The sequence below is a fragment of the Leucopleurus acutus genome (assembly GCF_964270905.1).
Source record: "Leucopleurus acutus genome assembly, chromosome: 5".
Taxonomy (NCBI): Eukaryota; Metazoa; Chordata; class Mammalia; order Artiodactyla; family Delphinidae; genus Leucopleurus; species Leucopleurus acutus.
Window position 1 is genome coordinate 96157519 of NC_139147.1, and position 113079 is coordinate 96270597.

The 113079-nt window shown below is 42.5% G+C and overlaps 1 protein-coding gene across 1 annotated transcript; it reads left to right on the forward strand.

Annotated features, from left to right (window-relative positions):
* Positions 1-22509: 22509 nt before the first annotated feature.
* SLC7A14 (solute carrier family 7 member 14) lies at positions 22510-89858 on the forward strand (the record flags this gene model as incomplete). Its single annotated transcript, XM_082840056.1, has 7 exons — positions 22510-22813; positions 50777-51013; positions 52616-52833; positions 61441-61587; positions 64122-64330; positions 66518-67395; positions 89536-89858. The coding sequence occupies 7 exons, from the start codon at positions 22510-22512 to the stop codon at positions 89856-89858; spliced, it is 2316 nt and encodes a 771-aa protein (XP_082696182.1).
* Positions 89859-113079: the final 23221 nt, after the last annotated feature.

Here is a 113079-nt window from a genome sequence, read left to right on the forward strand (position 1 = left end):
AGAATGTTCACAGTGCCGTCTGTAGGCAGTAGAATTCATGGTGATGGATGTTGTTTCTTTTTATTTAACCATATTTCTTATGATTTTTCCAACTAGTGTGTGTTAATTTTGGAATGAAAAAAAATCATTTAAAAATGTCAAATCATGCAAAAAAAAAAAAAACTTTTATCAGTGGCTTGGGCATCAGAGCAGTAGCAGGAGAACTGGTGTCCAGGGTTGACTCTAGTGACAATGTTTGCAAACACAGCAGCTGCCACTTCAGACAAACTTATTCTTCCAACTGTTCCCTGCACTCTGGTTGCTTTTAGTTCCCCAGAGCTTCCTCATCTCTCCATAGCTTCTAATCATTTTCTATCAGACATTTCCACTTTCCTTGAATATATCACATGGGGCATTTGGGTATTAAACCGCCTCTTTCCTAATGGAACAAAAAGGCTTTGCCCCATCATAGAATTTCTAGCATTTGGAAGACTTTCTATTGTTGTTGTTGTTGTTGATGATGACGATGATGATGAAGTTGATATTTTTACCTGGAAGCTTCCTTTCCTTACTCTCTTGAATTACACATACAGACCCCTGTCTGTCTTCTCAAATATAAATATACTTCTCAAGTATATGTGTAAATAAGTGATAATAAATCTTTATGAGCTGCAAAGCTAATCAATGCCTCAGGAGAAACAGAGCAGTTAGTTTCCTGAGGAATAAGAACTTAGGGGAGTACCCTGAGAAAACCATAATTCAAAAAGAGTCATGTACCAAAATGTTCATTGCAGCTCTATTTACAATAGCCAGGACATGGAAGCAACCTAAGTGTCCATCAACAGATGAATGGATAAAGAAGATGTGGCACATATATACAATGGAATATTACTCAGCCATAAAAAGAAATGAAATTGAGTTATTTGTAGTGAGGTGGATGGACCTAGAGTCTGTCATACAGAGTGAAGTAACTCAAAAAAAGAAAAAAAAGGTCATGAAGAACCTAGGCACAAGACACAGACCTACTAGAGAATGGCCTTGAGGACACGGGGAGGGGGAAGGGTAAGCTGGGATGAGGTGAGAGAGTGGCATGGACATATATACACTACCAAATATAAAATAGATAGCTAGTGGGAAGCAGCCGCATAGCACAGGGAGATCAGCTCGGTGCTCTGTGACCACCTAGAGGGGTGGGATTGGGGGGCGGGAGGGTGGGAGGGAGATACAAGAGGGTGGAGATATGGGGACATATGTATATGTATAACTGATTCACTTTGTTATAAAGCAGAAACTAACACACCATTGTAAAGCAATCATACTCGAATAAAGATGTTAAAAAAAAAAAAGAACTTACGGGAGTACTGAGGATTCACTCTTGCAACAAAATTCACTAATCCCAACAGTGTACCAGGCAGTGTGCTTCGGACTGAAGTGGAACCAGAGATGCCAAGATGAACAAAGCCCAAAGTCTAAGCATGTTCCTTGGGAACTCAAGGAAGGGCATCGCCAGCTGGAGAGGGGACCCACAAGGCTTCCAGAGGAGCTGATAGAGCTGGTTCTGGAAAATGAATGTGATTTCCTAAGAGCTGTCAGTGTGCGCAATGGAGGGGCAGCGAGTAGTGGCAAGGCCAGTTCCGTAGGCCAGGTGGCGTGCAGGACAGGGATCTGGAGGGTAATCGAGCTGATGAGCTATGCTGGAAGGCTTGAACTTCATTTCACAGAGCATAAGGAGCTATTAAAAGCTTTTGAGCAAGGAATAACCTGGAAAGACTCATATTTTAGCCATGTGGGAGATGGGCTGGAGAGGCAGAGAAGGAAAAAGGCTGTAGGTACAGAAGGTGCCTTTAGAGAAGTGGTTCTCAATGGGAATATTGCTTCCTGAGGGATACTCTAGAAAGTTATGAGACATTTTAACTGTCAAAATGACTGGAGGGCACACTGGCATGTAGTTGGCAGGGGCTAATAATGCTAGATGTACTGCAATGGGCAGCAGAGTCTCACAGAAGGAAGAATTGCCCTGCCTCTCACATGACTTACAAATGCCCCACTAGACAAACATACAGGTGAAAAACCTGTTGACAATTGTCTGAGCCCAGAACATAATACCATTTTACATGGAAATACTATGCATAAATTTTATATATGCCATAAAGACAGGCATACAGATCAATGGAACAGAATTGAGAGCCCAGAATTAAACTCCTACATTTATGGGCAAATGATTTTGACAAGGGTATCAAGACAACTCAATGAGGAAAGTACAGTCTTTTCAACAAATGGTGCCGGGGCAGCTGGATATCCGTATATAAAAGAATCTTATCTCAAACCATATACAAAAATTAACTCAGAATGGATCAAAAAAAGACCTAAATGTAAGAGTTAAGACTATAAAAGTCTTAGACAAAAACATAAGTATAAATGTTCATGACCTTGGATTAGGCAATAGTTTCTTAGATATGACACCAAAAGCATAAGGAATAAAAGAAAAAATAGATAAATTAGACTACATCAAACCCAAAATTTTTGCATTGTAAATGATACCATCAAGAAAGTAAAAGGACAGTCCACAGGATAGGAGGAAATATTTGCAAATTATATATCTGATAAAGATCTAGTATTCCGAATATATAAAGAACTCTTAGGTCTCAATAATACAAAGACAAATATTCAATTTTAAAATGGACAAAGGATTTGAGTAGACATTTCTCTAAAGGAGATATGCAAACAGATAATAAGCACATGAAAAGATGTGCATTAGTTATTAAGGAAATGCAAATCAAAACCACAATGAAATATCAATTTATACTCGCTAGGATGGTGGTAGTAAAAAAGATGGACAGGGTCTTCTTCCCTGGTGGCTCAGTGGTTGAGAGTCCGTCTGCCGATGCAGGGGACATAGGTTCGTGCCCCGGTCCGGGAAGGTCCCACATGCCGCGGAGCAGCTGCGCCCGTGAGCCATGGCCGCTGAGCCTGCGCGTCCGGAGCCTGTGCTCCGCAACGGGAGAGGCCACAACAATGAGAGGCCCGCGTACCGCAAAAAAAAAAAAAAAAAAAAGATGGACTATAACAAGTACTGATGAAGATGTGGAGAAACTGGAAACTTCCTATGTGCTGGTGGGAAAGTAGAAGGCTGCTGCTGCCTTGGAACACAGTCTGGCAGTTCCTCAAAATGTTAAACATAGAGTTGCCATATGACCCAGCAATTCCACTCCTAGTATATACCCAACAGACTTGAAAGCATATGTCCAGACAAAAATTTGTGCACAAATGTTCACAGCAACATTATTCATAATAGCCAAAAAGTGTAAACAACCAAAATGGCATCAACCAATGAGTGGATAAACAAAATGTGGTATATCCATACCATGGACTATTATTCAACCACAAAAATAAATGAAGTTCTGATACATGATACAACATGGATGAACTCTGAAAACATTATAAGTGAAATTTATGACACAAAAGGCCACATATATTATTGCATTTATATGAAATACTTGAAAAAGGCAAATCCACAGAGACAGAAGGTAGATTCGTGGTTTCCAGGAGTTGGGGGAAGAGGCAATGAGGAGTTACTGCTCATGGGTATGCGTTTCTTTTGGGGGTGATAAAATGTTCTGAAATTAGACAACTGTGATGGGTATGCAACTAAAAACCACTGAATCATACATTTTAAAAATGAATTGTATGACAGGTGAGTTATACCTCAATTTTAAAAATTTATATGTGCTGAATTTTTCAGAAAGGCAACTAACATACAAATCAAGGGCAAGTGGTATTAGGTTTAATTTGGAAGTTTTCAGAAAATCGCTTCACTCACAAACCCTCATCGGTAGTATCTGGATCACCAACAGCCCACAACTTTGTTACCTGTGGCTGCTGAGATCACCCTGGGCATAGATGTAAGTGTGCTTCATTATACTGTGCTTGAGCATTTACAGTCTGAAGAGCATTTTTATTACAAGTTAATTGCCTTCTAGTTCTTCATACTATGAGGGCATTATATTGATTTTTCTTAAATAATGTTTGTGGGTTAATTATATTACCTATGAATTTCATGTCAGTACAGGAATGGGTATGATTCCCCATCACATTAATAATGTAATGTGTGCTATAGAAAAGCTGGCACTGAGGCTAATAGAATTGAGGACCTTGACCTATTTTCAAATCAACCCCTCATTACACACATACCCAGTCACAACCATCATTTAATTATAACCCAAGATCTTCCTCTTTTCTTCATTGAAGCCTTCACCCATTAGGCCTCTGCCCTTGCAATTAAAAGATTTCCTGCAAAAAGCTTAAATTGCTTTTCTATCTTTGCTCTCATTCAGACTCCCCATGCCTCCGTGGGTTTGGGGTAAGGTGATTTTTCCTGATTGATCTACATATGCTTTCTCCCCTGCTCATGTTTTAAAGTATAGTGTGGAAGTGACCACAGGCACCATTGTTTATTCTCAAAGGATGCAATCTTCATGTCACTGTTCAAGCCAAGTGCCCCTCTGTAGGATGTCAGGTGGGGATAACTGTTAGTATTCTTAATTTCTGAGGTCCTAAATAAGTGTCACATTGGGGACATTTAAACAAATTTCCTCAGCTCTGGCTGAGTATAAAACCTGTAGAGGAACAGCCTGGAGAGGCAGAGAAAGCCAATGTCCAAATCTGGACCTAAGCCAATGTCCAAATCTGGACCTAAGCTGTGTCATCATTAACAAGTCACTTTATGTCTCTAAACCTCTTTTTTTCATTTTTAGTTTAGGGATATTAATGCCTTACTTCCTGCCTTACGGACTTACGACAATTGAATGTGAAAATATTTACAAAGTGTTTTGCAAGGAATGTCAACTCATGTATCCATTCCTGTGTTGCCAGAAGTCCTGGCTTGGTGCTGGGGACACTACAGTGCCCAAGACAGACACAGCTCTGCCTTCATGGAACTCAGAGACTAAAAGGGACAAACTCTAATGAATAATGACACAATTAATTCATTTACTCCATGGAGTGTTCAAAAGGAGAAGTGTGGGGTGCTATAACAGCTTACAGAGGTGGGGGATAGGACCAAACTCATTCATAGATCAGAAATGATGCTCAGGTGAGGCCTGGGGGTCAGTAGGAGCAACCCAACCAGAAGTTTCCAGAGGCTGGTCTGTGATTTTGTTTAAGATATGGATTCTTAGACCCCACTCCCAGAGATGTGGAAAAGCCTGAGGCGCTGTGTTTGTGCTTTTGGTTTTTTGAGTTTCCTGGGTGATTTCTCATGTGCAGCCAGATGTGGGAACAACTGACCTCAGCAAAGAGTGGGGAGGATCAAAGCAGGTAAATAGAACAGCTACTGCAAAGGCCTAGAGGTGGGACTGAGTCTTGCTGCTAGATGCAGACCAACTGCACAGGCAGAGGCATTTTCTGAAAGCTTCTAAGATGCAGAATCTCGGGCCCCATCTCAGACCTACCAAGGCAGAAACTGCATTTTAACAAGATGCTCAGGTGATATTTACATACATGTATGTACCCAGGAGCACTGGGAAGGAGAAGGCAAGAACTCTGGCTTATATATCTTGGTATTGTTAGCACCCAGTACACATTAGACACTCTGTAAATGCAGCCTGAATCAAGTTTTACTGATGCAAATTTTTATTTTATGGGAACTGCCAATTTCAGAAGCTGTTAATACTGGCGGGAAATGGGTACAGGCATATGATACTGAGGAGTGTGTAAAGTGCCACAATCTTTTGAAAGGACAATCTGGCAAAGGCACCAGAACGTAAAAGATGCATACCTAATTAACTTGGCAACTCCACTTCTAGGAACTTAGGGTAAGGGATTATACGGAAATGTCTTCAAAATATATGTCCACTGTGGCATTGCTTATGAGAGGAAAATAATGAGAAGAGCTTCAATTTCTATTAAAAGAAGATTAAACTAATTGTTGAATATAGATGTTCCTCTATGATGGAATTACATCCCAAGAAACCCATCATAGTCAAAAATGCATTTAATACACCTAACCTACCAAAAATCACAGCTTAGCCTAGCGTAGCTTAAATGTGCTCAGAACACTAGACTTCCCTGGTGGCACGGTGGTTAAGAATCCGCCTGCCAGTGCAGGGAACACGGGTTCGTGCCCTGGTCCGGGAAGATCCCACATGCCGCAGAGCAACTAAGCCTGTGCGCCACAACTACTGAGCCTGCGCTCTAGAGCCTGCGAGCCACAACTACTGAAGCCCGCGCGCCTAGAGCCCATGCTCTGCACCAAGAGGAGCCACCACAATGAGAAGCCCGCGCACCTCAATGAAGAGTAACCCCCACTCACCACAACTAGGGAAAGCCCGTGTGCAGCAACGAAGACCCAACGCAGCCAAAAAAAAAAAAGTGCTCAGAACCCTTATATTAGCCTACAGTTGGGAAAAATCATCTAACACAAAGCCTAGTTTGTTATAAAGTGTTGAATATCTCATGTAATTTATTGAGTACTGTACTAAAAGTGAAAAATAGAATGGTTATGTGGGTTCAGAATGGTTGTAAGTGTATCAGTTGTTTACACAGCGGCTGACTGCCACTGCCCAGCATCAAGAGACAGTGTTGTACCACATACCGCTAACCCAGGAAAAGATCAAAATTCAAAAGCTGAAGTATGATTTCTACTGAACGTGTATCGCTTTCACACCATCATAAGTCAAACCATTGTAAGTTGGGGAATGTCTGTACACATAAAATGAGCAAATTTTTGCAGCTCTTTAAAATGATGTACATCTACATTAACCGTCTCGATATCTCTGATACACTAAGTGAAAGAAGATCATAAAATAGTGTCTCAATTTTGTAAAAATATATACATATGTGTGCATGCATGTGTGTGTGGTTAAAAAGAAATAGTAGTAGTTTTAACTTTCTTTTTTAGATCTCTCTAAATTGAAATTATAATAGGTATATATTGTTTTGTTTCCAGGAGATGGAAAATATTATCACGTTCATAAAAGAAAACAAAACCCTCCACTTCAGAAAGTGGAACCGACTCTATCTGGCTTGTTGAGTCACCGCAGGAGATAGAAGAAGGAGCAGCACAGGGTCCTGATGTCCTGAGGTTGCTAGTTGCTCCATCCAGGGTCTTAGTGCATTGGAATCACCAGGGATCCCCCCATATCACTGATGCCAGGTTTCCAACTCAGACCAATTAAATAGAAATCTCTTGGGAGTGGAACTGGCTATTGTTAGTTTTTGAAGCTCCCCAGGTGACTCAAATTGTTCTGAAAGATTCTAAGGCTGAGAATGTCTGGGGGTCTAACATGAAAGGCCAGGGAGATCTGTGTATCATCCACCTGCATGTGGTATTATTCATGGTGCTACAGCTCTCACCAACAATACTAGTTCAAGTCTAGCCTTTAGGCAGAAAAAAATGATTTGACAAGTAAAAGCCTGAACCAAATCACCTTCTAGAGCCAGCTGAGTATCAGTGTGAGGGGGCCCCCCTCTGATTGCTTTATTGGTGGACACACCAGGAAACAGCATGGTTTGACAGTGGAATTGCTCCCGGAGGTGGCTTGGAGGTCTGACTGGGAATAGAAAAAGCTTCTGTTTCAAAGTGCAATGCTAGATTTCATATCTTGAGAAGTTATAAAATGCCTTATCCCTTTCTCCTTCTCTATTTGTACTACCACGTGAATTTGTTCCCTCTAAAGAAGTCAGTGGAAATGAGGACACTAATTGACGTCATTGCTCTGAATTTTTAAGTACCATCAGGTTGGCTGTAGTTGCATAACTCAGTCATCATTTGAGATCCACCGAGTCCAGGGTATGTCACAGGGGAACAGGAAGCATCAAGGAGACTCAAACACAGATGCCCTTCCTCCCCGTACCTCAATGTCCTAAAAGAGTCCTCCTCAGTCTCTTCTCAAGCTGCTTTCCAACGAACTCCTACTTTCCAGGTCATTGGAAATACTGGCTTGCCCCTCCCCGCCAGGAAACATTAGATTCTGCCTCCTGTCTGGGAGTTGGATGAGTCTTGTCTCCAGATAAGACAGCGATCGCATTTTGTGATCAGATGGGCAGACTGTTATCTGAAGAAGTCACAGCATTTCTTCTCTTCTGGTGCCAGAAAGGATTGCCTGGGTGCTTGAGACCTGGGTGCACTAGTATTTGAATTTGGGTTTTCTTTATTGAATAGAGTTCTGTTTTCTCTGTTCATGCCCAATAGTTAAAGTGGGGTTTCCTATTCACGTAAGTCCTAAGTCACTAAAGTAACGGAGAGGAAGGCAAATCAATGAAATGTTATTAGTTATTGAGAGGTTACTGGGTACAAGACACGGTGCTTGGCTCACCATGGGTCAACATAAAGTTGGTTTATTCAAAACTATGCTTTAGAAACATGACTGTCTCCCAAATCATACATGATTGTCTATCTTTTCTTTAATAATACTATTAGCTAATGGGAACCTAATCGAAAGAAGTTTTTGTTCTGTTTTGGGGTGTTTTTCTTCGTGGGTGGGTGAGGAGTTCAAATTAAAGAGCAAAGCTGGAGGTTAATATAACTTTAGTACTTTTAAGCAAAGGCTGTTTTGATTTAGGGGCATATATTTTGTTACCAATGGTAAAAGAATTAGGGGCGGTTGAAAGGAGGAATAACCAAGAAGAAAGAGACAACAAAATAATAATTTGAGGTAAGCCCTTACGAATGTTAAGAATGAGTACACTACTTATTACCAAGCTGCTCCAGTTTAGTCAGTGAAACTCTACAGGGCCATGCCACACCCCCCAAACACGTAGCATGATGTTCTGTCTCAAAGTGCCGTTCTACTGTTACGGCATTAATAATGAAGGAAGGGAAAGAGAGACTCTTTGATAAGGGTGGAGGAAGAAAGATAGGCTTTCTGATCCGGTTTGGAAAGAGATGAAGAGCCAGGAGAGTGGATGGGGGTCAGAGGCGGGGGTGTATCTCTGGTGACCGCAGCACGTGGTTTTAGAGGCTGGCGGTCTGGCTCTTCCACGTTCCGGCTTCAGAACCTCGGATAAATCCTCAGCTTTACTGACACTCACTGTCCTCTTCTGGAAAGGATACCACCACCTTTCTGATGTTTTTTGGAAGTTATTAAACACAGGTTCTACAGCTACGTTTTCCAGTATAATAGCCACTAACCACATGTGGCTATCTAAATTTAAATCATTAAAATGAAATAAAATTTTAAATTCAGTTCTTCAGCTGTACTAGCCACATTTCAAATGCCCAATAGCCACGTGAGGTTATAGCTACCATACCGGACATCACAAAGAACACTTCACCACCACAGGACTCTGCTGGACATTGCTGCTCTAGATGGCCCACTGCTCTGGAGATACAAATCCTGGGTTCAAATCCCATAACTGCCACTTAGTAGCTGTGTCACTTTGAATAAATGCCTTAACTGTTCTGTATCTCAGTTTCCTCATCTTTCATTTAGAGATGGTTAAAAATAAATCTCCCTCACAGGGCTGTTGTAAGAATTACATATATATATATATATATATATATATATATATATATATATATATATATAAAAATCAGTTACAATTGTGCCTGTACATAGTAACCATCATATAAGTGGTGCTATTCTATAAGTGAATTGTTACCCAAGATAGGATATGGGCAGCATCTGGCACATAGAAGGAGATGGGCAAATATTTCTACCTGACATGTGATGAACAGAAAAAGCAGAGAGGGAAGACCCTCTTTTTTAAGCACTATGACTTGCATTTTAGACATATAACCATATGACCTCCCCGTTTTTAGCCTCACAATAAAAGACTCTCTTTTTTGTCTATTTTACCCTATATCCATTGCAACAGAATGAAATCCAGAGTTCAAAATAACAGGGGGGCTGTTTTAATCCTTTTATGTGTCCCAAGGGGAGCTCACCCCTTTTTACTTGGAGATTTTCACTAACTAAATAGAATGGGGTCCTAGTCAGATGCAAACCACAGACAGGAAGGAATTACACTCTCAGCCCTTGCCTATGACAGGTGAGACCAATTAAGTGTTCTCAATACCTGGCTCTGAACACAGAGGCTCATTTGTTGGGATACTCATCAGTTGTCAAAATATGACACAGAGTTTGACCCACCCTACCCGGCTTGGTGCTAGAGAGACTGTACTTCTTTATGTATCTCACTGATGCAGAATATAGTGAAATGGGTCTTCTGGGGCTGGGTCTGAACACCAGACACCATGGCCTTCTCTTCTGGGGTAGACAGAGAAGAGAGTAGGTCACATCTGGGCTGGTGTCTTCCGGGGAAAGGGGGGAGGTCAAAGGCTCCAGGGCAGCAGGTCCACCAGCCTAGCTTGGAAAAGGGACTTTACACTTTCTACCAAGCTTCAGATCTCAGAGAGGGCAACAGTCTCAGACACATCAGTTCCAAGTACAGGTCAAGGTGCATGGATGACCAATGGCCCAGATGGACCTGAAAGGTTGTAAACCATCTAATCCTCTACCTCAAGGAATATTTTTATTCTTGTTTATATTTGTTAAGTAGATTCTCCCATTTCTTTGTCATGTTGAATGAAAGGGTGTCTTTTCCCCTTCTAAATCATTCTTTCAGCCAAGACATTCCAGCATCATGGCATAATGGTTTCTTGATGTTGACTCACACTGACCAATACATGGTTACTTGTAAATATCATTCTATGATTCCATTTGACAGTAGACCCCATATTAAGGACTAAAAATGTACCAGCAGTGAAGATCTTCTAGAGGATGCGTTCTTCCTTTTAAAATCCCATTACACTAAAGAAGAAGAAAATCACAATAGCTTATTCCTAATAGGAGGTCACCAACAAGCTTGCACACTACTACACTCAACCCATGGCTCTCACTGCTATAAGATGAAATAAGAGTGTTTGAGGAGGACGTGAACAACAGTGTTGAATGCCTCTGACAGGCCAAGGGAGGGAGATGAGGGCTAGAATATGTCCATTGGATTTAGCAACACAGAAGCCACTGATTATTTCAGCAATGCACTTTTGGTGGCAGGGAACATACAGAAGGCAGAACAGAGAAGGCCAACGACTGACAAGATATGAAGAAGTGGAGACAGCCTGGAGGACAATAGCTGAAGTGTGGCAATACCTAAAGAGGGCACGGCAGTTTGGGGGAGGAGGGGTGTTTTTACTTGTTTCTTTTGTAAGATGAAACTATCGAGAATAATTCGAATTCTTAGAACAGTCCAAGAAATTATCAGAATTAGCTGCCTTTGGGTGATGGGGGATAGTCAACCTGGAAAGAAAGAAAACCAATCTAAGAGAAGCCAGGGTCATAGGACTGAGGTATTTGCTTTGGGGGCAGATTCTATCTTCCTGTATTGGCCTGAGCTTTGTGTAGCAACTGGGAGAACCCTGACTCCAGGCTCCTGGTAATTCCAATCTGCTGTGTAAGGATGATTCTGTAACCAAGTCGGAGCTTTCCTTGGAAATTCTCTGAAAATTCTATCTCCAAAGTGAAAAGAGTGATAATGATAATATTGGCTAATCTAATTCCATGAGGGAAACAGATCCTAAAACAGTTCCCCATAATGGAGAGGCATGGAGACATAACTACAAAAACCAAGGATATATCTTCATTGCCAGGAACAGGAGCAGGCCGTCTTGATTTTCAATTAAACATTTTTTCCTGATTTAAAAAAAAGATACATGGTGACCACAGAAAAGATGAAAATAGAAATCATTCCTAATTCTACCACCTACTGATCCCTCCTTTTAACATTTTAACACTCTGCCTTCAGAAGAGAATGAAATTAAATCGTACACTGTACAGTTTATATCCTTTATTATTGTTATAGTTGTTTTAAATTAATATATTCTGAGTAATTTGTTATGTCATTAAATATTATCTTAGAAAATATTTTATTGGATGCTTAAAATTTTATTCTCTGAATGCCTCATAATCCATTTAACTCTGTCCCTATTTTTGGCATTTACATTGTTTCCAATTTTTACCACGATAAATGATACTGCAACGGCCCTTGAAAAAAAAAAAAAAGAACTTTTTTGCACCTGATTATTTTCACATGATAGATTTATTTTCCAAAAACATTTATGTCAGTTCACACTCCCACCGTCAGTGTACTGAAGTATCATTTCTTTGACCCATTTCTTTGATCCATATTATTGAATATTTGTATTTGCATTAACAGTTGCTATTTAATGTGCTCTATGAGGAATACATTTGAATTCAAAAACTTGCAGTTTACAAAAATTTTAACTCAACAGCTTGGAAGCAAGCACTTTTAAGTCAAATAGCTTGTAGGTTGTAAATTCATTTAAAAGTCCCCAAATGGAATCTGGCACTCCTCTGTGAGTTAAGTGCTGTTGGCATTGAAATGTGCTCTCCCAGTTTTCAGATTTCCTAATGAACAGACATGCTGATAGTCAGGAAAGAAACCTGCCTCCAGAGAGGAGGTCTCTGGGCTGTGGATCCAGAGTATACCCCAAGGGCCTGCAGATCCACGAACCCTGAGTGGGTGCTATCTTCCAAGTAGACTCAGAAGCTAGAAATGAACAGTATACCTACAGGGCAAAGTGATCTCCATTTTTCAAAAACATATTAAATTCCAGGCTGTCAAAGTGCTCAACTATTTTCCTCCCAGATGAAGGAAAAAAAAAAAAAAAAAGCAATGAAGCAAACTAAAAATTATACCTTCTCTTCTATGGTGCATACTCTATAATGTATGAGATATTTACTGCTCTGACTGGGTAAAAGACTGTTTGAAGTCTCCAAGCAGCTATTGCACATGAACCATCTATACCAAAAAGTACAACTGTAACCTTAACTAGACGTTAATGTTTTAATGTTAAATTTTTTTTTTTTTTTTTGCGGTACGCAGGCCTCTCACTGTTGTGGCCTCTCCCGTTGCGGAGCACAGGCTCCGGACGCGCAGGCTCAGCGGCCATGGCTCACGGGCCCAGCCGCTCCGCGGCATGTGGGATCTTCCCGGACCGGGGCACGAACCCGGGTCCCCTGCATCGGCAGGCAGACTCTCAACCACTGCGCCACCAGGGAAGCCCATGTTAAATATTTTAGTATTATAATATTGTGGATTTTTAATTCAGTCTTCCCTTGACTTAATTAATATTAAAGGATCAAAAACACAGAAATATAATTTATTTATAACTAGGTAATATAGATAATTTGGTTTTCCAAAGGGATTTGTGAAGGCAGTCAACGAGTTTAATCATTTGTAAAATCTGAGACTTGAATTAAATGGTTTCTGAGGTTTTGTGTTCTTTGATGTTATGCACAAAGGGTACTCAACAAAGGGAGTCATCTTACACTGTAATAGATGTCTCAAGAGAACACGGATTATTACAAACTCCTATTGTAAATTATATCTTTTATAAAGAAATATTTTATGCCAAATATTCTTTTTAGCTGTGGAAAAATCTTCATTCTACAAACAACTGTTGATTACCTACTGTTTGCCAGTCCCTGCTATGGTCCCTGGGGATTCGAGAAAGAACGACAGACAAATCCATACCTTCAAGGGGTTTACAGTCTAGAGAAAGGATACAGACAATGAAAACATAACTAAATAAATGTCAAGTAGGGATAAATTACTCAAAAATAAATGGATGGATAAATACATAAGTAGAGGACAGAAAGACAGATAGAGAGATAGACGATGGAACTTGAGAGAAAGAGTCTGAAAGACCAGGGCTACTTTTAGCCCAGATGATCCTGGAGGGCTTCTCTCTGCAGAGGTGACATTTCAGCTAAGACTGGAATCAGGAGAAAAAGAAAGCCATGCAAAGACCTGAGATAGGAAATTCCAGGTAGGGGAAATAAGTGCAAAGGCCCTGAAGCAACAGAGAATTTAGTGTGTTTCAAGAACGGAGAGGAGGTCAGTGGACCAAAAGGGAGGGTGGCAGGCAATGAACTCTGAGAGGAAGTAGACACCAGGCCGCTTATGGCCCTATGGGCCATTGTAAGGAACTTGGATTTTATTTTCTTTCCAAGACAAAACCATCTGGGGGGCTTTAAAGAGATCCAAGCCTTCAGGTGTATAACAATCTGTGGCAAGACACAACTTAATATATGCTGAGTTGGGGGAAATCAGAGAAGAGGAGCCCCAAGTGGTTAACATACATTTAATGACAGATGAGATATGAGCTGAGTGCCAAAAGAACACGAAAATATGGATAGCTTTGGGGAGGCAAAGATGGGGAAAGAAGCAAGAAGCAAAGGCTAAGAAGTAAAATCTTGGTAGTCAGTGTTGACTTCGTCATCAGGCCTGTCTTCCTGGCCAGCCTGGGAGCTCCGAGAACAAGGGGGGCACCTTCCTCCTCTTTCTGTCTCTGCATCTTGCAACACGATGCCAGACATTTAGTAGGTGCTCTGAACCCATTAAAGCAGATGATGTGTATTGAAAACAGTACAAACCCAGAGGAAAGAGGGGTTGGGTATGTGGCGTCAGGCTTTGCTGAGAACCGAAAGTTCATGAGGCGTGTATAATAACCTACATCGATAAAATTAAGATCTGTCCACTTGTCTGTTTATTGTTCTATCACATACAAGCGGCCATTATCAAGATTTGAAGGATCTGCTTGAAATTATCTGACTTAAAATGCAGACTCTTTAGAATAGTAGAAATTTCCTTTGGGGGCACTGGAAGGAATCTCAGAGACAAGAATCTACAGAATAACTGAATCAAAGTACAAAGAGGCCTGGCTATGGGTTAAGACACAGTGAATAGGGAACACAAAAGGAGTTTCAAATATGGGCTCCAAACCCAAAGGCACAAAGGTATCCAAATTGCAGTTATGGATTTGTGAGGGAGCTTCTCATGTGGGCAACTCTATTTAGCATATGCAGGGAGAGAAGCTGCAGGGATGTATCTACTTAAGGATTTTCCTGAGCGATACTGAGGAAGCCAGCTGGTTAATAATGAAAAGTGTTGATTAGACTCCTACAAGACTCTTGCTTCTCCAAATTAGGATGAAGAAATTCCCACTGAAGCCAAGTCAATAGGAAAAGTTTTGAGGAACATTAAACACCCTCAGCTCCTTTAAAGGAACATTACCACATAGACAATTACGTAAATGCCTCGTTTTCCTTTGGGGAATCACCCCAAGCCTGGCATGACTGTGATATCATACAAAGAAAATGGAGGCAGCTCTGTCCACCTTCTTAAATATGGAGCAGTAGGAAGAGCACTGGCGTGACGTCAGGGGGAGGAAGGAGGGGAAGATGATGTCAGGTGGGGATATCCTCTCTGCCTGGGTGTTGGAGGAGAAAGTGACATATGTGTGTGTGTGTATATATATATATACACAACTGAATCACTTTGCTGTACACCTGAAACTAACACAACGTTGTAAATCAATTTAAAAGAATAAATATATATTTTAAAATATGTATCAGAAAAAAGACAGATGTCATTGTTTTAACATATTGAAATTTAAGACTGCTTATTACTGCAGCCAAAGCTGATTAACACAGTCAATAACTTTTTAGAAACAGAAAAAGAAATAGCAAGCTTTGTAAAGGAAGCCAAAATGGTACCACCTCTTTTGCATAGCTATTCAGTTGTCATAGATTCAAACTCTCCTTTAAAAAGCATTCCAAGCAAAACAAAGCCAGCTGTGTCTGAGATCTCAATCAAACACTTAGCAAAGACATAATTGGGAAGGTTGGCAATCTGAAAATCAGGAACCCTGGTTTTAAAGCCAGTTGTACATCTGAGTGAATTTGTCAGGCACCAGCATTGTATGATTTAGGAGGTTCATGCGTGTGCGCGCGCACACTCACACACACACACACACACACACACACACACACACACACACACACACACACACACACAGGGCCAGACTGATCAAAAACATCTCCCTTACCACTCTTTTATGGTTCAAAAATGTCACCATGATAAACTGCAGCCTGCCCAAGAAGTACAAATCAGAATGTGATTGATCTAGAAGCCATACCATGTGAGACACTGCTGATCACTGAAGAAACTGAAGATGTTTAGTCTGGGGAAGATAAGACTCCAAGAGATATGTTAGTTGCCTTCAAAAACTTGAAGACTTTCCTATAAACAGATTAGCCCTGTTAATCAGTACAGATACAGAGAACAAAACTGGGGACAACAGGAGAAATTTACCAGGACATAGATCTCAATTCAATTTACTAGGGTGTTCTGTTCGGACGCCGCAGACCCTGGGATTCACATATATCTGACCTGTGTCTGGCCACCCCGTGTAAAATCATAGTGACTGATAGGCAAGTGACTCCACAGTTGGGATACGAACTTAGAGCCATAAGTGGCAAGCCACCGTAAGCTACAAGCAAGAAAGTCAAAAGGAGGTCGTGCTTTCAGGGGTAGGGTGGTGACTACAGGTGAATCCACCGTGCCCTAGCCACCTTTGTGTGCGTGCATTTGGGGCAGAAAAGTCAAGGGTGTAAAGGAATGAGAGCAGATATAACATCCAAAGGTCCAAGCAAATCGGCTGAGGATACCCCTTTAGATAACAAAACATGGGAAAGGAGAAAGCCCTTCCCTAAAAGCATGAAAAAGGCAAGCATGGACACCTAGGAGTGAAATACCAGGGTGTACAGTCTGCAGCCACAGAATCCAGGGGAGCTTCAGCAGAGAAGAGCCCTGGTTAAGGGCTGGGCAGTAGGCCAAGGACCCTCTTAGAGCTGCCTAGGGAGGTGGGAGGGGGTGTCAGCAGTCAGGGACAAAAAGACCTGGTCATCGGCCAGAGGAGGGTGATGCTAGCAGGCTGCCACTTCCTGGCAGTCATGTATGCCAGACACTGTGCTAAAAGCTCCACACACGTTAACTCCTTCACTCCTAACTAGCCCTGTGAGCTAGTTAGCGTCCTTATTTTCCCATTTTATAGATGGCAAAACTGAAGCATGGAGAGGCTCTTAGCGAGTAAGGGCAGAGCCAGACTTTGAACCCAGGGGACCTGGCTCCTGAATTAGGTTCTTAACCAGGAGCCAGGAGCTCAGCCCAGAGGAGAAGCAGCGGGGCTGGTAGGGAGGAGGGCTAGCACACGACACAGGGTACAGGAGTTGGGGGCGGGGCCTCAGAAGGCTCCTTCAGATCCTGCACTCACCTGGAAGGGCTCATCAAACCTGGCACTTTCAACTGCAACCTCCTTTTGCCTAGGGACATCGATTAGAAGAATTTTGTTGCAATCCTAACTGTTCAACCACGTGAAGGGGCAGCTTCCACCAGCCAATGTTCCTGCTGCTCCAGATGTTCCAGCAAAGGCTGCACACCAGCTCATGGGAAGTGTCAGGAAGGGATTTTTGTAATCCCTTAGCGTATTTGCAAAATCAGGCAGGAATGATTTGAGGCTGTTTACTGTTTTGTTAGCCTTCGTTTCCTTCCTGTCTTCGCCTCCTAACGCAGGCTCCAACCTAATTCAACAATCCTACCTAGACAGTGAACTTCCAAGCCATAATTATTTTCATCCTCACACAAACCTGCTCTTTCTGTCATTATACTTGGAGCCCACAGAACCCTCAAGCATGTCGGCAAACACCACAATGATGACTCCCTTCTCCCAGGGGCCCTGCAAGCCTTCCTTAGCTATAGCTGTGAAGTATTTTGAGAAACTTGAATTAAAGTGCTAGAGAAAGCACAACACACATTTATTGCTCATCTTGGAAAGACAACAGCAATAAGCTTCCAAAACTCTCTTTGATTAACATAATCTGGGGGTAATGAATATGGATATTGTCAATAGTCACTTAGAAGCATGTTTTCTTTTGTACATTTTGTTCTCTCCAGTAAATTTCCAACCAAGAAAGGAAATGCCCCAAGCCCCTGTTTGCATCAATAAAGCAAGCACTCAGAGGAATTACATGGAGGGAATGGAGCCAGGAAGGAATTCTACCACCTTCAACTTTTATTCTAGTTGATTCTCTATGTTTTCACCATGATTTCTAATTATCTACCAAAGTGAAACTGTCACGTCCCTAACCAGCCTGGTTCTTTTCTCAGTGTCTCTGTGACAGTTTCTGATGAAGGGCTGATCAGGACAAATATCCCAAAGGGTATCTCCAGATCCACAGTCACCGCCTGCAGAAGACTGCTGCTGAAAGGCCCAGTTACCTGCCCAGGAAGAGAAACAGGAAGTACCTGTCGGCCTTGGGACCCCACGTGGAAAATGGCAATGGGTCAGTCAAGGTTGTCCAGAGAAAGAGAACCAATAGGATTTATACAGATACATATGAGGGGATTTCTTACATGAGGAATTGGCTCACATGTTATGGAGGCTAAGAAGTCCCATGATCAGCTGTCTGCAACCCGGAGAACCAGGAAAGCTGGTGGTATCATTCAGTCTGAGTCGGAAGGCCTGAAAATCGGGAGGGGCAGGTGGTGTGAGTCCCGGTTTGAGTCTGAAAGCTCAAGAACCAGAAGCACCAGTGTCCGAGGAGAGGAGAAGATGGGTATCTCAGCTCAAGCAGAATCAGTGAATTCACTCTTCCTCTGTCTTTTTGTTCTATTCAGGCCCTCAACGGATCAGATGATGCCCACCCATGCTTATGAGGGGATCTTCTCTACTCAGTCCACCGATTCAGATGCTAATCTCTTCCAGAGACACTCTCATAGACACACCCAGAAATAATGTTTCACCAGCTATTTAGCATCACTTAGCCCAGTCAGGTTGACAAGTAAAATTAACCATCACAGGCAGTATCTGGTTTTCTACACCAGCACGTTAGTCATTACTCACAGGGCAGTGGACCCTAACCCTGCTGTGCTAGAATCACCTGGGGAGCTCTAAGGATCTAAGGAATCCCTATATCTAGGCCACACCTCAGACCAATTAAATTGGGATTTCTGGGGCTGAGGCCAGGCACCATTGTTCCTGAAAGATCCCCAGGTAATTCCCCTGTGCAGCCAAGTTGGAGAACCATGGCTGCCCTCAGCAGCAGGTCCACACCTCACTCCCCTCTGTACTGATACATCTGTCCCGGCACTGACTCATCATCAGACATGAGTCTTCAGTTAACTGCGCAGCAGCTACAACGAGCCTTTAAAAATGTAAATCATATCATGTTGCCCACCTGAATAAAACCCTCCCAGGGCTTCTCATGGCTCTTAGAGTAAACACAAACCCCTTGTCTTGGCTTGAGAGACGCTCAGCAGTCTGACCCTGTGCCCCTCAGGCAGGAAAGCCAGGAATAACAGCTTGGCAAGTGGAGCCAAGGCCCAGCTCTGCACTTATGGGCTCCATGACTTTGGAGAAGTTACTGGACCTCCCCGGCCTTCTCTGCCTCACCTGTAAATGCAGATTTAACTAGTTGACACATGTAAAGCTCTCACATGGTACCTGAATCCTCCTCGTCACACTGTCCCAGTGTCACTCAGTTCCCAGAGCAGGCCACCCCGTCTCCCCTCTGGCCCAGCTCTGCAAGACCCTCTCCCCTGACACCTGGCATGACCGGCTGCTTCCCGTCACTCAGGACCCAATGCTGTGACCACAGAGACCCTCTCGCCCCTTCATCACCCTGTCTGACTTCCTTTATAGCCTGTATTCATTTGCTAGGGCTGCTATAACAAAGTATCACAAACTGCAAGGCTTAAATAACAGAAATTTATTGTCTCACAGTTCTGGAAGTCTGAGATCAAGGTGTCAGCAGGGTTGGTCCCTTCTGAGGGCTGTGAGGAAGGATCTGTTCCAGGGCTCTTTCCTAGCTTCTGGTGGTTTGCTGGCAATCCTTGGTGTTCCCTAGCTTGCAGATGCATCACCCTGATCTCTGCCTTCATCTTCACAGCTCGTTCTCCCTGTGTGTGTGCCTCTGTGTCCAAATTTCCTCTTTTTATAAGGACACCAGTTGTATTGGGTTAGGGCCCCATCCTACTGCAATGTGACTTCATCTTAGTTAATTATTCAGGACATCTGCAACAACTCTATTTCCAAATAAGGTCACGTTCTGAGGTACTGGGGATTAGAGCTTCAACATATAAATTTTAGGGGGACACTACAACATACCCCTTATCCCTCTCTAGAATGATCTGGTTTTTATTTTTCTATCTGTGTGTTGAATTGTCTTATCTATCTTCACTGAATGTTATTGTTGATACTGTCTGATTTTTCTGCAATGGCTACGCTATATACATTTGTAATATGAAAAATAAGTAAAGACAAGGTTTTCAGAAAAAAAAAAAAAAAAAACCTTCTCCCTTGCATTGTGATTTGGGTGACCATCATCTCCAGTTCTAGACTGGAAACTCCACGAGAGCAGGGACCATGTCTTTGCATCCCTGAGCCTAACATCATGCCTGGCACATAACAGATGCTCAGTACATGCTGGCTGGGTTGAAATTAAATAGATATGCACATTGATTTCCCCACAAGAGCTCAAGAGCTCCAGTAGAGCAGTTGTTCTTGCAGCCTTCCTGGTATACATTTTCTCACAAATCTGGAAATCTTAAAAAAAAAAATGCTGGCACTCTAGGCTTTTGAATGACTCTGGTATATACAGTGGCACTATCTAAATGTACTGATATCTAAGATGTCAAGAATTAACACACAGCATGAAGCAAGGCTGCCAAATTTAGGAGAAAATTAAACCAGTAGGTCCATCACCCAACCCCTGTGAGCCAAACTGCTACATTTCACCTGATTCTTCTAATTAGGTTGTATCTACAAAGCTTTTAGAAGTGGACAAGTGTTACATTAAGTGCTAAGTCGTATTAATTAATAATATGGGTAGATTATACGGGCTGGAACTTGCTGTAAATGTAAATGTCCTAGGCTTATCAGCACAGTACTTGGAATCAATGTTCCAGATATACTTTAAAAATTCTTTATAGAATTTTATGAAGCTTCTGGCTTCCAAAGAAAGTAACTTCATATAATCTTGGCATTTTCTAACTTGACAAAACTTTAGAAATCATCTAGTACAATAATTCTCAAGTCTATCAGACCCAGCACCTCTTTTTTGTAACACATGTCTTGATACACCCCTCTTTAATATCCTAAAGCAAAATTCATGGGTAACCTGCCTGTATATAACATATTTCAGTATTTAAACACTCAGGCAAGTACAGCTGTCATCATGAGATGCTTGCACTATATGAAAAATTACTGTAAACGTGCCAGTTTCAAATGGCAGGCTGGTACAGGTGTGCTGAATGGGTGATGCAGAACCATGGGTTGCACTGAAAGGGTGTCTTGGTTCTCTAAAACAGTGATGAACTCCACTTAAGTTCAAAACTAAAGAATTTACAATCTTCCTTCAATTTATTCTATAATTGCCTTCTTGGAAAAGTCAAGGTACTTGTCTATTAAAACCATCCAAAATAATCTCATGTGCTTATATGTAAAACAGAGTTAGGTTTTAGCTTCAGATCATCATAACCAGAATTTTCACCTACAAGAATGTCCGGGGCTTCCCTGGTGGCGCAGTGGTTAAGAATCTGCCTGCCAATGCAGGGGACACGGGTTCGATCCCTGGTCCGGGAAGATCCCACATGCCGCGGAGCAACTAAGCGCGTGCGCCACAACTACTGAAGCCTGCGTGCCTAGAGCCCGTGCTCCGCAACAAGAGAAGCCACTGCAATGAGAAGCCCATGCACCGCAATGAAGAGTAGCCCCCGCTCACCACAAGCAGAGAAAAGCCTGTGCGCAGCAACGAAGACCCAACGCAGCCAAAAATAAAATTAATTAATTAAAAAAAAATGTCCGATATCTGAAAATGGTATGACACCATCCCACGCGTTTAACAGCTCTGGGGCCCACCAACCAAATGCCATGAACACTCCCCCTACCCCAACCTCTGAGAGCAAAAAATTTCTCAAACCATTTTCATTTCATTTGAGAACAAAGTTCGAAGACAATCCCGTGGGGTGGCACTGCCCCTCTTGAGAGTCACAGATCCAATTTTACATCCTTATATAAAAAATGAGGACTTGTGTCCCCAGAGATTATGCCCAAGAATCACACACCAGGTCTCGGCAGAGCCAGGTAAGAAGCACTTAGAGTCTGACAGAAGAGCATTCTCCACAGGCCAGGCATTGTCTTAAGCTCTTTTTAGACAAACACTAATTTAATTCTCACATCGACACAAGGCAGGAGGCTTGATTATCCCCACTATGCAGTAGAAACTGAAGCACAGAGCCATGAAGTAACGTGTCTCAGTTCCCAGAACCGTAAGTAGCAGAGCCCTGACTCAGACCACCCTCTTCATAACCACTATGCCACACAGTGCAAACTACGGACTGTCATTTAGGACTGGAGGCAAGACAAAGGGGGAAATGCAACCCTCCTGCATTATAAATACACAGGTTAGATCAGTTCTACTAGTTCAGTACACTGACCTCCATCAATGCCTTCAAGCCATAGTTTGTTTCCCACTTGGTCTCATCTTCCTTTTTCTTGTGTTTTTCCTGCAGACATTCATTCCCAGGAGAAGTCTGCCCTGGGGACCTCTCGACCTTTCCTAAAAGGGAGATCCCTGGTCACTAGATGAGTTCCAGAAGCATCCACTAAGGCTTCTGCAGCCCTCTGCCATCAGTTGACCTTCACCACAACCCATCTCGCTCAGGATGAGTGGCTTCCTCGCCTCCCTGGACCCCCGGCGAGTGCAGTGGGGGGCTGCCTGGTACGCCATGCACTCCAGAATCCTGCGCACCAAACCGGTGGAGTCCATGCTAGAGGGAACTGGGGCCACCACAGCACATGGCACCAAGCTAGCCCAGGTGCTCACCACCGTGGACCTCATCTCGCTCGGAGTTGGCAGCTGTGTGGGCACTGGGATGTACGTGGTATCTGGCCTGGTGGCCAAGGAAATGGCAGGACCCGGCGTCATTGTGTCCTTCATCATTGCAGCCGTTGCATCCATACTGTCAGGTAAGCATCTTGTGCAGGCGCAGGCCTGTGGAGAGTGTGCCTGCAGGCCTGTTACTGTTCGTCCCGCTCTCCTAGAGTATTTAGTGGTGAGATGAGCAAAGTGGTCATCATGCCCCCTTTTTGCCTTGACTATCAGGGAGTTCAGCGCTAGGTTTGGGCTCATTGTAGTAGCTTCCTTTTTCTTTGGTTTTTCGATCCAAATAAATATTCTGGTGCCTAGCCATTGCCCAACTGCTCATTCCCTGTCATGTCCTAATGGCTCTATTTTTATTCTGTCTCCCTTTCAGGAGAAGAAAGGTCAGTTCTTTCGCGGGGGGTGGATAGAGCCAGGATATAAATAATAAATACTGGATCGGCAGAGTAGCAAAATGACAAGTCAGTAAATCTGATATGATTGGGATTTTATGAGCCTCAAACTGGCATTGTGATCTCCAAGCAGGAGGAAAGCAAGCTAGGAAATAAAGCCATCGTGAGAATCACAAAGCACCATCTGCCACGGCACTGCAACAGACTGATGTTCTGCAGAGGTGGCTCAGCCAGCGCCTTCTCTCTCCTTGAGAAAGAATCATAAAACGCGTTTGCTTTTTTTAATGAAGTACCAGGACTTACACGTTGATAGTTTGTGAAATAGCTCTATTTCCTTTTTCTCTTTCCTCCTCTTCTCTTGAGTTGGAATCCACAGTATCTTCCCAGATGCTGGGGATGGGTCAATGGACACCTTGAAAAAGAAAGAAAAGGAAAACTTACTGCTTCTTGATGGTTATACTGCAAAAGCATGAGGTTTTGCTGGGTTTAGGATTGGCAGATCACGTGGGTCAGCTCATGTCTTGGCAGTGAATGTTGCGGCCTCTTCAAATGTTTCTGGAGAAGTAAAGATGCTAACCTGCACTGGGAGTTCTGTGTACTAATGCACACCATCACAAGAAGGGTCTACATTAGTATCGTACATCCAGACTAAACAGTCTCCATCCATGTGGGATGCACAGACTAGGGAAACGCCATCAGAAAGTGCACTGTTTATATCTGACATCGTTTTAATGTGATGAGGAAAATATTTCCAGGACCGATTTGATTTATCTCCTGTCATGGCTTATATCCTTGTTGGTCTTACCACTATCTTTTCCTGAAGTCATTCTGTAATATGCATGAATATCCTAACATTTGAGATTCCTGCAGAATAGAGGAGTTTTTCCTTATATATGAATAAATTCTGTGGATGCTTGAAATTCTATTAATATTAACCTGATTGCAATCATTTTCAAACTTGTTTGGCAAGGAAATTATTTGGGGGAAGGTGCCAGATTCTTACTCACCATAAATTTATAAATCTAAAAATGTTAGCACATAGAACAGAAGAGCAGTGGTAAGACAAAAGGCAGGCATGTAACCAGGGAGTCCTACAGAGGACGTAGGGCAGACGGTTCAGAGTCCTGCCTGGTCAATGCAGACTGCACAGTCTCCTCTAGATCCCATCCTATTAAGGCCCAGTCCCCCAAACCATGACAATTCCCACAAATGAATCCTTCCTTCCTATCCTTCAAGGTGCTTCATTACACTTAGAAATTAGAACAAGGCCCAGTCACATTCTGGTAGCCTGTACCCCTGACAGCGTGCTCATGGGCGCTGTGTAACCTAGACCGGGGCTATGGAGGGAGTATTTACACCACAGAAATTTGCAAATGCTACACATCAGAGTTTGTTTGTTTGCTGTTTGTTTTCAGAGAGTGAGTTGTTAAACATTTACCAGCACATCACTGAACCAGCTCCACCGAAGGCTCCGGTACTGGCCAGTAATTGGTGCCTTCACCACGGCACCAGGCACCAAAAGAAAGCCCTGCTTCTGTCCCAGTAGGGATGCCCCTCTCTGCACATGGCCTCGTCCATAACACTCCTCTACACTTTGTAACTGACATCTCCCAGCTGAGGCCAGCCAGAATCCTCCTAGAGCCCCCAGCCAGGGACAGGACCAAAATAACTGTGCCAAAGTTAGCATTTTTATATCAGGTTTCTTCAACCAGGCCTCTCACTCTATGATCCTTTGCCATTAAACCAAGGAAAGTCTCCCTCCACCCTCTTCTTTCCACTCCCCCACCATCATCTCCATATAGCTTCTCTCTGGACCCAACTTCCCACTGCTTCTCCATATCTGCATCTATCTTCAGCAATAACTGCTGCTTGGTTGCAAGAGCAGAATAAAGAAAGAGTTGGGATTGACTAGATTTAGCTTTTCCTAGGCAGAGAGAGAGGGGGAAAAAAGCCATGGGGCTAGGAATACTAGAAAAGGAAGAGGAACTACTGCTGGACCACACAGCTTAGGTTGGATGAGAAGGGAAGTGAGAACATGAAGGTAGTGGTGATTTACGAGAAGTGGTAGGATCGAGGAAGACTGGTGTTCTCAATGAGGTCAGGAAATCACTGAAGTAAAAACACCGAGAAAGTGAATTAGAAGACAGAAGTGAAGTTGAAGAGTAGGATGCTTGAAATTAAGATTTCAGAGTGGTAAAGTAATCAGTAACGATAACTTTAGACTTGGAACCTGCCTCAGCCACTGACCAGCTGTGAGACTCTGAGCAAGTTCCATAACTTCTCTGAGCCTCAGTTTCTCCACCCTGAAAATGGTGACAATAATACCTACTTCATAGAGCTGCTGTAAAGACTAAATGAGGTATCTGTAAAATGCCCATACAACACCTGGCACGTAGCACCTATTAAGTGGTTATTATTATTTTGTGCCAAACCCTATATTAGGAGTTTGCCATACATCATCACGTTTAAGATTCATAATATCTCTTCAAAGCAGGTTTTATTATCTCCAGTTTTACATATGAGGAAACTGAAGTTTAAATAACAGAAACTAGATTTGAATTTATTACACCAGCAATATCTCTCAACCCTGACTATGAACTTAAATTGGGGAATTTGCTTCTGAATAATGGATTGGGGGAGGGAGGCTCAGCTTTACTGAGTTATAAGTACATACAGTAAAGTTGACCCTTTTAAATATACAATTCTATGAGTTTTGACCAATACATACAATTGTGTAACCTCCACTACAATCAAGATACAGAAGAGTTCCATCACCCCCCAAATAATTCCTTCATGTTACCTCTTTGTGATTTTCCCCTCCTGCCACCCCCAACCCCAGGCAACCAGAGACGTTTTCTGTCTCTATACTTTCGTCTTTTCCAGAATGTTATATAAATGGACTCATTCAGTATGTAACCTTTTGAGTTTAGTTTCTTTCACTTAGTATGATGCATCTAAGATTCATTCATGTTGTGTGTTATCAATGAGACATTACACTTTATTTCTGAGTAGTAACCCACCATATGGATATTCCACAGTTTGGTTTTTTTCTTTTCAATTTATTTTATTTTTTATTTTTATTTTCTGGCTCTGTTGGGTCTTCGTTGCTGCGCATAGGCTTTTTCTAGTTGCGGTGAGCGACGGCTACTCTTTGTTGCTGTGCGCGGGCTTCTCATTGCGGTGGCTTCTCTTGTTGCAGAGCAGGGGCTCTAGGCATGCGGGCTTCAGTAGTTGTGGCAGGCGGGCTCAGTAGTTGTGGCTGGCGGGCTCTAGAGCACAGGCTCAGTAGTTGCGGCGCACAGGCTTAGTTGCTCCACGGCATGTGGGATCTTCCCAGACCAGGGATCAAACCCGTGTCCCCTGCATTGGCAGGTGGATTCTTAACCACTGTGCCACCAGGGAAGCCCCACACAGTTTATTCATTTACTAGTTGAAGGACAACTGGGTTGATCCAGTCTGGGACCATTATGAATTAAGCCATTATAAATATCTGTGTACAGGTTTTTGTGTGAACACAAGTTGTCATTTCTCTTGAGTAAATACCTAGGAGTGGAATTGCTGGGTTTTGTGGCAAGTATATGTTTAACTTTATAATGAACTGCCAGACATTTTCCCAAAGTAGCTATCTTATTTTTGATTCTCACCAGCTATACATGAGAGTTCCAGCTGCTCTGTTCTTTGCCAGCACTAAGAATTGTCAGGTGTGTTTTTTTGTGGTTGTTTTGTTTGTTTGCCATTTTGGACGGGGTATAGTGATATTTCAGTACGGTTGAAATTTGCATTTCCCTAATTACGAACATTTTGAGCATCTTTTTATGTATTTATTTGCCATGCAAATATATTCTTTGGTAAAGTGTTCACATATTTTTTTCATTATTTAATTGGAGTCTTCATTTTCTTATTAACTTTTAAGACTTCTTTATATATTTTGGATACAAGTTCTTTATTAGATATATGGTTTTGCAAATACTTTCTCTCAGTTTGTGACTCATTTTAAAGTTTTCTTTTAACTTCTGTTTATTCCTTTTTTAAAATACCAATGCTCAGGCTCTACGCCCTAGAGATTCTAATTCAGTTGGACTGGGGTAGAGCCCAGGAACTGGCATTTTAAAAAAATTCCCCAGGGAATTCTAATGTGCAGCCTGGGTTAAGGACTACTCCACTATAGGAACCAGGAGCTACCTCTGGAATAGCCATGACCTACAAGAAGAGGAAATGTATGTTAAGATAGGAAGGGGCTTCCCTGGTGGCGCAGTGGTTGAGAGTCCGCCTGCCGATGCAGGGGACACGGGTTCGTGCCCCAGTCCGGGAAGATCCCACGTGCCGCGGAGCGGCTAGGCCGACGAGCTATGGCCGCTGAGCCTGCGCGTCCGGAGCCTGTGCTCCGCAACGGGAGAGGCCACAACAGAGAGGCCCGCATACCGCAAAAAAAAAAAAAAAAAAAAAAGGAACTACTTGGCCAGCAGATTCTTAAGAGACTTTTGCCCTTGTGGCATCATCTCCCATGAGATGCAAACCAGCTTATAACATGAAGCAAATCTAAGAGAGAGAGCCACTTTCTCTATAATTTGACAAGACCCAAAGTTACAAAAACTTCCCAGGGACTTCCCTGGTGGTGCAATGGTTAAGAATCCGCCTACCAATGCAGGGAACACGGGTTCAATCCCTGGTCCGGGAAGATCCCACATGCCGCGAAGCAACTAAGCCCCATGCACCACAAAAACTGAGCTCTGTGCTCTAGAGCCCGTGCGCCACAACTACTGAAGCCCACGCGCCTAGAGCCTGTGCTCCACGACAAGAGGAGCCACCGCAATGAGAAGCCCGCGCACTGCAACGAAGAGTGGCCCCCGCTCGCCACAACTAGAGAAAAGCCTGCGTGCAGCAACAAAGACCCAACGCAGCCAAAAATATATAAAATTAAAAAAAGAAAAAAAACTTCCCAGGCTCCTCCTACTGTTCCTGCCCCAACACCATAACTGCCCACAGCCCTATCACACGTAGAGGGAAATTTATCAGAGGAAGCAGCTTGTGCTGTAACCTTTACCCTTGTCCAAAAGGTCTTATCTACTCTTGAATAGCTCAGCAGCCCACAACCAGACCCCGTGCCCATGCCAAACCTTAAAACCCTTCTGTATATACCAGACTGTATAAACCAGATAGGGGAAACAGTTTTTCTTCCTGGTTCCCACTGACAGCTTTGTTGCAAGATGAGGGATGGAAGGAGGGTAGTTTATAGAGGTTCTCTAGTTCACTGGCTTGGGATGAAACACAAAGTAAAGCCTCCGTGTCAGCGACACCTGGCCATTAAAAATAATCTGCCCCAAGAGGCTCCTATGCATGGAACGTGAGTGGAGAAATAAAACTTATTTCCAGTTCTTTTAATATTAATGAAATTGAACCTCAAACAGAGTGTAGGTCTGAATGACTCCTAAGCTCTTGCACTGTCTACAACTACCCTTTCAGCCCATTTCTCAGGTGGTTTTGGTAAGGATTAAATGACAGTAAGCATGCGTAGTATCAGTCCCCTGCCCGGTACACTATACCAGTAATTTTTATCACCTGCTCATGAGAAATAGTAGCAAAAATCTAATAAGATATGGTTTGGGAAAGCTGTATTGGGTACCTACCATATGCCAGTCCTGGAGCAATACCAAAAATAAATAAGAAATTGTCTCTACCCTGAAGTACCCATCATCTCCATTAATGGAGATGAATGCTAAACCTGATAAGTAATTATGGCAATAATAGTCATGATAATAATAATGATAGCAGCAGCTACCATTTATTGAGCACTTACTGTGCACCTAAAGAGTTCTAATTGCTTTACACATTATTTTACTCAATCTTCACAACAACCCCATGAGTAAGTGGTGTTATTTTCCTCATATTACAGATGAGAAAAAGGAGGCTTCTGAAACCTTTGGTAATTGGTTTAAGGCTCTTGTTTAAGAGGTGACAGAGCAAGGAACAGAGTGAAAGCAGTCTGACTCCAGAGCCCTCTCATAATCACTCTGTTATTCTGCTACTGTATTAGCAGACTAGGATTAGGTTCAGTTGATACAGCAGAAAACTAAAAATGAAAGATAATTTCACTTCTCTCTTGTATAACAGAAGTCTGGAGGGAGGCTGCTACTGTGGCTCTGCGGTCATGGGTAATCAGGCCCCTTGATCTTTCTGGTCTACCATCTGGATACTTGGCTTCCATCCTCAAGGTGCCTGCAAGACCCACGATGGCTGCTGTAGCTCCGGTCAATCTGTCTGAGTTTTGGAAGGCAGGAAGGAAACAGGAAGTTGAGGCAGGTCATTTCCCACATCTCTGCCCCTTTTTAAAGAAGTCTCATAAATCCTTTCCTATAACTTCCATTTATATTGCTTAAAACCTGAACACTTAAGATACAGCAAGTGAGATTGAGAAATGTAGTCTTCTGACTGGGTACATTGCCAACCCAAGTATTACAGGGGTTCTGTTGGTGGTAAAGAAAAGGAAAACTAGCTGTCACTGCCACATCTATAATCGATGCATAGCCCCTAAGCCCTCCAGTTTGCTGAGGTCAAGTTGTTCTGAAACATTTAAGTAAAATTTGTTCTGATTCCCAGTAATGTACAATCAGAAAATCTAGAGTCTCCCTCGATAAACCTAGAGAGTTGTGAAGCTTACTTCCTCCAGCTCTGAAGCTCTGCTTCCATAGTCTCTGTCTCCACTCCATGTTTCATTGGCTTCTTCCCTTTTCTTCACTTCATCATCCAACTAGATGATACCCCAGTCCCTCCTGTCCTCCAAGTAACAGCAAGGTAAAGCTGTATGTGCAGTGAACTTTATGGAAAGTTTGGGCCAGAGATAGGAGATATAATGCAGTCCGTCCCAGCAGACAGCAAGCTTATGATGGAATATAGGCTACTCCAATTCTCCCTGGCTTTAGAGAGTGTCCACAAACCCTCTGTTCTTCTTGACTTCGGCCTCCAGCCCCATTGATGGGCAGCCTTCCTCCTTTAAACTGACCTTCTACTCCCTCACCTGCTCACTGTCAAGCCCTAAAACTCTTGTTCGTATCTTATCCAGAGCAGTCTACATATCTTTCTATCGCCCTCCAAGTTCATCCTGGCCACTCTCCAAAGACTATCATCCCCTAACCAAAATGGTCCACCAGGATCATTCATTTAAACAAAGTGAGTTCTAGAAGGAGGGATTTGGGGGCCAGGGCAGGAAGGTTAGACATCATTCTGTAGTCATTGAGAAGTTCAGTGGCGTGACCAGATCTGTATTTTAGTAACACAGTGGGGAGAGAACAGAGGTGGGAATCTGGCTGTGTGCATATTGTACAGAACAGGCAAGAGACCACGGGGCTCTAGGCCCTGAAGTGGAGGCTGACAGGAAGCCTGGGATGGAGAAGAGGATTTGGGCATGGCTGGATGACGGAGGGTGAGGGAGAAGGATAAATGCTCTTTCTAGCTGAGAAAAGGCACATAACAAATGAGAACGTTTTTGAGATAATGTCATTTGAACAATGGATTTATAATACCATCCTGGTGAAAGAAAGTGAAGGCAGAAACAGAAAACTCTAGTAAACAGCCCCGCCACAGAACACCACGAGGTTCAGTAAACTAATCTTTGTGTTCAGAACACTGCATACGGTGCTCTAGTGTAGCGCCTCCTCCCCATCCCCACCAAGCCAGTGCAGGGAGGGGTGATTTTAGTTCTGCCCTCAGATGAGAAGCCAGGGGGTCAGAGGTTAAAGTAACTTCCTGAGAAGCAGGCAGATATTTACTGGCAGAGCCAGAACTCAAATCTAAGATTGCAGGACTCCAAAACGCAGGTCCTCCATTTCAGCAAGCTGCCTCTGATATCTTTAAAGCAAAACACTCCTTCGCATTAGATGGGGATTAATAAATTGCGATGGATGAAACGGTCTAAAAGGCAATAAAGGCCCGTCACACCGAGTAGTACGTTTCTTGGCACTCTAAGCTTATGGTTCAGCACTAGGGTTGATCATTGTATTTCCTGCCACCCTCACTTGTTCTTTAGCATCTTCTCAACCAACATTAGGTGAACCCTGGTAACTGAATCCCTGGAGAGGCGGTAAGGGGAACAGAGCTCTTTCCCATAGACGAGGCTTCCAACCGCCTCCCTGGGCTCGTTGTGCAGACCTTTGCAAAGTTTAAGCAGAGTCTCCGCGTTCCAGTGTTCATCTCAGGTTGGATTGTCATGCCGAGGAAGATCGCTAAATATTTAGGATCTATTTAGATAGCCTAGTGAGTTTCTTTGTTTTGTTTTTCAGAACAGACCATTTTCCCCTCCCCAAATTGAAGCCAGACCTGAGAGGTGACCACCAGAAGGGTTGGCCCTTCTGCAACCTATTTTCAATGACCTAAGATCACTCATTCATTCCACAAACTTGCATTTATTTGTTCCCCCAAACATATCTGAGAACTGCTCTTAACCACACTGCGGGGTGGGAGAGGCAGAAATGCAAAGTGGGTGAGAGGGTAGAGAGGAAATGCAAAGATGAACAAATTCAGGGCAGTCTCCAAGCTTACTGAAGACTAGCTCTCCAAAATACTGTCTAAATACGCAGCTGTAGGTTGAAATCTTAATAATGATAGCAGCTGCCCCTGATGTTTTAAAGTCTCTAAGACAGAAGTTAGTAAACACTCAGTAAATGTTAGTCATTTCTATTATTATTACTATTGTTTTTATTATCATTAGGCAAATTCTGTGCCCTGGGCACCATGCATATACTACCTCATTTAATCCTCTCAGCCTCCCTGGTGGGTGATAGTAGCTTTCCTGTAGTATGCCCGATCATAATAGCTAAGTCACTGAGCACTGATAACATGCCTGGCACTAGCTGAACACCAGTTGCACAATCTTCTCAACAAATCCTACAAAATAAGTACCATTGTCAGATCCATTTTGCAGATGACAAAACTGAGGCTTGCGGGGGATGGGTGACTTGTCCGGGGCAACGAAGCAGTCAGCGGCAAAAGGCAAGTCTAAATGTGATTCTGCCTGCTCCAGAGACTGTTACCACCATGTTGCTCCATGCAGACACACCCCCTCAAAAAATTTAAAAACTCGCCAGAGAGAATCGAACGAATCAAGGAAACCCTCATTCTTACTAGGGTTTCAAAAGAGCCTGTAGCTCATTCTACTCCATTGATTAGGAGAGCACTTTTCTAGCTCAAAACTTCTGTAACCCAGGTCATGAAAATGACTTCTAAGCTCAGCGGCTTTCTGTCACCTGTCAGCCGTGAGAAGGGTGTTGTGAAGTGCATGTAGCTCTTCTATGTGGGGCTGGATTGACAGCCCTGTAGGAAGGATGTCAGTTACCAGTTCAGAAAAGGTGAGCACAATTTAATAGAAATATGCAAGTTTCTCAAATTGCTGATTGTGAAAATGAGTTTCCTCCAGCACACACAGGAGAAACTGGGTTTCTTTGACATCTTCTCCAGCACTTGCTGGGGGCGGACAGTGCATACCGAGAGCCCCCTAGCACGGCTGTGAGAGGGACTGGCCGCCGGCTCTGGGCTCAGCGTGGCAGGGTGCCGCAGAAGACAGGAAAGAACTCCGAGACAAAGGGCTTGACATCAATCAATGCAAAGAAGCAAGACAGGCACACGTGAAATAGTCATGAGAGCTGCAAGAGACAAAGGGCCTGGGTCAGGAGTCAGGACACCTGGGATCTAGTTCCAGCTCTGTCCCTCAGCAGCTCAGGACCCTGGAACAAGTCATTCACGTCTCTCGACCTCAATTTCCTCCTATGCACAATGAAGAGTTCAGATTAGATTGCCTGTGTGAGTTAGGGTGAAAAAGAGAACTTAGGGAGCGGAAAGATTTGTCAAGAAAGGTCCAATGCCTCAACTCCCCACACACACATCCCAACACCACGTAGCAGAGGAGCACCAGGAAGCATCAGAGCAATGAGTCCCAGAGCTGATCTACCTCACTTCAAGCCCTGCTCAGCCATTTACTACTTGTGCAACTTGAAAAATGTAGTTAACCTAGAGCTTCCCAAGCAGGTTGCCAAAAATTATAGGTGTGCCAAGGTATTGCTCCCTCAGCCCTCAGGGCAGCAGGAGGTGGGAGAGGCCCAAGGCTACTCACTGCTACCTGTGAACAGCCTCGTCCCTTTACACATGACCTCCTTCCCACATCCGTACAAACGTCATTTTCTAGGTGCATTCTGTCAAGTGGAAAATATTGGGAAGTCCTGAGAACCTGTCTAGATCCTGGACTCATTCTCCGTAAATGGAATAATGATGGCCTCAGCATCCTTTCTATCTTGTGAGATTAAGATCGAGTATGTAAAGTGCTCAGTAGAGCTGGTGCACACAGTAAATGTTTAGTAATGTTTGCTCTTATTTTTATCCCTACTACCACTACTGCTGGCCAGATCTCCAACCTAACAAGGCTAGGTTCGTTCTTAGTGCAAATGAGCAGGCCTTGGTTCAGATTCGGAAGCCCCTCAGCGCACACCTGGTAAAGGACTCAGACCCGCCTCCTACTCAGCCTTTCTCCAGATAAACCTTGGGCAAAAAGCATACTTTTGTTCCTGAAGGTATTTGCCCAAGAGGAACTCTCATCTCTACAGGGACAGTCCCCTTCAAACAAGCTGTGCTGCAAAACATACAAAAAAGCTGTGCCTCAGAAAACAAGTAAATAAGTGCATAAGAGAATTACAAATTGTGGTGAGGGCTCCATGGAAACTAAACAGGGTACCAGCGCAAAGTACTCTCTCTCTCTGAACAAGTGATATTTAAGCAGCCTCCATTCTGTGCACTAAAACAGGGGCTAGAGGTGAGTCAGGAACAACAAGCAAGGATAAGCACCTGAGACAGGAGTGCTCATGGAAACTCATAGAGGAGTTACTCCTAGCACCAGCTCCTGCCCTTGGGGCTCTGGGGAAAGGCAGACTACGTGCAGAGTCTAACTGGCTGGGCACAGCAGCTCAGGAGCTCTGCATGTGCCAGCCATCAGCTCTGAACACCCTGCCCCACTCGGTGCCCCTCCTCACACTGCCAGGTCACAGAGGCTGGTGCTAAGGGCCCATGGCCAGCCGAGTGAATCAGGGAGGTCACTGCCCCGACCCCGGCAAATTCCACCAGCCCCGGCAAGGGGGTGAGATCACCAAAGCAAAGGGGGTATGAAGAGAAAAGAACAAAGGGCAGAACTTTGTTAAATGGCTACAATCAGATGGAGATGGAGAGATCAAAAGCAATAATGGAGAAAGAAAAATGTAGGCAGAGGTGGAGGAGTGAAACTGAAGGAAGAATATATTCTTCCACATGGAACTGAAGAAGGTGTAAGCACTGGCATCCCAAGCTGCAGGGACGCTGATAAACGGCCTTTCCAGTTGACAGCCTGAGGATCGGAGCTGCCAATTTCTGGGGTACAGCATAGACAAACACCGTAATACAAAGGGTAGAGCTGGCATGGAGAAGACAGAACAGCAAGCAGTACAGTGAAACTTTGATTTAACAACCCAAGAAATGCATTCATCCTAGACACAGTCTGTGCCTGTGCTTTATTGAGTGTCCACGGGTAGCTGTATGTGCGTGAAAAGCAATGATTTGCTAGCACGCATCACAAACATTTCATACTCTACTTCACCACTGGCCATTTACATAGACCTGGTCCTCAAAGTCCCTTGCAAAGTAGTTGAAAACATATAAATATATGTATACATTTACATAAATATGTATGTATACACATGCACACATAAATGTATCTTTATATCCTATCAACTCTTCAGGAATTTCCTATTCCGTAATAAATTCAATAGTCCTTGGTTAGTTATCTTGAGACTTTATTTACAAATACCCCCGTTTATAATTTCTGAGGCTTTTTAAAGAAAATAAACAATGCAATGAATTTCTCTTACGTATAAAACATAGATACAAATGCCTGCTCCTTTGCAAACACCTCTAAGCATGTTTTAATTATGAGAGCACTCGACACAATAAATCATGTCAAAAGCACTCAGTGTTTTCCTTGGAGGGCATGCCTCTGTCAAGAAGCCACCAACATATCCAAGCGATTCACTGTTCCATTCACCGGAGTTGTCTTGTAGAAAAGTCAGCTAAAATCCCACCATTGCTATTGCATTTGGTAGGGGCTGTCCAGTTGGAAGCAATCCATTAGGACCATCTAGGTGAGAATCTAGGAAAAACAGCTACCCCAGATCCTGGTCAGCTGTGCCCCAGTACTGTTTACCATGCACTCCATCCTTCCATCCTCATGGACCAGCAGGCAGCAACACTCACTCCTTAAAATACAAACTTCATACTTATGCCCTACAGAAGGCCAAATTCTTCTAGAGTTTGTGGGCTGGAGAGTAGAAAGGGCGAAGGAGAGGGAGGGAGGTTAAAGTGGTACGTGTTTGTACCCCAGGAGGGAGAACTATACTAGAAAGAATTAGGAGCTGTCACCAAATGCCCACACCCAGAAGATTCTCTCTAGCAGCTTCCTGAGTCCTGAGTCTCTGGTCTCCCCTCTCTGCATGTGGCCCACTTTGGAAAAAAGTCAAGATGGCACCCCTCTTCGGAGGGGCTTCTCATGTCTCTGGGAAGGTCCTCCACTGAGAGCAGATCCAGGCCCACGAGAGATTCTCTGGGTCTCACCCTCCTGGGCATCTGCCAAGAACGCAGCCTGTCCCGGGGGAACCTGGTCCCACGTGATTGTCAGATGGGCTGAGGAGGCCACGCAAGGGCTCAGGTGTGTTCTCTTAGCACTCTCTTTTAGTCCTGCCCACTAAATTCTCAGGGCAAGGGGGTGATGGCCTGGTCCCCTCACAGAAGTTTCTTAGGACTGTCATCTCTGTCAGCGGGGGCACTGCCTCCTTCTGGAGAGATGAGCTGGAAAATCTTTGACTGGCTGTCACTTCAGTGCCTGCCCTCCTTGCCTTTCTGCACAAAGCCTTTATGGCTCAGTCATCAGAGTCATCTGGACGAGGGGCAGTAGGTCTCATAAAGAAAGGTTGAACAAGAAACTGGGAACTTTCTCTTCACCCTCACAATTTCTAACAGGATTTGTGGAAAAGAACAGATGTTTCTAGATTAAAGATTAAGAACCTAAAAAGAAAATTTTCCAGGTTTTGACTTAGAAGTGAATCAAGCACACATAGGGCTTGGTCCAGATTCTAGATGACTTCTCTGCCAATGCTGAGTCTCTAAAACCATCAGCCAACAATACTTGTTTCTAATCTCTTTTATCCCATCTACGAGGCAAAGGCTCCTGCACAGACACTCCAGAAGCTACTGCTAAGTAAAGCTCTCTGATATCCTTTTCCTCAACTGTAGTAACAGCCATAACTCCCACTGGAGGAGTGCCTGCCCGTGACAACCTGCACAGTAGGCATCGCCATCTCCAGTTTCCAGATGGAGAAACTAAGGGTCAGTGAATTGGGTGGTTGCTCAAAGCCACAGTTAGTAATAGTTCTAGTTGCCATTTACCAAGCACTCACTTTGTGCGATGCACTGGGCAAAGTGATCTGTGTGCATTATCTCATTTAATTGTTATAAGCACTCTCTGGGTCTCTCTCCAGAGGCTGTGTGTCTTCTATGACACCTCACGGCTTCTCCTAAAGCAAAGAGGGGCTGCTGATGGAGGCCCCAGCATTCCCTCGCAGCTTACCTGAGCATCAGATGAGGAACCATGTACAATGGGCCTACCATAGGTAGATGCTCCAACACATGTGTCTTTCCCTTTTGTAACATCTTTTCCCCTGCAAGGCTCTCTTTGATGTTAACCCAAGGTCACCTAGATAAAAATGTTATGAGCAGAAAAAAGGGCAGTTCTAGCCCACCTGCCATCTCAGCAATGAAGAGGGACCAATCTGGGCCAGAAGATGGACTCAGGAAAAGCTAACCCTGTGAATTTTTCAGTTGAAAGCAACCATATGATCTTTATTATTATTATTACCATCTTCATTATCACTGATAAAGCAATACAATTAATGTACACTAATGATGATATTAACAATAGCATGACCAGACAATATGATACTGGAATTCATCATGTTATGAAAACTGTACCTTCCAATAACCTCTAAAATATTTTCAAACGGGAGATCTAGACAAGAGAGTAAACACATAGTCTGGTCTTATTTCATAAGTAAATTAATTAACTTCCTTGACCTATTTTGGGAGTCACTTCTCTGACTATGAGGACAGCTTCTTTCCTTCCTGTTTATATGTTGATATATTGGTGCAGCAGGTTGGGGAACTTTCCAGTTCTCTGCTTCCTACCCAACTTTAATTGGAGGCCTGTCAGGTTCAGTAAGTAATAGTGTCACACACACCCTGATTGAAGATGCCACCCATTCCCTAAACACAGGCTCTTACTGTCCACCTGGGACCCGCTTTGGCAGAAAAATTATGGCGTCCCCAGACAGACTGCTTTTCTTCCAGATGCATTTGTAAACATTGCCTGGGCTTCACTGACAGGTGATGGAGTGACCAAGGTTACTCAGGCAGAAGAGACGGTCGAAGTGGGAGGGAGAGAGAGCCTGATGGATTACTCCCTGAAGAAGAAACCCACAATTTTCTTGGCTGATCAAGAGCATTGGGAAGAGGACATTGGTGCAGGGTCGCAGGGGGCTGAATAGATGTTTCTCAGAATCCAGCAACGTGCTTCTCAAGGGGGACAGTGATGATGGGGATACTTCATTACCACCATCTGGAATTCAGTGCTGCAGAGAACACAAATGTTTCCAAGAGAACTCACACTCTACTTCTCTCTAGGGTCCTGTGATTTCTCCTTATACCCCACTCCCAACCTACTAGCAGTACTAGCAACCATATCAGTATACACAACACGTAGAGCCCTGCTGTGAACTGATTAATGGAACAGAGGTATTTTAAGAAGACCAAGAAAATGAGAAGGAAATGGGTAACAACGATCTCAGCAAAATGCCGTCTTTGGTGAGGACTTCCTTAAAGACATGTTTGGGTCTAAGTGGTGAGTTGCACTGGTGTCATCCAACAGCTGATTCCTTCCTGGGTCTATGAGACAGAGGATAATTGGCACTCAGGAGGAACTGACTTCATGGACAAGGCATCACTGACCGATACAACACGTTCAAAACAACCAATCAGGCCTGTTATCTGTGGCCTGTGGCCAGTCACCCCAGGCAGGCTCCTCTGAGCAACACACAGGCTGGGACTGATCCCAGAGGCCTGAATGAAACTGCAGAGCTGGCTAATTGTTTTCCTGGACGCTCCTCTCCACGCGTTCTCGTACCTCCTGACGCCCTTTTCTCTATGGACAGTCCTTCTGGCTGTCTGAACACCTCACTTCAGAACTCAGGGCTGCAGTTCTTTAAAGCAGCCCATGCACTTTCCCCCATTCCCTGCAACTAATATCTCCTTTCTTGTTTTCTTGTAATTGTTGCTCTTCTGGTCTGTCCTCGCCACTAGACTATAAGACCCACGGAAAAGGAACTGTATTCTTCCTATTCACCTTTAAGTCCCTAAAATCTAACGTAGATGCATCAAGATGGCACCTTATAAATGTTTCAGATAAATGAATGAATGAATTGGAAAGCTCCTAGAACTGGCTATCAGGAGACTCCCATTCTAGCCCCTGCTCTGTCATTACCTGAATATGCAGCTTCAGGTCTGGGGCTCGGCTGCATCCTCTGTCAAGTAAGAAAACCCCCCAGATGAGCAGCGGATACCCCTCCCCCACCCCACGCTCAGTACAGCCTGTGGGTCCTCAGAGGATAGTCAAAAGCTCTGGGGAGGCGTGGGATGCAGGAGATCCCGGGCAGACCAGCCTCAGGTCTCCTACTCTCTCCTCAGACAGAGCACCCTGCTTTCACTTATTTATGTATTAAGCTCTCAAATAAGACTTTGTGGGCAGAGTGGGTTTTACAACCAAGAGAAAGCTTTACGACTATAGTAGATGAACCATACGGTCCTTTTCTGCTAGATTCCCCCAACCTATTAACCAGGTCCCGCTCCCTCAACACTTGACCCCAGTCCATCTCTGCAGACTCATCATCTTCAATCCCCAAAGCAGCCTATACGTCATTCCAGCTGTGTCCTTTCATCTGCCTGAGACCCCCCTTTCCCATTTTGTCCTGCCTGGGAAAGCCCAGCTCACCCTTCAAGATGCAACTCAACAGCCTCCCCACTTCGTTTCCCCACTTCCCCGGCAACCAGAGAACCATGCTCCCTCAGAACCACACTCGCCCCACAGGGCTCCCAGAGCACCTCATAAATAACCTACAACGTTACGTACCAGCCGCGTGGAATCTTCCGGTTATTAAGCTCTTTCCCGATTAGAATATAGACGCTTCAACGTCAGGAGACCTGCCTTACTTTCCGTTTAAGTTTCTGATACTCACCACAGCGCCTGATTTAGTAGGCACTAAAGGAAGGAAATTTAGGAAGTCCGAAGTTATTCAGGAAATCAGTAAATACACTGATAAGTAGGTTAGGGAATTAGTCAATATGTTAAACTACATGGTAATGGGAAAATCTCTCTTTATCTGAGTAGAGTAATTGGTGTTCAGGTGTAAATAACCACTAGATTTAATCTTCCCAGGCCCAAGTACACTTTTAAAAAGTACTTATTTGTCTGATGGCTTTCTTTGGTGGAAGGAAGAGGGAAATGTATTTCTCGAGTGGAGAAACCCTTCTCTACCTTTCACCTACCGCCAGTGGGATCTCTCTCCTTTACACCCTCTTAGGGTGGAGAATCTTTGCTTCCTGGACCTGAGAAGGTACTAAAGAACCAGGGTGGGCAGGCTGTGAATGACAAGATGACATTAGACAGGGAGGAACATGTAGTGATCATCTTAACACTTGGGCAGCGCTGTCTTAGGTACAAGTTTAGAAAGTTCAATATTGTTTGTAGGCTCCCTGGGAGTATCTAACTAAAGCCTGGCCTATTATACCTATATATGATAGGACCATAGACTCTTGGAGTTAAAAAGAAATTCACACTGAAAGGAACCAAACTTTTCTGAACCTCAAATCACACATTTGGGGTACTCACAAAGGGACTGATCGAGAATGTTTCAAATATGGAATCTTCTGGTATCTTGTCCCAACCCACTTTTCAATGTGTAAATCCTAAGTTTGACTGCTCTTCAGGCTGGGAATTACTCAATTTAAGCAAAAGTAGTTCTAGGTATGGAAATAAAACAGAACACTAGGGATATTACAAAATAAGAACAGGGGTATGTTTACAATATACTTAAAAGGTAGATAACCGAAGAGGATATCAGAGTTGCAGGCTGTGAGGAACCATTCCTATTCTCTCTAGTCCTGCAGAAATGAGTCCTCCATACTGCTCGAGGACTTGCCATCTCTGAACAACCCTAATGGGAGAACTTCCATCATGTTCTCTGCAGCACGCTGTCGCTCGCTGATGGCCATTTGCACCCCGACATTGTACTCTCTATTGATTTTCTCCACCTACACGGTTATACTTTTGGAATCAATATGCCTCTCCCTTTCCAACCACTTGAATAGCCAAGGAATGCAAAGTCACTTTGATAACAGCATAAGGCAAATATGACTGGGAAGGTAACGCTGGGGCAAGAAATTTTTGAAATGCCTTACTAAATTGAGTAGAGATTGTTTATAGACTTCTCTCACATTTAGAATAGTGATTCTCCATCCTAGTACACCAAATCAACTTTAGATAATAAATACACTGCAATTCTTTTTCTACTGTTCTGCAAAGCAAACTAGAGATAATGTTACTTTCCTAAACGCTAACTTTTTTAAAAAAAATCACCATGCCCTCTGTATAGAAGATAAATGAAAGAAGAGTAATTTCTGATAAAAATAATATATCAGCATGTGAATGCTGGGGCATAAGTACATTAGGGGACACAACAGAGTCATCGGTTGCCTGCCGTCATTTGTAGAACCACTATGAATGCAACTGCTACAAATGTACCTTCACATAGGTGTGCTGTTTGGTGCTCAAAGACCATGAGTCTTGAGCTGCTGCTGATGTGGTTTTCCCAAATGATGAGCAGCTCCTGGTAAATTCTGAGACAAAACAAATTACAACTGTCCCTCAATTTACCCAGTCGTTGCATCCCAGGAAAATTCAAGGTACATAAAACCATACCAAAAAAATGCTTTGTGTTAGTATGTAAAATGAAGATAGATTCAAGCTTAGAAATCATAAACAGGTTTTGTCTTACATGAATGTCCACTGGGACCTTCGGAATCATGTAAGAACAGGACAATGCCTCATTCGGTGGGACAGTCCCACACACTGCAGAATGTCTAAGAGCCCAGGCTCACCCATTTAATGCCATGAGTGCCCACAATAATCATGTGAACCACAGACATCCTCACAGATTTCCAAAATTTCCCCTAGGAGGCAGTACTACCTTTCCCGAGACTACTGGCTTGCAGTATTTCCTACAGGGTTTCCCCCATTGACCCAAATGATTAAGAGTTGCTTCTAGCTGTAAAACCAAAGAACAATAGCATGAGAAGGTAGCCTGAAGCTCATCTAGTTGACCCCCTCGTTTTACCCATGTGAGGTAAGTAACTTGCCTTTGGACACTCAGTTACCACATAATCTAGGATGAAAAACAAGGCTTCCCTTTCCGCGGTTTTTATTTCTCATAGAAATTAGAAAGATATCCTTGAATGTGTCTCTCTTACACATGAGATAGTTGAAACAAATGTTGAATGACCGACAACATTTTCCAGTTTTTTTCCAGGATACTTGGGGTTGAAATCACTCACTCCTCACCACTGAGCTACAGTGACAAGCTGTAAACTTTCTAGTGTCCACCAAAAGCTTGGATTCCTGCATACAAATAAATCAGAAGGTTTCAAAAATAAAACCCCTCACAATGTGTTCAAAATTAGAATGTGTCCCAAAGAATGATTTATGGTAGCAGAAATTGTCTTACATGGTTAGTGGCTAATTGATTGTCCCACTGTTCTCCCCAAACTCTAGTCATCAGGATCCAATCAGGTTTGGGGAAATGAGTGACTAAGATTCTATATGTTCCTGCACCATGCACAGCATAGGGCCTCTTCCTCCAATCCAGGAGATCAAGGGGCGGGTCCCTTCACAAGACCTAAAGAAGACTTGACTCTTTGCTAATTACCCTTGGTCAGTGGGTTCTGATGGTGAATTGGATGCTTTTTAATTTAATTTGTCAGATCAAATATTAAGGAGAGAACTTTGACTACCCAAACTTCATAATACTGGCTCTCCAAATTAAATTTGCAATCAAACTGATGCCCATTTCAAAAGCATTCCTTGCACAAATTCTACTTATAAGCCTTGTACATTATCAGGTGGTAAAGAAGGATGGAGAGAAGAAGCCCATAGAATATAAGAATTATTAGGTATACAGAGATTGGTTCAAGATGGCAGAATAGAAGACCATGCTCTCACTCCCTCTATCGAGAACACCGGAATCACAACTAACTGCTGAACAATCATCGACAGGAAGACACTGGAAGTCACCAGAGAAGATACCCTACATGCAAAGACAAAGGAGAAGCTGCAATGAGACAGTAGGAGGGGCACTATCACAATAAAATCAAATCCCATAACCGCCGGGTGGGTGACTCACAAACTGGAGAACACTTATACCACAGAAGTCCACCCACTGGAGTGAAGGTTCTGAGCCACACGTCAGGCTTCCCAACCTGGGGGCCTGGCAACGGGAGGAGGAATTCCTAGAGAATCAGACTTTGAAGGCTAGTGGGATTTGACTGCGGGACTTCGGCAGGACTGGTGCAAACAGAGACTCTACTCCTGGAGGGCACACACAAAGTAGTGTGCATATCGGGACCCAGAGGAAGGAGCAGTAACCCCAAAGGAGGCTGAACCAGACCTACCTGCTAGTGTTGGAGGGTCTCCTGCAGAGGCAGGGGGCAGCTGTGGCTCACCAAGGGACAAGGACACTGGCAGCAGAAGTTCTGGGAAGTACTCCTTAGCATGAGCCCTCCCAGAGTCCGCCATTAGCCCCACCAAAGAGCCTGGTAGGCTCCAGTGTTGGGTCGCCTCAGGCCAAACAACCAACAGGGAGGGAACCCAGCCCCACCGATCAGCAGACAAGCGGATTAAAGTTTTACTGAGCTCTGCCCACCAGAGCAACAGCCAGCTCTACCCACCACAAGTCCCTCCCAAGGAAACTTGCACAAGCTTCTTAGATAGCCTCATCCACCAGAGGGCAGACAGCAGAAGCAAGAAGAACTACAATCCTGCAGCCTGTGGAACAAAAATCACATTCACAGAAAGATAGACAAAATGAAAAGGCAGAGGGCTATGTACCAGATGAAGGGACAAGATAAAACCCCAGAAAAAGAACTAAATGAAATGGAAGTAGGCAACCTTCCAGAAAAAGAATTCAGAATAATGATAGTGAAGATGATCCAGGACCTCGGAAAAAGAATGGAGGCAAAGATTGAGAAGATGCAAGAACTCTTTAACAAAGATCTAGAAGAATTAAAGAACAAACAAACAGAGATGAACAATACAATAACTGAAAAGAAAAATACACTAGAAGGAATCAATAGCAGAATAACTCAGGCAGAAGAACAGATAAGTGACCTGGAAGACAGAATGGTGGAATTCACTGCTGCAGAACAGAATAAAGAAAAAAGAATGAAAAGAAATGAAGACAGCCTAAGAGACCTCTGGGACAACATTAAACACAACAACATTCACATTATAGGGGTCCCAGAAGGAGAAGAGAGAGAGAAAGGACCCGAGAAAATATTTGAAAACATTATAGTCAAAAACTTCCCTAACATGGGAAAGGAAATAGCCACCCAAGTCCAGGAAGCGCAGAGAGTCCCATACAGGATAAACCCAAAGAGAAACATGTCGAGACACATAGTAATCAAATTGGCAAAAATTAAAGACAAAGAAAAATTATTGAAAGCAGCAAGGGAAAAAAGACAAATAACATACAAGGGAATTCCCATAAGGTTAACAGCTGATTTCTCAGCAGAAGCTCTACAAACCAGAAGTGATTGACATGATATGCTTAAAGTGATGAAAGGGAAGAACCTACAACCAAGATTACTCTATCCAGCAAGGATCTCATTTAGATTTGATGGAGAAATCAAAAGCTTTACAGACAAGCAAAAGCTAAGAGAATTCAGCACCACCAAACCAGCTCTACAACAAATGCTAAAGGAACTTCTCTAAGTGGGAAACACAAGAGAAGAAAAGGACCTACAAAAAAAAAAACCCAAATTAAGAAAATGGTAATAGGAACATACATATCGATAATTACCTTAAACGTGAAGAGATTAAATGCTCCAACCAAAAGACACAGGCTTGCTGGATGGATACAAAAACAAGACCCATATATATGCCGTCTACAGAAACCCATTTCAGACCTAGGGACACATACAGACTGAAAGTGAAGGGATGAAAAAAGATATTCCATGCAAATGGAAATCAAAAGAAAGCTGGAGTAGCAATTCTCCTATCCAATAAAACAGACTTTAAAATAAAGAATGTTACAAGAGACAAGGAAGGACACTACGTAATGATCAAGGGATCAATCCAAGAAGAAGATATAGCAATTATAAATATATATGGACCCAACATAGGAGCACCTCAATACAGAAGGCAACTGCTAACAGCTATAAAAGAGGAAATCGACAGTAACACAATAATAGTGGGGGACTTTAACACCTCACTTACACCAATGGAAATCATCTAGAGAGAAAATTAATAAGGAAACACGAGCTTTAAATGACACAATAGACCAGATAGGTTTAATTGTATTTATAGGACATTCCATCCAAAAACAGCAGATTACACTTTCTTCTCAAGTGCACACGGAACATTCTCCAGAACAGATCACATCTTGGGTCACAAATCAAGCCTCAGTAAATATAAGAAAATTGAAATCATATCAATCATCTTTTCTGACCAAAACGCTATGAGATTAGAAATCAATTACAGGGAAAAAACTGTAAAAAACACAAACACATGGAGGCTAAACAATACATTACTAAATAACCAAGACATCACTGAAGAAATCAGAGAAGAAATCAAAAAATACCTAGAGACAAATGACAATGAAAACACGATGATCCAAAACCTATGACATGCAGCAAAAGCAGTTCTAAGAGGGAAGTTTATAGTTATACAAGCCTACCTCAAGAAACAAGAAAAATCTCAAATAAACAATCTAACCTTACACCTAAAGGAACTAGAGAAACAAGAACAAACAAAACCCGAAGTTAGTAGAAGGAAAGAAATCATAAAGATCACAGCAGAAATAAATGAAATAGAAACAAAGAAAACAATAGCAAAGAACAATAAAACTAAAAGCTGGTTCTTTGAGAAGACAAACAAAATAGATAAACCATTAGCCAGACTCGTCAAGAAAAAGAGGGAGAGGACTCAAATCAATAAAATTAGAAATGAAAAAGGAGAAGTGACAACAGACACCACAGAAATACAAAGCATCCTAAGAGACTACTACAAGCAACTCTATGCCAATAAAATGGACAACCTGGAAGAAATGGACAAATTCTTAGAAAACTACAACCTTCCAAGACTGAACCAGGAAGAAACAGAAAATATGAACAGACCAATCACAAGTAATGAAATTGAAACTGTGATTGAAAATCTTCTAACAAACAAAAGTCCAGGACCAGATGGCTTCACAGGTGAATTCTATCAAACATTTAGAGAAGAGCTAACACCCATCCTTCTCAAACTCTTCCAAAAAATTGCGGTGGAAGGAACACTCCCAAACTCATTCTATGAGGCCACCATCACCCTGATACCAAAACAAGACAAAGATACTACAAAAAAAGAAAATTACAGACCAATATCACTGATGAATATAGATGCAAAAATCCTCAACAAACTACTATCAAACAGAATCCAACAACACATTAAAAGGATCATACACCATGATCAAGTGGGATTTATGCCAGAGATGCAAGGATTCTTCAATATAGGCAACTCAAACAATGTGATACACCATATTAACAAACTGAAGAATAAAAACCATATGATCATCTCAATAGATGCAGAAAAAGCTTTTGACAAAATTCAACACCCATTTATGATAAAAACTCTCCAGAAAGTGGGCATAGAGGGAACCTACTTCAACATAATAAAGGCCATATACAACAAACCCACAGCAAACATCATTCTCAATGGTGAAAAACTGAAAGCATTTCCTCTAAGATCAGGAACAAGACAAGGCTGTTCACTCTCACCACCGTTATTCAACATAGTTTTGGAAGTCCTAGCCACAGCAATCAGAGAAGAAAAAGAAATAAAAGGAATACAAATTGGAAAAGAAGAAGTAAAACTGTCACTGTTTGCAGATCACATGATACTATATATAGACAATCCTAAAGATGTCACCAGAAAACTACTAGAGCTAATCAATGAATATGGTAAAGTTTCAGGATACAAAATTAATGCACAGAAATCACTTGCATTCCTATACACTAACAATGAAAACTCAGAAAGAGAAATCAAGGAAACACTCCCATTTACCACTGAAACCAAAAGAAAATACCTAGGAATAAACCTACCTAGGGAGACAAAAGACCTGTATGCAGAAAACTATAGGACACTGGTGAAAGAAATTAAAGATGATACCAACAAATGGAGAGATATACCATGTTCTTGGATTGGAAGAATCAATATTGTGAACTGACTATACTACCCAAAGCAATCTACAGATTCAATGCAATCCCTATCAAATTACCAATGGCATTTTTTATGGAACTAGAACAAAAAATCTTAAAATTTGTATGGAGACACAAAAGACCCCGAATAGCCAAAGCAGTCTTGAGGGAAAAAAAACGGAGCAGGAGGAATCAGACTCCCTGACTTCAGACTATACTACAGAGCTACAGTAATCAAGACAATATGGTACTGGCACAAAACCAGAAATATAGATCAATGGAACAGGATAGAAAGCCCAGAGATAAACCCACACACCTATGGTCAACTAATCTATGACAAAGGAGGCAAGGATATACAATGGAGAAAAGACAGTCTCTTCAATAAGTTGTGCTGGGAAAACTGGAGGGCTACATGTAAAAGAATGAAATTAGAACACTCCCTAACACCATACACAAAAATAAACTCAAAATGGATTAGAGACCTAAATGTAAGACTGGGCACTATAAAACTATTAGAGGAAGACATAGGAAGAACACTCTTTGACATAAATCACAGCAAGATATTTTTTGATCCACCTCCTAGAGTAATGGAAATAAAAATAAACAAATGGGACCTAATGAAATTTAAAAGCATTTGCAAAGCAAAGGAAACTGCAAACAAGACGAAAAGACAACCCTCAGAATGGGAGAAAATATTTGCAAACGAATCAATGGACAAAGGATTAATCTCCAAAATATATAAACAGCTCATGCAGCTCAATATTAAAAAAGCAAACAACCCAATCCAAAAATGGGCAGAAGACCTAAACAGACATTTCTCCAAAGAAGACATACAGATGGCCAAGAGGCACATGAAAAGCTGCTCAACATCACTAATTATTAGAGGAATGCAAATCAAAACTACAATGAGGTATCACCTCACACCAGTTAGAATGGGCATCATCGGAAAATCTACAAACAACAAATGCTGGAGAGGGTGTGGAGAAAAGGGAACCCTCTTGCACTGTTGGTGGGAATGTAAATTGATACAGCCACTATGGAGAACAGTATGGAGGTTCCTTAAAAAACTAAAAATAGAATTACCATATGACCCAGCAATCCCACTACTGGGCATATACCCAGAGAAAACCATAATTCAAAAAGACATATGCACCCCAATGTTCATTGCTGCACTATTTACAATAGCCAGGTCGTGGAAGCAACCTAAATGCCCATCGACAGACGAATGGATAAAGAAGATGTGCTACATATATACAATGGAATATTACTCAGCCATAAAAAGGAAGAAAATTGGGTCATTTGTAGAGATGTGGATGGATCTAGACACTGTCATACAGAGTGAAGTGAGAAAGAGAAAAATAAATATCGTATATTAACGCATATATGTGGAACCTAGAAAATGGTACAGATGAACCGGTTTGCAGGGCAGAAATAGAGACAGAGATATAGAGAACAAACGTATGGACACCAAGCTGGGAATGTGGTGGGGGTGGGGGGGTAGAGGGGGTGTGCTGAATGGGAGATTGGGATTGACATGTATACACTGATGTGTATAAAATGGATGACTAATAAGAAAAAAATAAATAAACATAAAAAAAAGAATTATTGGGTAAAGATATGGATCCTGCACTACAGAGAATAAGTTAGTTACCTCCTAAGCCCTTCCTTACACTGCACTTAAAAAGAAACCTACTCTATGTGCAAACTCAACTCCCTTCAGGAGAAAAGAACACTTAAGTTACACAAGTCCGCCAAGCATCCAAGAAAATATCACCAGGTCTCACACTCAGCACTTACACACTCTATACTTTCCTTATAGAGTTCCCCAGGCCTTCCTTCTGGCACCACTTCCTCTTAATTTTAGACTCACCCTAACAATTTAAACATCAGGTGTTGGAAGCAGCAATTTAGAATAGGAGGAGGTCAGACTGCTCCATGTAAGCCTTGTGACAGCAACAAGAAGAAACAACTGAGAGTCTGACCTCCAGGAAGTGGATGAAAACTATTTTACAAAGTGGAGGGAAGGGGGATGACATAGAAACTCAAAATAAGTAGCAGCCTAGGCCATTCAAGGTAGGGACAAACAGCTTTGCTAGCCTTGAGAGCATCTCCATAATACAGGACAATACAGTAACTAATGTAAAAGAAAATTATGTTCAATATATTTTGTAGCAAAATTCCATATAACAATAGAATCTTAGATTGTCAGAGTAGAAAGACACTTAAGACAGCATCCCAGCCTAATTCCTTTACTTTACAAGGAAGGAAACAACATACAGGGGTACACACGTCCAAGGTAGAGTCAAGACAAGAGGGCAGCCCAGCTGGTCCAGTGCTCCTTCCACATGGACGCCCTGACACTGACGCCACTGAGTGGAAGGAAAAGAGACAGTGCATCACATTTAATCATTCATTGTGTCCATGTTTTTGACATCTCTCTTTTTGCTTCCTTGCATTGATTTTACTCCCTTCAAAAGGAGAAGAGGGCTTCCCTGGTGGCGCAGTGGTTGAGAGTCCGCCTGCCGATGCATGGGACATGGGTTCGTGCCCCGGTCCAGGAAGATCCCACATGCCGCAGAGTGGCTGGGCCCGTGAGCCATGGCCGCTGAGCCTGCGCGCCCAGAGCCTGTGCTCCGCAACGGGAGAGGCCACAGCAGTGAGAGGCCCGCATACCGCCAAAAAAAAAACAAAAAAAGGAGAAGAAACTTGTTCTCTTTAGTCACAAAAGAGTGAACAACTTTTCCCTGATTTGTGATGAGAGAACCTCAAGGTTGGCTCTTAACAAATTTGGGACTGAAAGTAAAGTTTACTTTGAGTTCCCTTCTACCTCCTCCTACATCCCATTCCTGGTGTGTTTCCTCCAAGCTGTCTTATGTCTATCCTTCCACTTGGTACCCCACCCATTGGCCCCAAATCCAGAGTTCCTAGTACAGTGTAGAATATTCTCCCAATTTCCAGAAGTTTGGTGTATTCCCTGTCTCTTTCTAATTTGATCTCTAATTCTATAAAACAAAAAAGTGAGGCAATATACCAGTGTTTCTCAAATATAAGTGGGGAGCTTGTTAAAATGCACATTCCTGATCTCCATCTCCCGAAACTACAATTCAACAGATGACTCTGGTGGAAGGCGGCCCTGACCCACTTTGGAAAACACATGACTTCTGCTTGCCTCTCCAGCCTCGGACCCTCCCAGTCCCCCCAGGCACATCCTACTCCACCCAAAGCTTCATACTGTCTCTCCCCACCATGTCTTTGCCTCATGTTCCACCTTCTGAGTGCAGTTAATTCCTCCGTATACCTCAAAAACAGCTGAGGCACATGTATCTCTGCTCCCCTTGTTCCTGTACGTCTCTGGATTATTGAGCTTATACAGCCTACGACGTGAGCTGATTTCCTGGTATAGCTCCCCTTGAAGGCAGGGCCCTGCCTTACTTGTCTTTTTTTAGTCCCAGCACTTGGTACCTTCCCAAGCACACAGTAGGCACTCTAAAAGTGTTCATTAAATTATCTTTTATATGTGCTAAATTTCCTAGTTAATAACTAGTCATTTATTTATATTTGCATTGTTATCACCCACCCACCCGCCAGTATAGTACAGGATTTTCGAGGGTTGCTTGAGGCATCACTCTCAAATGAGGAACACCTTTTGTAACAGGTAAAAATGAAAGAGAAGAATGCTAGCATAACCTAACCCTGCTGCCATCAATTGTGGGGTCACAATGAGTTAGATCCATGTTCACTCGGGATATCCTGACACCTAAGGAACAATGACAGAGACACATACAATAACCGGGAGTTTTCCTAATGAAAAAGATTAGCTTCTAATAGTTCCTTAGAATTAGTTCTGGCATTCATTCAGGTTAAAAAGTTTTCCAGAAGTGAAGCTGGAACACATTAGAACTTTGAATTGATTCATTTATATAAAACTTTGCCTATTTGTTCTAAGGTCCCAGAGATTTCCAGTATTCTCTACCCAAGATGGTTAACCACCAGAAGTTTAGCTCATCTCCTGAAATCCATCATCCATGTGTGTGTCCCATGCAGGTGTCTGCTATGCAGAGTTTGGAGTCCGCGTCCCCAAGACCACCGGGTCGGCCTACACCTACAGCTATGTCACCGTTGGGGAGTTTGTGGCGTTTTTCATCGGCTGGAACCTGATCCTGGAGTACCTGATTGGCACCGCGGCCGGCGCCAGCGCTCTGAGCAGCATGTTTGACTCACTGGCCAACCACACGGTCAGCCGCCGGATGGCGGACAGCGTGGGGACCCTCAACGGCCTGGGTGAGACTGCCACAGACTCTAACCCCAACATGCAAACTTGCTGAGCCAAATAAATGGGTTCCTCTTTCAGGGTGCAATTTGGCAAAATGTATCCAGGGCCTTAATACATCTTTTGCCAAGTAATTCCCCTCTGAATCTATCCTAAGGAAATTATTCTAGTTTCCATAAAAGCTTTATATGAAAAGATGTTCATCACAGCCTTATTTATAATAACAAAACATTAGAAACAGCTTAAATACTCTACAGTGATTACATAAACTAGGGCAGCATATTATAGAGCTAGCAATTAAAAGGAAGACCAGGAAGACTGCTGTAATAGCATGGAGTATGTTTTTGATGCGATGCTGTATGACAAAGGATACAAACTGGACATGCATCATGTTAATAACTATATAAAAATAAAACTAATACAGGAAAAAGAACTATAAGGAACTTCTCCAGTGGTTTCCTTAGAACATTTTAAAAATTTTTCATAAATAAGCAGGCATTAATTTTTAAATAAGAAAATATATTTCTAAAAGAAACAGAATGTATGAGTAACCGAAATGAGTGAATACTAAATAATCAGAAGCTCATGTAACAAATACCTTGACACTTCAGGCTCTGAGCCTCACTTACCACCCAGTTTCCATCCTGATGTCTGACTATCCCTTTACATTCAAGGGAAGCTAAACAGTAGTTGAGGAGGCTTTGGGGTCTTGCCCCAGAACTTCCAGGGACTAATTCAGGGGCTGCATGCAAGTCATTTGACTTTGGTGCCCCTATCTCAGAAGAACTGACCAAAATGCTGAGCACCTAGATACCATGAGAAGATAAAAAATATGAAGACCACATTTTCTCGGTATAATGATTTCATAGAATCTTAGGTCTGAAAGTGTCCTCCAAAATCAGGTAGCCCGCCCTTTCACTTTACAGATGAGGTCCGGAGAAAGGAGGCACTTGCCCAAGGCCACACAGCTGGTCACAGGCAAGAGTTCAGCTGAAATCCAGGAGCGTGACTGCGGAGGCAGTGCCGTCTCCATTCTATAGAGGGCAGGAGTCCACTGGCCAACAGACAAGACCAAAAAAGGCGGGGCATGTTCCCTGGCCATCTTCTCCGCAACCACATTCACTCAAATGGAAAGAACACCCTTCTTCCAATAATTTTCAAAGACACGTATTTCTAAATTTGCTAACAAAGAGAAATTTATGGACTATAAACTAAACAACAATGAAGATAAAACAGTTCAAATAACACGTCAGATCCATATATACATCTGAATGTCCTGGGACAGTCCTGACTTTGGATGTTTCATGCGATGGTTCCATAGGCACTGCTGTAATTGTCATATCATGTGTCCCAATTTCTGGTCCAGGATATTAGGCCGCCTCACCTATATACCAAAACCTTCCCATTTGCAAATAGACACCTGTGGACCACAGTGGAGGCGAACACACACACACACACACACACACACACACACACACACACACACACACAAACAGTTCCTTCTCCCTCCGTAACAAACTGACCACCTTTCTCTGAGCTGAGTGCAGATGCACCGGGGTAGGCCTGGGATTTTTTCTCCCTGGACAATATTAGCTCATGTCTTTCTACTCTAGGGAAAGGAAAACAATCATACCCGGACCTTCTGGCTTTGGTGATCGCAGTCATCGTCACCATCATTGTCGCACTGGGGGTGAAGAATTCTGTGGGCTTCAACAACGTACTCAATGTGCTGAACCTGGCAGTGTGGGTGTTCATCATGATTGCAGGCTTCTTCTTCATCAATGGGAAATACTGGTCTGAGGGCCAGTTCTTGCCCCACGGCTGGTCAGGGGTGAGTTCATTCCTAAATCCCAGTGTACCTGTTGCACGCTCTGCCTTCCACCCTGTGACAGTCTGAGACATACTTTCAAGAAAATGCTGCTTGTCTCATAACCTTCATGGCACTCTTTTCATCACCTTTTAGCTGAATTTAATTGGAATGCTCTGAAGAAGAGGTTCTTTTTTATTTATTTGTTTCACAAACATTTGAGATCCTATTTTATGTGGAAAACAATAATAGACTTGAAGTTTTGGTCACTTGCAATATACCTAATATTACGCTAAGTGCTCTGCATATAATATCTCATTTAACCTTCCTAACAACCTTGCAAGGAGGATATTTACATTCTGGTCTTACAGATGAAAAAACCTCACACTCAGAGAGGTCAAATGACTTGCTATTAAGCACACAGTGTAAGTGCCCAAGTCAGGACCCAAAGCCAGGACTGTCTGACTCCATAGCCTGTACTTGAACAGCTCAGTCCTACAGAATCTCTCTACAGTCTATTCAGACAGTCCGTAAATACACAAGGCAGTAAAGGAGGCCGGGAGAGTGGGCAGGTGAGGAAAGCATGAGTGCTGCCTGGGTATGGAAAAAGAAAAGAACAGTTTTCAAATCTAATCCCAACATTTGACCCAAGGTGGAGAGTTCTGCTGGGGTCTGAGAGCAGAGAAGCCCACCTGGTGTGGTCTGTGGGTTGGCAAGAGAGTGCGCTGGACCAAAAGGACATTTTCAGATCTCATCCCTGTGACCTGATGGTGTGGTTTTATGCTAAAGAAAGATGGGAAGGTCCGAGTGGCAAATTCTTTACACTGAGAAGTACTAGTTAGAAGTCGCACCTGGATTCTTTCTCTAGCACGACTAAAAATGCTTACTTTATGGATTTATTGGTAAAATTCACCAGCTCATTCTTCTTTTTTTCAAATAGTAGAATATAAATCAGAGAATTTTGAGTTAGAAGGGATCACAGAGGTCACCTGGTCCCATCCCCTCACTTAACAGGTAAATAAACTGAGGCTGGGAGACGCACACCCACCCAGAATCAGTGACAGAAGCAAGTCCAGGATTCCACCAGTTTTGCTTTTGTAGATTTTGCTTACACTGGTTTTCCTCCAAGAGGTCCAGGGACCAGAAATAGCTCTTGGAGAACACTCAAAATAACTTCTGTGTATTCTAAACCATGCCACGCTGTTCAATGCAGAGAAACAAGCAAGGAAGCAATTTAAGCCAAGATTTCTAGTCTTCTGCTTATCAGTAAGAATTCTGCAGAGTTCATCCCTCCCTCTTGAAGTGAATAAATCCTAAAACTGGTTAAAACCAGAAGAAGAGACAAAGAAACACTGTTAACCCCATTCTGGATTCCCAAGTCTATATTTTCTTATGATACAAATCGTTCCCTTCCTATCAAATAAGAAAACAACAAATTGTAATAATGAAGAAGAAAGAATGTTTTCCCAGAACTCAATTGCATTTTCATCATAGCACATGAAAATGTTCTCACCATTTTCTTAACAATGTAAGAAATTACTGGGTCATGGACCTACTACAAGACTTTGGCCAACAGTTAACTTCTGTGCTTTCAGGTTTTCTCATCTATCAAGTGGTAAAGCTAATGACAACCAAATGTTTGCCAAAAAAGAATAAAATCTTAGATGTTTTTATGTGCACATTGTGTGGTTAGCAACAGCGATCATGACAGGAGGAAGGAGTTAGAATTTACCCACTACCTGCTGGGTGCCCAGCATTCTGCTCTATGAATATTATCTCACTCTTAAAACAAAACTTTAAAGCAGGTGCTGCTATCCCCAACTTACAAATAGAGAATTCAAGGCTCAGAGAAGCTGGGTAACTTGCCTAAAGTCATTTAGCTAGTCAGTGCCAGGACTGAAATTCCCACCCAGGTGTGTGGCTCCAAAGTCCCTTCCACTACACTGAGTGCCTTATGTATGATGACCCCTCCCTTCTGAGCCTTCTTTAAAAAAAAAGTAAGAATGTAATTAATCTGACATGTCACATTTTCATTTCCTTTAAGCCTTCACAAAGTCTTGGGGTCTTGGAGCTAGAAGGAGCATTAAGATGGAGGTATAGTTAAGCCGGCCCAGGCCAAATGTGCATTTTTACTAAGACATCATATCAAAGCAATTTGAAAACTCTTCTTAATTACTCAGATCATGTTTAATTTTCAAAATCTCCCTAAGAATTTATCTAAACGGCACACACTGTAGTCTAGGCCCCATGTGAAGACTGGAAATAGTCAATATCTTCTGTGTAAATACCCTTTGCCCATGCTGAAGAAGATGAACCAGTCTTTTAGCTCTTCCTTTTGTGCTTTGTTCTGGGGTCTTTATTCTCTTTGGGGGGATCTCCTCTCCCTGCTCAGGGGCTCCACATCCTTCCTCAGTCAGGAGCTGCCTCATCACGGAAGGAGCTAAGCAAGCTAGGCTTAGGGGCTTCCCATTTACCCAATCCCAGGTCTCACTAGCTTCTACGGCAAGAAAAGAAAATGGGAAATCAAGGCATAAAAAAGAAAGGAAGGATGCCATCCTAACAATTTTTTCCTTCTGACATACTCTTTCATACACACTTTTCATTTAATCTTCACCACAGCCTTGCAAGATAAGTACAAGGATCTCCACGTTTACATCAAAATAACTGAAGTTTAGAAAAGTTAAGATCACAGATCTAGACTGTTATAGAGTTGAAATTCAATCCCAGTCCTAGATGAGCCAAAGCCCTTATTTACTCCATTACACCCAGGTTTGCACGCATCGAACCAACTGTCTTTTTTGGCACCTTTGGCCACTGACCTCACTCCAACCCAAACGTGCTACCTGGAGTAGGCTTGTCATTGGTCACCAAAAAAGCTTGGCTGGGATTTTGGATTTTTCACTGTAAATCCATATTCCCTGCAAGAAATTCAAATGTATGTCCTAGTGGCTGTGCCTAAAAACATCATCTGAGCACAAAGGACAGCCCAGTGTGAAGATGATGCTGACTCATCCTCTCTGCTGTCTGCCTGGCCTTGGATTTCTGCGTTGTACATTTCCTCCACAGCCAACTGCCTAGACCTGTTCTTTCTTGACTTTGGTTTCAGGTTGCTTTTCCAGTCCAGCAAGGCCAGTCTGAATATGGAGGCTATTTTTTAAGATCTGACACCTTCTCATGAGCATGTCATCCACCAAGTGAATAAACACACTCCCTACTCTGTCATCTGACAATTGTCAACAAAATCGAGCTGCCTACTTGGCAGCTTCATGAACTTCTTCACTCCTTAAGGAAATTCTGACCCACCCTGACAAGGGAACTAGCGCAGAGTTCCAGTCCACTTTCTTCTTCAATCCTTTTAGGTAGGACGGGATGGAGGAAACCACTGTGGACAGAGTGGTTTATAAGGATACCATTACATGACTTGAAACACAGTTTTCAAGGACTCTGAAAGAGTTAAAGAGCAATCCATCCTCTGGCCATGGACCCCTCAGAAGCCTCCTCTTTCCCTGCTCCAACCACTTCCTTCCAAAGAAAATAGCATAAGGAATGGTTTACTCACTTACAGGTTCTGGGTCAAATGCTTCTTTGGTCTTGAAGAGCTTAAGAACAACAAACACTTTTTTTCCCTATATCAAGTAACTGCTGGCCCTCAGCTGAACCCCTGCTTCCATCTGCAATTCCTCAGCTCTTGAACATTGTTGGATGAGTATTCACTATATGTTATTTGTTCTCGATGCTATCTTATGGTTTCTCTTTAACCAAATAAGACACTACCAGCACAAATAGCTCCCAGGAAAATGGTTCAGAGCAAGTATTTGTGGGGAATGCTGACAGCCTCCAAACAAAGGAAAACCTGTTTCCCATGTCTCCACATCTGAATCCACTTGTTGGAACGTATTAGCACATTCCACTGTCGCTGTGGACAGGCTGCTAATAGATCTGGAGCATGAGGGTGGAAGGAAATGCTGTTAAAGTTGGAGTTTTGTCTTGTGACCTTGAGAGTGAATTATAAAAATGTGCCTAATTATCTCCTAGGCACATCTGGCAGACACGCCAAGGCAGAATACAGAGAGCTGCCGCATCCTAATGCCTCTCAAATATCAGCAAGGCACGAGGGCCAGCGTTTAGGGATCCCAGACGCTGAGTAGCAGGCCAGCAATGACATTCTTTTGTCAACTAATTAAGCAGCGGCCCGCCAGCAACTGAGGGACGTGCTGTTTCCCCACAAACCTCTGTAGAGGGAAGGAGCCATCTGGATCGCCTGGCTGAGCAGCTATACCAGGTGGACTTTGGAAGACAATTTCCATTAATGTCATCAAATAAAAATCAATATTGTTTTTTTTATTTATATAAAACATTAAAGGAAAGTTAGGATAAAGTACAGATGAACCCAGACACACACACACACACACACACACACACACACACACACACACACACACTTCACCCACCAATTTAATTCACAGATGCTCACCCCTAGGTACCACACACATTCTTTCATGCATGGAAGTGTATCCTAATCATAAATACCAGAGGCCGGATCTGAGATCTGGGTAGAGTGAAGTGGAAAGCAGTTTTAGTGGGTATTTGGGTAGAGACACACACATACACAGTTTCATTTCGTGGTTCTTTTGTATTTACCAGAAATTATTTGCTTACAAGGAAGAAAAACTTATTCAAACTAACTCAGGTAAAAAGGTGACCCTATTTGCTAATTGTGTTATCTTTTCTTACATAATCTGTTTATTTAATCTATATCTTGTTAGGCCAGAGTCTGTTTGATCTTGGCAGGTGCGCTGATTTTTCCCTATTTGCCCACAGTCCCCAGATCCATTCTCTACCCCTCATGCTCTGTTCTGTGCTCCAGAAGACCCCCTGCTGGTTGCTTCCTGTTGGGTTTAGCCAATGGGAGATATCATCAGATCAGAAGGTGAGAAGAGAACAAGGCCAGGGTATTTCTTCCTCACTTCTTCCCAGCCCTGACCCCTAGAGTGCCTTCACTGAAATCATTCATTTGAACCATCTGAGTTAAATTCCGTTGTCCTGCCTATTGCAGTAGAACCTCCAGATGTCCTATCTTTGATCTGTTTAGTCTTTCTTCAACCATAATTTCTTTCTAGTTCTACACATGCAAGTTCAGGCTAACAGATATTCTCTTTGCAAACTTATTCTCTCTCTTCCCAACTTGATCATAGTTAATTTTCTGGTATCTAATCATTATCAGTAATTGCCATCCATTCTTTCATTCATCTGGGAAATAGTAGCATCCGTGTTTTACAAACAATATAGATATTTATTAATCTTGTTCAGTTTGTTACCACAGTCAAGGTAGCATTTCGGGTCGTGCAGTGTCCTCTAGACTCCAAGCCCCAGGAAGTCAAGCTCAGAGTGCTTTTTGCACATAACTGCATCCACATCACCAAGCACAGTTCCTGGTTCTTGGGAGCAGTTAATAAAATGTGTCAAGTTCTAAAAGAAAAAATGAGGACGAGGAAGAGGAGGAGGAATTTGTGCCCTTGGTTTCATCTGTTCTAGAAAAACTTATAAAAGTAATAAAAATACTACTGATAAGAGGAATATTTATTAAGTACCTATTGTATTCTATGACTGTGGTTGACTGTATTATCTCATTTAATCCCTGGAACAATCCAACGAGCTAAACACAATTTTTATTTCCATTTAAGTGATAAAGAAAATGAGACCCCAAGGGGTTAGGAACTTGTTCTAGGTCACCAAGCTAGTACGTGGCAGAACCAACCTAGGTCTGACAGTCTACAGAATCTGCACTCCTAACCAAGTCCTATGCCACCCATTTGCATGGCTCTGTGATTCCCTCTGAAGCCTTCAAAATTGGAAGGTGTCCCTCCAATTCTGTCTGGAGGTATCTTCCATTTTTCAGTTAGACATCCCCTGGTCCTCAGTTAATCTTCATATGGCATGGTTTACAGACCTCTCACCTTTTTCCAGGGTAGATTGGCCCTATAGTTCTTATTTAGGACCTTCCTACCCACCTATCCTCAGCAGGGAGCTCTTGCAGTCTCTATGACCTTTCCATCCAGCACTGATCACACCAAGTGGGCATGGCACCGTAGCCGTGGGACATCCTAATCGGGAGCAATGCATCTTTAGACTGACTGTCAGAGAAGGTCACTGTATGATTTACAAGAGGGGTGTGTGTGTGTATGTGCGCGCGCGTGTGTGTGTGTACGGGAAGAAAGATGTTAAAGGAAGAGAAGACAGGACTGTTTTCTGGAAGCTGTCTTAAAGCAAGGCTTTCCTTGATTGGAGCAGCTTAGCGAGCCTACAGTCCCAGTAATCATTCATCCCTGAACACCAGAGACATTTTTTAGACAAATGAAAACAAGCACGTTTCCAAACCTGTGAACCTCCACGTACGATGAGGTGAGATCTGTTTGACCTTCTTGTCTGGATGCCAAAGACACTTTCCACGTCTCAAATGGAGGACTTCGCTGGTGTGAAATTGGGAGTTATCTCCTCTCCCAGAAAGTACCCCTCTGGTGACAACTGCTTGTTTGAGAAGTTCTTTCTATTAGAATAGATCAGGAGTTCTTAGATTTTTTTGTGTGCAGTGGACTCCCTGGCAGTCTGGTGAAGCCGATGGACCCCTTTTGAATTATGTTTATACTATGTATAAATTGTGTTTATAAATGAATAACCTAATTACATAGGAGTTCGAAAGAAATCAATTACAGTTAACCTATGAACAACACGAGTTTGAACCAAGCGGTTCCACTTAGGTGGATTTTTTTTCAAAAGTAAATACTACAGTACTACACTGGTCAGTGGTTGGTTGAATCTGCAGATACAAAACCACAGATATGAAGGAACCGAGTACATGGGGGAACCACAGATACAGAGGGCCAGTGTAAGTTATACTCAAATTTTCAGCTGTGCTGTGGTTGGCACCCCTAACCCCCATGTTGTTCAAGGGTCAATTGTATATTGAAATATACTTATAAAAATATTTTTAAATTGTGATATAACAATGTGCTTTGTTATCAGTGCTTCAAATATTAATATCTATGTCTAATAACTGACATAAATTGGAAGTCACAATGAGCACAAGTGGTATTTCAAGATCTCTGCAACAACTAATACGATGGGAAAATAGCTGATTGCTGTTGGTGACAAAGTCACAGGTACTGTTAGTCACCTACACTCATAATTGAAAGAAATGATAACATTCAGTTGAAGGGTAGTGAAAAGAAAGATGTATTTTTTTCTCTGAAAAATTCTCAGACCCTCCCCCATGCGAATTGCATGGACCCCAGAATAAGAACTTCCAGTTAGAGAACTGAAGCATTAAAGTCCTGACAGGAGAGACTGTAGAAGAGACCAACTCATTTTAGATGAGCAAAGGTTGCTTTTGAAAGTTTGAGACAATCTTCTATTTTGTGATGTTCCTTGTGGGTTCCAGGTCTCAGTATTTTGTCTTTTACCTATTGAGAAGTCAGTAGGAAAGGTAAGAGTGAAAATTTAGGGACAGGTGTCTGCTTGGCACGTGTTTAGAATTTCATCATTTATAAACCGAATATGGAGAAAAGGAAAAAATGGTCAGTCCACAATGAGCCTCACTCCTGGCCCCCTGGCTAGAGCTTGCAGGTTGCCAAATGCCCTCACCCCATACACAAAAGCCCAGAAAAATCTCTTTCATCTTCCCCAAATGGGACACCCCCAAGCATTCAAAGAGGCACATTTCTTACTTTCAGCTGATAATGAGAATGCTAAGGTGGGAAAACATAATTTAAACTTCGATAGGTTCTTTGGAAGAAAGTCACACACTCTTCAATGGAAGAGCTTCACTGCTTGACTCATCAAGTCACAGCCACCCTTGGGATCACACAGGCCCCTGTCAGACAGGCATCCAGCAGATGTCACTGGGTACCACCTCCTCAGCTTCACACTGCCTCACTCCTCCTCCTGCCCCTGCCTTGTGGCCCAACAAGGCCACTCAAGCCCCCAAAAGGAACAGTAAAATCAAATTGTCTCTACCTGTCTTCCCATGAAAGACACTACGCGATTTGAAGATCTGAAAATCTTTTATATCGTTTCACATCTAGAAGATGCCCTGGAAATGATCTACCAGGGTCACTAATGGTAATCTGGGCAGGACAATTTGTGCAAAAGCATCTGTCCCCCTACACTAAATGCCAGAAGCGCCCACCCCATGTCCCTGTGTCGGTCACAAGTACCTCCCTACACTTCCAAACATCTCCTAAGGGCAGTCATACGGACCCTGGTTGTGATTGAGAGCCACTGAACGAAAACAGAGCACAAAGAAGTTAATGAGTTCCCCAAGACACAGGGATAGCCAACTTACTGATTTATTTGTAACCCCACTTACTTCCAAAAATTATTTGAATGTGTTGAATGACCTCGTTTTTATTTGGATATAATCCTTCTTATCTTCATTTTACACATGGGGGAATTTCCCAGTGTCACACAGCTAGAAAGTAAAGATCAGAACTCAAGCGTTGAGCACAAGTTCTACCACGTTACTCCTTCTACCACTCAGTACTGTTTGCCGGGCACCAGGCAATTCTGGGGACCACGTCAGGCCCTGGTGCTGCCCTGACACTTTGAGTCTGATAAATGTCTTCATCCCTACAGGTGCTGCAAGGAGCAGCCACATGTTTCTATGCGTTCATTGGCTTTGACATCATCGCCACCACTGGAGAGGAAGCCAAGAATCCCAACACATCCATCCCTTATGCTATCACTGCCTCCCTGGTCATCTGCCTGACAGCATATGTATCCGTAAGTACCAAATGCTTATGTGACCCTCCTCATGGCCTTTTCATATTTGACCTTAAAATGTGGCTCTGGGACTGGGTGTCCTTCTGTCAGGAAGTAATCCTTTACTTGTGCCTTCTAGGTGTTTGTACACGTATGTTTCATGTTGCTCCCTCTTTTTACACTGGCTCAAGCTCACCCCACCCACCAATGACAAGGAGAAAATCAGGGCTCCAAACTGGAGACGGGAGAAGCCCCAGGTCCTCACTTCAGCCATGGCCCCCATCCCTGCTCCGTCCTATGCACAGGCTCTTGGTGTCCACTGCTGCCCACGGGATAGTGTGCAGGGAGTGGGCTGCCGTCCAAGGAGCTCAGATCACAGGCTGGCAGTAACGGGTGGGTGTGCAAGCAGAGGCACTGTGGGCCTCTGCGCTCCCTCCTCAATGCCCTTCTGTCTTCTGGGAGCTTCCCGGCAGCAAAGAGACAAGGCTCTCCCAGGGTGGGGAAAGAGAATTCATCATCCTCTAGAAATGCTTCTCCCTTAAACCTGGTGGGTTGGGGGGTGCAGAGTGGGAGGAGATGTAATTTCTTTCTGCCAGTTGCTCCCTCTTTTTACACTGGCTCAAGTTCGCCTCTTCAGGTTTCCCTGCCAAGGGAAGTCCTTAGAATGAAGCCTTCAGGCTGTCTCCTGAGGATCACGTCCCTCAGACACTCCTCACACTTCTGATGCGTCATCTCTCAGCTCCCATCCCAGAATTTCTATCACAGAAATAGTTCAGCCACATGCAACATCCCCCTCAGCCCCTGGCAGTGGAGAGGACCAGCTGGTAAGCCGACAGATGTGTGGTTACACAAATCCCCCCAAGTCCTGGAGGTCCAACTCACTTCAGCCACCACAATTATCATAGAAAGAGCCAGCAGCCGGGGTGCGCGCCGTCAGCCCTGCTGCTCCTGCTGCCACGGCATGCGACAAGAACCTCTTCACAACCCCTACCAAAAAAACCGGAAAGACACCTTTAGCAACAACCTGAAGAAACCAGGCCAAGGGATCATTAAGGCAAGCTGCAAAACAGGACTGTCCTGGAAGCCAAAGGAAAACTTGAGAGCAGCACTGGATGTGGTTTGCCCACCCAAACCTTTATGGATAGGTCAGTTATCAACCCCCACCCCCACCCCCCCCCCCCGCTCCATGCACACACATGCAACTGGCTTCATCTTATCCAACCCTGATTAGCCCTGCAGACAGAATGTTCAGGAGCAGCTGGGGGTGGGGGAAGCAGGGAGGGGTAGCAGCAGAGACACTCTGCTCTGCATTCCCCCTCCCTCATACCTCCCCTCTTCCAGTAGTCAACCGTTGTAGCACACGCAGTAAAGTTAATAATCACAACTCCTTCCTTAGAAGAGGAATATGTCTACGCATCTACCAACTTTTGCCTATCCTAATCTAATGTGGGCAGGAGACACTCTGAGAGTTGCTGTAAGAATCTATCCCTCTCTCCTCAGGTCTACCCCGATGTTGCTGGGAAAGATTCCCTTTTAGAATGCGTGGGCCCTAACCATGCCTCAGGGGTTGTTTGATCTTGTGTTGGTCAGCAGGCACCCATTCTACCACCAGGAAAAAGTCAAATTGCTGGGCTGTGGTCATTCATCCTGCTGTCCTCCCTAGTGGTACATGGCTTCACTGGAGGATCCTGGCTCCTGAGAAACAGGCAAAGAAGTGATCTAGAAATGAACCACTCTCTCCTTTTCACGCTCTGGACTCCCTCACTGATGCCAGGATTGGCCTTCACAGGCCAGGGGGCACCTGGTCTTAGGACTGGCGGCTCCATCACCTGGGGCCAATTATGACGGGAGGGATGTTACAGCAGATCTATGACATGTGAGGAGAAACAGGTCCTGGTTAAGCAAAGCCATAGTGGTCTTATAGCCCACAGTAGTACTGGATTCCATCCTGATGCCATAATTTACTTCTTGGCCTGCCTGGTTCCGGGGACTGAGCTACAGAGAGGAAACGGAAACATGAGTCCCGTCAGTTAATCGGTTGTGGATCTCCTACGTATTTATCTTTAGAGTTTTGATCTCTGGTCTTTAGGGTAAGATCTAGTACAGTTAAGATCCTGTAGGACCCTGAAAGTATAAAAGAAATGAGACTCTTGTCCATGTGGGCAGGGTGCTCATGGTCACTGCCAGGCCCTGGCTCTAGTGCCTTAGGCTGCAGCTCCTTCCATCGGATAATATCTGCCCTTCATTGAACTATCAGTGTAGCTCTGCTCTCATGGAGCTGAAATACCTGCAGACTTATCCCTCAGATACAAAAGGGTCACAGAGAGATATTACAAATGATTTGGTCTAGTCCACTAAATTCACATGTGGGGAGAAAATACTGAGACCGAGCGTTCCAAAGGCCAAATAACTGGTCTACAGTAAAGGCACGTGCCACGAAGTGGCAGCTCCCAGCTCCCATGCAGGACCAGGCCTCTTTCCTCTCCTATGGGACCTCCATCCATGCTTCAGACAGACCCCTCTACCTCCAGCCATGTCTCCTCTTGTTTTAACAGGTGAGCATGATCTTAACTCTGATGGTGCCATATTACGCGATTGACACGGAATCCCCGCTCATGGAGATGTTTGTGGCTCGCGGGTTCTATGCTGCAAAATTCATAGTGGCCATCGGGTCGGTTGCAGGACTGACAGTCAGCTTGCTGGGCTCCCTCTTCCCAATGCCGAGGATCATTTATGCCATGGCTGGCGATGGGCTCCTTTTCAGGTAAGGGCTATGCTCGGTGGCATTTATTCTATTCTTCCAGGCCTGCCCAGGGAGACTGTCACCCACTGTCAGCCTGACTGTAATTCTGATGTGAGTGCCTGTCACATAGACAATGGAACTTGTCATATATCTTGGCAAAGGGTTTGAGTGAAATTAGTTTAGGTCCTAAAACAGCCCCTCCGTTTGACTCTGGGTCCCTCAATCTAGCAACAAACTAATATATCCCCCCAATGGCCCCCTCCCCTCTTATTTGACATTGTATAAAGATGATGAGTGCCAAAATGCTACACTGGGTGGCCTCCAGAAGGAAGAACCCATCCCAAGGGCATCTGAGGCTTGCCCTCACATTGAGGCCTGATGATTGCCCTCTCTGAAGCTGAAAAAGTTCACAGTTACAATCAAAGAGAGGATAAGACCCTCTGAACAGAGCCTAATAACTGTAGCAACAATCGCTACCATTTATTGAACATTTGTGTATACCAGGTATATGGTATCCCATTTAGTCAGCACAATAACTCTATTTTACAGAAGAGTATACTAGATGAATATACTCAGAGAGGTTAAAAAAAAAAAACTTGCCCCAAATCCCCCAGCTGCTGGGTGGCGGGGTCAGGATTTGAACCCAGGACTGTCTGATCCCGACAACCAGACTTTTAACCACACCAGTACACTGACACTTCCAGCCCCCTAAGCTGGCTATGAAGTAGCCTATCTGCCCATGGTACAAAAGGGATGTGGCCCCATCTCTTGGTTCCTAGTGTCTACTGTGTGAAGAGCTTGCAGGGAAGGCATTCTTCAAGCGCACAAAACAAGGAGTAAACCTCCAAGGAGCCCTCAGGAGTGCAGAGGGATCCAGCTCAGGGACTTTATCTCTGCCATCGGCTGTCACATTCTGCACCCTTTCCTCCGCATACCCCCTGAGGTCACCACCGAGCTGTGACCTTGGGGGAGCTGGAAAGATCAAGAAAAGGCTGACTAGCTATCTATTTTATATTTGGTAGTGTACATTATGTCCATGCCGCTCTCTCACTTCGTCCCAGCTTACCCTTCCCCTCCCCACAGCCGCATAGCACAGGGAGATCAGCTCCGTGCTTTGTGACCACCTAGAGTGGTGGGATAGGTAGGGTGGGAGGGAGGGAGATGCAAGAGGGAGTTGATATGGGGATATATGTATGTGTATAACTGATTCACTTTGTTTTAAAGCAGAAACTAACACACCATTGTAAGGCAATTATGCTCCAATAAAGATGTAAAAAAAGATGTTAAAAAAAAAGAAAAGGCTGACCATAGTGGAGGTGTGACAACTTCACACACCCAAAACGTTTTTCAGCTGTCAAAGAAAACCGAGAGGAAAGATGCTGGGGCTCCGAGCACAGTTTATATTCCTGTTTCATGGACTGAAACATGGAAATAAGGGAGGAATGGAAGAGGAGGGAGCAGGGAGTGCCAGAATGAGAGAGGAGGAGGGCGGGAACCTACCTAAGCCTCCAGGAACTGCTAAAGAAGGGTGCCATTCAGTCACCCTTGTTGGTCTTCTCTATCTTCTCCAGTTAGTAAGTGGCCGGATTTAGGTTTCATCCAGGAGCACATGTTCTCAATGACTGTACTACTTTGCCAACCAAATCCCTGTACTTCTGTTGTAGAGCAAGTGCTTCTCAAGCTCTGGCATAAATCCGAATCCTCTGGAGGTTTTTTAAAGTGTAGACTTTGTTGGGCCCCACTCCCAGAGAGTCTGACATGGTAGGTCTCAGGTAAAACCTCAGAATACATATTTCTAACGAGTTCCAAGGTGATGCTGATGCTGTTGATCCATGGACCACACTTTGGGTAACACAGGTGTAGAGGACCCCCAAGCAGATGTATGACTTTGCCAAGTATCCCTTCTTCATAGCAAAGCCTATGCTTCAATTTGGATTTCTGAGAACCCCCTAGATTCAATCAACCCATCACATCACATAATGAAGTAGGAACTTTAATAGAGAAGTTTGGCTCAAACTCAAGGAATTAAAGTAAATTCTGTTTAAATTCTACTCCGGGAACCAAATCCTGGGGTAGGGAATAGCAGCTGTATTTAAAGCAGTGAATCCAGAAGTAAGCTGGAGAAACAGGACCAGGAGGTGTTAAACCATGCTGAATCAATCCCCACGTGTAGCTCACCGTGAACCCTCTGCTTGCCCCTCCCTTCAGGTTCCTGGCTCACGTGAGCTCCTACACAGAGACCCCAGTGGTGGCCTGCATTGTGTCGGGGTTCCTGGCGGCTCTCCTCTCCCTATTAGTCAGCCTGAGAGATCTGATTGAGATGATGTCCATCGGCACCCTCCTCGCCTACACCTTGGTCTCTGTCTGCGTCTTGCTCCTTCGATACCAACCAGAAAGTGACATTGACGGGTTTGTCAAGTTTTTGTCTCAGGAGCACACAAAGAAGAAGGAGGGCATTCTGGCTGACTGTGAGAAGGAAGTTGGCTCTCCTGTGAGTGAAGGGGAAGAGTTTTCCGGCCCAGCCACCAACACATGTGGGGCTAAGAACTTACCATCCTTGGGAGACAACGAGATGCTCATAGGGAAATCAGACAAGTCGACCTACAACGTCAACCACCCAAACTACGGCACCGTGGACATGACCACAGGCATAGAAGCTGATGAAACTGAAAACGTTTATCTCATCAAGTTAAAGAAGCTGATTGGGCCCCGTTACTACACCATGAGGATCCGGCTGGGCCTTCCAGGCAAAATGGACCGGCCCACAGCAGCTACAGGGCACACGGTGACCATCTGCGTGCTTCTGCTCTTCATCCTCATGTTCATCTTCTGCTCCTTCATCATCTTTGGTTCTGACTACATCTCAAAGCAGAGCTGGTGGGCCATCCTTCTGGTCATTCTGATGGTGCTGCTGATCAGCATCCTGGTGTTTGTGATCCTGCAGCAGCCAGAGAACCCCAAGAAGCTGCCCTATATGGCTCCCTGTCTCCCCTTTGTGCCTGCCTTTGCCATGCTGGTGAACATCTATCTCATGCTAAAGCTCTCCACCATCACGTGGATCCGGTTTGCGGTCTGGTGCTTTGTGGGTAAGCAACTTCCTTTGAAGCCTTGAGAGTTCCCTTCTAAGACCTTGATCAGGCTTATCTCAAAATTACCTCCTAGCTGGACTGGGCATCACTATTCCAGAGAAATCTGGCTGGTTCTGTGGATCCCTACTTCCTGCTTTAGAGTCAAAAAAGCCAGTTGTGCCCTTTCTGCCTGTTATGATCTTGGTTGTGAGTTTTGAAGAAAGATACTGATCAATCCATCACTTCACTGAATCCTATTACTGGATGTTCTTCTGGTGGATAATTAGTATCATAGAAAGTCCACTTAAAATGAATCCACATTTTTAAAAAGGACAAAAATAACATAAAAATGAGGGTGGGAAAGGCTGATTGGAATTCTTAGAAACTAAAAATTATGAAAAATTTTATTTATCTTACGTTCAACAAAATTAAAATGGCAATCAATCATGCCATGTTTTTTTAAATGAGCAAACTATGAATTAAGTATGGGGTTTTAGGCACAGTTTTTTGACAAAATTGTATCATGGCACCATTTAACAGCCCTCACTTTTTGTTGACTTTGCAAAATATTCAAGTTTTTCATTTTTTCCCCAAGATCTTTCTTCATCCTTTGATATTCCAATCATTCTCTTGGGAAGTACCCATCATACCATCATCCTTGTTGCTTTTCTCTCCTTCTATTGATAACTGATAGGACTCTGTTGGGTCATCAACGTCCACAGCTTTGAGTGAATTACTATTGCTCTCTCTAAACTCACTTTCACTGCCTTCAGGAAGTCCTGTATCATTCCTAAGATTTCTAGTTTTCCTTTGGGATCAATTTATATTATATTCACATTACATGTTTATCCTATATGACCATCACCGATGTTTACGAAATTGCTGGGGATTGGTGCTCATGATAACTTGAGAGGGATGTTTAAGTGAAGACTAATTTTAAAGTTCCTTAGTTATTATTTTTATATTTCCTATACAACTTGGTAACCCTGGGGTCTCTGGCAACAAATACTTAGCTAAGGAGAGTCCTTAGGTGCTCTGAGGAATAGGAAAGTAAAGAATAAGTAACTCAGCCTTAAGGGAGGCAAGACAAATATGTGTGAATCAACCAGCCTGGGCAAGGCAGCATAGAGAGTCATTGAGTTGTAGCCCATCCACTCCTTGAGGTCAGGGATATGGGTGTTCAACCCGGTGACCTCTGTGCCGGAACACAGTTCGTGCTTAATAAATACCTCTCTATGATTGTAAAGCACTCTTCAGATGAGAAAAAGGAAACTTCCAGTCAGAATAGCTGGAAAGGACTTTAAGGAGGTAGAATTTGAACTGGGCCTATAAGATAGGATTTCGGTAGAGGGAAGTGGGGGGAAAACACAGGATTCAAAGGAAAGAACATATGTCTCCCAGAAGACTCCTCACATCCGAAGGCCATCCTATGCCTTCCTGTAAGCATTTTGTACCAATTTTTCACTACCCTAAGCCTCATCCCTTGTTAGACTTTAAGGGATCTCTTGAGAGGACCCCACCGACTCATGAAAATTCTAAGCATTTATATGATTCATTCACAATCTCTCTTTTCTGTTTAAACATTTTTCCACTGGAACAAGAAGCTAACCAATGGAAAGATGCTATTATGGGTAGAAATGAATGAAGTGGGTAGAAATATTAGAGTCATGTATTTGTCAAGTGAATGAAGGCACAAACACAAATACACATGAATTTATTCATCTTTTCTTGGACTATTTAAGCTAGAAGAAGCCTCCAACATCTAGTACAGTGTTACCCACAGTGTGGTGACTATTTCATTGTTAATATTTGGACTGATTTTAGAGAGTATATGAATGAACTTTTAAAAATATTATATGATTATGATTCACTTTCACAAATACTAGAAAAATATATACATTCCCATGAATCTGGTGATTATTTTTAAATTCTAAAAGTGAGTCAAGGAGATTCAAGATGGTGGAGAGTAGGTGGACATGGAGTTCATCTCTCTCCACGGATGCATCAGGAATACATCTGTAGATGCAACAATTCTCACAGAACACCAGCTGAAAACTAGTAGAAGACCTTGGACACTGGAAAGGACTATAAAGATCCCTGCATAACTGGGTAGGATGGAAAAAAAGAAGGGAGAAGGAGGAGGAGAGGAAGCAGGACAGGACCTGCACCCCAGGGAGAGGAAGCTGAAGCAGAGGAGAGAGACCTGAATTGGGGGAAAACCCCTCTCTGACGGGGGAAATAGACTGGGACAGAGGGGAAGCATTAGAGGCTGTCGGAAGATGGTGAAGTGGCCAGTCTGTGGCAGACAGGGCCGAATGAAAAATACACAGACGGTCCATACTGTGGCTATACGTGCCCGGGACTGGGACGTGTATTCACAGGTGTGCAAAGGGTCTGGGAGCTGGTGCGTGAGGACTGGAGAACAGGCTCAGAGCGAGAACTGCTGTTGGCTGCGGGGAGACGGACTGAGGGGATGGGAGGGAGGAAATCTGCAGCAGGGAATGCCTAGGGAGGAAGACTGGACTGCCATGGAAGCAGGGTACTATTGATCAGTCACACACAGGGGGAGAAGCCATTACTGTAGCCTCTCTCTACCTACATGCCAGCACCTGCCAGTGACAATAAAAAAAGCCCCCTCAGGGCTGGCCCTCATGTGCCTTACGCCGGGAGGCAGAAAAGGCCCTCGCTAGGGCCATATCTCTTGCACCCGTGGCCGCCGGCTTCCCTGCACATTTGGCGCCCCTGGGGCTCCCATGATCCAAGCAGTCATACCACCTCTGCGCCTGGTCCCCACAGGGGCAGACCCAAGAGCTCCAAGGCAGACACAGGACAAGACTCCTGTGGGTGGACCACATGTAGAGGTGCGGATAAAACCAAAGCTGAACCCCAGGGATGGGGTGACTAAGGAAGAAGATGGAAAATCTTTCCACCAGCTGTACAAGCTGCAGATTAAATCCCCACAATCAGTTAGATAGACCCTGCATCTATGGAATATCTGAGTAGACACTGAGTGTTCCCACAAATGAAAACAGTCTAGGGCTTCCCTGGTGGCACAGTAGTTGAGAATCTGCCTGCCAATGCAGGGGACACGGGTTCGAGCCCTGGTCTGGGAAGATCCCACATGCCGTGGAGCAACTAAGCCCGTGAGCCACAGCTACTGAGCCTGCACGTCTGGAGCCTGTGCTCCACAACAAGAGAAGGCCGCGACAGTGAGAGGCCCACGCACCGCGATGAAGAGTGGCCCCCGCTCGCCGCAACTAGAGAAAGCCCTCACACAGAAACGAAGACCCAACACAGCCAAAAATAAATAAATAAATTTATTTAAAAAAAAAAAACAACAGTCTAGCTCTGGCAGCTGTGGACTTTGGAGGCAGCACATGCAGGAACTGGGCCAGATCAGAGCCTGAGTGGTCCCCACAGTGCTCACAGCAGGTCCAGAGACCAGCCCAGAGGCAGAGGAGAGCCTCCTGGGGAGGCAGAGGGGGGCTGTGGCTCACGGCGTGTGCAAGGACACTTACAGCAGACACCCCATGGAAACATAATTATTACTATTGACTTTATTATGTTTTGATTCATTCTGTTGTTGGTTCTAGCTTTTTTTGGGGTTTCTTTTTCTTTCTTTTTTTGTTTCTTGTTTTGGGGGGTTTTCTTGTTTTGTTTATTTAGTCTTTTGGGATCTCTGCTGTATAACTTTTTAAAAATTTTTTTATACATTTCTATTTATACTTTGCTTTTCTGTTGTCCTGTGTTTTTTCCCTTTTTATTTTATTTTATTATCTTTTTAATCATTTTTATCACTTTGTTGTCTCCTTGCTTTCTTCTTCAATTGGCACACGGCTTTGGTTTTGTTTTTAGGTTATGTGTTTTTGTTACTTTTAATCCTAATTGTTTGATTTCATTTTTGAATCTATTTGTCTTGTTGTTCTCTGGCTTTTTGTTTTATTTGGCTCTGTTTTTGCTTCTTTTATGTGTGTGTGTGTTTCCTTGTTTCTGTTTCTGTTTGATTTTGTTTTCACCATTTCTCTGGGATTTTGTTTGTCTTTTTTTCTTTAATATATTTTCTATTTTTTTAAATATTTGTTTCTATGTTGCTTTTCTGCTCTTCTGTCTTCTTTCCCCTTTCTCTTTTTCTCTTTTTTTTAGTATCATTTTTGTTGGTTTGCTTTGTTTCTTTGCTTCATTCTCCAGCTGGCACTCTGCTTTGGTTTTGTTTTTTTGGTTCGGGGTTTTTGTCAGCTTTCTTCTTAATTGTTTGATTTTCTTCTTGGGTTCTTTTGTTTGTCTGGTTGTTTTGCTATTTGATTTATTTTGTTCTGTTTTTGTTTCTTTGTGTGTGTGCATGTTTCCTTGTTTCTGTTTGTATGATTTTACTTTTTACCATTTGTCTGGGACGAGCGACTTGCGGGGTCATGGTCCCTCAACCAGAAGTCGAGCCTGAGGCTCTGGAGTGGGAGCACTGAGCCTGGGATGCTGGACCACTAGAGAATTCCTGGCCCCAGGGAAGATTAATCACCAAGGGCTCTCTTGGAGGCCTCTATCTGAATCCAAGACCCAGCTCCACCCAACTGCCAGCAGCTAACAATGCTGGACGCCTCACACTAAACAACAAACAAGACAAGAACAAAAACCCATTCATCAGCACACAGACTACTTAAAGTGATAGTAAGCTCACAGACACCCCAAAACACACCACATGACATGGCCCTGCTCATCAGAGGGAAAATACTCAGTTCCACCCACCAGAACGCAGGCACCAGTCCCTCCCATCAGGAAGCCTACACAAGGCACTGGAGCAACCCCACCACCGGGGGCAGAGAACAGAAGCAAGAGGAACTATGACCCTGCAGCCGAGGGAAAGAAGACCTCAAATACTGTAAATTAGACAAAATGAGAAAACAGAGAAATATCTTATAGGCAAAGGAGCAAGATAAAAACCCACGAGGCCAAATAAATGAAGAGGAAATAGGCAAACTACCTGAAAAAGAATTCAGAGTAATGATAGTAAAGATGATCAAAAATCTTGGAAAGAGAATAGAGAAAATACAAGAAACGTTTAACAAGGACTTAGAAGGACTAAAGAGCCAACAAACAGTAATGAACAACACAATAACTGAAATTAAAAATACTTTAATTTTTTTAATTAAATAAAAAATAGCAGAAAACTGAGGCAGAAGAAAGGATAAGTGAGCTGGAAGATAGAAAGGTGGAAATAACTTCCAGGGAGAAGAATACAGAAAAAAGAATGAAAAGAATTGAGGACAGTCTCAGAGACCTCTGGAACAACATTAAGCATACCAACAATGAATTATAGGCATCCCAGAAGAAGAAGAAAAAAGAAAGAGTTGGAGAAAATATTTGAAGAGATTATAGTTGAAAACTTCCCCAACATGGGAAAGGAAATAGTCAATCAAGTCCAAGACATGCAGAGAGTCCCATACAGGATAAACCCAAGGAGAAACATGCCGAGACACATATTAATCAAACTAATAGAAATTAAACACAATGAAAAAATATTAAAAGCAGCAAGGGAAAAACAACAAACAACATACAAGGGAATTCCCATAAGGTTAACAGCTGATCTTTCAGCAGAAACTCTACAGGCCAGAAGGGAGTGGCAAGATATATTTAAACTGATGAAAGGGAAAAACCTACAACCAAGATTACTCTACCCAGCAAGGATCTCATTCAGATTTGATGGAGAAATCAAAAGTTTTACAGACCAGCAAAAGTTAAGAGAATTCAGCACCACCACACCAGCTTTACAAAAAATGCCAAAGGAACTTCTCTAGGCAGGAAATGCAAGAGAAGGAAAAGACTTACAAAAACAAATCCAAAACAGTTAAGAAAACAGTAACAGAAACATACATATCAATAATTTCCTCAAATGAAAATGGATTAAATGCCCCAGCCAAAAGACACAGACTGGCTGAATGGATACAAAAACAAGACCCATATATATGTTGTCTACAAGAGACCACCTTCAGACCTAGGGACACATACAGACTGAAAGTGAGGGGATGGAGAAAGAAATTCCATGCAAATGGAAATCAAAAGAAAGCTGGAGTAGCAATATGCATATCAGATAAAATACACTTTAAAATAAAGACTAGGGCTTCCCTGGTGGCGCAGTGGTTGAGAGTCTGCCTGCCGATGCAGGGGACACGGGTTCATGCCCCGGTCTGGGAGGATCCCACATGCCGCGGAATGGCTGGGCCCGTGAGCCATGGCCGCTGAGCTTGCGCGTCCAGAGCCTGTGCTCCGCAACGGGAGAGGCCACGACGGTGAGAGGCCCACGTACCACAAAAAAAAATAAAATAAAATAAAATAAATAAAATAAAGACTATTACAAGAGACAAGGAAGGACACTATATAATGATCAAGGGATCAATCCAAGAAGATATAACAATCGTAAATATCTATTCACCCAACACAGGAGCACCTCAATACATAAGGCAAATGCTAACAGCCATAAACAGGGAAATGAACAGTAACACAATAATGGTAGGTGACTTTAACACTCCACTTACACCAATGGACAGATCATCCAAACAGAAAATAAATAAGAAAACACAAGCTTTAAATGACACATTAGACCAGATGGACTTAATTGATATTTCTAGGACATTCCATCCAAAAACAACAGAATACACTTTCTTCTCAAGTGCACACGGAACATTTTCCAGGATAGATCACACCTTGGGTCACAAATCAAGCCTCCGTAAATTTAAGAAAATTGAAATTGTATCAAGCATCTTTTCCAACCACAACACTATGAGACTAGATATCAATTACAGGAAAAAAAACTGTAAAAACTACAACACATGGAGGCTAAACAATACGCTACTAAACAACCAAGGGATCACTGAGGAAATCACAGAGGAAACCAAAAAATACCTAGAAACAAATGACAATGAAAACACGACGACCCAAAACCTATGGGATGCAGCAAAAGCAGTTCTAAAAGGGAAGTTTATAGCAATACAATCCTACCTCAAGAAATAACTCAAATAAACAACCTAACCTGACACCGAAAGCAATTAGAGAAAGAACAAAAAACCCCAAAGTCAGCAGAAGGAAAGAAATCATAAAGATCAGATCAGAAATAAATGAAAAAGAAATGAAAGAAACAATACCAAAGATCAATAAAACTAAAAGCTGATTCTTTGGGAAGATAAAATTGATAAAACATTTTTCCAGACTCATCAGGAGAAAAAGGGAGAAGACTCAAAGCAACAGAATTGGAAATGAAAAGGAGAAGTAACAACTGACACTGCAGAAATACAAAGGGTCATGAGAGATTACTACAAGCAACTCTATGCCAATAAAATGGACAACCTGGAAGAAATGGACAAATTCTTAGAAAACTACAACCTTCCAAGACTGAACCAGGAGGAAATAGAAAACATGAACAGACCAATCACAAGTCTGAAATTGAAACTGTGAATAAATATCTTCCAACAAATAAAAGCCCAGGGCCGGATGGCTTCACAGGTGAATTCTATCAAACATTTAGAAAAGAGCTAACATCTTTCCTTCTCAAACTCTTCCAAAATATAGCAGAAGGAAAAACACTCCCAAACTCATCCTACGAGGCCACCATCACCCTGATACCAAAACCAGATGAGGATGTCACCAAAAAAAGAAAATTACAGGCGAATATCACTGATGAACATAGATGAAAAATTCCTCAACAAATACTAGCAAACAGAATCCAACAGCACATTAAAAGGATCATACACCATGATCAAGTGGGGTTTATCCCAGGAATGCAAGGATTCTTCAATATATGCAAATCAATCAATGTGACACACCACATTAACAAACTGAAGAATAAAAACGATATGATAATCTCAATAGATACAGAACAAGCTTTTGATAAACTCCAACACACATTTATGATCAAAACTCTCCAGAAACAGGGCATAGAGGAAACCTACCTCAACATAACAAACTCCATATATGACAAACCCACAGCCAACATCATTCTCAATGGTAAAAAACTGAAAGCATTTCCTCTAAGATCAGGAACAAGACAAGGGTACCCACTCTCAGCACTATTATTCAACATACTTTGGAAGTTTTAGCCATGGCATTTGGAGAAGAAAAAGAAATAAAATGAATCCAAATTGGAAAAGAAGTAAAACTGTCACTGTTTGGAGATGACATGATACTCTACATATATAACCCTAAAGATGCCACCAGAAAACTACTAGAGTTAATCAGTGAATTTGGTAAAGTAGCAGGATACAAAATTCGTGCACAGAAATCTCTTGCATTCCTATACACTAACAATGAAAACTCAGAAAGAGAAATCAAGGAAACACTCCCATTTATCACTGCAACAAAAAGAATAAAATATCTAGGAATAAACCTACCTAAGGAGGCAAAAGACCTGTATGCAGAAAACTATAAACACTTACAAAAGAAATCAAAGACGATACGAACACATGGAAAGATATACCATGTTCTAGGATTGGAAGAATCAACATTGTGAAAGTGACTATACTACCCAAAGCAATCTACAGTTTCAATGCAATCCCTATCAAACTACCAATGGCATTTTTCACAGAACTAGAACAAAAAATTTCATAATTTGTATGGAACACAGAAGACCCCGAATAGCCAAAGCAATCTTGAGAACGAAAAACGGAGCTGGAGGAATCAGGCTCCGTGACTTCAGACTATACTACAAAGCTACAGTAATCAAGACAGTATAGTACTGGCACAAAAACAGAAATATAGATCAATGGAACAAGCTAGAAAGCCCAGAGATAAACCCATACACATATGGTTACCTTATCTTTGACAAAGGAGGCTAGAATATACAATGGAGCAAAGACAGCCTCTTCAATAAGTGGAGCTGGGAAAACTGGACAGCTACATGTAAAAGAATGAAATTAGAACACTTCCTAACACCATTCACAAAAATAAACTCAAAATGGATTAAAGACCTAAACGTAAGGCCAGACACTATAAAACTCTTAGAGGAAAACATAGGCAGAACACTCTTTGACATAAATCGCAGCAAGATCTTTTTTGACCCACCTCCTAGAGAAATGGAAATAAAAACAAAAATAAACAAATGGGACCTAATGAAACTTAAAAGCTTTTGCACAGCAAAGGAAACCATAAATGAGATGAAAAGACAACCCTCAGAATGGGACAAAATATTTGCAAATGAAGCAACGGACAAAGGATCAACCTCCAAAATATACAAGCAGCTCATGTAGCTCAATATCAAAAAAAACAAACAACCCAATCCAAAAATGGGCAGAAGACCTAAATAGACATTTCTCCAAGGAAGACATACAGATTGCCAACAAACACATGAAAAGATGCTCAACGTCACTAATTAGTAGAGAAATGCAAATCAAAACCACAGTGAGGTATCACCTCACACCGGTCAGAATGGCCATCATCACAAAATCTATGAACAATAAATGATGGAGAGGGTGTGGAGAAAAGGGAACCCTCTTGCACCGCTGGTGGGAATGTAAATTGATACAGCCACTATGGAAAACAGTATGGAGGTTCCTTAAAAAACTAAAAATAGAACTACCATACAATCCAGCAATCCCACTACTGGGCATATACCCTGAGGCAACTATAATTCAAAAAGATACATGTACCACAATGTTCACTGCAGCACTATTTACAATTTCCAGGACATGGAAGCAACCTAAATGTCCATCGACAGATGAATGGTAAAGAAGATGTGGCACATATATACAATGGAATATTACTCAGCCATAAAAAAGAACAAAATTGAGTTATTTATAATGAGGTGGATGGACCTAGAGTCTATCATACAGAGTGAAGTAAGTCAGAAAGAGAAAAACAAGTACCATGCTAACGCACATATATGTAATCTAAAAAAAACGGTACTGATGAACCTAGTGGCAGGGCAGGAATAAAGACGCAGACATAGAGAACAGACTTGAGGACACAGGCAGGGAAGGGGAAGCTGAGACGAAGTGAGAGAGTAGCAGTGACATATATACACTACCAAATGTAAAATGGATGGCTAGTGGGAAGCTGCAGCATAGCACAGGGCGATCAGCTCGATGCTTTGTGACGATCTAGAGGGGTGGGATAGGGAGGATGGGAGGGGGGCTCATGATGGAGGGGATATGGGGATATATGTATACATATAGCTGATTCACTTGTTGTACAACAGAAACTAACACAACCTTGTAAAGCAATTATACTGCAATAAAAGTTTTTTAAAGAGTCAAATTGAAGAAAAATTTAGTACTAGTACATGTGCCATATGATTCAAAGTAATAATTAACACTTACATAGCTCTTGCTACATATTAGCCATCATTCCAAGGACTTTACTTATGTTAACTTATTTAATCTGCACAGCCACCTGCATTTCACAGATGAGGAAACTGGGGCACTTGACTGAGGTCACACAGTTAGAATACAGCAAAGCCAAATTAGAACTCAGGTGTGTGGGTCCAGAGTCCATGATCATAACCACTATACTAAAAATGTAGTATATGAATATAAATAACATATAAATAAAGTTTGAGAAACACTGACACGGTCCACCACTTCCCCACTTCTCCCTCTCTCAACCTTACAGATAAGCAAACTGAACCTCCAAGAGGTTAAATAACATGCTCAAGGTCAACAGGAATAACAGGAAGTTATTCATAGAGCTATTACTACAATCCAGAATCTCCATGCTCAGATCTGGGGCTCCTAACTCCCCACCAGGGTGCCTCTGAACAGACCTTATTTGCTCAGAATGTTTGATATGTAGTCTGTGCAGATTAACACATAACACCAGGGGTGGCTCCACGGTGGATGCTCTGTGCAGTCACACAGGGCTCTGCACTTGCTTAATACTCTGCTGCTGTCTTCTTGAATTCTTAACAATTTTTTAGCAAGAGGCTCCATGGTTTCATTTTGCACTGGGACCTACAAATTATGTAGCCAGTCCTGCATAATATCTATGTTTCTGGACAACCAGAGGAATTTCGCAAAAGTGATGAGGTGACAGGAACCCCCTGCCTATGGTTTTTTTGTTTTTTTGATACAAAGCTAGATTTTACTTGAAAATTTTTTTAATGTTAACATACCTAAATTCATATATGTAATTGGTTTACAGTTTTTGTTTTTGTTTTAATTTTTATTAGAGCATAGTTGCTTTACAATGTTTTATTAGTTTCTACTGTACAGCAAAGTGAATCAGCTATATGTATACATATATCCCCTCTTTTTTGGATTTCCTTCCCATTTAGGTCACCACAGAGCATTGAGTATAGTTCCCTGTACTATACAGTAGGTTCATTAGTTATCTACTTTATACATAGTATCGATAGTGTATATATGTCAATACCAATCTTACAATTCATCCCACCTCCCCCTTTCCCCCTTGGTATGCATGTTTGCTCTCTACATCTGTGTCTCTATTTCTGCTTTGTAAATAAGATCATTTATGCCAATTTTTTCAGATTCCACACATATGCATTAATATACCATACTTGTTTTTCCTTCTTACTTCACTCTGAATGAAGGTCCAACCACATCTCTATAAATGACCCAATTTCGTTCCTTTTTATGGCTGAGTAATATTCCATTGTATATATGTGCAATATCTTCTTTATCCATTCATCTGTCTTTGGATATTTAGGTTGCCTCCATGTCCTGGAAATTGTAAATAGTGCTGCAGTGAACATTGTGGTACATGTATCTTTTTGAATTATAATTGCCTCAGGGTATATGCCCAGTAGTGGGATTGCTGGGTCATATGGTACTTCTATTTTTAGTTCTTTAAGGAACCTCCCTACTGTTTTCCATAGTGGCTGTATCAATTTACATTCCCACCAAGAGAGCAAGAGGGTTCCCTTTTCTCCACACCCTCTCCATCATTTATTGTTTGTAGATTTTGTGATGATGGCCTTTCTGACTGCTGTGAGGTGATGCCTCATTGTAGTTTTGATTTGCATTTCTCTACTAATTAGTGACGTTGAGCATTCTTTCATGTGTTTGTTGGCAATCTGTATGTCTTCTTTGGAGAAGTGTCTATTTAGGTCTTCTGCCCATTTTTGAATTGGGTTGTTTATTTTTTTGATATTGAGCTGCATGAGCTGCTTATATATTTTGGAGATTAATCCTTTGTCCATTGCTTCATTTGCAAATATTTTCTCCCATTCTGAGGGTTGTCTTTTCATCTCATTTATGGTTTCCTTTGCTGTGCAAAAGCTTTTAAATTTCATTAGGTCCCATTTGTTTATTTTTGTTTTTATTTCCATTTCTCTAGGAGGTGGGTCAAAAAAGATCTTGCTGCGATTTATGTCAAAGAGTGTTCTGCCTATGTTTTCCTCTAAGAGTTTTATAGTGTCTGGCCTTACGTTTAGGTCTTTAATCCATTTTGAGTTTATTTTTGTGAATGGTGTTAGGAAGTGTTCTAATTTCATTCTTTTACATGTAGCTGTCCAGTTTTCCCAGCTCCACTTATTGAAGAGGCTGTCTTTGCTCCATTGTATATTCTAGCCTCCTTTGTCAAAGATAAGGTAACCATATGTGTGTGGGTTTATCTCTGGGCTTTGTAGCTTGCTCCACTGATCTATATTTCTGTTTTGTGCCAGTACCATACTGTCTTGATTACTGTAGCCCTGTAGTAGAGTCTGAAATCAGGGAGCCTGATTCCTCCAGCTCTGTTTTTTTTCTTTTTTTCCTCAAGATTGCTTTTGCTATTTGAGGTCTTTTGTGCTTCCATTCAAATTGTAAAAATTTTTGCTCTAGTTCTGTGAAAAATTCCGTTGGTAATTTGATAGCAGTTGCATTGAATCCGTAGATTGCTTTGGGTACTACAGTCACTTTCACAATGTTGATTCTTCCAATCCTAGAACATGGTATATCTCTCCATCTGTTTGTGTCATCTTTGATTTCTTTCATCAGTATCATAGTTTTCTGCATACAGGTCTTTTGCTTCCTTTGGTAGGTTTATTCCTAGGTATTTTATTCTTTTGTTGCAGTGGTAAATGGGATTGCTTCCTTAATTTCTCCTTCTGAATTTTCATTTTTCATGTATAGGAGTGCAAGAGATTTCTGTGTGTTAATTTTGTATCCTGTGAGTTTACTAAGTTCATTGATTAGCTCTAGTAGTTTTCTGGTGGCATCTTTAGGATTTTCTATGTATAGTATAACGTCATCTGCAAACAGTGACAGTTTTACTTCTGCTTTGCCAGTTTGGATTCCTTTTATTTCTTTTTCTTCTCTGACTGCCATGGCTAGGACTTCCAAAACTATGTTGAATAATAGTGGTGAGAGTGGATATCCTTGTCTTGTTCCTGATTTTAGAGGAAATGCTTTCAGTTTTTCACCATTGAGAGTAATGTTTGCTGTGGGTTCGTCATACATGGCTTATATTATGTTGAGGTAGGTTCCCTCTATGCCGACTTTCTGGAGAGTTTTTATCGTAAATTGGTGTTGAATTTTATCAAAAGCTTGTTCTGCATCTATTGAGATGATCTTATGTCTTTTATTCTTCAGTTTGTTAATATGGTGTATCACATCTATTGATTTGTGTATATTGCCTTTGGAGTCAGACAGCCCCAAGTTCACTCACAGCTCTGCCACTTCCTTGTGACCTTGGGAAGTTCACTTAACTCCTTTGGGCCTCAGTTTTCTCATCTGTAAAAATGCAGATAATTCTTTTAGCCTTGATCTAGTTGCTGTTTGGGGCTTAAATAAGAAAATATCAGAGAAAGCAGTAAGAAATATTGTTTTGCTGCCTTTCTTTTAAAAAGCTAGAATGATTCATTGTCTCCCAGACTAGCTATTAGCTATCACATGCCAAAGTACAACATGAACCTGTTCTGACTCAGGCTGCCTTCCCAGTTATCAGGCAGAAGAAAACTCCCAGAGAACCTTCTGTAATCTTGCTGATAGCACAAACTTCAAACTAGCTCCAGGAACTGATACTCCTTGGCATGGGAGGATGCCACCCTGCAGCTTGGGCTGGCCAGACAGAGGGCAATGAAGCCTGCAGTTTAAGAAGCACCCAACTGCTAGCTATTAACTGCTTTGGTCTCATGATCTTTGAAGGCTGGAATATAAGTAAGTTTCGCCTAGAACAATGATTCTCAACCTTGACTACACAACAGAATCGTGAGAGTTGCTTCTGAAACATTCTATGACCAGGATCCCCTCACAGAGATGTTCTGATTCAATTGGTCTGGTATGGCCAACTATTGGGTATTTTTAAAACTCTTAGGTAATTTTAATGTGCAGCCAGGTTTACAATGATCTAGAACAGTGGTTCTCAAAGTGTGGTGCCAGACCAGCAGCATCAATATTATGTGGAAACTAGTTAGAAATGCGATTTCAGAGCCCATCCCCGACCTACAGATAGAATCAGAATCTCTGAGGGCAATTTAGATTTTAACAAGCCCCCCAGGTAATTCTGATGCATGCTCAAATTTGAGAGCCACTGATCTAGAGAGAAGAATAAGAAGATATTATCAAGAAGGGCAGATAATTTAATTACAAAACTCCCTATTTTGGGATATATAAAATATATCCATACCACAAGCCCAAATTGGCTTGTAAAATTTTTAACTGTCTTGTAGAATAAATATCCTATCTTGTAGGATAAATATCCTATCTCTAAACATCTGAGCCTCCAAAATGTCAGATTATTCTTCTTAATCTCTCTATTCATAATATAAGTTTCCTGGGGAGAACAGTAGAGAGGTTTCTAAATGGAGCTTATGAAACTTCTGATACTTTTTTAAAAGATTTACATGGTTAGGCTGAGTCATAACTTGATAATCTTCTTAAACACATTTTTTTTACCCAAATTTCTCTAAATGAATCTTAATTACAGCATTTTTGTAATGTTTTGCTAAGCTTTTGAGAGCACAACTCACAGCGAGAAACGAGGCACGGTCCTAACTAGACACCCAGCACTTGTTTATTTTCCTTTTGACAAGAGAAATAACAGAAATAGCAAATGTTTAATAATCCCCAACAAAATGACCACAAAGCGGCCTTCATATACCTTTTCTCTTCGATGATGCAGTTTTGTAAAGGAATACCTCAGGGGTTGGGCAGGGGCTCAGGGAATATGAAACTAGGAGGGACCAGTAAGAACACTATACAATGGTATTTTCCAGGCACGTGTCAGGTCTACTGGTCCCTGTGGGCCTTTACTGTAAATGAGTCATCTGTTAGACCAGCTGTGGGCGCCCTTACTCTGGAGTCTGTCAAGTTTTCATCTGGAATTTTTTCAGTCCCTCTGAGGAAAACAAATTACCGTCTACAGCTTTAGAGAACAGATAGGACTTGTGATTTGCGCAATGGCCCTCATAAATCCTGTACTAAACCATCACTATCCCAAAGAGAAGGCATACCTTACGGTCTTCGCCTGAGCTCTCATCTGAAATCCTATTGGAAACTGACCCAAAGCAGCCACTGTGATGAAGGGAAGAGGAGGGAGAGAAGGGGGCCATGAATTCGACCTGACAGGGCACCAAGATAAACAAATTCCTGATGATATGTCCCATAGATAAGTTTGAAATTCTCCTTGAAGGAAACAAGAAAACAACTGGCAGCTTCAACATCAAAATCATGCTCAGAAGAGCAAGAAAAATCACGGAGGCCGGAGTGAGGATGGCCACAGGGCCAGGGCGATTCCAAGAGGGAGGGAGGGAGGAGGTGAATCGTTCAGCAGCTGACGTTGTCTGCTGGCAGAGGTGCTGGGATACACAGGGAGACACCTGGCTGAGAATGAAGGCAGAGGAGACCATGGCAGTGGAAGGCCCTGGAGCGGGTGTGTGCCGTGCACCCTTAACAGACAGCGCTGTGAAAGAGTGGGTGCTGGGCTTCTTTCCCTCAGCATTACATTTGTGAGATGCATCCGACTTGTGCTTCTAGTTTTAGTTTGTTCATTCTCCTTGCTGTCTAGCATTCCACTGTGTTGATACACCACAATGTATTTATCCATCCTGGTGTCCACGGATATTTAGCGTGTTTCCAGTCAGGGCCATTAGGAGCAGAGCTGCTACGAACATTCCTGTACATGTTTTCAGTGGACACTCAGACACATTTCCCTTGGGCTTCTGTTGAGTTAGAGGTGGAACTGTTGGCTTGGATTACTGGGCTTCTTAATATGTCTTTAGACAAGATTGCATTCTGTCTCACAGCCATTATACTCAACAAACAACATGAGGGTCTCCAGCTCCATTTTGCAGGTGGGAAACTGAGGCATAAAGAATGTGACTTTACGTTAGATCAGCTGCAGGGCCAGAAGAGAAGCTCCCCCGGTCCCCATTCCATCCTGAGCCTGCTCTTCCTGGCCACACCATGTTAAACAAACCTTACTGTTATTACAATCAACAGGGCTTGTGAGTATTTTAAAAATAACCAGCAAAGTGGGAGATGGCGGGGACTGTGCTGGATGGGAGGCCACCTTCTCATTACCATCTTCATTTCTGCATCGGCAAGTGTCTGTTTGGGAAAGTTGATCCCAGAGTAGTAAAAATAAAAAAGCCTCCTGGCATAACAAAGCGCCTCGTTACCTTCAGCGGGCAGGGCTTCCTGCTGGAAAACGTGCCCCAGGAAGAGGCTGTTCCACCCAGCCTGAGGTCAGGTGGCCCGCCTCTTTTGGCCCTGAGCGTGGAGCCATGTTCAGAGGACAGGCAGCTCCTGGGGGACCCCAGAGGTCAGGGACCTTCTTCATAACCTGAGCTTGTTCCTGCAGGACTGGAAATCTGTCTAGACCCAGGTCACCCGGGCTCTTTTCAGCATTGAGCTTTTGTTCTGGATTTCTCCCATATGATTCAGAGGACCCCCTACCCCTACCCCTCTCACTTGTAGGTTTGAGGTCATTTGCTTAATTTGCACAGGATGGACCGAGACAAGTGGAGTAAGTAGGTGTTTCGCCAGCTGACACTGAGGTGCCCTGATCTCGTGAAGGCAACCTGACATCCCGAAAAGCTCTCTGGAGGCCCCTGGGTAGGACGGGAGCGGCCCTCCATTTAGACTCAAGAGATGTGAGTTCTGGTGCCATTTCAGTCCCTGCATATTGCACACTTCTTAACTTCTCTGGGATGATGGACGAGGAAGTGGGTTTGTATAAAGGGCCTTCTGATCACAAGGTACTGTTACATAAAGAAAGCCCGTTCAATTGCTGAAGGCATGATTCTTCATCTTGTCTAGCCCGAACCTCTCAGGCTAGACAAGATGAAGACAATATGGCAGGCGTATTCTCCACCCGGGAACTTCTGTCCGGAAAAGAAGCCAGAGCCTCCCTTTGAATATGTCCCTTCAGCGCAAACAGCCTTTCACGGGACTCATTGCCATTACTGGGTGCCCAGTACAGCCGTGTCTGCTGTTAAAATACTGAAACACGTCTGTGCCTGCTGCTAACTAGTCACTGCCTTGAGTGGTCCCTCCCCTCCACGATCCAGCAACTAAAAAAATAACTCTAGCCCAGCAGGGGGGCCTCCAAGACCCTGCTGCAACACAAAAGCTGATTCCCTTCTGATTTTTAACATCACACCTGCCTTTCATTCATTCAGGTATCAGATGTATAACTACAAAGCAGTGGATCTAAGTTTTTATGGAGCTGGAGAATTAAGTACCCGAATAGAATAAGTAATATTATTTATCAATCAGCCATCTTATTCTTGAGGCTTGGTTCCAAATGACTTCTGGCTTATGCTAAAAGCAAATCTACTTTCAAAAGATAAAACTTTGCCATCTCTAAGGGTTTACAAAAGAGTAAACCCAAACCCAGTGACAACCTAAATGACAGGACCCAAAAACTATTTCAAGCAATGACAGCATCATTGAAATAAGTGTATAGCTTCAGTAAGTGAAGAGTTTATCCAAACATAATAATTTGGGGAAATTTTAATGCTGCTAGATATCAGATGATATTAAGGAATTTTTAAAATAAATTTCTTTTTTTTAATAAATTTATTTCTTTATGTATTTTTGGCTGCATTGGGTCTTCGTTGCTGCATGCAGGCTTTCTTTTTAGTTGTGGCGAGCGGGGGCTATTCTTCGCTGCGGTGCACGGGCTTCACATTGCGGTGGCTTCTCGTTGCAGAGCATGGGCTCTAGGCACACGGGCTTCAGTAGTTGTGGCGTGAGGGCTTCAGTAGCTGTGGCACACGTGCTTAGTTGCTCCACAGCATGTGGAATCTTCCCAGACCAGGGCTCCGTGTCCCCTGAATTGGTAGGCAGATTCTCAACCACTGCACCATCAGGGAAGCTCCATATTAAGGAATTATTATCAGTTTTTAGATGTGATAATGATACTAAGTTAAGGTTTTTAAAGGAGTCTATTTTACAGATACATACTGAAACATTTACAGATGAAACAGGATGAAAGGGATTTGTTTCAAAATAATCTAAAGACAAAGTAGTAGGGGGGAGGGAGCGGGCTAGCAATGAATACATAGGCTTTTTTATACTATTCTCTCCACTTCTGTATGTTTTAAATTCTTCAAAAGTAAAGTTCAGCAAAATTGCTTCCAATTAGTCTGTACCTCCCAGCCACCCCTGGTAGGTGGGAGAAATAACAATTGAAAGCAGCCTGGATTATGACATGGAGGACCCGGAAGGATCCACAGTCTGAACACTACCTAAACACTGACTGTGTAGCTGTGGAAAGTCCTGTATTTCGCCTTGTGCCGCAGTTTCCAGCCTGTGAAACGCACATAACCTTAACCCCACCACACACACACACACCATTCTGAAACAGGCCAGGAGGAGTCTAAACAAGACAACATTTGTAAAACATTTTGCATTCCTTGAGAGAAAGGTGACATAAAGGATGCATCACTGTAGGACCTCAGCACCCAGAGGGGTTGTGTGAAGTTTTGTTCAGATGATTCAGGATTCCCAGAAGCTCCCCACAGATTTTTCAGAAACGACCTCATGCTTCCTTCTCTAGGCCAACTGAAAAAAGGAGCAGAAACAAAACACCCTGCTTCTACACAGGAGGCTTTTAGCAGCTCTGTTTACTCCTCCAACACAAAGCCCTTGTTTATGTGTGACAGATGGTAATACATGTTTCTCTCTTCTCTCCGCCCCCGCTCATTTGTTCCCCTCTGTTCCTTTGTCCCCCTCCATTCTTCCTTTTCTCCAGTCCTTCTCTGCCTCACACCACTTTTCCTGAACTGATTCAAGGGCCAGGGAGAAGGATAAAGGCAAACAGAACGCCAAGCCCTAGGAGAATGCATGTGCCCAAGCCGGCTGTTCATGCTGTCAGGCCGATACACACAGTCGATTCTTGGTTCACAGCACTCATATTTGAAATGTATTTTTGAAGACAGAGTGACACACCTTTGAAACTGTAGGGGGCTCAGAGCAAACACTAGAAGGCCCATAAATATTTATGTGGTAGGTTTCCATGGATTGCTTTCCCAAAGTAACCACAGTCGACACATTTGCGTACAGACACACACACACACACACACACACACACACACACACACACACACACACACACACACTCATGTTCCTTCCAGGCCCAGCCACTCCCCAGATAGAACCTAACTTGTACCAAATATTTTTGCGCTAGGCACAGTCTATAACACAGCAGTGGAGGGGGTGTGAAGGGCTGAATAAGCTAGAGCCTTCTCTCTATCCTCATGGAATGCTACTGCTGTGACTCAGTCTTTCCCAGCCTCCATTTCTTCGTCTGTAAAATGAAGGTATTCAAATAGGTAAATGACATAGACTCTTTTCCAGCTCTAAATATCTATGATCCTATGAGTAATCACGCCAAGGCTCCCAGAGAATTCCCATAAACCGATCTACCTGACATCCCAATACTTGGTGGGGACAGGGGAAGGTTTGTCAGAATAGATGTCAAACCAGTGCTCGAATGATGAGCCGTATAGTACAGAAGAGAGAAGCTAGGGGCAAAGGGGGAAAGAAAAAATGGTATTAAGTTTAGTAGGGAAATAACATGCTTATAAATAGGATCCGAGAAGGGGATCAAAGAGGAAAGAATTGATGTAATAGATACCAAGCTGAAGGAGAAGACAAGCTTTGGCACCTGCCTGTATGTCTAAGAGAAAAGGTAGCAAGAAAAAAAAACTGGGCATAAGGAGGTGTGTGCCTGACGATAAACCTAGTCTCCTGAAACAAACATGCTTCCAACAGAGGCATTCTCCAAGAAGCAGCATGCTGGCCCTTTTAAGAGAGGCCTCAGTTTGGCGCCTTGTTCTACACAAGGATAATAACTATCCCCCATGGCCACACCCACCCCCAGACAAGAAAGAGTAGAGAGCCATGCTCAGAACAAATGAAGTCGCTATTTCAGAATAGCTACGTCTGCAAATGATTAACTCCAGGATTTATTACCAATTAGGACTATAAATCTCTGCTTACTTTGGCTCCTGGAAAGTTGATTTCACTGGGGGATGGCGGGGGGAAATCCAAGCTTGAAAAGACACACTGCAAATTCAAAAGGAAGCAGGATACCTCAAGCACCAGAGCGGAAAGCAGGCCTCACCTTGTGGTTCTAAGCAAACAGCCCAGCAGATGCCCACAGGGTTAGCAAAGTCAAAGAGGCTAGTGCCACCGAGAAGAGGGTGTTGGGGCCTGGAAGGAGGGTGCATAACCGAGGGGCCCCCAGCGGCCAGGCCACAAAATGGCCAAAGTCGGCAGTGAAGCATGTGCATCAGGAGTTGTTTTTTTGTTTGTTCGTTTTCTGGCCACACCACGCAGTTTGTGGGATCTTAGTTCCCTGACCAGGGATCGAACCCGGGCCCATGACAGTGAAAGTGACGAGTCCTAACCACTGGACCACCAGGGAATTCCCACATCACGAGCTTTAATGTTCCTGATCTCAGGGGTTCTCAGCCTTGGCTGACCACTGGAATCACCTGTGAAGCTTTAAAAACACCTATGCTTGGGTCACACTGCAGACCAATTAAATCAGAATCTCTATAGAGGATGAGGCTCAGGTATCAGGATTATGCAAAAACTCCCCAGGTGACCCTCCAGGTGCAGCCAGGGTTGAGAACCACTGCTTATCTCGTTTCCTCCTCACAGCAACCCCAAGGTATAGGTACAGTAGTCTCATGGTTTCCTAGAAGAGAAAGCTGAGGCGCAAAGAGGCTCAGTAACTGGTCCAGGGTTACACAGCTAATAGTGATAGAGGCATGATTTGAACCCAGACCTCACACTCTTAACCATCATGCCCCATGGCCTCCAAGGCTACAGTTCTCAGCGCTCCAGGCCCTGAGCCTTCATGGGCTTTTCAAGGTAGAAAATGGGGTCTCTCAAACTATTTTCATATATCTTTTCCTAAAAATTCTAATAGAAATGAAACATTAGCCCATATTAATGCTACGTATTAACTAGGAAGGCAGGTTTCTTTCCTTCGCTTGGAATGAGAAGGTTGCACTGGACACTGCATGCGTATCAGGAGTTCTCATTCATTCCTTCAACAAACATTAAGTGCCAGTTTTCTGCAGAGTCTATAAAACAGAACCACCCTGTGCAGATAAGCACACAACAGATACCCTAAGGGCCGAAACAGTGGCATGCACTAGACACTGTGAGAGTCCACAGATGAAAGTGGACAGCTGAGTGGCAGTAATGTATTATGACTTTGGTGAGTGAAAAATGGCAAAGTAAATCGTAGGATCATATATGCATGTTGCTACGTGGTGAAATAAAAGATGGAGTCCCTAAGTGCAGGTATGGGATAATAAGATGCTATGAGAAGGTTGGGAATACACTGCTGGTGATCCATAACTATTTAATCCAGAGTAGAAAATGCACATTTCCTGGCGAGCACCTACATGAGTACAGTGAGCTAGATGTCAACAGGGGAGGGGGGACTGAGGTGACCTCAAGAGCCCATATCCTAACTAAAGAGGCAGCCAGTTCTCACCTCAGCCAAACGTTTCCATATTGGAATGTGGGTACAATGAGTGTTGTCAGTCCTTCTGACTTTTTTAGGGGAAGCTGTAAATATGGGTTGCTTAATGCAAGATCTCCCAATTTTTAAACAGCATCTAATTCGAGTCTTTTCAGTACACTGTATAGACCAAAGAAAGCACAACCAGCACCAGCTCTGCTTTCACGATTGAGAGTGAGCTCCCTGCTTGACCCACAGATCCCAAAGCAACTGCTTATCCCACTTGTGCTTCCCCCCACCTCCCACCTACAGGTATGCTCATTTATTTTGGGTACGGCATCTGGAACAGCACCCTGGAAATCAGCGCCCGAGAAGAAGCCCTGCACCAAAGCACGTACCAGCGTTATGACGTGGACGACCCCTTCTCGGTGGAAGAAGGTTTCTCCTATGCCACAGAGGGCGAGAGCCAGGAGAACTGGGGCGGGCCTGCCGAAGACAAAGGCTTCTATTACCAGCAGATGTCAGATGCACAGGCAAACACCCAGACGAGCAGCAAGGCGAAGAGCAAAAGCAAACACAAACAGAACTCAGAGGCCCTGATTGCCAATGATGAGTTAGAGTACTCTCCAGAGTAGGAGCAAACACGCAAGAAATGTGTAGAAATGATGGTGATTTATTTTCAGTAACTTAACCTGTGGGCTAGAAGGTGGAAACGTCTTTGGCTCTCATTGCAAAAACCCAGCCTTCCCCAAAGTCAGTCCCCAGTCATAGCCTGTCATTTGCCACTTCTGCTCTTCAGGATGGTTCTGTCGAAGGGCTTAACCCAGGTCCCATAGCTGGTCCCCTTGTAAGAAACAAAAACAAAAAAGCTAAACAAGAAGCTACAAGAAGTTCTACCTTAGGTGCAACCACCAGAGCTGATGGCAGCAAACGTTTCCCAGGCCTTCGCTTTGCTGGTTGAATCTTTTCGCTTCTAAGGCCCCAAGAAGCAGGGAGTAAACTTCCTGGACCACACTGAGGCTGCAGCTCCTCCTGGAGATGTGCCAAAGCAGGCAGGGGTGGGCACAAGGCAGCATGTCAGCCACCTGAGACCACAAGGGCGAAGCTCTGTTTCAGCGTGCTGGGCTGAGAGCTGCTCCCTGAGGCCAGGTGGCACGTGGCACTTCCTCAGCAAGCCACATTGTGTCCTGCAATCTCACAAAAACAAATTCATGGAGATGCATGCCTCTTGTCCTTCGCCAAGGTTCTCACAATCTCCCAACTAGAACTTTAGGACACAGCAAAGGTCAGGGACTCTGAGACCATGACCCCAAAGATTTCAGACGCACCATAAAGCAGTCATGCAGACCCAATAATATGGTGAGAAGCACCATCAAAGCTCTACTTAAATGCCCAGAAAAAAAAAAAAAAACTGAATAACCATCTCTTGCAGTGAAGGCCAGAAGGGCATTGGCAAAAATTAACTCTCTGTCATGCCTTCTCTTATACCAGACTCTAAGCTCCTGGTGATATGATGAAAGAGGGCAAAGTAGGAGCATGATTTCATGGCACTAGTATGCCTTGAAGAAGTAGGCTGTTTGTCTTACGATCAGATAAAAAAGCTTTACAAGGCGAAGTGACCCAGCCACTGAGATCACATTGCAAACTCTACTTCAGATTTCTAAAATTATAAATTCTGTAGTTTTGTGAGATATGCAACCACTTGATTGGTGGGTGCTGCTCTGAAAACAAAAATATTGAAGCACAGCTACTTAGTAACTGCACTCCATGAGGCCACATTTCACTTCTGAACCTTACTCCTCTGGAGTAGCTCACTTTTAGATGTGTATTTTTCCTGTTATTTCCCAAAGTAGTTTCACTGAAGCCCAGAGAAAAATCTGGTAAGGTCTAAATCTGGGCCATAGAGGGGGCTCTTAAAGGTATTTTCTCTGAAACAAGCTGGAAGAGAACATTTGCAACAAGAAAAAAAACACATGGTCTACGCATGCTAGTCCTGGGTTACAGGGATTCCAACACTGCGTTGAGATGTGCACGCATGTATGTGAAGGCACAATTTGGATCAAGCTAAAATCTTTGTGAGAATTTCCCGAAAGGGAGGCGCAATAGCAAATTCTTTGCTCTCTCTGTCTCCTGGATCTAGAGTTATGCCAAAAGTTTTCCAGAACATCAACTAATGTTTAAGTCTATTCTTTCTTAAAGGTTGAGGTTTGTGCCACCTTGGCATGTTTCAGGATTATAAACAGGAGGCAAAAGCACATTTTTATGCAAAACTAACACTGATCAAGAATGTATCAAGTCTTAAGCAATGCGAATAAAAAGAAATGTAACATCTGTCCTTGGAGGCTCACAGCCCAGGGAACAAGCAGCACCAGAGCCTGATAAATGTAGATAAAACAACCGAACCTGACAAGTCCTCTTGGTTGATGCCCTGGGCTTTAACATAATATTTTTTAAAAGATCAACTGAAAGTAGTTTTTTTTTTTAATAAACTGCATATCCCACCCATAGCCAATGTATGCCATTTAAATTCAAATAATTACTGTTTCCAGATCTTCTTTTTCATTCCTCTATATTAAGTGTTTAGAGCTCTGGTTTCCTGAGGTCATTTTTTCATTTTAATTTAAGGCTTGGCAATGCCATTTTTCTCTCGCCTAAGATTAACCATAAAGATACAGTGCCTGGTGTGTGAAATACATCCTTGGGGATTAAATTCGCTATCAGCAATTTTTGTGAAAACAAAGTTTCGAACTGGTCTTAGGACTCAACAAATCTGCCTAATTTAAACATAACCTGTTAAACCTGAGACACATCCAGACAGATGGGATGGGGCTGTATTCCTTAAAAGCGTTCAAAGAGAAATATGAATACAAAAATAACAAAATCCTAACGTGAGTGAAAGAGCTTCCTTTTGCTAGTAAGGTGTAGGCACTAGCGTAACCATTGTCTGGTGGCAGATGTATGCAGTTTCTGCAGCATGAGAAGAGAGAAGGCATGCTTTGGTAAACCCCGTTGGTACTGATTTCTTGAAGGCCTTCTCTAAATCATTCTCATTTCAGGAGTCATTTCTCACCAGTAGCATCTCTATATTTTTTTAAGCTTTGCTCTCCTTATTGCTCTAAAGTTGATTAGTCATTTCACCAGTGACCTTGGCTTTTAAAAAAAGTTAGTCAATATGATAGAAAAAGTTTTTCAAGATAAATAGACATGTTTTTCCCTCATGTTTCCCAGCCTCTGTGAAACAGTCCTAGATTTCACAATGCAGTTTTCAAATACCAGAAGCCACCAGAATGATTATAGTAGCGTTTCCTAATTAATTTTCTTAAGACCATATTTGTGGGACCACGTTATAAGTAAGATCACCCTATAGTTACCTCAGAAACTTAGCCCCTTGAACAGAGTCCAAGAAAGACCTCTATTTTACTGACTCCTCTGTAGCAAGAGCTCTTTCAGTGAGATTTCATCATGTGGATTTATGATTTGGAGGCAAGTACTTGATTTTTTTAAATTGTATGCTCTTTATTAGCACTCTGCTTCATTTCAAGAGGACTTCAGGTGGCTATAAAAATACATACAATACAGAAAGATTAAGTGACGAACTGAGGCAAATAGAAATAGAAAGGATAAGACAAGGCTAGACGTGTATTTAGTGCACAAATGCAGAACTTTGACGTGCACTGCTAGATTTGCCAATGAGGAGGCAACTTAAGACATAATGGAATTGTTGGTAATGACAACAAGAAGTGTTCCTGGATGATAAGAATATATCCTTCCCCACGAGGGCAGAGAACTGCAATACCATAATAAGCTTCAGAGCCAGATTTTACCAACTGCATGTGCTTGGCATATAGTGGATGTTCAATAAATATCTGATCAGATGGATGGGTAGATGGATGAATGAAGGGAAAAGGAAATATCACTTATTCAACAGTTTTTTGTGGAGAGCTTATTATGTGCTGTAGGCGTTCAAATATCGAAAAGACCTCCCTCCATCGGAAAGATCATAGAGAATGCAGCCCTTGTGTTGAGGCTTGTGGGGTGGGGAGACTTTTGCCAGGTAGAAATGAAGGAGATGCTCGCCAGCTGGAGGATCAGCATGAGTAAGGTGTAGACTGTGGCTAACAGCTGTCTCCTGACTAATCATTTGTATCGTGCCTCCTTCAAGGGAAAGCAAGAAGCTAGTTTGACAGGAGCACATGATTTGTATTTAGAACTGTAGGAAATAATGCTGAGAAGGCAAGTCAGGGCTCACGCACAGATAGACGTGAATGTTGAACTGAGCTGGCTGGCTCTCCTTGGGTGGGGCGGCAATGAGGAAATGATGAAAGTATGAATCAGGGAAGGCTGGACTTTAAGAAGCTGGGGCAGTGGCTTCATCTGCCTAGCAAGGAGCTGAGAAATTACATACACACTCCAAGTTGATTTAACATACCTAAAGGGGGGAAATATCCATATTTAAAACAATGTATGATTCTTCCTTTGAAATCCTGTCTGATTTCATCAACTTAGGAGAAGTATAGTCATTTAACATGTGGACAGACAACACAAAGTTATTCCCAGCCACTTTAAAATTTTCAACAGTAAATTTAAACAACTAAACCTAACAACATTTTATATCTATCTAACCTGAACAGTAAAAGCGCAGCTCAAGATTTTACTCAACTTGAGTGTAAAGCCACTTTGTGAAAGGAAAGGAATGATAGAATTAGGTCAAGAATCCACTTCTCCTTCTTAGTAACAAACTAATAGCTAATCAAATGTCAACATAATGGTCATGAAGTGCCTGTTTAATAAAAAGTGGGGGAAAGGTTGTTGAATTTAATGATCCATCTTTCTCTAGAACCTGTGGGTTGGTCAGGATATAAACCTAGTAATATCGGGGAAACAAAGCACAAACTCCTTCAAAGAAATGTCTTTCCCCCATTCTGAAAAGAGTTGATGAACCTGAACTCCTTTACATCCCACTTGTAAATCTACTTTACAAGGGGCTACCTCTTCTCCGCATTATAAAGAGAAGCTACAGGAGTTTGAAAATCTGTCTAAAAGACTAGAGGAAATTGCTGTCCCCTTTCGCACTAGATTTTAGCAGGGCCGAGATGTCAGTGGAAGCCCACTGAGGGTCAGCCGCACGTTTACTAATTCTGTGTCTCAGATTAAAATGTCTTGCTGGGTGGAGATGTCAGAATGTGTCTGAAGCCACAGTTGGGGTCAACTCACCGAGTCCTGGCGGCGGTTAACAGTCCCCTCTGGGATTTAAGCCCTCGGGCTAGTGCGCACTCCGAAGGCCAGCTTAATTTCTTAGGCTGGAGGAAAGGGCGGAGCAAATTCGCCGCCCTCCAAATTCGCCACGTCGAATTCGCACTCCATGGTGTTTAGAACAAGACTTGCCCAGGAAGGTTTTTCTATCTCAAATTTCCACGGAGCCTCAGTTTCTCCCAGATGCATACACCTTCCGCACGCTGAGGACCCCCTGGCCTACTGGCAAAGACAGGCGCCAACTGGTAACCAGTGATGGCGCCGCCGTGAGACAGCCAATAATGTGTAAGTAAACAACGCGCAAGCGCAGGACAGCGTCCCAACCCGCAGGTCCCGCCCCAAGCGGGAACTTGGATGCTGTTTCTGCAAAGGAGTTTGCGTTTCTCAACTGGAAGGGTGATGGCTAGCAGAAAGCCCCTTTCGTGTACAAATTTGTTAGTCCTGTGTCTACTTTTATTGTCTCTAAGACTTTTGAGGAGAGGCTCTTGTAATTTTTCCCCCCTCAGGAGCAACTTTGTTTCTTAAAGGCTTTCCTCTTCTTGCCCGGCTTGAGTAACTCACTCGTCGTTCTGAAATACCTAGGCACTTGCCTTGTGCCATAACTACTTCTCTGAGAAAATGTTTTCGTTTTTTAGGACTTAACGCCCAAAAAGGATTAGTGGAAGTTTTGAAGACCATCAAAAGTGAACATATATTCTGTAGCATCAACTAAAATAGTGTTAGAAATCATTAAACAGTATGCTACGTGCATGGAGTTACAAAATTCACATAGGACCGTCACAAAGACAGCTTTGGGCTTGAAGTCTTCTGAAGGCAGGTAGCTGTAATTTCTTATTCTGTGAGAACGTTTAGTGCATTTTGATACAATAAGGAAAGAAAATGGCTTGATATTAGAACTAGGAAACAGGGGCAGCCTGGATTTTTTCATTAGGGACTCCCTCTGTGCTCTTTTTTCCCGTTTTCCTGACATTGACATTGGTGGCATTGAGTAACGGGAATTGTGTATCATGTGAATTTCCCGGGAAGTGCAGACTATGAAGGACTGTATTCATTCTGAGAAGGCTGCTCCTTGTACATCTCCGACTAATTGGTCGTGGCAGCTGCAGGTACTTTGTCTCACTCACTCACGCTTCCAGAGGCTAGACTCTACCCTGGAAATCAAACACCCACCTTCCAAAGCAAAAACACAGTTAATGCTATGATGGCGCATAAATACCTCAACCATCTGGGCTGATAGAAGGGGCTGCAGGTCTTTTAAAGAGCAGCTATAGTCCTCATCCCATATAGGCACACCATCTAACCAGGACTCCCATTCTAGCTTTTCTCACTGTGGAAAAGAAACGTTACTGTTTAAGTCATATCCAAAGTTGTAAATTTACAGCTTGTAAATTTTACTAACGTGTTTCATTTTTGTTTGGTCCTTGAGAGCTACAACTTGCTTTTTTGCAGATGGTAACTTCTGGTGTTGTTCTCTGCTTTTTTTTTTTTTTTTTTTTTTTTTTTTCTGGTATGAACTTGCTGTATTTGTTAAAGTTTGTCTTGTGGTTTCTAATTCCCATTGGTGCACTGTACAATGGGGTGTGTAGTGTCATGAAGAAAGAAATAATATGCAGCTATGTTATGAAGTGTGTTTTATTTTTAAATGACTGTGATGTTGACAATATATTGATTTATCAAGACACTAAGGGAAAATTCTAAATTTACCAAAATGTGTATATTTTAATAAATGCATAAAGCTTTATTGTGTGCCTTTAAATTTAAAAATGCGTTTATAAAGAAAGTCAGAAACAAGTGTCTTACTATAAAATATTCATAATAATGTAAAGCTCTTACACAGGAGATGACCAATAGAAAAAAGAAAAGAAAAAGGAGCTTTCCCATAGTTTGTTACCTTGACCAGTATCTGAAGTCTGCTACTTTCTTTCCATCCTAAAATGGAGATGAATAAGTGAATCTTGCCTTAAATGTTTCAATTGTCCTTTGTAGAAAAGCCAGATAAATGAGCTCATTTTTTGGAACTAATTGCATTATTGTGGAAAATTCGTTTTCAGAATAAAAATATTTTAAAAATTACAGCTAATCGACTATTAAAACTTAAATTAGAAGAAAATACCATCCTACCTTATAAAGTTCACTTTACTTCTGTGAAGAAACTAAAATTCCGCTTTAGCAGACTCTTGGGAGAATGTGATGTGATTCCATCTCCCTCTCACCGTTTTCCTCCAACAAGGTACAGGGCTCTCTCCCTGGGACCCTGCTCACTACGCTGCCTCATGAGTTACCCCATTCCCAGTTCCAACTCCCAGTCACAGCCGCACACCACTCCACCCTCAGCACCATGGAACATTCGAGTCATTGCCCTCCTTCATTTTTTGGACAAATTGCAGGAACATTACCTGCCTATAGTCTCAAACCCAATTCATGACAGTAGCATTCATTTATTTTACTTTTTGATGGTACAAGTAGTGACACCTGGAGAAAAGGTAGAGGGGCGTATCAGGGTCACATATTGCCCACACCACATGAGATGCAAAGAACCTGCCATGTCTTTATCCTACAACTCCTTAATCTCCCTTGCGAAGGTTCACCCCCCTGGGTGGCAAGGGAGAGAAAAACAAACTTTAAATATATTAATTTATGGAATCACAGTTGCCTTCCAGTTTGGCCTCTTTTTAGATGACCTAGTCTCTTTGGGATAAATTCTCCATCTTCTGGATTCCCTCCCTTCCTCCCCCTTGCTTCTCTCCAAAATGGCATCTGGGAACAGAGCCTATGAGATCTCCTAAGAGGGGGGGAGTTGGGGTACAGATGAGAACTAGGGTGTTCTGGACCCTTAATGGACCCTGCTGAAGAATGGTTACCAGGATGGCTCCCTGGACAGATGACCACTGAAGAACGACTGGCCAGGGGGGTTTCATGGTGGCATTCATTTCCAAAGTCCATAGGCCTGGCGTTTAACTCCAGAAAAGTTCCTGCACATTGATGCCTCTTCATACGGACTCCAGGCCTTTGCTGGTCCACTGAGGCCTCAGCATTTCCACATTAGAACCCGCTGCATCACACCCCACATACCCTCTGGGCCTGGGGAACCAGGAGCACGACCTGGGGCTCAAGTAGCAGCCACTCCCTTCACTAATGACGCACTATCATTTCTGGGCTGTGTTCACGGAGGCTTACAGCAGCAGCCTGCACATACGAATGATTAACTTTCCGTGACTTTTGTGAGTCAGTTCCTGAAACAACCATTATTATTTTATTTTGAATTTTATTTTATTTATTTTTTTATACAGCAGGTTCTTATTAGTTATCCATTTTATACATATTAGTGTATATATGTCAATCCCAATCTCCCAATTCATCCCACCACCACCACCCCAGCCCCGCCTGCGCTTTCCCCCTTGGTGTCCATACGTTTGTTCTCTACATCTGTGTCTCTAGTTCTGCCCTGAAAACCGGTTCATCTGTACCATTTTTCTAGGTTCCACGTATATGCATTAATATACGATATTTGTTTTTCTCTTTCTGACTTACTTCACTCTGTATGACGGTCTCTAGATCCATCCACGTCTCTACAAATGTCTCAATTTCATTCCTTTATATGGCTGAGTAATATTCCATTGTATATATATATGTGCCACATCTTCTTTATCCATTCACCTGTTGATGAGCATTTAGGTTGCTTCCATGTCCTGGCTATTGTAACTAGTGCTGCAATGAACATTGGGGTGCATGTGTTTTTTGAATTATGGTTTTCTCTGGGTACATGCCCAGTAGTGGGATTGCTGGGTCGTATGGTAATTCTATTTTTAGTTTTTTAAGAAACCTCCATACTGTTCTCCATAGTGGCTGTTACCAATTTACATTCCCACCAACAGAGCAAGAGGGTTCCCTTTTCTGCATTTGTTGTTTGCAGATTTTCTGATGATGCCCATTCTAACCGGTGTGAGGTGATACCTCACTGTAGTTTTGATTTGCATTTCTCTAATAATTGGTGATGTTGAGCAGCTTTTCATGTGCCTCTTGGCCATCTGTATGTCTTCTTTGGAGAAATGTCTATTTAGGTCTTCTGCCCATTTTTGGATTGGGTTGTTTGTTTCTTTAATGTTGAGCTGCATGAGCTGTTTATATATTTTGGAGATTAATCCTTTGTTGATTCATTTGCAAATATTTTCTCCCATTCTGTGGGTTGTCTTTTCATCTTGTTTGTAGTTTCCTTTGCTGTGCAAAAGCTTTTAAGTTTCATTATGTCCCATTTGTTTATTTTTGTTTTTATTTCCATTACTCTAGGAGGTGGGTCAAAAAAGATCTTGCTGTAATTTATGTCAAAGAGTGTTCTTCCTATGTTTTCCTCTCTGAAACAACCATTATTAACACTTAACTTCTACAAACTTACAATTAGTTATATTAAAAATAAATGTGATAAATACTCAAAACTAATTATTTTATTACATGTAACCATTATCTATGCTCTTGAGGTTATTTACAACTGTTACATGTGTATGGGGGAAAGACTATATAATGATATGCTATTACACATTTCTTCCCAGCTCCATGTTCAATGAGTTCACATCGATAGATTGAAATCAGCCACGGTGGAAGTACTTACACTGTGCAAATTGGCACATGCTGCAAAATCAGGGTTGGTTTTGTTTTTTGTTTTTGTTTTTCCAGAGAGCTGTTAAACATTTATAAGCACATCATGGCTTATATCCTTTCCAGCTAAGTATACCATAACCCTTCTGATGTTTTCAGGTGTTCTCACTCCTATCACACCCCTGCACACAGAGCAGGTAAAGCCTGCACAGGTATTTTTCCCTCTCCGTCTTATCTCTATTTCTCCTCCTCGCTCCACCATCCAGCAAGACCATCAGGGGCTGGCTTTCCACTCTTTTTTCCATCTGACGAGGATTCCCCTACATATTATCCTCCTTCCTGGGGTGAATAAGCCTTGTAATTTACTCTTACCCGTGGGAGGGTTGTTCATTTGCCTGTTTACAAATAGTATCCAAGAAGAGCCACAGGGCAACCCGGAACTAGGGATTATCGGGATCAAAAATAATTGAGTTGGGCTTCCCTGGTGGCGCAGTGGTTGAGAGTCTGCCTGCCGATGCAGGGGACGCGGGTTCGTGTCCCAGTCCGGGAAGATCCCACATGCTGCGGAGCGGCTGGGCCCGTGAGCCATGGCCGCTGAGCCTACGCGTCCGGAACCTGTGCTCCGCAACGGGAGAGGCCACAACAGCGAGAGGCCCGCGTACCGCAAAAAAAAAAATAATTGAGTTGATATACCAAAATACAACCTCATTACATGGGTCTTAAAGTTGAAATGTTATTTAATAACAACTACTGGCGACTATGTGGGGAGAACGGAACACTTGTGTACTGTTAGTGAGAAAGTAAAATGATGCAGCTGCTGTGGAAAAGAGCTTGGCAATTCCCCAAAGTATTAAAGATAGAACTACCATATGATCCAACAATTCCACTTCTAGGCATATATCCAAAAATAATGAAAGTAGATTCTCGAAGGTATTTGTTCATAGCAGCATTACTCACCATGGCTAAAACATGAAGGGAACCCAAATGTCCATCAATGAATGAATGAATAAAGAAAATGTGGTCTCTACATACTATAGAATATTATTCAGCCTTAAAAAGGAATACAGTTCTGACACATGCTGCAACATGGAGGACATTATGCTAAGTGAAGTGAACCGGTCACAAAGAGACAGATACTATATGACTCCACTTATATGAGGTACCTAGAGTAGCCAAAATCATAGAGACAGTAAGAAGAATGGAGGTTGCCAGGGGCTGGGGGAGGGGAGAGTGCAAAGTTATTGTTTAATGGATATAGAGTTTCTGTTTGAGTTTGGGAGAGGATGGGGTTGATATTTGCACAACAATATGAACGTACTTAATACCACTGAACTGTACTCCTAAAAATGGCTAATACAGTAAATTTTATGTTATGTATATTTTACCATAATTCTAAAAATTGAAAAAAAAATTAAGAGGTTATTCTAGAGGCATCTTCTCCTTAGTCTGTAACTCAAAACCATTTTAAAAATTAAATACCCCATTAGAAATTTAAGAAATCCCTATATCCCAAACATTAAGTTGACAAACATTAAATTGACAGATTTTCCACATGTTATTTCCAACTATTAGCAGTTCACTGACTGGCAATGAGAGTATCTTCCTCCCCTTAGCCCACATGCATCTACCTGAGGATAAGTTCCTTGCATTCTCATATTGGCCTCAATCAAATCGAGAAAAACTCTAAGCTATGATGCTCAGAGAGAAAAAAAAAAACGCGCACCCGAATTTCTATGACCTAGAAATTTGAATTCTCCAAGCTTTTATTTCATATATGTGTAAGCCTGATGCTTACCCATCAGAGCCATTTAGGGTGCTTTCAGGAAGGGATGAGCCCTCTGGAAGCCAATTAACTGGACAGGATAAGCACTGTGGCAGGCTTTCCTCCAGAGAAGGGAAATACAGATGATTTGTGACACTAATTAACTTCAAACCCAGCAACAGGAATACAATTTGGAACAGAATCCAAAGAGGAAATAGTCCATCCAAATTCAATTCTGGTGACTGGAAGACTGTAATTGAATTTCCTTCCTAGAGGAGACACTCCTCACAGGGCAGGTGGGGAGGGGGAAGGGGGTTTCCTAGCAATGAGTTTCCCTGTTCTCTGAAGCTCTGTGTTCGAAGCAGCCCCTCTAATACGCTGGAAATAAATTCAAGGTGTGGATACAATGTCCTCAGCTTTCTTGCCCAGCCGCGTTGACCTTGTACTTAAGGAGGAGGAGATTGGGCTAAGCAGCTATGGAGGAAATGGTGTGCAGGAAGGTGCGCTGTGAGCTTTGAGGACCAGCGGAGGACCCTGTGTGCTCCCTGATTGCCCAAAATGCTCCACTGGAAACCAGGTCTGGCATTCCTCAAGAAGAAAGAGATCTTCAGATGCCTTCACAGTTAACGCCCCTTGCAAGGAAAAACACAGTGTCTTAATTCATCCACATTGACATATGAGTGACTGATATCCGTTCCTTCCCAGAAAGCAGGTTTTCACAAGTCATAAGAAAAGATTATGAGGTCTCTGGATGCCTGAGAAAGGGCAGGGAAGGGAAATGGCACAGAAGGGGGAGGCCAGGGCCCCAAAGACACACATGGCCCCATTCACTTGACAACCTTGCCAAGAGTTAGATCTAAATACAGAAAATACCATAAACCAGCCCTGATCTGATGCCCTCAAGATCACACTGAGGGGAGAGATGGCTGGTGTGGGGCAAAGAGGCTTGAACTTCAAGAGAGAAACCTATATTCCAATCCTGGCTCTCCACAGCCGGCTAGGTAAAACTGGGCAAGCTGCTTCCCCTGTTTCCTCATCTGTAAAACAAGAAGTTGACCCGCGATTTCTAACTTTCCAGATCGCTGCCATGAGCGCAGTGAACACATCTTTCTTGCTTCCTGCTGCACCTTGGCACCTAGTGCAGAGCCTGGGATTAGGAGGCATTCAATGAATACTTGTTGAAGGAATGGATGAATAGAAGTATTCTCTCATCATTCAGAGGCCCTCCCTATGATTTTGCCAAAGTAGAGAACAATTTCAATCACCCTGTTTAAATATTCGACAGTTCACTTCTCTGACAGATTTCAGATCTTTTCAGAAATTGAGCCCACAAAAATAAATAATCAGAGATACGGTCAAAGATCTATGCCAAAGAATACCTCTGTAATTACAAGAAAAAATAACAAAAAATTGGAATCAACCTCATGTCTCAAACTGCAAGTTGTTTAAATAAATTATAGTGTAACTTTAGAACTCAGTACTGCGCAGTCATATAAAAATGTCTTCAAAGAATGTTTCATGCCATGAAAATATTCACTAATTACATTAAATTTTTAAAGTAAGATGCAAAGATTACATACAATGTCTTTCGTTTTGAGAATGTATATATTTTATATATGCATAGAAAAAATATTTAGGAGATTATATAAAGTATTAACCATTGTTACCTCTGAGAAGTCTGACTTGGGGTGGCTTTGCATATTCTTCTTTATGATTTTCTGTTTTTTGCAAATGTTCTTCAAAATATATTTTACTTTTATTTTCAAAGATACAATGTAATTAATGTTTATTCCTTATGACATAAGGGCCTTTTCAAATATTTTCCACATCCTAAATGGCAAACCAGCAAGGCACCTTGGCATGTCTTCCCAACCAACGACACAAATAATAGAATCTCAAAGCCATACCGTAGACAGATTTCTCTCTCTACATTGGCACGTGTAAATGTAGGATGCCTACATTTCTTCAGCAGAAGGAATCCATACTCAAGTGGAGCTCATAAGCTTGGAAACTTGGCTCACATATGTATTGTTAAGTTTTAAATACCAGTGTTAATTTGTTCCGAAGGTCAAGGGTATCAAAGAGACATCACCATGCTAAAGGATAAATGCAGATACGTGTGTATTTAGTTGTAAATATTCAGTTTAATCCTTCTACCAAGTAAACTATGCACCATTGTACCTTTGTGTTGCCTTGGGGATACTGCCTGTCACGCAGAATATGGTCAATAAGTATTTGTTAAATTAGATTGAACAGAATTTCACCCACATCTGCCAAAAGTGTGATTATTTTCAAAATGTGCATATTGTTCATGATTTATAAATGAAATACATCCTTCACTGAGGTCATTCCTCTACTTCAAATCTCCAGTGGCTCCCACTCGCCAACAGAACGAAACCCTTCGCTGCCTGAACCCCGTCCATCTCTCCAGTCGCATGTCTAACTCTCCCCCACGTCCGATATTCAGACCACAGCAGACTCCTCGGGGTTTCCTGGGCACACTCTCCTGTCTACGTGTATCTTCTTGAATGTCCTTTACCCCCTTGTCCACTCAGCAATCTCCCATTCATCCTTCAAGTTCCTCTCAAATGTATCTCCTCTCTGAGTTTCTGGAATTTAACCTCTGCCCTACCCTCTCCGCCCCGACCACATGATCCCATAGCATTTTTATTTTTTCATTTACGTGTTGAATACAGTTATTTGTTTATATGTCTCTCTCCTGCTATAGATCGGAAGCCTCCAAAAAATACGAAAAGAAAATATGAGAACTATTTTTCTAAAATTTTTTTTTTGAGGATGAGGTGATCTGATTTACATTTTATTTTTATTTTTATTTTTTTTAAACATCTTTATTGGAGTATAATTGCTTTACAATGGTATGTTAGTTTCAGCTTCACAACAAAATGAATCAGTTATATATATACATATGTTCCCATATCTCTTCCCGCTTGCGTCTCCCTCCCTCCCACCCTCCCTATCCCACCCCTCCAGGCGGTCACAAAGCACCGAGCTGATCTCCCTGTGCTATGCGGCTGCTTCCCACTAGCTATCTATCTTAAGAACAAAATTAAGCCTTATATTCAGTATATTATATAATATTAATATATAGTATAATGTATTGATTATAGTATATATTAAAGTATTAATATAATATGTTGATTAAAATATATTAACATTGTTATAATAATATTGTCAGTGTTAAGTACAATGCATAATTTGATTTGTATTGTATTGTATCACGGAGCTTATTATGGATCTATTGAGCCACATATTCATCAGACCATTCCTCTGAGGGTCTAATGATCATCTGGGTCTTCAAGAGCTCCTGAGGCCAGAGGACACTCTTTAGTGAGGGAGGGTAGGGCTTCCCTGGTGGCGCAGTGGTTGAGAGTCCGCCTGCCGATGCAAGGGACACGGGTTCGTGCCCCGGTCCGGGAAGATCCCACATGCCACGCAGCGGCTGGGCCCGTGAGCCATGGCCGCTGAGCCTGCGCGTCCGGAGCCTGTTGCTCCGCAACGGGAGAGGCCACAACAGTGAGAGGCCCGCGTACCGCAAAAAAAAAAAAAAAAAAAAAAGAGGGAGGGTAGACAGCACCAGCCTCACTATTTCATTCAAGTTATTATAGTTCGTATAATACACATACCTATTTAAGTGGATTTATAGATTGCATTATCTGTTTTTACCAAACTAACCTCACAAAAAGAGCTAGTCATCTAAAAAGACTCCTGCCAAGAAACCATAAAACAGCCTTTGCAGCAAAAACAGTGAAGCTAAAAAGTACAAAAGTTTGCTATCCGACAAGGATTTAAAACAAAATAGACATTGTTAATCTATGATCTTATACATCATGAGAAAGCAATTTCTTTTTGAAGGGAATTAGTGCAATGGAGAAGTCATTTTGAAAAAAGATGTTCGGACATGTGTGTGATTTTCTTACTGAAAATAATATGTAACAAATATAAAAACAGGTCTACTGTATGTACAGAAAATTTTTAATTTTAAAATCTGATTAAGAAATTTTACGGAGAGTCTCTATCGGTTTTCAAACAATTTTTTAGAAATAAAAACATGCAACCTACCTGATTAGTTTGAAAAAACACCTGAAAGGCATCAAGGAAGATGGAGAACAGCCGAATTTTAATACAAATCTTTGCAAACTTTGTGGAGGAGGTTGACACGAGAGTATAATGATTGAGGAAGACAGTCAATGATGTACTTCTTCTATATGGTTCTATGTATTCATATGAAGTATCTTTTTTCAGCCAAAGCAGCTATTAAAACCAAGTAGTATAATTAACTGAACTAAGAATCAGACTTCTGAATATTTTTATCCCAGTATTAAATAATGAAGTAGGTTCAAACCCATGGCTCTCATTAAAATATTATTACTAGTAAAAAGAAAAAGAGTTTGTATCATTAATAAATAATGTGAAATCAAATTAAAATGTTTCATTTTTCCCATTCTTTCAACTGTTTGTACATTTTGTACTGTACATAATACATTAATACAGTTGTTCATCTATAGAGATAAGTAAATAAACATACATAGGTATATCTAGAGACAGAAGAGATAGTTAATAAAAGTTTGCAGAGTGCAAATCTTCTAAGATTTAATAGCAGAGACATAAGAAGTGCCCATGGAGCCTGTGCATAAAATGTGAAGAAAACATAAAATGGGGGGGGAATACTTTTAGGTAGGCCATGGTCTATTTACTTTGTAATAATCAAGAGGAGAGAAATCCTCTCCAAAAATTTGGGTGTCCTAGAATTTAAACTATAGCACTGAGTAAAAGATTAGAATGTAAACTACAGCACTGTGTACAAGAATGTGAAACCGTATATTCAGCTAAGAAAATGTATCAGAGAGGAATTAAATATTGAAGTTTAGTGGCATTTTCTGACAAACTCTCAAGATCTCATCATTAAATAAATTCACTTGACCAAACAAAGACACATTCTAGTATCTTTCCTCAGAGCACACTAATTTGAATTCATGAATATAATGAAAGTCTGTTTCCAGAAAATGCCCAGAGGGAAATAAGAGGCATTTTTATCACTTATCATTATATAGCAATATAGTGCTTTGAAAATGAGATTCAAACATGTTTTGTTTTCTTTTCTTAAACTCTGTGGAGTTTTGGTTCCATTTAACAGATTAGAAGATGCCTGCATTTGAAGCTAATTCACTTATTGCTGTGCCCATATCTTCAGTCGCTACAGAATATTTACCCCCTCTTCCTCCCCAAAGTTGCGTCTCAAAAGCTGCTCAGTTGCTGAGATCAGCTTATTGATCTATGAAAGGAGGTGAGCAAACTTAGTGGCAACCAAATGAACTCTTGTTGAGACAAAAGCAGCCAGCTTACTGGAGACAATTTGAGGACAAATAAAAGGAATAATTACTTTCACCATGGGTGGTAAACATATGGAACTTGTTAACTCCAAGTGACAGTGCTACCTCAAGCATAAATGGGTTCAAGGAGGGTTCAGATGCATTCTGAGAGAATAACTCTCCAAAGGGTTATTAAATGAAAATTAAGTTTGTTCGGGGAGAACTCCATGCTCTGGAGATGGACCTCAAGGAGAACATGAATCCCGCCTCTCTGTCCATCAAAAGCACTGCGGCTACTCCGGCCTGACACAGAGCAAAGTTCTTTTGTTCTTACCATGACATCAGAAATAAATTCCAGATCCTATTACACAGAGGGCGTCTTTGATAGCCTCCCAGGTCTTGGCACTGCCCACCCTCCTTGGGCTGGGGAGGAAAGTACGTGACTAAGAAATCAGAACTGTTGCTCTCTCTTTCCCATCCTGAAGCCAAATGCACTTTTTAAGCAGAATCAAGGCCCTACTTCCCTTCAAGGGGCCTTTTGGAATTGAAAGTAGCTCAGAAAGACCTCCTGACCAACAGTGCTCTTTTTTTTATTTTATTTTCAAATTTTAAGCCAAAATTGGTTAACTTCAAAGAGGCTCTGTGCAAACATCACAGCATTGTTTTCCTAAGGAGGCCTTATTGAATGATTGATATTTTTAGGGTTTTCCAGCCCAATGATCTCTTTGCTAAAAACAGCATGTACTGACTCATCTTGGCATTTGTTTGCAAACAAAACCCACAGTCTGAACTCTGTTTATCAACCCCCAACACTGGAGTTGCTAACAAGTAGTGATCACAGTGGCCCATGCCTAGCAAAAGGTGCTCCCCTGTGACTTTGCTTTTTACATACAGATTATAATCTCTGTCCTTCATTGGAACTTCAAAGCCTACGAGAGACTATACTCCCTTCAATAGCTAATTCCCCTTATTTCCTGAAAATCTGTTTGCGGAGAATATGAGTCTACATTTCCTCTTTCACAGATATAAATATTCACTAGCCCTTATACTATAGAGAAGTTTGAGCTTCCTCTACTTTCCAGGTGACCACAGATAAATGATCCATTTCTAAGAGCATTTGTTTTGAAGACTAACAGGTCCAGAATTTAAACCCACCCCTAGACTAACATTTTCAATTGGGAGAATATTTATGTTAAAGAATCTTAAGCTAATTTTGAATCTGTCCTTTCACTAAATGGCTCTCTGTAGTAATTCATTCCCCTTTCTTTTTTTTTTTTAATTTACTTATTTTTATTTGTTTTTGGCTGCATTGGGTTTTCGTTGCTGAGCGCGGGCTTTATCTAGCTGCGGCAAGCGGGGGCTACTCTTCATTGCAGTGCATGGGCTCGTTGCAGTGGCTTCTCTTGTTGCAGAGCATGGCCTTTAGGCACGCAGGCTTCAGTAGTTGGGGCGCATGGCTTAGTTGCTCTGTGGCATGTGGGATCTTCCTGGACCGGGGCTCGAACCCGTGTCCCCTGCAGTGGCAGCCAGATTCTTAACCACTGCACCGCCAGGGAAGTCCCATTCCCCTTTCTTAGGGAATAAATTCCACTTGAAGGCTAGAGCAGTGGTCAGTACTTCAGGCTTTACAGTCAGGCTTGCAAGGCTGTGGAACCTTAGGCAATCTACTTAACCTCTCCATGCCTCTGTTTTCTCATCTGTAAAATGGGTATACGATAGCCATTAACTCATGAAATTGTTGTAAGAATTAAATGAACAAATACATGTATGGTGCACTCTATGCTGCTATGGACATTTCAAGTAAAATTTATGCTTATCTTTAATAGCCTATGAGAAAGAGGCATACTTCTGACATTTTTATTCTACTGTATTTTGTTAAACGTAATTTAGTTTCATTTCATAAATTGCAAGTATGCTGTAGCAGTATGAGAACTGGCCTTAGCATTGGAAGACATGGGTTCAAATATTGACCTGATACTTACTAGCTTGTGGCCTAGACTCATTACTTCACCTCCCTGAGCCCCAGTTTCTTCACATAGATAAAAGGGATGATACTGATGGCTGAATGGACTGAATGCTTGTGTGCTCCCCAAAATTCATATGCTGAAGCCCTAATCCTCAATGTGATGATATTTGGAGGTGGGCCCTTTAGGAAGTAATAAGTTTAGATGAGGTCATGAGGGTGGGAGCCCCTGTGATGGAATTTGGGTCCTTGTAAGAGGAAGAAGAAAGACTAGAGCCCCCCCCCCCCCGCCTCTTTCTCTCCCCATCAAGTGAGGACACAAGAAGGCAGCTGTCTGCAAACCAGGAAGAGTCCTCCCCAGACACCAGATCTGCCGACACCTTGATCTTGGACTTCCCAGCCTCCAGAACCATGAGAAATAAATGTTGACTGTTTAAGCCACCCAATCTATGGTATTTTGTTATAGCAGTCTGAACTGACTAAAACAGATGCCCTCTTCATAGAATGTCAGAAGGTATGACATAGGCTACAAGTTTCCCTCAAAATCCACTCTTTTCTTCTTACAGACTTAAACAATTAGCCAGGCACACAGCCAGATAGAACAAAGGCCACGTCCAGCTTCACGGACATGCCACCTGTATAGTCTCACAAGCCCCACAAGCAGAAGGACCATTAAACCCTGGCTTAATTCTCTGCTGTTGGCATCTCGGATTCTTAATAATTTTATCACTGAACTTGTGTTTTGTAAGTGAAGTCTAATGGGACCATGGAGCATGCGTGTGAGCTGAGAAAATATGTGCAATGCATGTGTGCATCACTTCTTGCCACCTTATCTGTGTTCGTGATTCCCACGAGCACAGATTTCTGATGGACCCATGATGTATGGGAGCTCAGCAGGACTCAAAGCAAGTTCAAAGGTAAGTGTTTGTTATGCCTATGACTGAGTGCCATGGTTTGAATGTTTGTATCCTCCCAAAATTCATATGTTGAAATCCCAACACCCACAAATGATGGTATTAGGAGGTGGGGCCTTTGGGAGGTACTTAGGTCATGAGAGTGGAGCACTCATGAATTGGATTAGTGATTTTATAAAGGAGGCCCCACAGAGCACCCTCACCCCTTCTACCATGTGAGGACACAGGGAGAGGGTGCTAGCTATGAAGCAGGAAGAGGGTCCTCATTAGGTGACCATGCTGGTGTCTTGATCTTGGACTTCCCAGAACTGTGAGAAATAAATTTCTGTTGTTTATAAGCTTCCGGTCTGTGGTATTTTATTATAGCAGCCTGAACAGACTAAAACTAGGTAAACAGGTACACAGACAGTCCCCAGAGGCCACACTTACCATTCAAACAACAACTTTCTTCAAATAGAGAAAGAAGACAATGAAATTCTAAGAAACATGAATGACCAAGGAACATTATCTTTGTATTAATTCCCTGTATTCACCAACCACTTTACACTGAAAATGATGACATAGAAGGAAAGGGAAAAAAAAAAAAAAAAAGAAGGAAAGGGAAAGATAGGGCAACTTATGGGTCGTATTCATTTCAATCCTTCCTTACTCATCAGTAAGCTGAAGGTAGAGCATGTTGGCAGAATGTGTGCATATCAAGAAGTAAAATTAAAAATGAGTTACTTCTGTGCAATGTTTCCACCGTTCTAATAAGAAATACTAATATGTGTACATGCTACCAAATAGAAATTGTGGAATTTTAGTGTTTCCACGTAAAAGTGAACTGTTCTTTTATTTGCATTTAAAACAGACGTTGCACAACAGAAATAAGAATGGTAAAATTCAGGCTTTTAATTTAAAATTTTAATTTTTCTTTACTTAGAACAACATTAAATAGCAAAAAAAAAAAAAAAAAAAAAAAAAAAAAAAAAAATCCACCATGACAACTCAAGAGAGAGACCACAAAAAAAAGGAAAAAGCTTTATGTTTTAAGTATTTTTAACCACACTTTTCCCCTGCTTTTTGTAAAAGGAGCTACATATTTCCATTTTATCCTGGGCACTGCAGATTATGTAGCCAATCTTGATAAAGACCATACTTCCCAGCCTCTCTTGCAGCTACATGTGGCCATGTGACTTACTGCAAGCAGATTCCTGCAGCAGCTTCAGGGAACTATCTTAGGAGATGGTGGGCATGAGCCTTTGGCCCTTTTCTTTGATCCTTTCTCCAGCTGCAATGTAGATGCTGCCATCTTGCACCATGAGTTCAAGAGTCACCCCCTGGGGCTAGCAAAGTGGTGAGTTGGAAGGAGCCAGGGTCCCTGAGGGCTTTGTGAAGAAGAACCATCTCATAGGCCAAGACTGTGAATTGCTCAACTTTTACCGTGTGTAGAATGGATTTCATGAAATGACTTGGTAATAGCGTGTGCCTGTGTTAGTCACTCGGTGAATGCCTAGATTTTTATTTTTATTGTTTGTTTTTTAGTCAGCTAAAAAAAGAAATATTATTCTTCATATTTTTCTTGGGAACAGTTCAGCACCCTTGGATCATCTACAATCCCCAGCTTGGGGTCACTGCTTCAAGTTTCCACTTTGCTCACTATACCTGGCCGAGCCTTCTACGACAAGTCAGTGGCAGCTGACTTCACTGTTCTTGTTGCACCTATCGTAATAAAAGCTGAGCTCTGGCACCTGGAGAGGAAGTTCTTATATCATTCAAACAAGAAAAGATTGACACCTTCAACTAAATTCCGCCCCTAAAAAACAGCATGCTCCTCTGTGGAAGGTCTCAGCAGGACACGGCGCAGAAACCTGGAGAAGGCCTTCTCTGCCCATTCCTCAGTCTTCTGTGCGTAATTAAATCAACAGAGTTTGGGGATTGGCTGACTTTCAACACCCATAAAAAAGGTGCAAAGTTGGGAGAAGATCTAGTCAATATGCCTTTATATATCAAATATTCTGTAAACTCTTATCTTTAATCTGTGCACTAATGTGCTTCTGCTGGTATTTTATTTTCTCCTCTCAGTCAGGGTGTAAATTTCCAAAGTAGATCAAAGATGGCAATGATAGGAAGCCAATGGCATCATGACGTTCCTGACTACACCACTAGGCTGTGAGTTAACTGAGGGCTGGGATTGACTTTGAGATTCTTTTTCATATCTGGTGGCTAATGCATGGCTGGCACATAACAAGTACTCATCAAATGTTTGCTTAATTAATTAACAAATGAATCAATTAATGAATAAATAAATACTTTTAACAGATGCTCTTAAAATCCATTTTAGGATGACTGAAGTTCTAAGAGCTTGTGACTTGTCTTTTTCTAGTGTTCAAATTTTCTTTAATGAGTGTATACGACTCCAGGTATGAGTCTAGACCAAAAGCATCAGCATCCCCTGAGAGCTGGTTAGAGATGCAGAGTCCCAGGCCCCACCCCAGACCTGCTGAATCAGAAGCTGCATTTTAACCAGACCCCTAGGTGATAGGTATGAACACCACAGTTTGAAAAGCAAAGTTGAACGTAACTTGACATAACGTTTTAATTAAAGAAAGCCCCAGACTGTGACAACTAGGTGCTCTCTGCCATTTGGAAGGTAATTTTGCTATAAAGCAGAAGCAATTCTTACCTTCTACAATCCTCTAGAAATGGCTTACGGTTTCCATGTTTTTCATTTCAACAATGTGGCATGGAGCAGTGACAAGTCCCTCCATCTCCACACCCTCCCCCAGCCCCAGGGCCACAAAGCCTGAGCTCTGAGATTCTGCGTGAGGTAAAGAAATATAGATTCCTCAAGAGCTGCTATTCAAGCCATAAGCAGCATGTGCCAATGTTCCACCCACAATTCTGGTTTAGTCTCCTTTAAGCTGCACATCTGGCTGTCACACACTCTTTTGTGGGGACATCTCAATGGCAGCACTGATGCTGCCTTTGCCCAAAGCCAGCCCTACAGTGGCCTCCCTGTCCTCCCAGCATGTGATGTCATGAGCATGAATGTCCTGCCAAACATTTAAGATGTTGCAGTTCACATTGTGTACATTGTATAGAGAAACACTGAAACGCAGATTTGAAATTAAACAAAAACAAAACTACAGGGCAAGATACAACCAAACCTTGTTCTATTGTTATCCCTAACCACCAGTTCAGCACAAATATGTAACTTGTATTCTTAAAGTAGACAATCTTCTCTCTCTCCTCTCTCTCTCTCTCTCTTTTCTTTTTTTTTCTGTCATTGTAACTAGCATCTGTAGATTCAGAGATTTCCTTGAAACATTCTTTCTCTAATGTGGTTTCTATCAAATTCTTGGAAAGCTTGAACAGAACTGGTTCATTTCAAACCAAAGGTTCCCTGCATGTGGTCCCTTCAGAACAGGCCAAAGAGTTGGAGGGAAGCTGCATGTAACTGTTAGAGTAATCTTGCCTCCGAGGACCATCTAAGAGGGATGAAGGATGAGATTAGCTGCACTACAAAAAGGCATGAGGAACAGGTCCTTCCCTTCACTGTTAAACAAAGTGTGGCGTGGGAACCACCTCTTCAGAATCACTGGGGATGTACAATAAAAATGCAGCTTCTTGGGAAACAACCCATATCTATTGAGTCGGTGTCCAAGGTGAGTGCAATTTACCTGACCTCTTGTAGTGATCCTTATCTTGGAGAACAAGGGCTTTAGAGCTAGACTTGAATCCAATTTTAGTGCTCTACAGGGGCGATCTGACCTTGACAAATAACCTAAACTCTCTACATGTTCTTTTCCTCATCTATACAACAGGGAAGGATTGAGTGTGTGAAGTTCCTGGCACAAACAGGTCTCGGGAGCAGGACTTCCCTTTTCCCTGTTATTCAGGTAGAGCTCTTTGGGTCTGCCTTTTTACCTGTGAACAGGGGTCACTGTCTTCCCCTGAGTGACAATTACTATATGTGCCAGGTTCTAACGGAGCTCTAATGAAGGCAGCTAAAATCATCAAGACTGAATCCCCTTTTGTTGCTAAGGGAGAACTGCTGTT